The sequence below is a fragment of the Puntigrus tetrazona genome, chromosome 4 (assembly GCF_018831695.1).
Source record: "Puntigrus tetrazona isolate hp1 chromosome 4, ASM1883169v1, whole genome shotgun sequence".
Taxonomy (NCBI): Eukaryota; Metazoa; Chordata; class Actinopteri; order Cypriniformes; family Cyprinidae; genus Puntigrus; species Puntigrus tetrazona.
This window is the reverse complement of record NC_056702.1, coordinates 16,732,120-16,852,314: the sequence shown is the minus strand read 5'-3', so window position 1 is coordinate 16,852,314 and position 120,195 is coordinate 16,732,120. Positions and strand designations below refer to the sequence as shown.

Genomic DNA, 120,195 nt, shown 5'->3' with positions numbered 1-120,195 from the left:
CATTTAGGAATCTTCACTCAGTGGCAGGAATAAAGTTAAGGTGCTCTATTGCCATCCTGTGGTTGCACTTACAAAGTACATCGAGAAGAACAGTGGATTGAAAATAATTTAAGAATTGGTATTAATAGAGGATGGTCAACAAATGTCCTTGGTGATGGCAATTTTGATTCAGTGACTCTTAATCTTTTGAACCGGTTCTCCAAAACGATTCGTTCGTCTCGCTCGCTGGCATTTTCTTCGTCTTTACACCAGTAGGTGTCGACTATAGCATTTTTTTTTAGTTGTGATACTTTCCTTATTTTAATACAATGCCCCCCTGAAGGTCTAAGAAAGGAAACAGTGGAAAAAAGAATAAAGATTCGAGAGGGAAATGGGATCCTTCCTTTACTTAAAAGATTCATTCAAAACACTGCTAACAGCACTATCCCCAAGCACTGAGCAGTCAGCTGTATCCTTAAAACGGCCTCCCCAGGTCTAAACGTCTTTGCTGTGGTTTATTTATGCTCCAGTTACAGTTCAGAGGAAGTTCGAGGCTGAGATTCAACTCAAAATGTTCACGGGTCGAGAGGCTAACCGCTAATGTATATGACAATGTTAGTGAAACATGTAACTGCAACGGAAACATTCAACTGTCTCACATGAGAGAAACGAGAACGAGTAGATAGAAAGATGAATGAATGAATAAACTGAGGAGCAGACACATCATAACTGGTCAGTGTCATTTAAGTTATGTAACACCTTATTCCAAGTAAGGACTCATTAATTGAAGAGGGGAAAATTCCCCCAAATCCTTTTCTAAGAATAGAAAACGTTAGTGGAGCCGTTTCTTTAGTAGTCCACGACGTTATAATCGTAATTAGTGTGTTGTAATGCGACTCAATCGAGGTAAACAGAGCCGGTGGAGACCGAGCAGTTCACAGCTCGGGTGACATTTCTCGCCATACGGGCATTTCTGGTCCTTGTCTTCATCCAATCTCCATCTCAGACATTTACGCCGCAACCTACCCTCGTAGCTCCTCGACGTCAATGACGTTTGACTTTCGAGGCGTGCCTAAACAGTTTTTGATTGACTGTCCGCCGGCCAATCCGCGCGTCCGTTGTGCGGCGGGTAGCCAATCATTGGGCTTAACAGCGTAAACCAGCGTTTCAGCATGCTAGGTTTACCGGTCTGTTTTGAGCCAGGAAAAAATTGGCACAGAGCACTAGCACAGCCTGCTAACATATACTTGTGATAACAGGTTAGCAATTAGTCGCCGTTTGAGTGAGTTTAGCAGTAAGGAGAAGGCCGTTCTTACCTTAGTGACCAACACCTGGGTATGTAGTCGGTCAGTGTATGTGTATGAATGTGGCTTTTGGTGCAGGCTGGGACGGCAGCTACAGGGATTAGCTGTACGGGGAGCTCCTGCTAGCAGTGCAATGCTGACATACCTTCAGACGGCTTGCTAATTATCTCATAAACGGGGATTTTGCTGCGACTCTAGTCGGAAAATCGTCACCATTCATAAGCGGACTGTATTCTGAAGCCCGGACCGGTTTAAATAGTCCGACAGTGAAGCGTTCGAGTTAGCTGGCTAGCTGGGTCGCCTTCAAGTACAAGGTTAGCTGCTTAAAACGAGCCACCTGGACCCGAGAACCATCAAAAGAGGTAAGAAACACTATTAAACGCAGCATTGCTAAGTTAATTGAGTTTTTAGAGTGATATTTAGCAAGAGCCCGGCCATTTAAAGCAGACTGGCCATCCAAATATTTATAACGAGAGAACTATGCACTCTAAAAGATCAAAACCACTGAGGTCGATTCGTGTTTGTAGGCAGTTAAACACACGATCGTGCTTTGATTACAATCTTGTCATTCGATTTCTGACATATTCGCTCATTTGAGGTACTCAATAACGCTTTCTTCATGTCTGTATGGGATACTGCTGTGAAACGAACACCGGTTGTTCTCTGTGCAGTGATGATCACTATATTTGCTGTGTATTATATTCATATTTGCACCCGTGTAGGCAGTCTCTGATGGGATGAGAACAACGTCTCACTTTCCAAATCGGAGTAAATGTAATCAGTGTTGAGTTTGTCGCCTTCAGGTTTTCTTTGGCTTTTGCCGGCTTTACCAAGTCAACAGTCTTGTTTATTGGCCTCGTCTTTCAGGCTCTCGGGAATGCAATATACTCCACACCTGTTTTTGTTCCACAGCTGCAGTCATGCGTTTCACGGACTGACAATTGAGACTTTTCAGGCACACTGATTCGAGCTCTTCCGATCTCCGGGTTTTCTGTCTGGCAGTGTTTATATCGAGACAGGACACACTATTATCTGTCAAGGACACGCGTTTCATCAGAAAGCACAATGCAGGATCATACCAGTCGCTTTGTGTGTGGAAACTACATTTTTTTTTTAAACCTTGGGCAGCGTGAGTGACTTGCCAGAAGTGTCTTTAGTCTCTTATGTGCAAAAATGTTCAGTCACTGCATGTTGGAGTATGCCGAAGGAACGTTTGTTGTCTTTTATAAACTCAGATCCAGTGTGCATTTTGTTACAAACACTGTGTCAATGTAAAGGACAACCATCTGTATCATGGTTGTAATTTGAGTCAGGCGTTCTAATCAATGAGAGGACTCAATTGTATGTTACATGGCCCTTCCTTATAAAACAAACACAGACTCGGGCTGTTGTCTCGCAGTATGTTCTTTAAATTCAAAGCTTGTGAAGTTTGAGATGTATTATTAAAAGTGTTTTCATTGGGGTGAAACATTTTTGCAACTCCAAAAGTGTTGGAAAAGCGTTGCGATATAGTGAGGTGTGTCAAAGCAGATTTTTGAATAGTTTCGAATTGATTTTGAAGCAAAATTGTACCTTGGATGATGAAATTGCATTATCATTGTTTTACAAAATAGTTTTTAAAGCAGCTGTTGCGCTTTGCTTACGCACTGTTGTAAAAAGATGAAATGTATATCACATACATGCATATCCATAAAATTCCCAATACATTTGAAAGAGAACATTATATATTTTTGAGAATAATCATTGTATATAATTAATATAATCAACCGAATCAACCACCTAGAAAATGCTCTTTGCACTGCTATTGTCTGGCAAAAAAAAGAAAGAACAAAATCAGTGTCCACATCCTGTTCGTGATATAAGGGGGCGTAATGTTTTGGAGCTTCTTGGCCACCTCTAAGTCCTCTTAGGCACAACAAAGCAATTGTGTATTTTGCCAGGGTGTTTTGCTGTAGGTTGAGAGGACATCTAGGTGTCCGTTTGTGAGCCGAAGCTTAACTGAATGTGGGTCATGTTGTACAACAATGATCCTACACTCTTAAGTAAATGTATAACCAAACGGCTTCAGTAGATGACATTTCACGCTTTAGAACAGCCAAGTCCAAGTCTTGACCAAAGTTGCCATTTCCTCACTTGACATGGCGTGAGAAGTTTTATAGTTCAGTCTATGAAGAAGGTGAGCTTACATTTTTACGTTTCTCCTAATGGACTTTATAACATTATCGCAGTCCTTCTCGTCCTTATGTATGTGAAGGCCTTGTGTATGAAACATTGAACGTCCAATAAACAACTCGGTATCTTGAGCGTTGATTTATAACACTGTTAGATGAATGGGGAATAAATCCTGGGCCGTGGTTAAGTGTGCAGTGCTTTGTTTCTCAGCGCTTTAAATCCCAGGATCGCACTGGCAGGCCGTCTAAGGCCATATTAGAGCCACCATAATGTAAACACATCTGCAGAATGGAAAAGCAGTCGGCTGTTCTTCAAAGCTAACTTTTACGTAAGGGTCTCGTGGTCTTAAGTTCATCTCTGTTTTGGTAAGGCATCCATGTGGCTCGTCATATGAAAAACAGATCGCTGAGAACTTGTCAGTATCTAAAGTTGAGTTTGTGTTGAGAATAATTTCAGATTGATGACCTTTAGTATTACAGTTTGGGTTGACGTTAATGTTAAATGTAACTTTTATTAAACCACTTGTTCTTGTTTTTAAAACGGCAAGCTGCAGTAAGGGTGGCAGAAACACTTCCCTACATGGCGTGGCTTTGCCTCCAAAGTCCTTTTGGTTTATGACTGGTGTTATGACAGCCTCACATTTATCAGCCTGATAACTGACAGTTACACACTCAGTTGTGAAATTTATTAGCAAAGAGTGTTTACTAGGCATAAGATCCTGCCTGAATGTATGTCACAGCCTTTCTTTTTGTAGGCTGTTCCCTTTTGCTTTGTATGTTACACAGTTAGCCACACACATTTTTTTTTTATACATCAAGGGCATTTGTCTTATGTAAAATCACTTAAGTCTATATTGGGTTGCATGACTAGAGTTTGACTACATACAATTTAATGCATTTAATTAAGTTAAGCTTTGTCTAGTTCCCTACCAATTCTAGTAAACCCATGCTCTTGTATGCCCAGTGGAAATGGCCTATCATAGCCACATTTTTGCATTTTGTGCAAATTAGTTCTTTTATTTTGACAGCTTTAAAGAAGGCAAATCTGGAGACTGAACAGAGGTAGGAAAAGCTAGCAATTTCAGGCCAGGATAGAGCCGATGAACCGGCGAACTTTCAACCTACCAGATAAGTAGACTTGAGAGAATACTTTAACTTTCAGACGAGTCTTCTTCTTCCTTGTCAGCAGATAAGAGATTTTTAATTGGTAGATGGTTGCTTGTCATTGTTGGAGGACTCTGGTGATAATGATGCGAGTTGTCATAATGACAGCACTTGGATTTGCACAGTAACCATATCTGAGGTCTCTCTGTTAGCCAACACCCCTTGCAGGAATCCAGAAGAAAGCGAAAGGCCCTAGTTCATTAACTTTTGAGACAGGGTTCAGGTCAGTAATATGTAAGAAGTGTAAGCTTTTTCCTTGTAATGCATATGTTTGCATTTTAGTGTGGATAAAGTGTTATTCTGGTTGGAAATGTTAATCTTACAAGCTGATGATACATTTAATGGTCCTCCTTTTTCTGGTCTTCAGTTACTTTTCTTTTTGGTTAGCTGAATCTGCAATTGGTATGTGTCCAAATGTAAGACACAGGGCAGAACAGAAGGTCACATGCATAGACCCCCTGTAGATGCTCTCTGGAGAACAAAGTATCTGCGCACGCTGTGAAATTAATCAGCTGTCGGTTACTCTCATCCGGCTCCTGCCATAGCAAAGTGTCAGGATGTTAACATTTTAGCTGAAAAGACGGTGTGTTGGGAACCAAGAACTGTTTCTTATTCAGGATGAATGATTTTCATTATAATCTTCAGTGCAGTCCTTAAGTATTTATGTGGCATGGTAAAACTGGTGGGATTTCATATTCGTTTTGGTGGTGTTTTTTGTTTTGTCTTGTAAATTAGTTTTTTGTTTTTGTATTTTAATATTAGTGTGGTGTCTTTTGGTTTTGTTTTTAATTTTTTAATTTATTTATTTATTTTTAAGATTTTTGCTTGTTTTGTGATTTAGGTTTTATTTTGTTGTTTTAGATTGTGTTTGTTTTTTATTCTTTGCATGTGTGTTTTTTTTTTTTTTTTTTTTTTGGATTTGGCATTGTTTGAATTTATTTTTCCTATTTCTTTAACTTATTTTCTTTTTTTGATGTCTTTGTTTGGGGTTTGTCTTATTTTGTGTGACTCATTTTGTTCATCATTACACGCTACTCCTTCTCATTCTAGTGGGGAGATGGCCTTTCTAAACACGTGTACAATGTGAAGTCCCCACCTCTTCTGCCACTCCTCTCCACTTCCTGCTCGGCCTGGGAGGAGTACTAAAGCTTGATCACTTTCTGTCCCATCCGTCCCCTGGTAATCCCAGTGCATGGCATTCCTGTGGGTGTGTTTTGAGCCGTTACGTAAGGCTGAGAAGCCTCAGGGACACCAGCCTAAGTACAATTTAACCTGTAATGGCCCATCGTTGTTTACTAACATGGAATTTGAATGGCCAAAGCACAGAGTGCATGTCTGTCCAGATCGTGGCTAGATGAGGATTTTATTTCAAAACACTTTTTTTTTTTTTTTTTTTTTTTTTTTTTTTAAGATCATGTCTATGTTGTCTCTTCTGTATGAAGCTCATTTACATTTGTCATTTAGATTGAATATTCTACAGCTCAGTAAAGCCAAATATTTCAATATGTCTTCACTGCCATTCACAACTTCTCTTCTGTGGCTTCATGGAGTTGTAAAGTGTCCATCGGATGCATCAAAATCAAAATGGTTTTCTGCACAATATCTCTGACTGTTCTGCTTTCTTTTTTCTTTGCTGCCCATAAACTCTCTCGGGCGTAGGGCTATGTCTTCAGCAGCCACCACAGCCCCGTCGGTGGACAAGGTGGACGGCTTCTCCAGGAAGTCTGTCAGGAAAGCCAGGCAGAAGCGAGCGCAGAGCTCATCCCAGTTCAGATCTCAGGACAAGCCCATAGAGCTGGTGCAGCTGCCTCTGCTGAAAGGTAAGCCGTGTTTACATGGTCATATGAAGTTGGTCGTGGTAGTGTTTTGAGCTAGTTTTGTTGGTCTGATAGAGCTGAGAGTTATTTGTCTTTTAATAACAAAAAAGGAAAGTGACATACTGCAGACAGACTTGCTGTGTGATCAAATGAAAAAAATCTCAATTATTAAGATGGGGTTGTTCTTTCTGTGTCATTGTCCCATTTTATGTCTCTCATGCTTACCAAGGCTGTTGTTTAGTTGAAGAAGCTGCAGTAAGAACAGTAATATTGTGAAATGCTATAAAATAACGATTTTCTATGTATATATATAAAAGTAGCTTTTATTTTATTTTAAATATTTTTTTTAAACGGAATTGTTGTGTGACTTCAATCTTCATTATCATTTCTAATATGCTGATTTGGTGCTCAAGAAACATTTCATATTATTAGCAATGTTGAAAAGTTGTTTTTCTCCGCTTTTAATAATTTTGTGGAAAAGCATGATACATTTCATCAGGATTCTTTGAGTATAGAAAACATCATAATAGTCATTACTGTTGATTCTGGTCAAGTTAACGCATGTCAGTAAAGTCACATACTACATGAGCATCGTCACTGTAAGTGGTTGGTTGTGGGACATAGATAACGGTGTCTTGAATATGTTTTGAATATTTAGAGGTCAAATGCGAATGGACCAAGCTAATATGTAAAGTATTTTAGGCTTCCTAACAACAGTCCTAAAATGTGGCAAAGTATAGTAGGAAAGTCAAGCAGATTGATTTAAACCATTTGGTATGAAATCTTTCTTTCTTTCTAGATGTTTCTGCACAGGAGCAACCAGAGCTATTCCTCAAGAAACTGCAGCAGTGCTGTACTCTTTTTGACTTCATGGACACACTGTCTGACCTCAAGATGAAAGAGTATAAGCGGTCCACCCTCAATGAGCTGGTGGACTACGTCACCCTCAGCCGGGGCTACCTGACTGAGCAGACCTACCCGGAGGTGGTCAAAATGGTGAGATGACTGGAAAGTTTCTGTGGTTGTCTAATTTATGACTATATGGTACAAGGATGCTTTAACTGTTCTCTCTTTTCATTTGTTTCAGGTGTCCTGTAATATTTTTCGGACTCTTCCGCCTAGTGACAGTAATGAGTTTGACCCAGAAGAAGACGAGCCCACGCTGGAGGCCTCTTGGCCGCACTTACAGGTAGAGAGCCACGGCTAGCATCAAATAAATAGTAATTAATTTAAGGAGTCTTAAGGTTTTATTTCAAAGGGCAAGTTATCTGATCTCTCTATCTCTTTCTTTTCCGCTTAAGCTCGTTTATGAGTTCTTCATTCGCTTCTTGGAAAGTCAAGAATTTCAGCCCAGTGTTGCCAAAAAATACATCGACCAGAAATTTGTATTACAGGTGAGTGATTGTCTGTGAAATGTTCTTTGACTTCTCTTCCTGTTATGAATCAAATGAAGCCTGTATTGCCAGTTAAATAGCACAGATATAGCAGCCTGAATACTTAATTCTGATTGGTCAGTAATGGCATTTTTCTGTCAGATATTTTTTTTATTAGAATTACCAATAACCTGTACAGTTGACTTTTGTCAATTATAACCTGTTCTAAATAGTTTTTGGAGGATTTTTTTATTTTAGTAACCGTGTATTGGAAATACCTTTTTTTTTTGAGGAGTACACATTGGTTATATAGTTAATAAAACTGCTGTTGTGAATTTCTAGCTCTTGGAGCTGTTTGATAGCGAGGACCCACGAGAAAGGGACTGTCTGAAAACAGTTCTGCACAGAATCTACGGAAAGTTCCTCGGCCTCAGGGCTTTCATCCGCAAACAAATCAACAACATTTTTCTTTGGTAAGTAACTGTCAGTAAGTAATTTTGTTGAGGATATACTAGATGAACCTTATGCTGAGATATCTTCTCTCTCTCTGCTGACAGTTTTGTATATGAGACAGAGCGCTTCAATGGCGTAGCTGAACTGCTGGAGATTTTGGGAAGGTATGTCATATTTTAGGACCCATTCTTTGGTTGGCAGTGATGTGGAGAAACTTAAATCAGGAAATAAAGAGTTTGGAAAGACCCACAGAGGTCACATTCCTGTTTTATTTTACTCCACCCTGTCCTCAGTCCTGATGCATTTAGAAGTTTGTGTCTTCTGCATGTTATCAGTTTCTCCCTTGGTTATATTGGTCAGATCATAAGTTTCACACGTCTCTGGTTTTACAGCATCATCAATGGTTTTGCGCTTCCTCTCAAAGCTGAGCACAAACAGTTCCTGGTGAAAGTGCTGCTGCCTCTGCACACAGTGAGGAGCTTGTCTCTCTTCCATGCCCAGGTACAGACACTCAGCAGTTTGTTACTTTTACACATGTCTGTGCTTGCTCGCCTACATTTCAGGGGCTGAATAAACCAATTTGTTGTTTCCATGAATGTTTATGAATCTGAAGATTTGAAAAGCGCTTGTGTTAATCTGAAGTCGTCTCTTCTTCTAGCTGGCCTATTGTATTGTACAGTTCCTAGAGAAAGACCCCACGTTAACAGAACCTGTAAGTGTTCCTTGTCACCATTATCTTCCTCATTCTTAATCGAGTTCCATCTTGTTTCAGCTTGTTTATAAAGGAAATCCACTAGTTGGCTTCATTGTTTTTTTTTGTAGGTTATCAGAGGCTTGTTGAAATTTTGGCCGAAAACATGCAGTCAAAAAGAGGTAATGTCTTAATTTTATGCAACGTTAAGTTAATCCAAAGTCCTCCTCAGAATGTAATTATTGCAGCTTCTACCAAATTTATATTAGCAAGCTTGAAATTTTTTTTTATTCCAAGAGAAATGCTTTACATGTTTTTCCAAAATGTTTTTATACCCTTGACTGCATTGTTTTCTTTTGTAGGTTATGTTTCTTGGAGAGTTGGAGGAGATTCTAGATGTGATTGAGCCCACTCAGTTTGTTAAGATCCAAGAGCTGCTCTTCAAACAGATTGCTAGATGTGTGTCCAGCCCCCATTTTCAGGTGAATACACCTCACCCTTAATATCCCTCACCAGCCTTGCAATGTCTTGTAATAGCCAGAAACAAAGTTTTTCGAAAGCAAGTTCCCATCACTGCAGCCTACAGGTTCATGTTCTGTCTACTAGTGACAGGAACTAGCGCTTCATATTTACTCAATTTACCAGTCCATTGTACATATTAGTGAGCGTGTTTGATCATTAATATCAAAACATTTTGGGCGTAAGATCTATTAAATATACAAGACGTACTTTGCTCAGACTAAATGAACTCTGCTTTCGCTGTGTAGTGCAAAGGAAAGCTTCAGGTGCTGCAGCCTAAAATCCCCATGTAGAACACTGCTGATATTAAATGGTTTAAAATGGAGGTTGTGAATTGTTTCAGGTGGCAGAACGAGCCTTGTACTACTGGAACAATGAGTATATCATGAGTCTGATTGAGGAGAACTCTAGTGTCATCTTGCCTATCATGTTTGCCAGTCTCTACAGGATCTCCAAAGAGCACTGGAACCCGTGAGTTTTCTATTCAAATTGATGTGGTTTTTATTTAAAATTAAAACAATAAATATACACCATGTAAAATTTGGGGTCAATACAATTTTGTAATTCTCTTATGCTAACCAAGTCTGCATTTATTTGATGAAATACATGAAATGGTGCTATTTAAAACCGGTTTTAAATACACTTGGGGTTCGTACTACCTGGAAAAGTCATGGAATTTTAAAACGGTCATTTCCAGGCCTGGAAGTTAAAATTTTGGAAAAATAAAATAACTAATATAAAGTTACAGAAGTCTCTCTATAATATAATTACAATGTTTACTTATTTTAGTTAACACATGCTATGATAATTTAATAAGTTTTTTTTTTATTCTTATGTATTCACTGTAGTCATGGACATTTATATTTACTAATATGCTGATTTCGCCAACGTTTCTTCTTTAACTTTATTTACCCGAGAAAATCACTTTTTTTACAAAAATAGCCTTGCAAGAGGATATCATATCATATACATATTTTTATACAAATACATTTCACAAACAGAAGTTAACACATTATCCATGATGAAAACAGTTGTGGCGTTAGTTTAACCAATAGTAACTATAATAGGTTTTTTATACTTTGAATAGAAAGTTTAAAAGAACAGCAATTGTTTGAAATAGAAATCTTCTGTGACAATACAAATGTGTTTCCTGTCAGGTTTGCTCAGTTGTATATAAAATATAGCCCTACTGGGGGAAAAAAATTACTTAACGCATATATTATATACATTTTAATCAGAAGGTCTTATCCGTAATAAGCATAATTTTGTTATAAATGGTATTTTCTCTTTGCACTCATTCCTGCGCTTTTTGAGAAAGTGGTTTGATGTTCATCATGTCTGCTTTTCTTCCACCATCAGGGCAATATCAGCTTTGATCTACAATGTGCTCAAAGCATTCATGGAGATGAACAGCGCCTTGTTTGACGAACTCGCCGCCAATTACAAATCAGACAGGCAGAGGTATGAAACAATCTATCTGTTGTGGTAAACTCCTGCAGTTCAGCAGAGCGGCTCAGATAACCTCCACCACTCTTTCCTTCAGGGAAAGGAAGAAGGACAAAGAGCGAGAGGACCTATGGAGGAAGCTGGAGGAGCTGGAGCTCAGAAGGGGCATCCAGAACAGCGACGGAGTCATTCCCACCTAACACGGACCTCGTCTCCGCCCTTCTGTGTGGCCCCAACCAATCCCTTTTTACTCTGCCACAGGGACCCCGTCCCCCTATTTGCTTCTCATGCTGCGTACTTTACCGCACACTCCCTCGTTCATTTCCTCCCTTTCAACAGCACTGTAAATAATCCTCTCCCTCTTTCCTGTATCATACTACTACACTGAAAGGAAGAAGAAAAAAACAGAAAATCTGAAGAGAGACTTAATGTGCACTCCTTGTTGTAAAAAAAAAAAAAAAAAAAAAAAAAGAAAATGGTAAAATGATAATCAACTATGGTCAAAGGATATATTTTAAAAAATCTTTTCAGTTCAGAAATTGTTCAGCGTCTCCATGTCAGTATGTTGTTCTCAAGGAAGTGCCCCGGGACTTTGGGATCCGTGCTCACCCTGCGATTAAAGATGTCTTATGTGAGGATCCTGTCGCCACCACTTTTTTTTTTTTTTGTCCTTTTATGAAGAGAGACTTTCCATCTAGACATAGTTTGACTCCCCTGACTGAGGGGACACGAATCAGAAACCCATGACGTGAATATAAGGAAAACAGGAGGGGAGAGAAAAAAAACCCCAAAACAAACATTGAACCTCCTCTCTGTGGTGTGCTTTTTTTTTTTTTTTTTTTTTTTTTTTTTTTTTTTTTTACAGGATGACCGGTCCAGTCCTTTACTGTACAGTATGGACAGGTGTCCATAACTTAATGTGCGAGATGGGCCGCAGTCGGCTAAGGTGGTTACCTTTGCTCAATAAAGAGGACAGACCTCTCTGAGGACCTTTATTTTTTTAACTTGTGAACCAGGTAATGATCTGGTCATAGTTTCATGCTGTCTGCTGTGGAGACTCTTGGGAATTCCAATGTGGAAATTCAGTAGTTACCAAGAGTACGTCAAGCTCGGTTTCTCCGAGGAAACGAGGACTGGTGGAATTTCAGTGGCACACAGTGTTCAGAGCTCATCCAGTGTTTTTAAAACAGTTAAGTGACATATATTTTTCGTAAAGAATATTCTGGACTGCTTCTCATGGGTCACCCATGTTTCCACTGCTCAGCTCTGTTGGCTTTGATTTCACGGTGGTTGGATGTCGTCTACATGACCGAGCTGAGCGAGACTAGGATTTTCTTTTTTCATGGAGTGTTTGAAATGAAATCCTGCTTATGGTGGGGTTTTTAGGGCCTATGTAAGTAAACGCTGATCCGGTAGGTCATAATCTCTCTCCTGAAATACCAGCCGCCAGGGCAGGTTAGAACTAAAAAGCACTTCGAGTTATAGCTCATTAGTTGTTCTCGTGGGACTTCAGCCCCTTTTCTTCTCTTCTTTTATTTGGAGTCCCAACAATCGTGGTTGTGGATTTTACATGTGAGGAGGACGTGTTTTATTATATTTTATTTTTTTGGCTTAATCACGTGTCTCTCTTTCTCTCTTCCTTGTTTTAACTCTCCCAAGCTCATTGTGTGTTTTATGATGGCCCAAGTTTGATATGTAAAAAAAAAAAATCAAAAGAAAGGGTTTGATGAATAGAATAAATCTAATTATTTTAAAAAGAAAGAGATATTAAATAAACCTGTTTTTTTGTGATAAACTTGCTTTCCTGCTTTTTTTTTTTCTTAATTGCTTTTGTGAGTTTTATTGTAATACCTCCCCCCATAACTACACCTCATCATTTTGATCAGATTAACCCATAAAGCTTAGGGTCATCTTTGTCAATTATTAGCAGTATTAGAGGATACAAAGATAATTTTGATCAGAGAAAATAGGAAGGCTCCAGTTAAATTAATAAAAGCATTAATGTTTTAATCCAGTAGGTGGCAGAAGGCTCATTCAAACTGCTCAGATGAGTGGGATAAAGTGGAAGGGATTTATTAAAGCTATGACAGGGACAGCTTTTTTTTGGTTGTTTAAAAAAAAAATACCATCAGTGCTAAATGATAGCAAATTATGTTTTCCTCTGTTGCCAAAAATGTCTCTTAATATATATATATATGTAGGTGAATACATGCCTTTCGTAGTTGGTAGTCTTGCTTATAATTTGTCTGTTTTGATATTTTCTGTATTTTAAAGGCAAATTCAAGCCTGACTACAGAAACCGCACGCAATGCATACTTGAATCTTAGGGTTTACAGCAAGTTTAAAACGCCTTGAAGTACGCAAGTCTGTAAGAAGCAAATGTGTAGTGATTATTTTCACCGACAGGTGGCGCTGAAAGCTACGTGATGACAGCCGTTTGGTCTCGTCAGTTCTTCAGCCGAGGAGGAGAGGAGAGCGCTATTATCAGCAGTTATCAACACGACGGTTACTTTCAAAGCAGTCACACGATAACAGTCGCTAACTATATCGTTACTAACTCAATTACTGTTTGTAACGTATGTAACAGGGTCGTACATTTTAAGGTTACTCAAAGGTTCACAAACACACCCGTTAGATGGCCATAAACACCAAAAATGATCCGTTTGCAGCGTGGAAGTAAGCGGGTTTGTTTAAATGTGCAAGATTTCCGATTAGCGGCTAACTTTTAGTTAGAAGTGAAACGAGCGGTAAAACTGAGTTACCAAGCAGTGCGTTTATGATTACGATACTACATTAAAATAATATTATATTATAAACTATTGCACCGGAAGCATTTCACCTTTCGGTTACACACACGTATATAATACATAAAGTCAAGACGAATTTAACACTTGATAGGATGTTGCCTCAGAAAAGCGGTTTTTGGCATGACGGTGGACCTCAGGTATTGGAAAAACTTGTACTTTCACGAAATAATATTTCAAAGACAGTTCGTCACAAGCTTTATTCACTCTGTGTAACGTTTATTTACAACACGTTTTAGTTTTGGCAAAGAGAGCGGCCATGATTCTTAAGCATATAAATCATGACATTTAAAGGAAAAAAAAACATTAAATATAAGTTTACGGTTGAGTTCGAGACTGAGTTCAAGTTATAGCTCTTTCAGCCATCGACTGAAAACTGGTCTTCTCATTAACATTACAGTATATAAACTATTGCATAGTACAATGCAAGGCACAGTGTCGTAAGTGCACTTAAACTAGTGAAGAAACAAACTCTATGCTACATTAAAGGCAAGTGAATGTCGGCTCATTCTTTCTCTCTGTGGAGCAGGCTTGATTCCTCAGTCTGAATATGGTCTCTAGTGCCTTGCGGGCTCCGGAAAGAAGTCCCTGAGGTCAAGCTAAGGAAAGACTGAAGTGAAGAGCAATCAGAAGTAATCGCTACCAGTTCTGGTGTCCATAACATGGTGGTCTGACAACAACAAAAACTCACAGGACAGCTTCTGGTAAGCAAGTGTGGACGCATGAACTGTTGGTTAACCTATACGTTGTTCAACACATGTCCAAAACAAAAAGGTAAGGGCTAAACACAATGTTTTTATGTTTTCTATTTGTACCAAAACGCAGTAGGGATTTTGAGGATGCCGCATATTTAGGGTGGGACTGCTGAGAGTCCATTATCAGCTGTGCAGTTTACAGCATGACCACGCTACATGCCTGAGGAGAAAAAACAAGTCTGAAGAACAAAGCCATTTGTGTTTGAGCTGATCTTTAAAAGGGAAAATGAGGGGGTGGCTTCAGCCAGAGGCAAAACTGAGAAGTTAGACAATGTATAAGCCTGGTCCACTGTAAATACATGAGTACTTCTGCTGAAATAGAGATAGGGTGATTTTTTTTTTTTTTTACAGCGTCAGATCATGTGGAGGACTATGAGTGCCACTTAAAAATAAAATAAAAATGATAATAAAATATATCAGTTAAAATGACAAGATAAAGAAAAAATACCTTTCACTTTGAAAAAAGTAGACCCTTTACATTTAAACTGTGAAAGTAAACTAAAATGATCACACTAATGCAGTGCTGCGGGGATGTATTTCTGTAGCCAAATGTTTTTTGTTTAAATCACTCAAATAAGGTCTGCACGAGCTTGAAATATTTTCCTGTGTTACTATAAAACATAAAATACACCAATAATCCCTCCTTCGTGACATTTTTAAAGCTTTTACTTAGAATGGCGGTTGCTAACAAGTGGCTACAGAGGCTTTCAAGGACATTAGGCACCATCACACTAAACAGGAAAACATGTCACGCTACTCAATAGTTTGCTTTTACAGCCTTGATGTGTTTAAAATCACACCTTCGGAAACTGTTCCAACTCAAACTTTCAGGGAAAATGTCACAGTTGGCCACAATGGTTTTGTTTCCAGATGGACAAGTTAATGATGTGGAAATCCTGTAGAATTTAACTGCATGACAGCTACCAAGTATTTCCAATATTAACTTCTAGCTTAGATTGCGATTTATTAATATATTATTTTTTACATTTACGAAAACTTTTTAAAATATGTCATAACTTGAAACATGATTCATCTATGATTTATCTAGCCATTTAAATTTTTGAAATAATACATTAGTGATCGATTTCTTCCTTTTAATTTAAGCGGCACAAAGAGTCCTCCATACTTTTAGTCCTCCATTGGCTGGTTTTTAATAGAGGAAAATGAGAACATTTTTTAAAAAGTGTGTAGGCCGAGTCATTTGAGAATACAGACCCCTTCAAAAATCAGAATGTAAATGCGTATGAAAAATATAACAATTACAGCACCATTTTATGGCATCATTGTTCTACACCTACACTTTATAGAGATAAAGGTCTGAAGGCTCACAGAAACGTGACTAAGTACACTTCATGGTTTTAAAAACACAAGGAAATATAAATGATTCATGGGATAATGTTGTCACGAGATGCATTTCCCTTTATCCTGTCACTGACAGACTTCAGTCTCCACACAGTGCGCTTGATTGTCACTCTTTTTGATGGATACCATTATTTTAATGTACTGTAATTTAGCGGTTTATCAGTTTTGTAAATTTTGAATGACCCAAGGAAGATACATTCCTCCTTGTCTCTCTCTCTCTCTCTTTCCATCTGCTCTACCTCTATTGATGAGTTGGCCATCCTCCAGAGAATTTCCCTTATTAACTAGCTCGAACTGCTGAAGCATTGACTCCAGAAAGAGCGCAATATTGATTTGAGGTGACTGAGAGAAAACCAGCTTGTACGCAGGAATGGATTTTCATTTTTTTTCATAAGCCTCGAGAAACCATATAATATAGCCGGTTTAAAAAAAAAAAAAATCCAATGGCTCAGAGCTGAATCTGAAATTCGATTGGTGAATTGGCGACGCCACGCCACGTCGGTTCAAGAAACCGCAGTCCCGTCTGAGACTTCTTTGGCTTGAGAAGCGAATCCTGTAAGGCAACGTGGGGGGAAAATGAAGGCACTTTTTTGGACAGTGTAGCTCTCTACAAGACATACAAACCGAGGGCAAGACCGCTCATTGTCCTGCGGGACAACAGGCGGATGGAGAAAGGAAGGATGTACAGCAGACTGGAGGCGGGTTAGGGTTTGTTACTCTGCCCAAAGCTTTGGAGAAGAGTGGGTGTTCACAGTTGGAGATGTTTTATCCTCACACGATAGCACAACAGCTCCTGCAGGCCGCGCAGCCCCGTTTTTGTTTCTTTGGGCTGAAGATTGTCAGGATGGCCTCATCAAATACTGTCTTTAGTCCCTTCTGAGTCAGCGCCGAACACTCCAGATAGCACTGGGCTCCAATCTGTGGACGTCAATATACAAATTTGAAACAAATCGCTTAACATTACCGTCATTTTTGTTCCGTAACACAAAAGGAGAGGTTTAGCAGAGTGTCTGAGCTCCTAGTTTCCGTGAGAAAATAATAGTGACTGTAATTTGTCGAAGGAAATTGAAAACTCACTGAAACATATCCATGAAAATCATGCTTGACAGTTGTGGTCAGAATTCTTTTTCACTGAATGGAAAAGAGTAGTTCTAACACTCTGTTAACCTTTTTTTTTTTGTGTACCACAGAAGAAAAAAGTCATATGGGACAACATAGTTGGAACAGCATGAGGATGAGAGAGAATTTTTAGCGTTCCTTTCGGTGCTTTGCAACACAGTGGCGAAAGTTTATGAATCATGCTTTCTATTTTTTGAAACCGGGACAGGTCAAGAATAAAATACACAACAAACACATGAGCACCCCTCACCTCTCTGGCTAGTTTGAGGCCTTGCTCATAGGTGAGTGGCTTCTCCTTCATCTGAAGCAGACGTGCCAGTGTCTTTGGGTCATCTCGCAAGTCAATCTTAAGTAGAAATAGAAAAAAAATAGAAAAACAATCCAATAAATAAATAGTTTTTTGTTCACTTCATTTAATAAATATTCATATTTTGATGAATAAATGACCTGATCATAAACTAATATTAACCAAGTTCCTAGTTACTGTCTGAACTAGAAACTCCTGCACCTGTGTCCCGATGAGGATGTAGGGCACATGAGGCATGCAGGATTTGAGCTCAGGTACCCATTCCTCCTGCACATTGTGATAGGAAGCTGGATTCACGACAGAGAAGCAGATGAGAAAGACGTCTGTGTTGGGGTAGGAGAGGGGCCGCAGCTGGTTGTAGTCCTCCTACATGACGACAAGTAAAGTAAGGCCTGCTTTAGACTCAGTTCGTCTCTCTTACAACTGAAAAATGATGCAGAAGATCTTTTTTTGAGTGCAAAGATTAATTTAGGTTAAAGGTTAAAGATTCATTTAAAGCTTTTTAAGTTGCACTGCCTACAGCTGTGGGAAGAACAGGGTTGTTGATTGGAGTTATTTTCAAGTATTAAGATACTTCAACACCACACCGCACAGATGTGTTTCTTTTGACTTATTACGCTGAATACCATTCTGCAATTATCCTTGTTTTATTACAGTGCCTGGGTGAGAGAGGCCAATTTGATCGTTCCTTTAATGAGAAAGTGCTACTATACAAATAATTGGGGTCAGTTGTTTTTTTTTTTTTTTTTTAAGCATATATTACTTTTATTCAGCAAGGATGTCAAAATCCGTATTTACAGCATTGCAAAAGTTTTTTCTTCAAATTAAACGTTCTGTACATCAAAAACCTGATCCTGAAAAATATCACGATTTCCACAAAAATATGAGCCCCAGCTGCACGTGATGATAATAATAAAAGTTTTTTGAACGCAAAATCAGCATATTATGATTTCTGAAGGATTTTAAAGTACTGCATTATTTCTTAAATAAGTGCAGCCTTGGTGAGACATTTAAATATGTTGAACCGAATTTGAATTTGCAAGTATCGCTGGTGGATCACCGACTAAACTATATAGTGAAACAGTTAAAAATTAGTATTCTGAGTCAATAAATGTAATCCTTTTATAAAATATAACTCGTAGAGAATCATTATTATTCATGATTTTATTCTACCGCTTACTATGAAATGCAAATGAACATAAATAATTAACATCAGGCCTTTAAAATGTCAGTGCCGAATGACAGCTCCGTGCCAGCATCTCGTAAAAGTCAGTTCTTCTTGAGTGCCATTGATCTCATAGTGAGTGATCGATAGAAGAGAAGGGCCAGACATCACACAGATGCTCCTCTCTATCAGTGAACTGCTTATGGGAGCAGATGTACTGAATTATATAACTTTCATTTATACAGCAATGTGCGACTCACTACATTAGTCAGTCTTTTCAATTCTGAAACACAGCAAATATTCTTCATTACAGCTCGCACTGTGCTTGCTACAGTCAAACATTTACTTGTTATATCAAGCTGAAAAGCAATACCCACACTTTAGCTTTCTTTATTACTTAAAGCAAAAACGGTCCTTGAAACAAAGTTAGAAAAGTGACCCTGAGTGCATTGTTAGTAGAAGTTGGTAAATATTTATACTGTTATGCAAATCAGCACCCTATAGCACTTTTCACCAGTCTGCTACAGATTCTAAGATTGCAATGTAAAATATGCATGTAATGCTATTTTCCCTTGCATTGCATGTTTTTGCATATAAAAGAATGGTTTATTTCCTCATAATTTATTCAGATTTATGCACGTTGGAAACTACATTCTGTTTAATGAATGCCAATGTCAGCAACTGCCAAAGACCTTATAAGAGAATATTCCTCATGGGAATAAGAGAATTCCTTATAAAAATAAATAAAGCTGATGCTGAAATGTTAAACAGATGAGTGGAAGTGACAGTAATGATCAATGATAAAAAAAGAAAATAATTATGTGACTATTATGTTTTTTTCCAACTAATTTAAGTTACAGCGCTAATATGTTGTAATATATTTTAGGATAACAACTGGCGCCCGTAAGATGCGTATTACAGGGCCGGCTGATTGCGTGATGCCTTTAGACACGCAGGGAAAGTAAACAGCTGGGCTTTGGTTCAGATGCATCTATCTCTTCAGGCTGTGTATGAATAGCCATGTGAGTTTCCTTTTGAAGAATTACTGCAATAAGTCGAAATCAGAGTCATTATGGTGGGCTGACAGTGACAAAAACAACCCAGCCTGTGGTTTGTTGTAATTTCAAGTCAGTGCTTGCAGCTTTATCTACAACATTATTCAAAACAGGTTGTAAATTCTGCCATTAAACGTGACTGTGATGCAAAAGGAGTTTACATTCAGAGTGATCTGATGCATGGCCACAACGCATTTAGTAATGTTTTCAAGAGTTTGTGTTGATGAAATTAGACTACTTAGTAGGGAAAAGACATTAACCAAGTATAAAACTCGACTTTTGTGTCTAAATTCTCTGGTAATTGATAACAATAGTGAAGTTGTGACTAAGTTTTAAGACTTTTATTGTGTAGATAAGGCTTAAAGTTGGCATGAAATAAAAAAAAAATCTGAAATGCATGTTTTAGATCTTTTTGTGAATGATTCAGCTATACATGTTTAATTTCTCACATTTTTTGCCTTGTATTTATAATTCAAATGCTCGATCTTCCAGTGAAACGTCAAACTGCTATGATGTACATACATTCCAATCATTTTGTCTGCTTAAATCCTGCCCCTTTCTTACAATATACCGCATGCTCTCATGTAAATCTGTCCCCATCCAAATGACAACAAGTTTTCAACGATCCATTTAACTTGAATGTTCATCACAGTATAGAAGGAAAGATCTGCTTCTGTTATTGTGACTATATAGACTTCAGAATCATTAACTCACTTGTCCAGCAGTATCGTACAATCCCAGTAAGTGCTGCCTCCCAGATACCGTTACATTCACTGTAAAAAACAGAAAAAGTTTTGTTACATTCATTATGCATATCAAACAGAAAAATACTGTGCAGAATATGCCTGTAAAATGTGTGTTTGTCCAGCAGTGTTTCTGCTCCTGCTGTATCACATCTCTCTGATGTACTTCCAGAACTCTGGACCTGCTGTTTGGTTGTGGGTGGGAACGGAGGTTGATTTGGAACAGGACAGCTGTCAACAGCAAGGGGTGAGCGGTTTTGGAAAACAGGGAGGAAAGAGCGGTGTGCGTGCTCGCAGACATTTTTCATTCTGAGTTGCAGGTGATGAAGGGGAGAGAACGGCTGTGTTGACACAACTAAAAGGAAAAAAACCCAGACAAGTCGATCTTTTGTCATCAAACAACATGCAATAAAAGACCACTGCTGAGAAGAGGAGAACAGCTGGACTCAACAATTACAGATACTAGTCCGCTGTGTGTCTCTTCTCAAAGTGGTTTGATAAGACTGATTAAAGGAATGTGTGCGTGAAGAAGAAAGAGGCTGTGTCGTGAAAGGTGGCCCTCTACAAATTCTTCAGGTCTCAAGCACCTCCCTTTAAACTACATTACGCCTGGAATACTGATGACTGGGACCATGAAAAAAAAGATTATACCAAATTTTTCATAACTCATCAACTGTACTGAGCCAGATACCCATGGATGCTTCCAAAATTACCAATAACCTTCCTGTCAGAACCAAAGTACTTCCTGCAAACTATAGATATTGTGGCCTTAATCAGTTGAGAAGCTTCTTGAAAATTCTCCAATGTCCATTGAAAATAAGCCCAGCAGAATGTAAGAAATTCAGCACAGACAATTCAGGTTAAACCAATTATCTTTGAAATACTGTTCACATTTGATCATGTTGCTTTCAGGCTTTGCAAATAACCATAATAGAGCGCTAGCATCCATTCAACTTGTGTGCTAGATTCCCGGTCCAGCTTTGTGCAAATATCGATGTCTAATTCATGAACAAACTGTTAGAGTCTGATCTTTTCAATGAATCAGCTGATTCAGTTTATAAAACTGCTCCTATGTGCTTGAATGGAGAAATCTTTGCTTGCAAAACTCTAAAGCCCAGTTAAGGCTTGATTATAGGCCAATTTTGGCATGATCTGCTTTAGGCAGGGTGCTGTGGGGATTCGTAAACATCAATGGGCGTTGGGAGACGCAAGATTTATTTCTGTTATCTTGTGTAGTGTGTCACTGAGGATGACATCCGATGCTTCATCTGCGCTGCTTCATGCTTCCTCACAGAAAGATTAGCATGTTCAATTTGTTTTTCATCATCTATGATGAGTTCCATCACATTTGTGATACAGGCCCATAGGAGCGCAGAAGTGCCTTCATATGTGCTTTTAAACAAGCTGAAACAGAAGAGAGACCTTTTTGGTAGAATTTTACAATGCAGAAAAATTTTTGTTAAGCTATATCTGCTCCTGCATTTATGATGTTTTCTTGAGGGATTACTGCAAGTGAAAAAGGTCATGTCACCATCTAGTCCCGCACTACATCAAGCACATCGTTAAAGGAACACTCCATTTTTTTTTTGAAAATAGGCTTATTTTCCAACTCCCATTAAACAGTTTAGTTTTACCATTTTTGAAATCCATTCAGCCGATCTCTGGGTCTGACAATAGCTCTTTTAACTCCAGCTTAGCATAGATCATTAAATCTGATTAGACCATTAGCATCTCACTCATAAATGACCAGTTTTTATATTTTTCAGCAGGAGCAATGATAATGCTGGGGACTATTTTCGGGTGCCATGTAATATCATTGTGCCTGCTGAACCTATGTTATGGCAGCAAAGTTCCTTGATTATTACACCGAAATGAGAGTATATGAGAGCATGAGAGTTCCTAGCCATATCAGCCTAGAAAATAGTAACTTTTCCTTTCCTATTATACAATTTAGCTACAGGAGAGTCAAGTTTTAAATAGGAAAAGTATCAAATCTCTTTGGTCATTTTTGGGAGAGATGGTAACAGTCTAATCAGATTTAATGGTCTATGCTAAGCTGCAGCTAAAAGTGTTACCGCCAGACCCAGAGATCAACTGAATGAATTAAAAAACGGTAAAACTCAACTGTTTAACTCTAGGGGAGTTTTAACCTATTCTCAAAAAACGTGTCATGTTTCTTTAAAGACGGTAAGCGAAAAAAATTATCAAGTGGCAATGTATAGTCCAAATCATGAAACAGTGACTGTCGTAACTGACAAACAAAATCATATAGGCTTAAAATTGCGCTGTGGTTTTTGAATCAACTCACTGATTTGATAATCCAGTTCCAGCAATTAACAGATTAGCACCTGAGGGATAGATTTTCATGTAATATTAAATAAGAAATAATTTCAAATGTACCACAAGTCATATGGAACACTTTTATGACCATTTTATAGTGTTCTGTTGACTTTTAAATTATTTTCTAATATTACATTATGACAAAAATGTTTTTTTGGGTTTTTTTTATTGTTCCCCAAACAACAAACATATTTGAAACTATACCGAATGCACGATTTGAATAATTCTGGTTAGTCATGAATATAAAACCCTAAAAGACACTAAAAGGCCCTACAGCAGTTCTTACGCTAGCTTAACTGTTTCACTTGAAAAGGCATAATGTTTGTTTCATAAATTATGATTGCAAAAAATGTCTGTGCGGCCCTTTTAAAATTCAAATGAAATTTTCAGTCATATCTTGCACCGCTTTAAGCGATTGCTAATATCAATGCTAATTTTAACAATCATGTGCTCAACACTGGAGACAAAAGACAAATACAAAGTAGCACTAGCTCTAATGCCCCTAGTTTAGCCTCATGGAGGTACATGGGGTCACTGAGGAGTTGCGTGAGCTCCTTTAGGGCGGTCTTTTTCTTCTGAAAGGCATTGCAGCTGTAGGAAACCAGCCAAGCAGTGTTTTGATTAGATGTGCTTAGAAGTTCTTTCCCTGTGGACTGTGAAGATGGACCAGAAACACTGGCCTTGAGTCTGTTGCTGTGTATCAGCTGTTCCTGACAGGTCCTTTTACCAGCACAATTCTTTTCCCCTCTTGGGGCTGGGCTAAATAAGGAGTCTAATCTTTTCCTCACTTACTGATTCCCTGACTCTTTCTTTGCCTATAAATACAAAGCCACTAGTACAAAAACAAGGCTGGGGTGATGTGAGGTGAAAATTTGAGAGAAGTTATAAGTCTGTAGGGATGGAGAAGGCTTGGTGGCTGTGAATCAGGCTCTCAGCTGTTCTCTTCAGTCAGCTGCTTTTCCCCATGAGGCTTGAGCTTTCTGTAAACCCCAGCCCCCATTCTGTGGCTTGGAGAGAAATCAATGTTGTGTTATAGTCTCACTCAAGCAAGCCTGACCCACTGTTGTGAGACGTGTTTTGGGGCATCAGAAGCCCACATGGCCCTCCAGACCTCTCAGACCTTCTTCATTCCTCTTTTTTTCTGTCTTAAACTGGTCTGTGACATTGAGCCAGACAATATATCTGCATTCAGTGAGCTTAAGCCTATAAGAACAGTACAACGAATTGTGTATATACTCACATGGTAATAGCAAGAGACTGCAAATTTAATTTAGGCACTTTTCATTCCATCACCAGGGCATTAGGTCTCAAGTGATAACTATTTACTGTAGATGCGTTGACCTCTCACTCACAATTGACATCCATTTTTCAATTGTGGACTGTTTTCCACCATCCATTCTCGTAAAATTGTCTTTTAGCAATAAATATGTTGGTATCATGGATCTGCTATTGGAATATGGTAATCTGTGTATTGTGCACCATTCAGAGAGCAATTGTCACAACTGTTTTATGCCAGTAAATTAGCCAATACCGTCACTCAATTCAACCTTTAAATCAACATGCCAAATATATCCACTATGCTCGTGCAGCATTGTGATCCATTTATTGGTTTCCGTTTTCTGAGTTGTTGGCATTCCTGAAGTTGGATTTCATTTTTTTTTTAAGTTTGTACCATTAGTGTTTGTTTTGAAGGCATTGGTTGGTAAATCTGCAGAATAAGCCACTGGGTTTTATCGTCTTTTCAATTCCTGTTGCTGCAGCACTGTGCTTGCCAGAGGGAAGTGTACATAATCTACATACACATTTTGCATAGCATAACTAAAGAAGACATTAATGTGATTAATCTTGTATTCTGAAGCCAAAAGAATCTGTAATGCCCTTACACAGCATTTACTGTAAGATTGAGCTTTTGCTTGTCAGTGAACATTTTGTCACAGTACTTCCGTACTTAGCAAAACATGAAATGAGCTCAACCACTCCCTCCACTGATTATTATTTTTTAATTTAATTACTTATTAGGAACTCTTTCTAGGTTTCTATGAGGTTTCTATCTACAAAAAAAATACATTTATAATATTACTTGAAGGGACAGATGGAAATAAAATCATGTCACAAATTACACATCCTCATGTCATTACTAATATCTTTTGGACCTAAAACAAATTCAAGTGAGCTTTAGATTCATCCATGTAAATAGAGTACGGGAACTAAGCTGAAGAGCAATTTGCTAATTCCTTTGAGTTTCCTATGGGTTTTTCAATTTATGATTAAAATAAAGCCTGTGGTAAACATAACGTAACAACACTTTGACGTTTTATTCCTCAACCTAAACTGGACACACTCACCCCCAAACATTAATCTAGTTACTTAATAAAAACATGTTCTCAATACGTCAAAGTATCACACGTTTACCACATGCTTTATTTTATAGTTCAAAAGAAGATTTACTTGCTTCAACCACTCCATTAGACACAACTTTATTCTAATTTATTCTTTCCACCATCCAACCACTAACCAAATCTGGCGTGTTGATACTACTATGAATTATGGGATACCATAAGCAGCAAAGAATAAAATATCTTTAAAACCAGAACTTCTCTGGGTGTTTCTGGTCCTTTATTAGTAAATCATAAATTATTATCGATGTCAGTTTTAATAAAAACCTGTGCTCTCATCTGCCAGTTCAAGGAGAGATCAAATCAAATTGAAAATGTAGTGGAAAGATAATGAAAAACAATATGTATTAAATTGGTGATCTGTGCCGATACAACACCGGCTGTGGTGAATGGAGTGTTGCAGCACGATTTACGATTAGCTATGACACAGATGAGTGTTTAGCACTGAAAAGTGATATGAACAATAGCTTTCTGGCTGTAGGTATTTTAATACAGACCACGTGAGAAACTTTTTTCAAAAACATTAGCATTTGTTATTTTCGATACCACCCGTTGGCTGTAAATAAGTGTTCCAGAAACCTAAAAGATCTTCTAGTACAGGCTAGTTTTAAGAGTGCAGTCTCTCCTGCATCTTATATTTTACTTTACTCCTACTTTATTGAGGAAGCGAAGGAAATTATACACAGTATAACAATACATTTAAAACTTCAGTTTTCGGTCATCCAAGAACGGGCCGTAGATACTAAATCAACTCTGCTTCAACCCATGTTGTATATCTTATTCAATGTCCATGTGGTTTGTGTTATGTGGGAAAAACATCTCGACAACTGAAACAGAGGATCAGTGAACATAAGTGCTCCATTAGGAGAAAAGATACTGCTTATCCAGTTGCTGCACATTTTCTGTCGTTTAATTATGTTTAATCATTATGTCTTTGTGTTTCTTGGGGATTCAAAAGGTGTATGTTGTCGAGAATTGTTTTGGATTGTAACTTTGCAAATGTAACCCACAATAATATATAGTTTAAAATGAGTATAGCTGATTACATAACTACACTGATAAACATAATACACTATAGTTAATAAATAAATAGACTGGAATGTAAAATTCATAGTCTATAGGGAATTTGTTTCAAAAAAATGTCTGTTAGGAATATATTGACGCTTCACCTTTAAGAGAATCGCTTGCGCACATCAAACCAGAAAGCAATGGCAGAGAGAGAGAGAAAATGAAAATATTAAATATATTACTGAGTGAAATAATTAATCAAAAAATTGCTTTTAAGAAACCAAAAGAGTTGAAGGGTGTTCAAATGTAGCGTCGATCACATTCATTTGTGGGGACGTCTTTAAAAGTCTTGTCTGTAACAGTACACATATGCCTGATGAAGGTCAGTGGACCGAAACGTTGCTTATTCTACACATACATTTTTATATTTAGCATGGACTGATAGTGTGCTGGATTTTTATTTTTATTAATACTGGCCACATGGCGATATCCACAATTCGGCATCACTGGTGGATTAGTTGATTAGTTGTTAGGAGTGAAGCGGGAGCCATACTAGACGATGACTCATCTAAAACGCATTAACAGGCACTGTGTCATTGGCCGGGAATGTCATTGGTTTGTTTTGGACAAGAGAATTCAGATCCTGTGGGATTTATGAACGGAAACCATAGTCCCAAATACTGTTGGGTTGAGCTCTACCTCTCGTACACTGCAGTTAATGGTTCTGGTGAAAATAATATAGTTCTATTAATATATTTGCCCTTTTTACAAGAGTTATGGCTTGTAAAGTAGCCTGTATGTTAATGAATAAAATATAAAAAAATAATATTAATGTTAATATTAATAAAAATATGAGGTTGTTTAAAAGACACAATTGGAAAAGTTAAATTATACCATTTTACCTTTTCTAATGCTACCAAAGTTTTGGGTCAGTAGTTTTTTTAGTCAATATTAAAACAACAATATTAAAATATCTCCAAATAGCTGATGCTTGGATCACTAAGTTCACCATTTAACTATACATCTCAAAAAGGCTGCTTATTTATTAATTACATTTTCACTTACAGTGCAGTTAACATACTCCCAGTGCCAACTGTTGCATTACTGCTGAGGCATGAATGAATTTCATAGTTTTTTAATTTAAGACCAATTCTAGCATAGCAACACAGTAAAGCCTTCAGTGGCCTACAATGGGAGCTCTGTGCCCCTTATCCTGCACATTAAGCCACTATGTAACAATTCGCTACTTTATGATGATGCTTTGTCAAGGTCTCTCTCCAGGGGCCTAATATGAATGTAAGTGATTGATTGGCCCTGGAAGAACATTGTCTCTCTCAATTTTTCATTCTGCACTACTATACGTCTATATTACAGGACATGCACTGTAAATGACCGCAGTCCACCTCTAAACGGTGCTTAAACGTTTACATACCATGACTTAAATTTGAATTCACATCTGTTTGCCAGCACACTATAAAGGAACCATATAAAATGCCTTTATGTATCCGCTATTCTTAATGAGCACGGTTTCATTTCCTTAAAGGTGAAGTGTGTCTTTTTTGCACAGCTACTGTCACCGAAATCAATTGTAGAAAATGGTTTCCCGAACACTCTCAAATTCTTGTTTGGATTCTTAAACGTGTTGTGGCAAACCTAAAGTTGCCTTGGCAGGAGAAAATATTTAAACATTATATATATATAAAAAAAAACACAAGGTTAAAGTCTACTCAGTCATGCCTTTAATTCCATAATCTTTTATTAGCAAAAGTGCCTGCATTCAAACTTCTGTGACATCCACTCTGGATGACCTCACTCATCAGCTTAATTCATTGCAAGAGTGCACACTCCCTGAAGATCTTTCCATTTCATTCAACTCCCGAGAGTTTCAAAGTTTTGCTCACTCCTTGAATGAGTTCAGCCTGTGTGTTTGTCATGAGCCTGCGCTGGCCAGCTGGAGGAAATTGCAACACAGGATACTATTAAAATCTCATAAAAAGGAAAAGAGTTCTTCTTTTTGGCACAGCCCAGATAAACATGCCTTATTTGATCATACGGCGAAATGTGCAATAAAAAAACCCTTGGACAATACCTGCTTTTAGGTTAAGCTATAAAAACGCTCTCGCAAATGAAAGCCAAAAAGATTGGGGTTAAACTGAGTTTTTTTTCTCCCTCTTTCATAGTAATTCACAGGCTTTTTCTCTCCAGCCCTGAAAATGTGTGAATCACTCAGTCATTGTGCTATCATTAATCATCTAAAGACGCTGAAGAAGAGATCTTGCTTCAAAATGCAAACAGTTTAAATATGAATCTCACTCCACTGCTTTTCCAACTTTCCCCCTGCTAATAATGTCAGCAGGAAAGACCTGTACTGGAATTAGAAGATTGCACAAGATTAGATTTACTGAAAACATCTACTTTTGTAGAACTCCTTATATTAGTCATTTTGAATTTTTCATCTTAGAATTTATCACAGTTGGGAAAACTGATATTAAGAGATATTAGCTACATCTTAAATCTACATCGCATGTCTAGTAGGTGCTATATTTGGTTTGAAACATACTTTCTTAAATCTGAATAGCATATCTTTTTCAGACAGTGGTAGTATATCCGCTATGTTGTACCAGTCTCAGATGCATCCCTTCACTGCAAATCAAAAATCCTTTCCTTAACCTACCATCATGGTAGTAAAAACACTACTATTTCACGTACTGCCATTCACCTACTATATAAGCATATGGACACAGGGCCTGTTTGTCGATTTCCTTCCTACTTGTTCTTATAAGAAGGTTCTTTCTTGATATTTATGAGGGAAGTGTCCTGCTGTTTCCAGAGGATGTTGAAGCTGACCTGACCGCCACTGTGTAATTAGGACTTGACCCTCATAGGATTTCGGAGCGTGCATGTGTCATTGGGGGCTTTCCTGAGAACCCAAAACCTTTATGCATTCATGCGTTTGAGTCGAAGAGAACAAGAGGGGGAAATGAATGGATAACAACACATTTGTGACAAAGCTACAACGCCTACAGTACAGAAGGTCTACTGAGAAAGCGTTTAGACTGATCAACAGGTTGCAGCACTCTGACTCTCACTGATGCTATTTATTTGCATTATTTACCTCCCGCGCAACATAGCTAAATTGTCTTTTAACGTCCCTTGCACACTAAGGTAATCGACCCTAAAGAAGATTTAAACACTTGTTTTCGTATTTTGTTTAACTATTGTAGGACAGTGAAACTAATAAGCTACGTTTGGTGGAAAACACATTGATGAAATGTGCAGGCAATATATTTAAATGCAGGTAACAACAGCTACGCCCGTTTGAAAATCATTAAACACGACCCTCTAATTTTAACCTTAAATTAGAGGGCTCTGATCACAAACTATAATTCGTACCCCGTTTCTACTTTTTTAGTATGCCGGGCCTCAGTCCTCGCACTGGCAGTTGATATCTCCTCTTTCAGATGGCTATTCTTGGGACCGTCCCCTGCCCGACTGTAGTGGGGGGCGCTGGGCAAGGATTAGGTAGACATGCTGTAAACTGCACTTCATAAACAGGGATTTCGGGGGACCGCTTTGCGCTGGAGCGCATCTTACCTGCGTAGTGATCGAACACCGTCGGCACATATTCCTCGGGGAAAGCATCGTTTGCGTAACTCATGAGCAAACAGGTTTTGCCCACAGCTCCATCGCCGACCACAACACATTTCAACATCTTTTTGGCCGCGGTATCGAGAGGTTCGCCGTTACCGCCTCCATCCTCAGCCGCTTCCACTGCGTTCTGCCTACTTTTCGAGCCGAGGGCAGGCATGATAGTTGGGCAAGTCCAGAAACCGTATCCCTCCACAGGTGGTCAAGTCTTCTGTCGACCACAAATATCGCCCTTTAAGACGTTAGGCTTCGTGCGACCCGTTGAAACGCTCGAGTTGTAGTGTGGCACGGCGCGCGGGCAAATCCGTCAAGTAGGTGACCCACGCTTCAGCTCGCGCTTCCAAAACAATCCCTCGCCATCGACAGCAGTTTGACGAAAACTCACGATAACTCCTACAACTCGCATTCCGATGTTCTACATTTTCCTGATCCGACGACGAGACCGTTTGTAAAACAGTGGCCGCGGCTCCGGTTTAATTCCTTCATACTCCTAGCAGCTTTCCACATTCGCCCCTACGCGGCTACGCATCGTCAGTGTCAGGAAATCATTGGCTTCCCTGCGAATTCCATATTAGGCAGGAGTGGGCTGGGAACAATAGGGTCTCTGTCCGCAGCCTGCTCAGACAGGGGACTTCAGCGGCGCGAGAGGGGCGGGAGCACGTCCCAAGTCTTACTGCATTTCCTAAAATGCGGCGCCACGAGGAAGGATGGCAGGAGTTGGATTTTCATTCATTCGTTCACCCATCACTCACTTTATTTCCTTCTCTCTCTCTAACACTAGGCTCACACACAATCATTTTGAGGTTTAAATAATTGGTCTAGCCTAGTTTCTTTCATACTGATTAAGTGTTCGTTAATTCACATTTCTTCAAAGCCTTTATGGTGAAATAGACTCGTCTGAAAGGCGTTGAATGATCATAAAAAGTTTAATAAACTTCTGCCTTCGGTATCCCTGGGTAATCAGGATTGCGACTAAACCCTCATGGACTAGAACCTATCTAGGTAACTCACTTGAACTGTTACATTTGTTTGCTCACTTAAAACATTCCCAGCACCTACAGTAACTCTTGAGTGCCCATGTAACTAATCCGCGCGCAATAGGCTCCATCTGTTGCACGTGACTATCTCCATGGCACCGGGCATCGCTCTCGAGATTCCTGTGCCAGTCAATTTTTATGTTACAGTTCGCCAGTGCGCAGGCGCAAACCAGGGGAGCGCGGAGCCTGCAGAACTGCGAGCGCTCTGTGGTACAAAGGACCCATACCAGTCAGGCACGGCGCAGCGTTACCATGATCTTCTCCATCCCACCGATAGATTCCCATCCCGCCTGCATCACTTTAACGACCAGCTTCCAGCAAGTCCGCAAGCCTGACCGACGCTGCCCGGCCGCAGAATGCACGGGGGAAAAAGAGGACTGGTGGCACCACAGAACACTTTTTTGGAAAATATTGTTCGTCGCTCAAGTGGTAAGATGATCGCTTTCTTCAGATTGCAGTACCCGATAAAGCAAAGGGGAAAGTCTCGTGATGTCTTAAGATATGTTTGAATTCCGTCTCTTTTTCTTCTTCCTAACTTTAATAATGCGCAGAATTATGCGTAAAAGTCAAGCTCGCGAGTTTCATTCCATAAAGATGGAAGCCCGCATTTTTTCCTGATCAAAGTAAGATTAGACATTTAGATCTGATACCCCCGAACTCTTCTTTACCGAGTGCTTCATAAAACATATTAAAACTGAGAGAAAAAAACAGCCGTGAGCTAAACATGACCGCTCCATTACCATAATAATAGTCATTAAACACAGTTAACAACACGCCGCTCGATCGCTTCACAAAACATCACCTTTGCTCTTGCTATCCATCATAGCATTAATGTATTAATGCAACAGGAAGATTTGATTATTATATGCCATCAGCAGCCTACTCTGGGATGAAACTCACGCGGGGAAACATTTATTTGCGTCAATTGACGCTTGTAAAAATGTTTTTTTTTTTTTTTCACGAGTCACACACAAGCAACTATTTTGTCACACAACCCTCATTTCTTGCTTACTTGAGTTAAACTTAAACCAGACATTAAATGTGACACTTTAAGTTTATTGTGGTTAAAATGATGTGTGACAATAAAATAAATATATATATATATATATATATATATATATATATATATATATATATATATATATATATATATATATATATATAATTTATTTTATGTTATGTAATCATTTCTTCAGCGTTTTTTTTACCATTTATAATATTAATATTAGTAATAGTGTTAATATTATTGTTATTAATATTATTATTATTCTCCAAACAGTCAAAAAGCTCTAGAAGCATGTTCAGTCCTCAGCTGTTTGTATCATCACATTATGTTTGATCGTAGCAAAAGTTAATTGAAAGGTGATGCAGTTTCTCTTGGTGGTTTCTCGGTGGATCTTCTCGTGTGTGGAAGGCTTGTTGCCTGCGGCGTGAATTGCAGAGTCATTTCGTGTCACATACAGTTTCCGTGTGATTCTTCCACAGGTTTCGTATGAGTTTGTGTTAAAGGACCTCACCAGCAGAGGTCACACATGAATACTGCAACAAAAGCTGTTAATATGTCTTCACTCTTGTTTCGCGTAACGCAAACTTAAAAGTTGAAGACATAAATTTGGCTGTTTTTCTGTATACATTAAGGCCAGAGACCGGTTTCTAATGAACTACGTGTGTGTTTTGAGTGTTTTTTTTTTTTTTTTTGTGCGTTACCCTCAGCTCATAATACCATGCCCTGACATTTGCCGTGGGCAGCTCTCTGACCTCCCAGGGTCTCTGGATCTTCCACACACTCTGTACTTAATCTGACGCAAAGCTTGCATCTTTTGAGAAGAAGGCTCCACGTTGTTTTTAATGAATCCTAATCACAGTCATTGCAGTAACGTTATGCTGATATTTGTATTCTCCGAGCTCTTCTGTCAACGTGATCATCGTTTAATGTTTAAGCAATGCAGTGAGTGGAAGAATTTCAAATTCTAGCGCAGATGAAGTTGTTCAGCAGATCTCACATTGTTTCTGGACATCCTCCCCTCATCCCATTACTGATTCAAATATGCTGACTGAATCTGAATGGGCCGGATAATTGATTCCTGCATTTAAATTTACATTTATTTTCTTGTCATAGGCTTTTTAAATAACTAATTTACAAGGAAGTTCATGCATTCTGCATCTGGATGAATGAACACTTTTACAGCTGTCAGTACAAGTCAAAGACAAAGTCAGGAAGAGCCAGTATGTCAAGAATAAAAATGAGAGGTTGCATGCGATTAAAAACCAAGGATAGTGTCTTCTTCCTCACCACAGTTTCACCAAGGTGCATTTAAAAATGCATCTAAAGCCTATGCCGATATGCTGCCAATGAGCTGCCGGCTCCAACTGAGGCTGCATGCTGACGGTGAAACAAATTTAAATTTGGGAGTGAAGAAGAGAGAACGCATTGCTCACGAACATGCCAACATTCTCCTTGTGGAACATTTTAGAATTGTAGAGCTGATAATTATTTACAATCTGATTACGCAGCTATAATAAGCCAATAGTGTGCAGGTGGTAAATAAAGGATGTGAGCACTGCGTGATTTATGGGATAAATTGGAGAGAGTTTGGCAGGATCTCAGTTGGATTCTGGAAGGGTAGTTAAGGTCTTTTATGTTGTCTTTATGAAGATAGTGAGGTATCAAAAGAATATTTTCAGAACTGGTTTGCTTTGACTTCAAAAAAAGAACGAAAAGAAAAAACACCACCACCTTTGTCGTTTTAGTTGAAACCCCAAAACACCAGCATGCTTTAAATCGCGCTTGGCAGGAACGTTGAGTAGGGTGTAATAAGCCAAGCTATTAAAACTTTCAATTACTGTCAATTATGTAATGGCCAAAAATGATCCAGTCTTACAATACATGATTCTGGCAAGATTTGAAATTGTTCAAGCAATTTGTTTTTCGTATACCTCTTATATCGTCATACGCAGCATGTCCACCTCAAAATAATGAAGCCTTTCACGAGTGCAGCTGTCGAAATGATGTAGGTGTTTCTGAGGCTTTGTGTCTCAGTCCCTCATTTACAAACCAACACCTCCCTGTAGGTCTTCTCCTTTGTTTGCGGACAGCAGAGTTTGTTCGAGTTTTTCCAGCCCACTTAGGGGAATCGAGACACACAGCTGGGGGGTAAACAAAGTCAACTTTCATAAAGCTTTTTACCTTTACATATCATTGTTATAGCAGCAAAGGCAGTGCATATTTCCCTCCAATTTTCTTATGTAAGTAGATAAACAACTGTGCCGAGTTTTAACGTGCTGGAGAAGCTTTTTGTAGTCAGCTTGATGTTTGGCTAATCAATGACAGCAGGGTTCTCACTGACTGGGAAATTAAACGATTTCAAAAGCTCTTTTTGATGTCGAGGACAGCTATACTGTACCAGCATTTAAGGCTGACGGTTCTGATGATAAAATTGCATATGTAATTATTAGTTATTATGTTTTAACTTACTTTCATGTATTAGTTTATTTATTATGTGCTGTACGTTACGTTTTTCTCCCACTTTTGTGTTCATTTATTCTCTCTGTTCTCCTGCCTCTTTAGAACTGTTCATTTGCGTATGGGGCTTATGCAATGTACCATGGCTCGTTTGAGCATGGCTGCCCCCGGCCATCCTCAGCTTGCTCTTTTGTAACGCTTGTCACATTGTAAGGTGTACAGGCACACTACACATACTTTCAAAGAGAAAAAAAAGGCGCACACACAGCAAAGGGATGTTAAAGTACAGTTAAAAAGAATAAACAAGACAGAGGACAAACATATACTTAGCTAGAAGAAACGATAAAGTAGAATTCGCGTGGTAAAACGAAACTTTTGAGAGAACCGCATATCACAGTAGTACAAAAATACCATTAAGGAGATCATAAGACTAGTACCAGAGAGAAAAAAAATAACAGAAAAGCATGTGAGGGGATGCAAATTAGAAAGCTACAGATGTAATGAAAGTTCTATCTTATGTTAACCGCAGTCTACCAGAAAAGAGAGCCGGTTGTGCTTTGTGTTCGCTACCAAAGGGAGCAAGAATCTGATTTGCGTCCAAAATAAAAATAGTCTGTTTTTCTAACATGTTTAGGATCCATAATGGCCAACAGAAAATCGTTTTCACAAAGATCACAGGCACCAAGGATGGTGTACTCTGTGTAAATATAGGTTTATCTTAATAGGATCTGTTCTTCTAACACTTTCCCTGTAGTCACCCTTTCACCAGGAAGGAGGTGCACCGACATACTTCCACATAGACAAGAACACATACAATGCAATCGCATCACATAAACAGAAAGAATTGAGTGCATTATGTTAATGGTTCCAAAAATAGAACGTTTGTGCTTGTTCAATGTCGTTACTTCTCAGTGCAGTGACCGCCAGAAGTAACAGTGAGAGAAACGAGTGAGAGAAAAACACTTTGCATCTCCTAATAGCACTCGACCTATTGAAGGGAGCATTTACTTGGGGATTTGTTTGTTCTCTAGTTGCACCACCATCTTCTTTTCTAGCATAGGAGATTGGTAGAACGTCTCTGACAGCCTCCTCAGAAAGTTCTTGGTCTTTCTGCTACAGCGTTGCTAAATTGTCAGTCCACTCCAGTCTGCTGTTTGATGCATTTCCATGTATTTGTGGGTTTGTACTATCTCTCTGTTTCCATCCTGGATAGCTGTATGAAAATGTTTTGCTTTATTGCTGATAGAGATTATATTAAATTAGCATACAAGTAAAACTAAAGAAGGTTAAAGAAACAACATAACAACCAAACAAAATGTCATTCCAAACTTTCTTCTGGGGAACACAACGTGAGATTTGTAGAAATTATATGAGGGCTAGATCTACTGAGGTCCAAAAAGGCCAAAAAGCAACACGATCCTTTAGATATTATTCTAATATGCTCGTTTGCTGCTCGAGAAACATTTAATGTTATTATCTGTGTTGAAAACAATTGTGCTACTTGATAATTTTGTGAAAACTATATAAATATTTTTTCAGAAAATAGAAAGCTTTTGGACTATAAATGTCATTATACTGTCACTTTTGATACATTTTGCTGGATAAAATAAAAAAAGAAATTACAAAAAAAACCCAAACCCAATGATAGCACATGTTCTCAGTCTCAAAAACGGCCACATATTGGTAAAGCAGTGAATGATTCACGAGATTGGGGTTTCCCACCTGAATAGCCTTGGGCATGATCCTAAGTCAGCAAGGCAAGATATTTTTACAGTATTTAATCAAGAGCCATTTTGAATCTGAAGCAAACCTTTGGCAGTTTGAACAAATGTGTTTTATTAAAAGTGGCATATTAGCCATCAGGAAATGTCAAAGTTTGTCTAGCCCTGTCTGAACCTTCTCTATTGGAATTTCTAAAGTGTGTGCTTGAGATTGAATCGACAACTATCCTCAAAGCCGTTTGCTTAAGGCAGGACCTTCGGCTGGAGATTGGCAGTGGTTATTTCCTAATGCACACGCTGTGGACATCTCTCCTCTTGCTGGAAGTAATGGAGTCAAATGCTGACACACACAAAGTGTCATGCCGTAATTGAATAGAGAATTATAGAGAGATAAAGAAAGACAGCGAGAGGCGATGGAGCCAGAGAAAAGGTCACAAATTGTCTGACAGCAGAGACTCTTCCGCACAGGGTTTAATAATCAGAGCAATTTATAAATCTACTTCCCCCTTTTGTCAAACCTGAAAGTTCTGAATCTGAATCATGGCCTGTCTCACTGTGTTGTAAATGCCAAGGAGTACCATTTTTTCCCAGCCTTCTAAGAAATATGAATGATTTTAAATACATAAAAACACATGTGAGACCCCCTATATTTTGTCGCTGTGAGAGTCATCAGAACTAACAGATTTATATTGAACAATGTTGCTGACTCGCAAGCTCCCAGAATGCATTGCAGCACGAATAAATTTTGCGGATAGTGTATTGTTTTGGGTTTTGCTGACTTTATGCTATTGCTCTTTAGTCATTCATTGTGCAGTGATCATCATTTAACACATTGAGGTTTATTGATTGTCCACATAATTTTAGTCTTGCTTAGTCAGATGTTTGACGTGTGGCATAAGATCACAACTTAGTCTTAGTTGCAACATTTTATGGCCGAGAATTTAAAACTTAATCCGAATATCTTAATCAGAAGACCGCCTGACTGATGTTTAAAGCCACCACAGTGTGTTTTAATGTGGCATTTAAGAGCATGTGCAATGAAATATGTGACTTTGGGACACAAAATCTTAAATCTTAAATCCTATAGATTAATTTGCAATAGCAATAGCTACCAAAACACCGTGTGGGTCAAAATGCTAGATTTTTAATTTATGCCAAAAATCATTAGATAAGTAAAGATCATGTTCCAAGAAGATATTTGGTAAATTTCCTACCGTAAAAATCAAAATAATTAATTTTTGATTAGTAATATACATGGCTAAGAACGATTTTCTCAGTATTTCGATTTTTTGCAGCCTCTGATTTCAGATGTTAAAATAGTTGTATCTCTGCCAAATATTGTCATATTCTAACAAACATAACTCAACGGGAAGCTTATTCTTCAAAAAATGTACTCTTATGATTGGTATTGTGGTCCAGGGTCACATATATATCAGAAAACGAAGTTGTCAGCCAATCGGATTAGATCTCGCTACCATAAGTGACATTTGTGTTGAGTTTTTTTTATATTTCTAAATCAAACAATTTCATACAATATTAATCTTTGTCTTGCCAGATGTTCCTTTTCTCACAGCAATTTAAATCAATTATGTGTATTAATGAATCGTTAATAAAGAAGTCTGTAATTAATTTGACAAACTTTTTGGTAACACTTTGGTAATAAGGTTTCATTTGTTAACATTAGTTATACATTAAAACACTCTGGAAGCATTTATTAATCTATGTTTGTGAACGTAATTGTCAAAATCAATTTTTATGTGAATGTTTTTAATAGACCCGAGCTAACAAGAACTAACATTGCACAGTTTAATAAATACATATTGCTCTTTGTTACTTTCTGTTAGCTAATGCATTAACTAATGTTAAATAATGGGACCGTAAACATTTTTTATCGGCTCAACGTTTTGAGTTTAGTGAACAGTGCCTTGTTGTGCTGCATTGGCGTGTTTTATAACATTCCAAAGAAGACGCAGCTATTTCATGGGTTTGTGTGAGTGGGCATGCAAAGGGGAAAGAAAACAATGTGTATATATATGTAAAGGTGTCCATGTGAGATGTTTTTCCAGTAAACACGCCGCTGTGGAATTGAGGAGAGCAGCCTAGCAGCTGTCTGTGGGCCTCCCACGTGGGGCTGGCACGCACATCACTGTCTTTCATCGCTGTCAATATGCCTCTTATTCACCATTTACACGATAAGCTTTCGGCAGCATCCCATAACACACATAAAGTGCTGACGGACTGCCTTAGGCTTCACGTGGATCTGGAAGTGTGATCAATGTGTACGTTACAACCACTTGAGCTATTTAAAGTCGGCATCAGCTGACACGAGCTGCTCTTAAACAACAAGCGCAAGTCAAGAGAGACACAGGTAAGCCTGAGTGTTAATTTGCCTCAAGTGAAATTATAAAGATTAAAGTCTTTCTAGTCTCAATATTCCATTGATTTTACATGCCGCCAGACAAAACAGCTGTGTCCTCTTATGGCCTGCGAAATGGAGGCTCTTTTTGCCTTGAGGTGGATCTGTGTTCTCTGTGTATTGCTGTAATATATAAAGCAGCCTTTGGATTCTGCAAGTTTAGTTAGAAGAAGGTATTTTGAAGAATGTTTCAACAGTTTTTGTTTTTGTAAGTTTGGAAACAGCATTAAAAACAGCAATGCCATAAAAGTCCACAAATTGTTCCTTTGTTTTTGATATATGTATTATTAGTTATAACAGATTGAAGACTTGTACATGAGAGGACGTGATGATAGAAAAAAAGTGTAACTAGTAGCTTAACTAGCTGCTTATTACCATTTATATTACAAGAATATTAGTAGCAATTAAGCACATATTATGCCTTGTTCTATGTGACCTTATCCCTAATCCTGCCTAATACCTAAACTTAACAACCACCACACTAACTATTAATAAACAGCAAATTAGGAATTTATGGAGCGAAATTATTAATAGTAAGCATTCCAAATAATAATTTTTATGCTTTTGAGAACAAGCGTAATAGATGCTATTACAGATTTTGATTTTGAGTTTTTCTTTTTCAACTTAATTTGCTTAGTTTTATTAATACATTGTGTGTTTTTGATTATTAATGTCTTTATAATTTTCCACTTTTATTTCAGCTTAAGTGTTAGTTATTTCAGTGCATCAAATCTAACATGTGTATCAAGTAACAATTTTTTTTCTGTGGATTTTGTTTTATTTTTTTAACAATAATATCCCTATAACGAGCAAGAATGGTTTTGTTTGCACAAAATCGTAAGAATACTTTTTTTTGTAATAAAACAATTAGAAATAGAACAAAATTGTACAAATGACAAATTAAAAAAGTAATTAAAAACATCTTAAACATTAAAAAAAACCCACTGTTCATTCCTCACTTAGACTTTCCTGTATTGTGGTTATGCTGTGGATGTGACTGTACATGGCCCTGCTCCACTCGCCTGAACTCCTTTTCCATATTAGTTATTAATGCTTGACTTCTTAGCAGAGACTTTATTAGTCTGAACGTGCTGTCTTGGCTAAGAATGCGATATATCATCAGTGACAGAGCATTACATGATTATCATATCACAGAGGCCCGATCTGCAAACAGGATTTAGGTCCTTTGCATCCTCAGGGAGCACTTCCTCGCAATTGGCCCCTGATCCGAGGGCAGGGGCCATGGCATGGAGACCGCTGTAATGAGTCTCAACTCCCCTTCCTCAAGGGGACAGCACTTCACTTTATCCTTTCCACTTCTCCTTTCAACCGGTTCTGCGGAAGCAAACTGAAAGAGTAGGAGGAGGAGAGATAATGGAGACTATTCAATGAAGGAGAGAAGTGGCCACCTTTTTAATGGCTGTGTCAAATGCCACGTTCTCTCTCTCTTTCTCTTTTCCTCGGGGGAGACTGCGTGTGTCCAGAGAGAACCATAGCTCTGCTGCATTACAAAAGTCTTGTGTGTATGTGTGTGTGTAAGAGAGAGAGAGAGAGAGAGCAAAGATGATTCTGTTTGTGGGTGCTTAAGGATTTGTATTGTCACAGACATTTCGGTAACAATTTGTGCCTTGATTTGTTTCCGTTGCTATAATGTTCTCGTTGCCTTGCTATTTTTATACCTAAGAGGAGGCTGAAGTCAGCTGGCTTTAGCCTCACTAAAACGCTAATGAAGACTACAGAGGATGACTTAGTCTTTTTAATGGCAGGAAGAGTGTTCAGGTCTTTAACCCACCTTCTATGGCTAGACCACTGTGTATCAATTACATTGATGTCAAGACTGCATTGCAATTCAATTTGTCAAATGGAAGAATGAACTGATTAAGGCAGTTTCTACAAATGGAGTACAAATTAGGCCTTGAAACTCAAGTCTTTTTTCTTTTGAACAAATTGCCACTGAAAGGAAAGTGTTTAACCTTTTGTAAAAGAAAAAAAAAAGGTGTCTGGTCATTTAAAATGATTAGATTCAATCATATATGTGCTGTTTTATTTTAGATATTATAAAATATGATATTATTATTATTGATCTTTGTTTATTATTATTTTGAAGTTAGATAGTTAATTTGCATATTTAGCCACCACATGTTGTTTTGTAGTTAGTATAAATAAATAAACTAAGATGTATATATACACTGCTATTCAAAAGTTTGTGGCCAGTACTTTTATTCTGCAAAGATGCATTGAATTAAAGTTGGCAATTTCAGCAAAGATTTCAAATAAATGTTCTTTTGATCAGTTTATTCTTTAGAGAATACTGAAACAAAATACCTAACAAAAATATTAAACACCTCAAATTGTTTTAAACATTTATAATAAAAAATTGTTTCCAAATCATCATATTAGAATGATTTTTGAAGGTCACAGTGATATATTTCATTTGAAAATATGCTGAAATAGAAGGCTTTTTCTTTTAATTGCAATTAACTTTTGGATCAAATAAATGCAACCACAATGAGCAGAAACTTACCTCAGAACCTCTGTTTCCAGAGTGGAATGTCTTGACTTAGAAAGTGCTTTAAAGTTGCTTGCAAAAATGTTTAGTAGCATCAGTGGAGAAAATGCTCTACTGGGTCAAGCTACTAGCGTGTGAGTGCCTCTCTTCCTTCCCTTTAGCTCTTCGGTTTATTCTCATAAATTATGCTTCTGAGAGCTTAGGCTTTCGAGAAAACATCTACATATATGACCATTTTAAGATCTGGTAAACCAAAGAAAGTGTTTCTTCCATTCCATACTAGTTGGTTAAACTGATTGGCAGACAATAATTTAAACACTAAAGATACATCTACAAGTACTGTACCAGTTATTTATGTACATTTATAAATGTGTTCCCTTATTTTTCATTGTAGAGACAAGCTTCTTGTTGGGCAACGCTCAAATCGTGGAGTGGCCTATAGTTTACAGTAATGACGGATTCTGCAAGCTGTCTGGATACCACAGGGCAGAGGTCATGCAGAAGAGCAGCACCTGCAGGTGAGTGCTTCTCCACCTCTCTATTTTTACCCTGTCCTAATTCAGCAGTCAAGGACAGGCAGTGATGTGATTTCAATTTATATTCGCAACTTTTCTGGCTAAGGCATGCAGGATCCAAAAACGCATTAGTGTGCATCATAACTAAATTATGTGTTTTCATGGAATTGCATTATTTTGGATCCGAAAACGAAGCCTCACAAATATTTCCAGAGGGATTACGCTCAGATAGCAGAAGCTGAATCTATTAAACTGATGCAATGCAGAATATGAAGTAGACGAAAGGACAGAGTTTGATCATTTAGTATTGCGTTCTATCTTTCTCAAGCGAGAACTGACCGCTATTCCTGCCAGATTCCCTCATCAGACAAGCGAGGACGTTTCGCTAATGATTTGTTGAAGTGCTAGGGACAGAAGTGTCATTTTCTCACTCTGCTTGAGTTAGCAATGATGCTAAAGCACACTTCTCACATCAGTTCAGCCGTAGTAGAATCTGCATGTGCTATTTAGCCACTCAGAGAGCGCATTTCTCCTGAGCCATCACTGAACACCTTGTTAGCGCTAAATGCGCTCAGTAAGGTGCCAATCATCGGAGTAGAAATAGAAATACCAACTGCAGCGATTTGGCTCTACCTACATGCAGTGATATGGATCTGCCTACAGACTGTGATATGACTCCAGATTGACTCAGGATTCGAGGGAAATTTTAGAGTTAGAGTTGGCACTAGCCTTTGTCAGCTAAAGCAATAAGGGTGAGGATTTGATACTAAAAATCTCTGAGTAGCTTAGGGCCACAAAACTCAAATGCACCATAATTACCTCGGTATTTTTAGTTTTATGGAAGCTGAAATGATAATAAGATGCAAAACAAATAAAATCTTTAAAAGGAAACTTGCTAAAGAGGTTTCAAAGTCACCCAGTCCAGATTGTAGTAGTTTGCTAAAATCGATATATTACGAGACTCACGTGTCCTCCGGTGTACACTTAAGGAAGAAATGCACTGTAGATAAGAAAGATAGAGAAAGGAAAAAGTTTGAGGGCTCAGTAATGTGTAACGTTCTTTGACCAGTTCCTACACTAGTTGTTTATTAGCATGCATAATACTAGCATTTACTAATACTTATAAAGTACGTATTCTGCATGACCACATCTTTAATCCTACCCAATAAATAAACTTAACAACTACCTTACTAACTATTAATAATCAGCAAATTAGGAGTTAATCGAGGCAAAATTGTAATTAATAGTTTTTATTTAATTAATGGTAAATTGTGTCCAGGAAAAAAAATCCACATTTTAATGTTGTCATGAAATTGAAAAATGGTAAATATAAATATAGCTATTATATATGCGATATATTGATATCTAATGTATATAAAAAGTTACACCACACTCATTCTACGTCTTACCTTTTGCTTGTGTCAATTCTGAAATCTACAGCTTAGTCATTGTGCATCATGAATTTTACGAACGTCTTATTTGTAATCATTATTAGATTGTATTATTCACAAGTATGAAACCAATTTGGCATTTTTTGAATATGATGCACGTTTTTATTCCAGGTTGTATAATCACCGAAACAATTGAAATGAAACAATTAAAAAGCTTAATTATAAAATGAACGTGAATTATATATTTTTCCCCTCTCCCTTTAATGACATTCAAGCAGCGTGAGCAAAGGACTCTAGAAAGGTGTACGCATGGTCACAAATCTACTTAATGAGCGACTTAGAAATACAGCAGAATAATAAATGTTTTGCATGAACTCTTTTCTTGTAAGCTTCTTGTATTTTTCCAGGCTAGAATTATAATTTGAGTGTCTTTCCAATGTGTAACCTCAGTCACTAAAAACGCAAGAATATCTAGTCTTTCAAATTCAATGCTTCCTTCCTTTTACATAACCTTAAGGGCATGTCTGAACTGTGGTTCAGTGTCTACTGTTTGTCCAGCCTGCACATGTTAAATAGAACGGCTGCAGTAACTGACAGTGTGTGTCATCAGCCACTCCCCTTCTTGTGCACACTCTGTGAATTAACTGACATTGAAAGACAAGGCAGAGTTTGCTGGGCGGATGTGTGTGCCACACAGGTGTGCGCCCTCTCCTAACTCTCTTTTTCTGCTCTCTTTGTCTTGCTCATTTTCATCACCTGTTTCTCTCTTTCCCACCCACTTCTCTCACAACCTTTTTTTCGACTTTTCATCCTTTGTCTCCCTGCCCCATCCCCACCTCGGCAGTTTCATGTACGGCGAGCTGACAGACAAGAAGACAATAGACAAAGTCAGACAGACCTTTGATAACTATGAGTCCAATTGCTTTGAAGTGCTGCTCTATAAGAAGAACAGTGAGTATTTCCAGCAACGATTGTTCAGCTGTGCCTGCTGCATCTAGAAAAGTGAAAGTACAGAGATGCAATTGTGTCCTGAATCAGTGAAAAACGATTTAAGAAAATAATTTTCATTTGAAATACAGTGGAGGTCAAAAGTTTACACCACCCTTTCGGAATCTGCAAAATTTAAACTTTTTTTTTTACCAAAATAAGAAGGGTTCATAAAAAATGCATGTTATTGTTTATTTGGTTTATTTTGGTGAATAAGCAATTTCATAAAAAATATGTTTACATGTAGTCCACAAGAATTAAATTATTGTTTAATTTGTAAAAATCTTTAAAGTTTAAATCCCTTTTGACTCTTATTATTGCGTTGTTACCTGAGTTATCCTTGTTTATCCTGAACAATTAAACTAAAATACTTCAGGGATCACAAATTCTTTGATTTTCCAGCCTTAAAATAGAAATGGCGTTCTTCAATGTATTCGAATACTTCCTAACAATGTATGATTTTGAGATGCATCTCCTCACACATCAAGGATAACTGAGTGAGCCTATTCCAGAAGGAACTATTCAATAGGCTCACTGATGCTCTAGAAGGAAAAAAACATGCATTATGTGCCAGGGGGTGAAAACTTTCGAAAAGAATGGAGATGTGTACATTTTTCTTATTTTGCCTAAATATCTGAGCTCATCATCATCATCCAGTCTGCCTGGAGTGACATGAAGAAACAGAACAAACTGAGATAAACTAAAAACTGTGGCAACATCTCCGAGATGCTTTAAGAGACCTACCTGCAAAGCTGTAGTAGTGTTTTAGGCAATTGTGCAAAAATGCTTTAAAATAAGGATGCTGTCAAAATAATGCTGTCGTTAATAATAGATCAATTAACTCATATTACCTAAATTAAATCTACATTTGGTTTGACCATCCTTTGCGTTTAAAGCAACTTTTGCCCTAAGTGCACTTGCATAAAGTTATATTTTTTATTGTTAATTAATATGAAGGTTTTTAAAAGAAAAAAAATAGACCCCTTTTTATAATGCAATGTATCAAGCAGCACAAAACCTGCTCATTCAAAAGTGTGTAATCCACATCATTTGCAATCACAGCGGGAACGTCAATACAGCCAGCAGTTTTTATAGCTTAGTTTTCAGCTCAAATCACGAATGCAAAAAAAATCTCGCCACTGGCAAGGCCAGCCACATCCGAAGTCAATAAACCTAGCAAGCTAAAGGGAGGCAAAAGAGCCATTACATTTCCTCAAAATTGCACACACTGATCACTAATTTGACATGCTCAGTGACAACCGATTAATTACCAAATGCGATCAAATTGTAAGTACCAGTAGGAGCACAGAATCAGATGAGCGACAACTTAACCACCACCTGCTCCTCACATATCGTCTTCATTTATTACTGTTTTCTTAACACTGATTTCCTAAGACTGATTGTTTTTGTTTGCTAGTCACCATTTCAGTTCCGCATGTAAATGCAGCTCACCTTCACTGAAGACATCGCAGGAATATCCCAGACACGTCTTTTTATGTATGTCTTGTCTGTTTATACATTCTGACATTAATGACAACTAAGATCCTAAAGTGTGACAATATTCTATAACAAGTTAAAAGCAGATATTTAAGAGCGTCTGAAAAACCTGTGTTCTCTTCCATTCAGATGCACTCGTTTTAGCTGTCGAGTTGTGTGTGTGTGTGTGTGTGTGTGTGTGTGTGCTACCTCTCCTTATCCGGACAGTCACATAATTTATGATCATGACTGACTCATGCCCATCAATAAAATGTAGCATCTTTGCTGAGTTATTTGATCATTTACACCTCAAGGCATCTTGCATTTTGGACACAATTGCATCTTGTTGGCTCTTGAATTTTTCTAATGCAGCTACTATAAAGATAAATGTCCTCATATAGCCTCTATAAGATAAAGCTGTCCTGTTAAGCTCAGATGTAATGACCCATTAGGCACACGGGTTACACAGTATATTTCTCATACGGGTGAACCGAAAACCTTGGTCTCAATGATCTTCCCCGTCTCCCTCTTTTTTCTCCCGCAATCTATTTTTTTCCACCATAATCATTATCATTTATTCTGCTCCTTCCTTTCCTTTAACCTCTCTGTCACTTTTACTATCCCGCACCATTCTCATCATTTTTCCCCATGTCTTTTATCTTCCTGGTCATGACTTCTTTTAAACCCTCAATTGGCTTCTTTTCACGTACCACTTTTCATACTTTACTTTCCTTTCATCCCGCCCTCTCTCCTTTCTCGCTGCGTTCATCTGGTGCTGTCAGGAACCCCTGTGTGGCTCTACATGCAGGTGGCCCCCATCAGGAATGAGAACGATAAGGTGGTCCTGTTCCTCTGCACTTTCAAAGACATCACTGTCTTCAAGCAGCCTATTGAAGATGAGACCACCAGAGGTAAGAACTCTAAGTCTTATTTTGAGTGTTGCATTTGTCTTGTGGTTAAAATTGCATTAACACATAGACATACACACTTGCATTGACAATGCACGAATAAAAATGATGTAACACATTTGTCAAATGGTTGCATAGTAAATGCAATCTGGATGAACAGTGAGATTTTGCTATATTTTATTAGATTAATTTTTATGTCTACATAAATATTGTTTAATATTTTAAATATTGTTTATTCTATTTTTTTCTAATAAAATGTTCTTTACCTGAAAACTAAAAACATTTATAAGTGATTAACAACTTATTTAAAATAATATTTAAGTAAATATTTAAGATAAATTTGTCTATGCAGTAGTTTATTACTTTATTTACTTATTTTAAGGATATTTTGATATTTTTACTGGCAAAACAGGGGAAAAACTAAATTAGTGTACCTGAACCTATATTTCTGACATATTTGACATATTTTGACTTTTTGGTCTGGGAAGTAAAATTCTGTTATGCTTCCAGCCAGATTTATTCATTAACAGAATTACTTTATAACAACTTTTTTTGTTTTTAACAAGGTTTACATTTAAAAATATCTTATGAAATATAGCACGAAAACAGACCTTATTTTAAGGATGTTTAATTTTACGTATATGTACTGGAGAACTGCACAAAAATACCGAATTAAGGTCAGGAGGAAGTGTTTTAAGTGGGTATGTTTGTGTGTTGCAGCCTGCTTGGCACAATGAGAGTGACAAGCTGTCACTTTATGTTGGAGAGTGCTGCTTGTGGGCATCACTGCAGTCAGCCGTGGAGGCTACTTGTATTGGCTATATGTGTTTTTATGATTGATGGACATTGTCAGATCCTACCTTTCCCACAATTTACTCTTCCCTTTCTGCTTTTCTCTCTCGATCTCATATAAACCAGTGGCTATTTTCCTTGTCAGCTTTTGCCACTGCTAAACTGAAGCACTTGTCCTTTGACAATGATCCTAGCCCACACAGGAGCTCTTTAAAGACACACACACACACACACACACACACACACACACACAATATATATATATTTGGAATTTCCCCTCAGAGACTGGATGGCAGCTGCTGTCACTTTGTGGCAGGGCACCTGTGCCCAACTGAGACTCTTGTCAGTGGGTGTGTACAGAGCAGAGAGACAGGAAGTGAGTTCAGCAAGTATCTCTCTCTAGCAGATAAACAGCCTATCAGATGGAAACACCATCCAGTGAACAGACGGGTTTGAAATTAAATCATTCTGCATGTAGAGGCGGCTGTGGAATAAAATGTGGTTAAAATCAAAGGTTTCAAAAATAATAGGTTTCATAATAGTAACCCTAAGCCTTAAGTACATACAGTTAATTAATAGTACTTAAATGCATGGTTACAATGTTACCTTAAAATAAAGTGAAACCCATAGTTCTCAAAGGAGCTAAAGGAAAGTTTTGATAATCCTAAAGAATCTTTATCTGCAATATTTTCTCTAATAGGTTCCTTATTGAAATTAGTAGTTCCATGAAGAACCTTCAACATCCATGGAATCTTTTAAATTCAAAAAAGGTTCTTTTTTAGCGGAAAAAGCTTCTGTAGATTTTTTAAATGCTTTTAACACTGAGAAAAAATGTTCTTTTAAGAAATGTTAACGGAAAAGTTGTTTAGAGAAACAAAAAAAAAAAGCTTCTTCTCTGGTCTGACTGTGAAAATGTTTTTTCAAGGAATTGTTGATACCAATAAAGAACCTGAAGTCTAGCTTTAGTGCTTGAATAGTAATCTCCCTGCTTTGGCAGTTACAGTCACATGGTATTTGGTATGAAAATGTCAACGAAAACACCACCATTTCAGTAAGCAATTACTGCCTATCTTCTCCCTGTTGAATAACCAAAACTTATCCATACAGTTTTTATTAAATATTCATGAATATAGAAAATTATGCATCACAGGTTACTGGGCTCACATTCCTTTGACATAGATGAGCCTTAGTAATTCCCATGTTTAGAATAAAAGCTTCTCATCGCCGCACACTGAACCACAAACTTTATTAAGCAACTATCAGGCATTCAAATCACCTACAGTGATTACTTTGTAAATGAAGGACTATTTGCCCTTATCAAAATGTTAATCTATTCTGCTTCTGACCCTTGATGCACTAATAAATATTAACAGCACAATCAGATTATTCATAGCCTTGCACGCCGTTTGAGCTTGTTGTTAGGTAAATATGAGATCTGTTGTTCTAAAGGGGCATTTGTTAAACGTCACGCGCCAGGTGTGTATTCAGTATTGCTTCATGAATAGCTCATGCACACAATCAGGTATGGAAAGCCTTCATTGAGAGCTTTTGAAGTTCGACATAGCTGTATTGGCAATAAATTAGAAGATGTACTTTATAAAGTTCCTCCAGTAGTGGAAGTATGTATTTAAATCATGATATGATTGATGGATTGACTTACTGGAATGAGACTGATGGGCTATAAAGCATCTGCTGCTTGATTTAAGAGCTTGTAAGGGGGCTGTTTCCTTTAGGCTAGTCGGTATCATGTAGGCATATTAAAATTATTTCTGAAGGATCGCGTGAGACTGAAAACTGGAGTAATAGCTGCTGAAAACCTGTTTTTTTAAATTACATAAACAAATTGCAGTAACACTTTATTTTACGTTTACACCGATTAGTTGCTTCTTAGCATGCATGCTACTAGAATATTAGCCATTTATTAATACTAATTAAGCACATATTAATAACTTATTCTACATGACCTTATTCTAAATCCTTAATCCTACCCAATGCCTAAACTTAACAACTTCCTTACTAGCTATTAATAAGGAACGAATTGAGAATTTATTGAGGGAAACGTCGTGGTTAATAGTCAACAATAGCATTTTAAAATATATTAAAACTTACTGGTTTTGATTAAACTGTTCCTTTTGGCTTCTACTATTGTTTTTAAAGGTAAATAATTGCATGCATAGTGAGGAGCTAGTGAAGCTTTTAGTGTTATTTGCATCGCATGTATTTTGTAATTACTTGTATAATCGAGATCTTCCCCAGAGCTTCATTCCGTGTGACTGCTTCCCCCGAGGAGAGGATAGAGCTAAAAGCAAGAGTACAGTGTGTATCTGTGTGTGTGTGTCCATGTATGTTTCCACGTATGCTGTCTCAAAATCCCACTGGAATAGTGTTCCTGTCGGTAATGCCCTGCTCTGCGCTGGTGGTCCAATGAAATATGCAAAGCATCTGTGTAGAAATAATAAAGCGCCGTTGCTCCCAGTGCACACAGGGTTACTTTGTGTTGGCTGTGCATTTGTTCCCAGCATTTAAAGGATCTGTGCATACATTTAAACCACAGGTGAATTTGTGTTCTTTCTCTGAGGACCTCTGGCCTATCAGCATGATCTCATTGATGGTGGCTTACCCAGAGGGGCACAAACTTCGAATCATAGCAAATAGGGAAGAAAAACGAGGAATGAATATGGGCTCCATGGCAACAGTGAAACCCTTTGAGATCCTTCCAGATCTTTCTGTAAGCATCAGATAGTTACCTGGAGAGGATTTTCAGTTCATCAGGCATATACTTTAGGACCTTGGCATAGACACCAGCAAAAATAGACTAGCCAATAGATGTTCAAAGGAATGTAGCAGCCCTCATAAAAGAAGAATGTGTACAGTCATAGATTCAGAGCTGTAGTTAGAAAAAAATAACAATAATAATAATTTAATTTAGCTTTTTGGTCATGTAAATATCAGCACTTTGCGGATTTTTTAAAATATTTTGTTTAATGTTTCAGTAAGCTACTGTTGTACTAAGCTTTACAGGGTTAAAGAATCTGTCTGGAACACAGTTGTGGTGCAATACTGTACAATCCCAATAGAAAGTGTGCAATTTCACAGCAGTCTGCTGCATTCTCTACGGTCAGGCGCTCAGATCCAACCCCTGAAGAAATTTTCATTCAGAATTTGTTTGTTCATCTGTATCATTACCTGATTTGCTTAATTCCTTTTGTGCATTGGGCGGCAAAACAATGCGAATGGAGTGCGCAAATAAACACTTCTATCAGTGAGTGTGATTCTTAGTGAAATCTCCCCTTGGTCTTTTTCCTCCACTGCTGCAGTCTGTTGCAGTTTTGCAGACCTAGTTTGCCACTCTTCTGCCAGATGTGCTGCATTTGGGCAAACATATGCTCCATTGTAGCTGAGGTCTGATAGGGTTCTGTGAGGCTGCAATGGCCAAACCGAGATTCTCTAAGGCTTTGCCTTATGGCTGCTCGACACAGCTACCTAGCACGGGTTTGCCTCGTAGAAGGACTATATCTGGAAGATGCCTTAGGGGGCCAGTGCAGCGTTGTGACTCTTTGCCCTAAGACAGCCAGATGGCCTAAACCATCCATTGTTTTTCTCCTTTTCTGTCTGTGACATAGTTTTTTTTGCACTGTCATATTTCGTATATTTTTTTAATTGCAGATTAACAACAGTACCCGTATTATGTTAGCTAAAATATAGGAATACATTAGTTTATTTGACACTTCTGTCATAGATGTGTCTTTAAAAAGTAAGAAGAAATAGCTTACTAAACCTTTCGGTAACGCTTTAGATTAGGTAACACTTGTTAACTATTAACTACGACTTTTACCTCAATAAATTCTTAATTTGTTGCTTATTAATAGTTGTCAAAATGTTGTTATTTGGTAGGATTTGGGATGTAGAATATGCTCGTGTAGAATAAGGGGTTAATATGTGCTTAATTAGCACTAATAAATGGCTAATATTCTAGTAATATGCATGCTAATAGGCAAGTGTTACCAACCTTTCTAGTAAATTTTGTGACTTGGAACGTAACACTATAAACCAACATGATTTACAATGTTTATACATATAAATATGTACATTTACAGTATATTCCATTGTACAGCTTTTGTTACCATGACTTAATAATGCTATAACCAGCCTTAAATTGCATCTTAAAATGTTTACTTTCTGTGGTATTACGCCATACATGCTTTGGTTGAGTTTAACTTGTAATGTACCCGGAAAGTTCCTTTAACATAAATGAAGCCAGTTTCTGACATAAAGCTGTCCCCCGCCGAATGGGCTTGAACAGACCAGCGTGCTATTTTCATACATCCTACCAATAAGTGCACACGGCTGATTTCCCCTCCTTATCCCTTCACTGAGTACATTGTTCATGTGGCCGTGCAGAAAGACCTCCCCTCTATGTCCCTGTTGTAATGAGAGAGAGTGGATCCAAGAGTCCCAGTGTGCTCCAGTACTGTATTGTTGTGTTTGAACATTCATGAGATGTGACTTAAATGGAAAAGCCGCAATGTTATTAATGTTTTACTTCTTTTCCCACCCTGTAAGCTTTTAAAAACAGTCGTTCCTGAGGGCAAAAAGAGAATGGATGAGATTAACTGAAAAAAAAAAAACATCTCGCTGGCACGTGCACATTGGTGAAGATCTTACTTTGTAGGACTCAACTGACCCAACTGACTTTAGGGTTACTGAGATCAAAAGACAATCTTCCCATCAGTCTTTATTAATGAGAAAGCAATGACTTCAAACGGGGCTCCCCGTTGGACGCAACATCTTCCTTCATGTCTCCACCATCCCATAATGCTTTCATTTTAAAGTCATAAAGAAACATTATGCCTTTGTGAAGAGCCCCCAAGGGTTCATAACGGTTTCTGTTTTTACAAAGCAAGGAAAGAGTAGGCTGCGTCATGTTGATGGCACAGACTTTAGAAATGGGGCATCATGGGTACACAAAAATATGTGAGATTTTTTGGAAGGAAGGGATGAGGAAGAACAGTTTTCACTGGCGTCAGCATTTGCAGGAGCCTCGGTGGAAATCAGCGTGGGCCATTGCTTTTTGGCTGAGGAGCGTGATGCCAGCAGCAGTTGTGTGGAAAAGTGTGTTTGTGAGTAAAGTAAACAGGAAGAAAAGTAGAGAGGAGGCAAACAATTGTTTCCCGTCGCTTATACACCATTTTGTTTCTCTGTGTGGCAGGATGGACCAAGTTTGCCAGGCTGACCAGGGCTTTAACCAATAGCCGGAGCACACTTCAGCAGCTCACACCAATGAACAAGACTGAAGTCAGCCATAAGCATTCACGACTGGCAGAGGTGAGTGTCACACACGTGTGACCATAAAACCAGTCATAAGGGTCAGTTCTTCCAGTTGAGGTTTAAACATAATTTGACAGCTGAATAAATAATCTTTCCATTGATCTATTGTTTGTTAGGATAGGACAATATTTGAAAACCTTTATTTTGAAAGCCTTTAAAGTTGTCCAAATTAAGTTTTTAGTAATGTGTATAACTATTCAAAAATTAAGTTTTATTATTTACAGTAGGAAAATATATCGAATATCTTAAATATACTTGCTCCAAATATACCCCAGCAACTTAAAGCTGATTTTGTGGTCCTGGGTCACATATTTGTTTTTTCACGATCACAAATTTCCATTGGCTTCTATTGTTTTCATGCTAATGATGTTTTCTTTTTCTTTACCATACTCTTGACCTTCATATAAGCCTTTTTGCATTTTCACTAAAACTGTATTCAGCATTTTTTTTTCTCGCAAGGACCTTTGGCTAGTCAGGTTTTGCAGCTTTTTGGAGTCATTTGGACCTCACAGTGTAGGCAAAATCTGACCCACACACACATATATATGCACATGCAAAAAGGTCAACTGCCTTTGTCTTCAGTCCCACATGGCAGAAATAAAGTCTGACTTCATTTCAAGACAAATGACAGTTGACTCAGCTGTCCATTGACTGCTGACATAAGCTTTATGTCTCTAAAACTTTTCACTGTATTATATCTTATGGTGCCCTTTCATGAGGTATATATTCCTTACAGTGCATAATTTTGACAGGGGAAAAGACTAGCTTAGACCAGCATGATTTTTGATGGTGGTCTCGTTGCACTGCAAAAAAAAATTAAAAAATTCATAATCAGCATTGTGAAAACAGTTAAACGTTCTTAAAAGCTTACTGTGTTTTGTCAGATACAGTGTTTTTAGTGAATACAAAAAATGTATATGAATAGTTCTCATAAGTGGACAATAACATTCTGTATTTAAGCAAATGCTGTATTGTTGTCTACTGCTTTAGATGCTTGAGCTTTTTAAATCGAATGCTTTTATTACTCATTAGCTGAAAAAAATACTTCTGAAAGTGATTACAGCAATATAGTCATTATTGCTATTGTTGTGGTTCAGACGTCACTGCTCTCATAGAATCATTTAAACTTCATAGTTTATAGTATTATTATTGTCCTCGATAAGACTAGGCTTTTATGCTTAAATCAGCAACTTATTCAAATAAATGTAACTTGTTTGAAGGATCTTTGCATATATTTACTGAAAAATAAGAGATAAACATTGAGAAAAAAACATTGTTTTATTTACAGTTTGGTAGGCCATCATAGGTATCCATCAGCAAAACTGGTTGAGTATAGTAGCACTTTTGAAACCTTGTAGTAACATCCGAATACCAGATTTTTTTTTTTAATCTCTCTCAATCTTTTAATTAATTGTATTTTCTGTCTTTCCAAGGCTCTTCAGCTGGGCTCGGACATCCTCCCTCAATATAAGCAAGAGGCTCCTAAAACTCCACCTCACATTATATTGCACTACTGCACCTTTAAGACCACTTGGGACTGGGTCATCCTCATCCTCACCTTCTACACGGCCATCATGGTGCCCTACAATGTGTCTTTTAAGACCAAACAGAACAACCTGGTGTGGTTGGTACTGGACAGCGTGGTGGATGTCATCTTCCTTGTGGATATTGTGTTGAACTTTCATACAACTTTTGTGGGACCTGGAGGAGAGGTCATATCTGACCCAAAGCTCATACGCATGAACTACTTGAAGACCTGGTTTGTCATAGACCTGCTGTCTTGCCTGCCCTATGACATCATTAATGCCTTCGAAAATGTGGATGAGGTAAGCACAGCATTGAAGAGAGACATTTATTTATTTGAGCAATATTAAAGTAGTTACAGTTTGTTAGATAAAACAGCTCACCTGTTTTAAGCTGTGATAATAATAATAGTAACAACTGCTTGTGTATCCACAAATCAGCATATTAGAATGATTTCTGAAGGATTAGGTGCCACTGAAGCCAGGAAGAAATTGCATTTGAAAATATATTAAAAGATAATTTTTTTATTTAATTTTAATTATCATAATATTTCACAATACTACTCTACTGTATCTTTAATCAAATAAATGCAGCATAAGAGACATCTTGCAAAAAATTTCAAAACCTCTTACAGACCAAACTTTTAAATGGTTGATCAGCTCAACAAAACAATCAGCTCAAGCCTGATTCCTAAATAAATGACTCAATATGAACCAATACTTTTTAGTCAATCACAAATATTTGTGACTCAATTGGAACTGTTTTTTAATTAATCTGATTTATTTGATTCTCTCAGTGGCATTTTACGAACAAATTAAGGAATTAATGAAATGTCACCACATTTTTTATTTTTATTACTTTTATTTTATTTTATTTATTTATTGGTTTTGTTGTTCTACATTTATTTCTGAAACAATCCACATTTCGTCCTCGAAATCAAAATAACCATTAATGGAACACTTAAGGAAGCAGAAACTTTAAGAAGAACCTGAATAATTTAAATACTTAAGACATCCATCTCTAGCTATAGTTTCTATTCTCTGATTCTCACCCACTTGAAAGATGTTGAATGATCATCTTGGTTCATCAGCATAGATTAATTTTTTTGAAAATGTTTCTCTCTGCTTTCATAATGCTTTAATTAAATACTTTCATACCTTAAATGATGACTGAAATGGTGTACAATGTGCATTATGTCTTTCATCCAAAACACTGCCAAACAAAAATCTTTTTGTTTACAGTTTATTTGACCAGGTATAACATATCAGATTGTTCTCTGGTGACCAATTACAGGCAAAAGCTCAAATCAATAAACCTTCATCTTCTTAGATTTCATTACTTTTAGTGTTGTGTTCAGTGGAGTATTCAATCAAATTTTCTGTACTCAGCTCTTGCATTATAATTGATCCTCTTTCATGTTACTAAAGTTTGTGATTATTTATCTGTGCATCTTGTTTGTGGTAATTACTGTTTGCACAGGACTTCTCCAGCATACATTTCCATCTCTTATTGAGCAGAAACGAATGCATCTTGTGTTCCTCTCTTTGACTTGCATGAGTGGTGTTGCATGTGCATTTTTTTGTGCACGTCAGGAATGCTTTATTTTTCTTGCTAGAAAATTTTTTCTCGACCCCCTTCCCTCCAACATTTCTTGAGGCTGAATCTCTGACATAAAAACTATATCCATTACTGCCATCTCTTTCCATATCAGTGACTGCTCACAGTACTGGGCATTAGCCTAAATGGTCTCAGCCCAACCAGACAGTTCAATGATAAGTGGGCTGTGTGATTGTTGGAGTCTTTGTATATATGCGTTGAAGAAGAGGCTAGGATGGACAGAATTGTTTGTGTGATATCAGTCGTCTTTTTCCATGATTACAGCTGCTGTGTTGTATATTTGCCACAGGAGGCAGTATTTACAAATTAGAAGTTTTCAGAGAGCTCAGAGATTAATATAAAAATTTTAAAGACATATTAAGAAGTCAAAATGGTTTGGTTAGCAATATTTTTTAACTATCTTCTTTTGTGTTCCGCAGAATAAAGTCAGACTTAGATAGAGTGAACAATTAAATGATTTTTCATTTCATTTTAAATTCCATTTCGGTATTCTTGAATTAAGAAGAAAACCTCTCACACCTGTGTTTTGAATGTAAAGCACTTTTTGTACTTCCGTGTACTTTGAGTTCTTCTGGAGGATCAGTGGGAGATTTTACTTTTTTATCTGTCTGGAGGATCTAATATAGAGAGCTGAGATGGAAGTGATCATCCGAAAAAACTTTAAATGGGCTCAGGCGTCCTAATGGCTGTAGGTTAAATTGGGCGACTGTGGACATTCAGAATAAAATATGATTCTGCTTTAAGGTTCTTTACATTATTAATCTCCATATGCACGGTATGATATATTTATCCAATAAAATAACTCTTTGGATTCCTACTGGTGCTGTAAGTTCACGGTTGCCCAGGCAACAGGCATCCTTTTGTGGTGATGTTGTTGGAATGCATTAGTCTCTGCATCACTGGAACACAATGAAGTCCCAAATCTACAGTGTGCCTAGATCTCAATAAAGTCTTCCTGTGGCATGTGGGACCGTGTGGTATTGCTGTATCACTCCTGCATGAGTTCAGCTAAGGTAATGTCTCAGATAGTTGGTCTGTAGTTGATTGAATGTTTGTTTGCGCAGCTGTTTTATTTCTTCATGCTTAGTGATAATTCTGTGCTCAAACGGAACCTATGTTATATTTTTACTTGGCTGATAGATCAGTCGATAGATAGATAGCTACCGATAAAGCTACTAATAAGGACCGGCCTGCTACTAATGACACTAATAAAACATCTCCATTTTCCCATGCATTTACGCATGCGCTTTTCTGAATCTGTATACAACCCGATGTGCATGTTTATATTGTGCATGCTGTATATATTTTTAAAAAGCTGATGGCTTCTGACACAGCTGCTGTTGAAATGTCACCATCAGCTGGCCCCCAGTGAATTCTGTTTGTCTCCCAGACCTGACACAAACCACAACCTCAACAGGACACTTGTTGAGTTGGCAGGTGTTAATGCTAGTGTGCAATGTGTTAGACCCCCAATGAGCACTGGAAACCAATGGCATTTATCAAGATGATCAACACTAACAATATTAATAATCTTTATAAATAAGAATATATCATTTTTGAACGATCAGTAATTTTTTATTTTATTTTATTACTCAGTTATCAAATGTATTTTTTTTTGTTTTAAGCAACAATGCTGTTTGTTAGATTTGTCTAAAACTAGTAAAACAAATTATCAGTGGTAAATAAAAATACTTTTAAAAATATTTTTTAAAACAAACTGAACAAAGGAGGATATCACTAACTAAAAAAAAAGTTTGCTCATGATAAAATGTTACAAAGAGTATTATAAATATTTGAAGGCACAAGAAGTTGGCAAGACTGTGTCTCTCTGTCATGGGGATTGATGTGCAGCTGTCAGATGTTTTCCTATGAACTGGAGACTGTTCTGTCTTTGTGTCCCCCGTGGGCCACATGTCCAAGTTATTGGCTATTCTGGTCTCTTGACTTGTATTGTGTAATACCTGCTTTTTCTAGCGTGTATTAATGGGACATATACATGAAGGTTCTGTCTCCATTCACTCCCTTTCATATCGTTCCAAACCTGTATGCTTTTTTCTCCCAAAATGAAATGATTAAGAAGCTCTTTACCATGCAGTTTCCTTAAAATATAATAAATATAATATTTTAATATTTTATTATTTTAATATAAATAAATAAAATAAATAAATAAAATATAAAATGGAACAAAAAAACTTGCTAAAAGCTATTGTATATGGTTTTGTTTTTAAATTCTTTTTAGAAGCTTAGCAGCCACTTTATATTTGGTCACTGTATAGTTTTTATTATACAGTATATATGAATATACCGATATGCATAGCTTTTGTGTTTCACGGAATAAAGAAAGTCACATCAGTTTGAAACAGCACGAAGGTGAATGAGTGATGACAGAATTCCCAAGTAAACTCTTCCTTTAATCATTTCACACAAAGGTTTTTCTGGAAGTGCACATCAGGACATGTCAGTTGTTGTTATAGGACACTTGTTATATAACGCTTTTGTGTTTTTTTTAGCGTCTTGATATGACGTTCTTCCCGCATACATCTGCTGTTCGGTTCCTACTAATTACTCTGACGCGTTCAGTGTGCTGCTATTCAGTTCTAATATCTGTAAATGGGTCTCTTGAATGCTAAAGTCCATCTCTGTGTTTATTATATGCATGCGCGAGCGTAGTTTGGCGTGAAGTGAAACGTCTGCCTCTGTCTTTCTGACTTAGGATCCCATTGCAGACTCTTCTGCAGTGGGCCACTTGCCAGCTGCGGCCCACTCTCAACGCAACGGCACACGTGCGGAGGACTCAGTGTTGCCTGTAAGTTCGCTCTCCTTTCTTGGGTTGTTTATGGCTCTTCTGTCCCATTTTCTCATTTGTACGGCGGTTCAGTAACCTCTCTCCTATTCAATGTTGAGCAGAGATGCACTAATGGCTCTCTAATTTATGCTAATGTTACTCTGAATGCTGCACCCCTTAGTGTGTTTGTTTATCTAAAGTGATTTTAGATGCGAGTCAATTCAAATTAGACAGCACAAGCTTCATTCCCCATGCCCTGACACACACAACCACACGCGGCATGTTTCACCAATAGGCATTAATGTTTCTCTCTTCCATTATCCCAAGATACAACTGTGGGGTCGTCACATCTAACCGAACATTTATGAGCACTCATAACCTCTAATGTTCACACCCGATAGCTACTCATCTGTTTGGCCTCAAAGACAAAGACAAAAAACTTCATGGTTTACTAAATGCTACATAAGCACAGTTGCAAATTAGATATAGGCCCTCAAAATGATAAATTACTTGGAAAAGTATCCATTAAGGAGCTGCTCCGCCTGGGGAGTTGACTATGTTGGCAAAATTAGCATCGTTTTTTTTTTTTTTTTTTTCAAGCGTAATAAAAGCCTTAGGATTTCATGCAATATTGCAGAATGAACACATCTATTTTTACCTCCCTTCCTCCGTGTCAGTGTCTGGGGAAAATTGCTCCTTTCAGGAACATAAAGCATGTTTGAGAAATTAGCCTTTTGATTATGTGACGGCTGGAACAAAAAAGCAGAAATTTCTCGGTGGAGGAAATGCTAATTAAACCTGTGAGGTACACATCACGACCACTATTTATAAACAGTTCTGGGCTGACAGTCCAAAGCTGTTGAGGATGCAACAATTAGGTATTCTTACTTCTCACCCCCTCGTTTTCGCTCTGCCAGCTTAAAAAGTGAAATCCATCAAGTGTCTGCGCAGAACTCGTCGTTCCATTTTGTCCTCCAGATAACCTCGCAGCTGTCCTCTAAGATAAGAAACGTTCAGTTGTGGAATCACAGAAATTGCATTAAAGAGTTTTTTGTTTTAAATTCAATAAGAAATTGATGCTTTTTATGGGAAAAAAATAATATTATTCATTTACAAAGCTCTGTACATGCTCATGTCTTTTGTGTGTTTATATTTGTTAGTTTAGATATTTAATTAATATTTCCTGTATGATTGCAATATCAGCTGATATTAAAGATTTGTTGATTCATTTGTATCAATCGTTATACTCTATTTTGAATATTATGTTAGCTCTGTTATTATCTAATGCTCATTTAAAGTCAGTGTTAAAAACATGCATCCTTTCAATACGTTTTTTTTTTATTAACTTATGTTTTATTCTCTACGTTATAGTGTTTTATATCAGTTTATTTTAATTTAGACAATTTACGGAAATTTTATGTTAGTTATTTGGTATTAAACGTGTTTATGAAATTTTATACTTAATATATACTAATGTTTATTTAATATTTACTAATGTATATTAATATTTAATTGTTCCTACACTTTTACTCTATTTTTACAAGAGAAAAATCAGCCTTTATTGTATTGTTTGCAATTTTAATAATATAAAATAATTGCACGCGGTTCATGTCAGGTCATGTGACTTGATTTCTGATTCAGCTGGGTATTGCATTTGTGTAGAAGTGCCTTTTAGCAAACAAACTCCAGCAATTAAACCTCTTAGACTGTAGTATAACACCATATTAAGTCTACAGATCTTCCCCCACAATGCTTGCATAAAATGTCTGCATATTTTACAGTATGTAGGCTTACCAATGAGTTAATGCTGTATTTGTGTACGTTAAGAAAACTTACAAATATATGTTAATCAGAGTGGGCTTATTTCTTTAAAGACCTATAATCTGCATTGGCCCGAAGTTGACAAGCAATGTTTAAGCTTTTGTTCAAAGGGATAGAGTGCAAGCGTGGGCGTAGCTGAGTGAAAGCGTCCTCTTTATTTTGCTTTCAGAGCCAAAAAGACTATATTTATTCCACCCTTTAATGATACAGACTCCACAACATACATCCAAACTATTAGCTGTTATCTTTCATAAGCTCAAAAGAATTTGCCTGATCAATAAAACAACTTTGTCCGCCCATGAGATCTAAGATTCTCTTTGGGTATGGCGAATGGAGTTGTAGGATCAGTCAAAGAACCCCAACTATCCATCCTCTCTTCCTCCGCTGACATGAAAGTAGTCAGATCAAAGTGGCTATAGGCTGAAAGAGGAAGTCTCTGGAGCTATATGACACCCATCAACCTGGAATTATTCATGTTCAAGTGAACATGGAAGATCTCACCTTCAAATCCACACCTGGCTTTTTCTAAAGTCATGTTAACTAAAGTGCACCATATCAATATAAGACGATACATGCCAACATAAATATGTCTTAATAATTCTAAGCCTTTTCTTAACCAGTTGTTTTCTTTCCAGCTTGGTTTGTTTAATTTGCACGCAGAAAAGCATGTCACCAACCAACACTATAAAAAGTATTTTTTTTGTACAATTGAACATTGTTTCATAAATTAGATTGATAAATATTGTTCTACTTATTTTAGATCTGGGATGTTCACGCCATGAATATTATGATAATAACACAGAGTAACAATAGAGTTGCAGTCACTTGTTGGAAGGATTTTTTCACATCGTAGATCAATGCAGGTGGAGCTGGGGAAGGTGGAGGGTTTCTGTAGCGTGCTGCAACTGCTACAGCAAGCGCTAGCTGAGTATTTTAATGTTTTTCAATATCATCGAGCATTTGAATTGGCTGCTGATGAGAAAAGAAACAGTTGTGCCACGTGAATGATGTTATATGTCATATTTCATAACTCATAACTAGCTATAATGTAATGATTCTTGGCGGGAATTGATTTTTTTCCCCCTCAATATCTGTATCACTCGATTTGTAATTGAGGTCGACTAGTGTTAACATGCTGTTACCATCTCTTTCTCTTGGCCAGGGTCTCAGCAGCCTCTTCAGCTCATTGAAAGTGGTGCGTTTACTCCGTCTGGGTCGAGTGGCGCGCAAACTGGACCACTATCTGGAATACGGCGCTGCTGTGTTAGTTTTACTGGTGTGTGTCTTTGGCTTGGTGGCACATTGGCTGGCTTGCATCTGGTACAGCATTGGTGATTACGAGATCATCGATGAGGGCACCAACAACCTCAAGAGGGAGAGCTGGCTTTATCAGTTAGCTATCAGCATTGGGACACCATACCGCTACAACGCCAGTGGCTCTGGCCAGTGGGAAGGCGGTCCCAGTAAACACACACTCTACATTTCATCTCTCTATTTCACCATGACAAGCCTCACCACCATTGGCTTTGGGAACATTGCACCTACTACAGACGGGGAGAAGATCTTCTCCGTGGCCATGATGATGGTGGGCTGTAAGTACTAAATGGTTTCTTTGCTTTGTGGATGCTTTACTAGACAGATTGGGCTTCAGTTTTACATTTTTGGAGATTAGGGATGCACAATATATCAGCGCCATACCTGTTATTGACTGATATTACAGAGTTTATTAGAGGTATAGTTCATCCAAAATAGAAAATGTTAAAAATATAATCACACCACGGCCATTAAAGATGCAGATGAGCTTCTTCATCAGAACGGATTTGGAGAAATTTTGTTACATTACTTGACTTGCTCAGCAATGGGTGCCGTCAGAATGAGAGCTGGTAATAATCACAATAATTAATTAATAAATAAATAATTCACAATAATAAAGTAATATACAGGATTCCAGTCCATCAATTAATGTGTTGTGAAGTGGGAAGCTGTGGCTTTGTAAGAAACAAATCCATCAAGTCCAGAAATTTACGCTTCAAAAATATGAATCATATATCCACAATATTGCTTTTTGGTTGAGCTATTGCTTTAATTGTACATACAAATTTTATCCTTTTTTTGCATAATCATTTAAAACTTGTCCTTAAAAATAATTATCCATATTTCATATTGTACTTTATAAACAATGTAGTGATGCCAAAATTCACTTGTAACATTTAAAATAATTGATTTACGCTTCTATTTTTTTGTAATTTATAAAAAGTACTGTAGAATTTTGATAAATTATTATTAGGGCTGTTAAATGATTAATTGTGATTAATCACATTCAAAATAATGTTTTTTGTGTACATAATATATGTGTGTGTACAGTGTATATTTATTATTTATATATAAATACACACACATGCATGTATATATTTAAGAAAAATATGTTTGTTAAATATTAATATCAATTAATATAATATGTATGCACGGAATATTTTCCAAACATACTGTATGTGCATGTGTATTTATATATACATAATAAATATACACAGTACATTTATGTAAACAAAAACTTTTATTTTGGATGTGATAGTTTGACAGCGCTAATTATATAGTTATAATCCAAAACTATAAAATAATTATCAGCTTTTGCTATCAGCCAGAATTTTATATCAGTGCATCTTTTATGGTTATGCTGATCTTCTCAGTAGGGAATACACTTAAAATAGCATCAGTGTTTATTACATTTTCACCAACCAGGGTATGTCCACAAACTTTAAGTGCGATTTAAAAGCTTTGCAGACACAATAATAGTATCATATAACATCACATAATTCGATATAAAACTATTTTCTGCCTTGGCAAGATTACGGTTTAGAAAAGCATTTGCGTCATGTCCCTAATAAGACATGCAATGTGCCTTTGAAAACATTTCCTGAAACTTCTCTCTTCAAGCTGCTACATCCAATCATAAATTAATAAGCTTGTGCTTTAAACCTCCTCACTTGTTATTTTCAGAATACTTTCTCCAAAGTTCGTAAGTACTGTATTAGTTGTGTACTGTGCGGCTTTTACCGAACAGTTTCATCAGTAATCCTCTACAGATCCACAGGGCTAGTGGATAGAATGAGCTCCAGCTAACTGTAAGCTGCTGAAACGTAAAGTGAGCCACCCAGGAGGCCAAAAAACAGTGTCAGTGACTAAACAGGAAACAGTGGCACAGTTAAGGAAGAGACATACAGTGTAGGCCAATGCTTCTATAAAAATATGAAGCTAAAACACTGCTTTATATTCTAATTAAATATGCAGAGACAACTATGAGTCAGCCATTTGTAGGTCAACTTCGTGAGGAGTGTAAACTTTGCAAATTAATATTTTTTGTCTTGCTTTCCAGTAAAATATCTAAACATACATACGAGATGAGAAAAAGAAACCGACATAAAAATAAAAATATCTATCAAATGTACTAACGTTCTTTAGATTTATTTCTTTAAAAATACATATTTAGCTGTGATCTCTTTGTTTATTAAGGCAGCGTGACACTTCTGACTCAATCAGTGGTGTGATGTTTCATTTCTACACGTTCAATAAGTGCCAATAGTAGCACAGAAATTACACGCTTCAGCTTTAAAGTTTTAATTGGAAAGCTGACTGAAGGTAGTTTCATTTGGCAGACTCCAGCTTATAAAGCACCGCTGGCTTCAGATCAGTTTTAGTGGTAGTGAGCCGCGGTGCTGATGTGTATAGAGCGCAGTGTTTGCCGTCGGTTTATTGCTTGGTTGTTGTGCATCTTTTCTGTCGTACTTCTCTCTGCGCGCACAAACGGCAGCAGATGGAGAGAAAGTCTTGTGTTGCTTGTGGATTTATCTAACAGTGCTACAGTATGGTGCATTGTGTGGTATTCTGTTGTACTGCATTAGCCAAATCCAGCTAATACTAAATTATGATGAAGCAGACATTTAGCATTAATGAACCATACGGATTCATAAAGACTAGCGGATTTATAAAAACTGAGTTTAATTGCCTGTTCTTAGAGTCATATGTGTGCTAATCAGTGTTTAATGCATGTATGAATGGGACTGGATTTATATTAAATCTGTGGAATTAGCATTAGGTTAATCACCATGTTAAAGCCAGCTGTGCTGATCAGGGCCTTTTTGTTTTAGTAAAACAGAACTACAGACTCTTGTTCGTTTTGCTGGTGCATAAATTTGCTTTGTACTTCATTTTTTTTAAAAACATAAATCCTGGGCTTGTTAAGGTTCATTGTGGTGCTGAGAGAGGAGAGCGAGAACAACTGCTTCTAGGGCCCTTAAAGAGACAGTTGATCAAGAAATGAAAACTTGTTGCAAACTCATATGACTTCATTTTTTCTCCTTTCAACGTCATGAAATTAGATTGTATTTTCAAGGTGCTTCACATATTTATAAGTTCTTACAAAACATATGAAGATATATATATATATATATATATATATATATATATATATATATATATATATATATATAAAAACCAAGTGTTTCTACCATAGTTTCTCCCTTTAAACTATTTGTATAAAAAAATGCTTTGTATTTTTAACATTATCCTTCATGTTCCTAAGAAAAACATCAGATGGGTTTTGAACCACACGAGAATGAGAAAATGACAGTATTTTCATTCATGGGAGAACTATTCCTTTAAGAGCTGTCTGAAATGATTAATAAAACATACATAAGTTACATAACAAATTGCCCACATTGTCCACATCTCCCTCTCTGTTTCACCGATTCTCTTGCGTAGGGTGTAAGACAAATGTGAGGCTATAGTTCAGAAGACTCTGAAGAGCAGCATAACATTTTAATACTGTCTAGGTTAAGACTTACGGTGTGTGCTGATGCTCTGTTCATCAGGACTCCTCGGGGCCACGCTGTCATGTGACCACAGTCTCATAGGGCTTGAATCTACCGATAAACCTTGTCCATTCTTTGGCAGTGACCAGAGCGCTGCTGCAGTGCAGCTCAGTCAGCAGTAATGGTCTCACCCAAGGGTTTTCCAAAGGTTTATGCGTTCCTGGTACTCCGATATGATAGTTTCTCCAACTAAAAGAGCTCGGCAGTAGCCGTAATGACCCTCAGTGGCTCGTTTCAAGCTATCTTTAAGCATCAACTGTTGTAGAGGACTGTTATAGTCAGCACAGGGGAGACATTTGCCTTCAGCGAGGCAGACATTATCAGAAGAAACAGATCTATGTCTAATGGAATCACATCCCGTAAAGTGGCATTATAGTCAGCAAGTGTCTGTGCATTCTCAGCATGTCAACAAACAACAGGAGCATCTGTTAACAACCCCACAGCAAATATGAGCGTGCATATGGGAAAATGGTAAATGTTACATTGCTTGCTATCTGTCTTGTTCAGTTCACGCAAAGCCTTGAGTTTACGTAAAGATAATTAATCTCACAATGTAACAATATTGATGGTGATGAGAATCCTTGTGAAAAAAGTGCACTTAATTGTAACCTAATCTACATTGTCATTATGTTTTAATATTTGACATGCACATTTTTTACAGATATGATATATAGTTTAACATTATATGTTTATCAGTATTTGACAATACTCAGTTTCAAAGACAATATTTCAATAGACAATAGAGCTAATTATGAAATTGCACACAAAGATGAACTATTCTGAAATGTGTTAGAAAGCAAAGTTTAGCTAATTACATTTAATACATATTTAAAACTATAACACGTTTGTATAAAATTAATATTAAATGAAGTCTCTAAAAACATACATCAGTCTGCTCTTAAGTATATTATTTTAAAGTGTGTTATTTCCATAGAAAGTGCTCGTTTTAGTTCTTGAGGGCATTTATAAATAATAAAGACGGTACGATTTCAGTTAGATTCGTGGGACTGTTTTTACAGCTAATTTCAAGGAGACTTACATCAGTTTATAACAGCTACGTCGTTAAGACAGTTTGAATGTGCTGCGTATGACAAGATGTCTGAAACACCCCACTGGGAAAGTCATTTCCACTCACCAGTTGCACAATGTTGTTTTGGATGTCTTTTCTTCATGCTTCATATGTCAATAAGCAGCAGTATTCACAAAAAACAAAGTCGATGTGTTAACTTGTTCAGTCAGTGCAATACATTGATGCATTACTTCATTTGTAAAGTTATTGATCTGCCGTCTCTGACTAAATACTAACTGTGCCAGAGCTCATGGCTGTCCAGATGCTGTTTTTACTATCTCTCTTTTTTCACGTTCTTCTGATAATAGCGCTGCTGTCAAGTGATTAACATGATATACCAGATTTTAATGAGCTATTTTGGAATTTATTACAGGATACAAGGCACAATTACATTTTTAAAAATGCTTTATATAATTGTACAATAATAACAAGTTGTATTTATAGCTCTTCTCTCAGTGCACCTATAGCAAAAAGCTCATTCTTCTATTTGAACAGTCAAACCCAATGATTTTGTATCCTGGTGTATAATTATTCTAATGAGTCTTCTCTCTCATATGCACACTTCTGACAATCATCTGCCGTTTTCTCTGCCAAGACATTTTGGGTTTGCACCTATTCGAATGTAAATCAAATCTTTTTCCTCCTGCTGCATTCCTGGGAAAGAGAAACTAGATCGCCCTAATGTCTTACAGCAAACAGGGACAGTAGCTGACATGTATTATGCAATGCATCATTATGTGCAGCATTTTAAGTAGGAGGTAGAATGTGTCAGGAGTTTAAGGTCCAGGGGGTTTATTGATCTCCCGGTCCATTCAAATGACAGGTACATTGATCCCACAATCAATGCTGTACAGAAACAGTATAAATAGCTGAGTTTGTTGTCAAACCGTGTCTAATTTAAGAACAGCATAATGCATGTGTAATTTCATTAATTTGAGATAAATTTCCTGACACGCAATTTTTTGGTCTCTTGGTGGCTTGCCAGTCGCCTTTATTGGTCCAAAAGATACCAGCATATTATCAAGCCTGACTCACACTTGGCAGGAGACTCATAATTCCTTGGGTTAGGTCAGATAATATTGTGAACTGTTAAGGGTGTAGGTGTCAAGAGATTTTTTTTTGTGTTCACTGCCTAATGGAAAATGGAAAATGTTTGCACTTAAACTGAAAATGAGTACAAACCAGCGGACACTACTGGGAGAAGGATGTGGAAAATGTGAGTGATAGACACTGTTGTGGTGCATCTTCAGCTTTAGGGGACTGAGTGTCTCTCTGAGGTGCTGTATTGATTGTAGCGATGTTACTTAATGCAGTAGGAGAAAGAGGGTTAGTTTCGGGAAGATAGACAGCATGTTCTAAATCCCTCTGTTGTTGTAAGCTGAGAGAGATCGCAGATCTCACTATGGAGAGGGAGAGGGCGTTCTACTGTAAATGCATACTGTAAATGTCAAGTGACGCAAATTAACTTTAGAATTCTAAGTGGCATTTTTTCTGACTATAAACTATATGTTTTTGCACATTTTTTTCTTGTAAAAAATGTAAGGACTAGAATAAATATAGACCTAAATAGGGGTGTGCGTTAATGACAAAAAGTGTTTATTTTTTCTGGAACTTAGTTGATAACGATAATTAGACAGCGTTTTGCTGATCATGTTACTGCTCTTGTACTTTGGCAGGCTTAGGACTGGCATGAACAGCTGACTCCCAAAACTTTTTAAATATTGTCATATTCCGGGAGGTGGTCAGTTTGCAGGGGCAACAGAAATTAAGTTTTTCAGCTTAAATCGATTTTTATCTTTATAAGGCCATATTTTTTTTACCTAATTAAATGTATGCATCATCTTTTGTGTCAAATTCTTAAACTGAATCAATACATTTAATTAGTAAGACACTATAGGGCTGTTTTGTTGGCAGTAGAAATGTTTGAAATGATTTTAGGTAAAAATGGAAAAATATTAAGTAAATGGGTATGATATATGATAATGGTAAAAAAAACGAATTATTTGGTGTATTTGGTGTAATGCAATGTGGGTTTTTTGTTTAAGATTAAAAAGATACATTATTTTCAACATATTATAAATATATTGCTCCTCTCTGCCCTACCTTTTTGAAAAGCATTGATTTTTACAAAACGCATCTTTCTGAAAAGCATGGTGTGCTATGATTGGTCAGCTATATTGTGTGTTGTGATTTTTGTAAACATTCAGGTGGCGTTATGCAAATCATATGGTATCAGTATGTGGGGGTGTGTTTAAATAAGGTATTTAAAAAAGGCGTAGACGAGTCTTGACCTTTTTAAAAAATATCTCTTTAGGTTTGACACTTTAGTCTTTGCAATTTTACAGATTACAGTACTACTCCAAAGACTTTAAAACTTTAAATCACGACATATGACCCCTTTAAACATAAAGCTACAATTGTCAGTAGGTTGTGGCAAATCACTGCATTATTGAGTCATTGAGTCATTCGTTCAAATGATTTGTTCAAATGGCTAATTGATTTAGTAGCACACTGTTGTGTGTTCTCGAAAAACACACAAAAAAACTGTTTTGCTGTGGCTTTGTTTGCAACTATTTTTGTTGTCGAAATAAAGCAAAAACAAGAACCATCGGGGATGATTCCTCTAGAGAGGAAGGCCAGTGCCTTTAAAATTGAAATAAAGCAAAGCAAATATTGACATTAAATCACTAATTTTTCTAAAGAAAAAGCAGGTAACCATACACCAGCAAGTAAACTTACAGCTGAAATCTGGGCTCTTTATCCTCCCCTGAGCTCATTGAGTTTTATTAGAGCATGCTGTCTAGAGCATGCTGTTGGTTTGGAGGGGAAAAAAATAGAATGAATGTGGGAAAGTCATGTGAGAAGTGCCTCCATTGCAATAGTGATTGGCTGTGATTGGTTCAATCTCACGTCTTGTGTTCATGTGCATTCTGCCTTTGTGTATCAGGCTAAACTAACACCTCAAACTACTTTGTTACATTAAAATATGACTAAAACAGCCTGAAAATATATTGATATTTTAGGTAGTAATCAGCTTGGTAAAAAATGGAAAGTAAAATGTACTACTAAATTAATCTTAACTACTAAATAATATTAAACATATTTATATAGATTACTAGTCAACTCCACAGTTAATTTTTGACACTGGTATATACTGTGCATGAATGTTTGTTATTTATGTCACTCTGGAGTGTGACAGTTCTTTAGGAGTCCTAGTTAATTTTGAACCCTGTTGTGGACCTTATAAATCTTCAGCTTAAGTGACACCTTACAGATTGACTGTGAATGTGGCTCTCGCTCAAGAGCTAACCCCGGACATCTCCAGCAGGTTGACAGCGCACAGGAGTCACAGGCTGCAAGCTGTATGACAGCTGTGAAGAAATGTACTGTCAAACACACTCTGCTTTTTTGACTCTAATGTCATAGTCAGGTGCCAACAACTTGGTCTTGTGTAAATTCAAGGTAATGACCGTAGTATGACTTTATCGTAATGCAGTTGACGTTGTTTGTATTACTTATTACAATTTATTAATAATGCTATTTAAGAAAAAAAATGTCTTTGTCCTGCTCTATAGCAGTATTCAAAGAGCAGAGGGGAGATAAAAAATGATATGGGAGAGAAGTACAACACAGGGAGAGAGAAATAGAGTGATGGACAGAAATGGTGTTTGCCTTCAGGCTCAGTAGTAATTGCTGAACCTGACCGCGTGTGTTAAAGCATCTATCCCTGTTGGGCTGATGCTGGAACTGAGCCGATTTTATTCCTCCAAGCACAAGAGCATTACATTAACTTACAATTACTGACTCATCTGGGTCATCGCCTCATAAGAGCTGAAAAATGACTGAATCGTATCAGAAAGACTGTTGGGTTAATTCACTAAACACTTGCATCAATTTATTGCTGCATTTCAGCACAAAAACATGGATTTTATTCACTTACTACTCATATTCCAACTTAATTAGGCGGCAGTGTTACCCATGAGGGAATTTTTCATGCATGCAGATACATGCAGTAAATCAATATCAGTCAAACCAATGAAATATTACAGCGTGGTAGGTTTTATTATCATATTGTTTTTGCTGGTAATTATGCTAGCATAAACACATTTCCTTTCTCCAATATTCTGAAGTCATCTTGATAATTAACAGCTCATTATAATCTCTTGCCAACCCAACATTTGTTACTGTAGTAAACAAAAGAAACAATGTGTACGGTAATGGAGCGCTAACCTCCACTCCTTGATTATGGCAGATTTCTAAATGATCAGTCTTTCTCTTTTTGTTACGTGATTTGCATAATTCCTTTACTGAGCCAGTGCGTTCTTCACCTATGAAGTAAATAAAGCTTATGTGACTTTCATTTATTTACACGGAAATACGGAACTGAAAGTGACAAGCCTGTATGATGACCTGACCGTGACCGTGCACTAAACAAGCTTATTACGTTGCTTAACACTGTTATGTAAAACAACACAAGATATTGTGTGTTCTTGGTTTTCGTTGCGCTTTAGGGAAAATGTATTCTATAAATGTGATTCTAGCTATTTTTGTATATATATGTGCTCGATCAAATCTCCGTTAACCTCTGCCTTCCAGACGGACCTTCTGAGCATTACTTGCAGACGTGTGCGCAGCAACTCCTATCTCCTGTTGAATAAATCATGCTCAGGGAGATCTCTGGATGATGACTCATCAATCTAAAAGAATGCTAATATAATCCTCATTAATGAGTCACGTCATTCTGACAGTTTCACCCGTCTCTAGATCAGCAGTCTTACGTCTGTACATCTGGTGAGAGGAGTGCAGCATGTTTCAATCAGTCAGAGTTTTGCTTCCATGTTCACGTCAATGTTTAATGTCGAACAGTTTTCCAGTGATGATTTATAAACAGAAAAATATCTCTCATCACACACTTCTTTTCTTTAAAGAGAGCATGTTTTAATATAATTTTTGAAGATTTTTTTGAACATCTTCATTAAGTGGGAGAGTTTGATCTGAGAGTGGTCTTCTCGTTCTCCCCTTGGTATTTCATTTCCATCTATGCCTGGTGGGGTTTTATGGATGGTTTGATTGGTATGTATGGTGGTTATTACTCTCATTGAAGCAGTAACAACGGCTTGTATTTGTTTTTGCTGATGGCACAAATAGCGATCAAAGGAGCTCACTCAGCTGCATTGGTAGTGTCGGAATAGTTCTTCCTTTTATTTGACCTTTTGTGTCGTGTTAGGCGCAGCTATAAATAAATGTAATGCTTGACTTTCTGTGCTTTTAAGGCATTATTGAATAATATTCAATCAATCAAGTATTTTGCTTTTTTCTCTGAAATGTGTATGCATAGATTCATGGTGTTTCAGGGAGAGCAATTTTTGGCATGTTGGTAAGTAGGTTAGTAAATAGATATTGGAGATAGACACTTAGGTAGATAGTTAAATAGATGGATGGCAGGCAGTTAAAGAGATTAGGTCAAGAGTTTTAACTAGGTACATGCAATGCACGAGATTGTGCAATTTGATTTGATGGTTACTGGAACAAAATGTGGAATTAAATGTTAAGGATTACAAAGGGGGTTATATTTTAGTATTTTATGTTAAATGCAAGGATATGTTGAATAATATTAATGTGTTGCTTTGTCTGTTTTTGATGTACACATTGCCTCCTGCTTTTGATTAGTTAATTTGTTAGAATTTTAGAAAAGTAATCAAATGTAATGACTTATTTAGAAGTAATTAAAATAGTTAGTCTACTTAAAATTACATTTTGCTAACACTTTAGAATAGGTAATACTTGTTAACTATTAACTACGACTCTTCCCTTAATAAATTCATACTTCGCGGCTTATTATTAGTTAATAATGTAGTTGTTAAGTTTAAGTATTGAGTTTTAGGGATGTACAATAAAGTCATGTAGAGTAAGGCATTGATAAGCACTACTAAATGGTAATTGAATGTAATTTGATAATGGTAATATGCATGCTAATAAGCAACTAATAGGTGTAACCATAAAAAAAAAGTGTTACCTAAGTTTTAAATAGTAACTTGCAATCTGTAACATATTCAGTTTGCAAAGTAACCTTTTTAAAACTGTACATACCAGAGATAGACAGACAGACAGACACTAGATCAGAGATGTTCAGGTGAGTTTATTTTTTTTTAACAAGACTCATAGATCAACTATCCCCTGCAAACAATATGTGTTATTGTTTGTGTGGGCGAATTTAGCAGATGTGTGTTTGCTTTAGGGAGTGATGTGTCAGCAAACAGTGAAAACACATTCATTTGTTCTGAAAAAATATGGACAGCCTTATATAGCTCTATATATCAGAACATACATGTACACCACTATAGCTGTGTGAACGAATAGCACGTCAGCCATCATCTCTGCTCTATGATTCTGACAGATCCCCTCTCATAGGAAGCAGCACCAGGGTGGTGACGATTATATTATTCAACCGACCGGCCGAGGTCAGCCTAAAAAAGATTGGCAGACTCTGTGGTGTCACAAAAGCTTATCAATTGCATGTGTTATTAAGCCTTGCCAATTTAAACATTCAAAAGATTTTAAAGTATTCAAGCACAAGATGCGAAACAACTCAAGTGAGTACTCATGCAGAGAGCTGCCTCTCACAACAAATACAAATTGCCCGTTTAAACGTACAAACACACAGCCTTTGAACAACAAATTGAGTTTTGCCTCTTGTTGCGCTTGAACCAAAAAATACATACACAATTATGTCCAATTATGTGCCTTGGCAAGTATTCTTTAAAACAACTGATGGTTATGTAAACAGTTGAGAAATCAGATTTTTATCATTACATTTGATGTATTGTCTCTTAATGTGACCGCGCTTAACAGCTAGCTGCTGTTGGTGTCCTTAATGTTAATACGAGAAATCTGAATAGAAAGAAAATCACTCACTGATATTCATTAGTTTTGACAAGAATTGATCTAAATTTCATTTTGACTAATTTTGACAGTGAAGACTATGCATTGATCTCTGTACCTGGATACCTACAAAGTGGAAAAAATTATACTTTGTTTTATTTGTATCTCTGTTCTTTTTATTAATTGTGCTGATTACACAGTTTCATACGGGGGCCAGCAGGTGCTACGGCCCTGAGTAGCACTGAGGGATAAAACTCAGAGACACTGCATGAGGGTTTTCCTCAAATTGTGGATTTAATTGGTCTCCTTTGGTCAAAATTGCATGCTCATTACTGCCTAAAGTGCAGCACATGGCCCTATTAGCATTGTGCCCTTGAGCAAAGTATTTAACACTAGAGGGACTATCCCTGCTTTTGTTTTACTTTTGATCAATTGCTTCTGATCAATAAGGTTTTAACAGATGACATTTTAAATTTGACCTTTAATCAATACCCATTAAGGGTTAACTTAACATAATCAAATTAGTATTAGTCGTTTATAGAGAGTGAAAATGTTTTTTTTTAGCTTAGGTAAAAAAATCTAAATTTCAGCAAATTTTCATTTTTGGTCAAACAATTCCATTTAATACTCATAAGCTCTGCCAGGAGCACACTAAACATGCTCGTGATTTGCAAAAGTCAGGGGTGCTATGAATTCTTGGAAACTAGAACAGTTAAACCAGTTATTTTAATGATAATAAAATTTATTCTCCATAAAGTAGTTAATTCTTGAATTTGATGTCGGTATAGTGAATGTGCAAACTCCTGGCTTTCAGCATCTGTTTGCTTGGGTACAGTTTTACCTGATCAAGCTGTGATGAGGTGAGGTTCCCAAAGCCTTCATATACACTTCAAAGAAGCACAGACTCTGAGACAGACTATGCTGATGAAGGACATCACACCTTCTTTTTGTTCAGAACTTCAACGGAAAATAAGGCCTCAGAAGCACTAGATGCTACAATTGTGCTCTAAAAAATATACTGTATATAAGATGTTTACGTGGCATACATAATCCATAATATTTCCAACCTGGTCTCATGTGCCTCTGTGCACTTTTTGTGCAACACCAATTTTACATTTTATTATGTTGATATAGATATGTATTGCGGCGGTTCAAAGTTCAAATACAGTATCTGTGAAGTTAAAAGTTAATGCTCTAACATGTTGGAAATACGGCCCTACACCAAATCCGACCCTAAACCTATACCAGATAGTGTTAACAAATGCAAAACTGATATAGAAATGCATTTGTTGATACAACCGTGCCATTTCAGATTCCTTTTACACAGATTTGCTTTGCCGAACCGTAGTCACACGAGATTTAAACTGGAGCTCCTCGCCTCTCAAGTACATCTCTGTACTCTGTGAGCTACCGAACAAACCTATCGTCTATGAAAACCCATAGATATGAGGCTGGACACCATCAGTTTTCAAATATCCCAGCATATTAATATAGTTTGAAGTCATAACATGATATTCTTTAAGTAATTGTGTGAAAATGACTCTTTATTAATCGAAACTCTGTAAATTTGTGTGAAATGAAATGAAAGGTATTGGAGTTTTACTACCTCTAGTGTTCATTTCCTTTGAAAAATGCCGTAATTTAAACTTGTTGGTGCGTGTTTCGTGTCTAAAAAGTGCACCCAGGTACATTTATGCCATGAGACCAGGTAAAATTTTTCCACATACAAAACAGTCACATCATTGGTGCCATGGTAGATGCAGGTAAATAGAATTCACCATCCAGTGGAAAACAAAGCACTAGTGTTTATTTTTCCTAGTACTAAATAATACATCGTCTTACATATCCAAATAGGATGCCCTCATTACCAACAGTACACTACGGTCTCTCAATACATCACAAACATTGCGCAGACAATGTTTTCCTGTGCATGAAAGTTTTGGCCAGAGGAGGAATTGAATAGCAAGCTTGACTACACAGTACATTTGCGTTCCTCTGCATGCATCTCAGAGCTCACAGGCCCACTTCTCACGCGTAACAAAATCAAGCCGCTGTGGAGCTCTGGTACTCAGCCCTGCACAATCATCTGTACTTACATGTATTAAGTCATCGCCTCCTAATCTTGTTAATATTGTCCTACATTGCTGCGCTTATTATTTTGGGATGTGTTCAACACAATTACGCGTGCTGGGCTTGTGTGGACTCTGCGGGGTTGCATCTCACGACTTTGTGCCACCGGGCAGCACAGCTCACTGGAGCAGCGCATGAGTCAGCCCTGTAAATATTTAATAAGAGCTTGGATATTGAGCAGTGGAGCTATTACAAGGGATTCGCTTTGTAGTGCTGTCATCGCTCTTAATATCACTGTCACATCCTAGAGATTGTCACCTCTTCAATGCGGCGATGAATCATTCATTTGATGCTCGGAGTAAAGGCGCTCTAAGGGATCGTTCTGAGTCTTTTTGCAAAGATGACTGTATGAAAGATACGGATTTGAATGAATCAAAAGCGTTGCTATTAACACCTGCCGGAACAGTCTGTTACTCTGACCCAGATGCCTTTGGGAATCGCTGTGCCGAGTGTAGATCCTTTACTGTGCTTGTTATTCAAAAGGACAGTAATTGTGATTCAGCACTGAAAAAAAAACATGTTCTGCTGCCCATTGAAATATCCTTAAAGGAAAATAAAACATTTGCTGAAAATGTACTCACCCTCATGCCATTCAAGATGTAGATTTTGGATCAATTTTGCATGCAGCGAATGAGTGCCAGTCCAAATAGCAGATAAAAACATTACTGCAATTCACTAGTAATCCACATGACTCTATCATTTAACGTCTTGTGAAGCGAAAAACCTTCATGTTTGAAATAGACAAATGAGCAGAGGCTGAGATCTTAGATGACTTGAGGGTGAGCAAACTTTCAGCAAACTTTAGGTGCACTATTCCAAAAGATATTTGGACTTGAGCAAGAAATACAATATGAGGTCTAGTTTTCATAAAAAAACTAAAAATACCAAATGTAAGTACCAAAAATAAAAAAGCTGTCATTAATATTTTATTGTCATATGCTATAATGTTGATGGAGCTTTTGTATAATTTGTTCTTGCTTTTGGTGCAGAGAATTAATTAGCAAAAGATACCTTTATGTTGTTTAATTAAACATGACCCCTATCATCCCATAGATCTGAGATATGTTTAAATACAATATTTCTTGTTGATCATTAGTGGCACTAAAAATACATGTCTATATAAATGTTTATTTTATTTTTAGGTACTTTATTTAACAGTTTTCATTTTTTTATAAATATAAAATTGTCAGTTATTTTAAAATCTTACAAAACCCTGCAGTTCCATCATCAACGTCGAGGGTGAGTCTTTAATAAACTTTATTGTCTTATCTGAGCTGCTCCAGGCCTGGGACGACATTTTTATAAGCGGACCTTCTACATGCAGTATCTTTCTGAATACAGTAAAATGGCACAATCCAAGCTTCTTCCACTGTGCATGAATCATTTTACTGTAATTGCAAAGGGCAAGGTTGACTATTTCCTCCTCCTGTATGCAGCGGATGAGAGATCCAGTCCAATCGAAAATCCTCTCCAGTCCGGTACCACTCTTTCTTATTTCATTAGCCGTCATCAAAAGTGCATCTGCAAGGCCTTTGTTATTCCCATTACCTCCCCATAAAAAGGCATCAAATTGGCTATTACCCTGACCTAATGAGAAAATGTCTGCTTCAGTGGAGGAGAGAAGACATTTATGAAAACGATGGTGCCAGAAATGACGATGAGCAATGATGTCTGGCCATTCTTTGCCTCCATCAATCAACATTTATTCAACACCCATAGGGATATAATATTCCCCTCTCATGAGAGGACCACCCACTATCATGTCTCCAGTAGATTTGATTAGGCCATGAATGTGAAGTAATGCAGAACTGATGGAGCATGATGCTCCTGAGGATCAAGTAAGACTACAGAGGCAGTGCTAGAAGCTAAAGAGATCATTTCATAATTTCACATGCATCCTCTCCACTCCAAATCATATCATATTTGCTTATGGACACTTTTCCACATCCATGGTCCCCATCCGCTTTTGCTGTGGGGGAAAAAGGTTGAATATTCTGCTAATTTCAACAAATGCATTATTTTTATTTAGTTTTTATTTCCATTTATTTTCGATTTGTTTATTTATTTGTCTAGTATTTTTAGTTTTTATATTTTGGGCCTGCAAAACTTGCTTCCAGTGTCAAGGATGTTTAACAGGATTAGATAAGATTAGAATTACTTTCTACAATGAAAAAAGTAGTATTTTAATGCTGCTTTTTTTGGCATTTTCACGTTTTTGAAACATATATTCTACATTAAAACATGGGGTCAATTGATTTTTTTCCCCTTGTTTTTAAAAGTCACTTATGCTCACCAAGGCTGGAAGTAATCAAAAATCCACATATATATAACAATCAAACAAACGCTAATATTGTGAAATATTTGTGCAATTTATAATAGGTTTTGTTTTATTGTAATATATTTTATGGGAGTAATATATGTTTATTTGCACGCTCATGAATGTATTTTTTTAGTTGGTACCAATTGAATGCATTTTTCAAGTTTGAGTAAAAAAGACTTGCCGATGCCAAACTTTTGAATGGTATAATATCAAATAAGAATAAAAATATTCCCAATTATGCTTACATGTCTTTAGTTCATCTTTTTCCAAAATGTTCGGTTTTTACTCGTATAGTCTAACACAGTAAAATTCTCTGTTTTGTTAGCTCAGCTTCTTCTACCTTATCGTGTGCTTGCATGACCTTTATACTAACGGTGAACTCAGTCGTTGAAAAACTAACCTCATCAATTACCTGTAAACTCTGACTAATCCTTTGATTACTCACTAAACGCATGTCTCACGTACGTTGTCGACTGTATCGTATTTGTAATTGTTTTGCAATTACCTCTATGAAACTGCTTTGTTTGCCTGTTGGTTTTCATTCAGATGGTGTGGGTTGGCTCGTAATCATCTTATGCGCATACATTTCTAGACTACCAGACAAGTTTAAAATATGTCTCAGTTGATGACTTTTTATTGGGCTCGTACATATTGATTACACTAGTAAAAACAGGCAGACGACTGACACACGAATGAATCATTGGCCCAAAATTGATCTGCGTCACTGGTATCTCGGCTAGAAATGAATTGCTGCATCAGAGTGCAGACGCTATTATCATCACTCAGCCTGCGTTCACTCGCATGGGCAGTTAATTAATGCTTTGGTTTGCATAGACCGTTAATGTTGATGAAGCTCCCGCTGGTCTTTGGCGTGCGTGTCAAAAGAGGGTGAATGCGAGGATGATTGGTGCACAGACCCCGGCTCTGTTCTCTGAATGACTGGGCTCTTGTCAATCACTGATGTGATTTGAAGTGCATTACCCCTCACCTCTCGCTTTCCACTGGAATCTCACCTCTCCGCTGATGCTGTTCATCCTTTTCCGTCTGAGCCTTTTTCCTGTCCGCCCTCTCAGAACATACTGGTAACAAAATAACAATAGATTTCAGAAACTATTTTGGTCTGCGTTTCCATGGAAACGCTCGGGTGTAAGTTGGGATAGGATTAGGGGGATATTGCCAATGTTTGCTGGCAAATATATATTATCAGACTAAAAAGCTACATAGCTGGCTGTTGCTTGGAATGGAATTTATGTGAATACTTGAAACGCTGTATGATGTTTGGGAGATTTCATTCATTTGATTAAATCAGGTTTCTATATTAGAATAGACTTCTTTGTATTTTTCTTACTTTATCATTTTCATGAAATATTACATCTCGCATCAGCTTAAAAATATATATGTACATAGAAAAGGATCTCACAAAAAATGTTCAGCTATCACAGTTTAAGCTATAAATATTGTTCAAATTTACTACATTGCCTTGCGTTTCAATATGTTTTAAAATTTTAGCTTAAATTTAGAAAAGTGAAGAATTATTGATAATGCATTATTTGTGTAAAACATTCACATAGGTTTTATCTAAAAACATTTAATGAAAAACAGTTGATGAGAGTTTTCATGCAGAATCTTGTTTCTAACAGATTTTACTCTGCTTATAGAAGATGCGATAAAAGCTATATTAGTGGGATTTAATGCATGAGAAAGTTTAAATAGCTGATTTCAGTTTCAGAAGACACTAGCACCAAAGCCCATATGAAGCTCTCCTCAGTGAATATCAACCCCTATTTCTCTTCAGATATTTCTATACACTCTCACTTCAGTCTAGGCTTTGATTTTTATATATATATATATATATATATATATATATATATATATATATATATATATATATATATATATATATATATATATATATATATATATACAGTATATAGCAGCTTTCTAAAGTGACCCTCTCTGATTTGCAGCTCTTCTGTACGCCACCATCTTTGGAAACGTGACCACCATCTTTCAGCAGATGTATACGAACACCAATCGCTACCATGAGATGTTGAACAATGTGAGAGACTTCCTGAAGCTCTATCAGGTGCCTAAAGGACTGAGCGAGAGAGTGATGGACTACATTGTGTCCACATGGGCCATGACCAAAGGCATAGACACAGAGAAGGTGGGTAAACCTGCAGCACATTCGTGGAAAGCCCCAATAAGGGAAATGTATTGGATAATTGGGATATTTTATTTTGGATCTAATATCATGTAACTATAAGAACTGGGGGGACATTTTAACTCTTTTTATACAATAGTGACATTATTTATGAAGATTTGTTTCTGCAAACATGAGCATCATGGCTGCTTTCATCAGTATTTGTTGTTTTGCAAAAGACACATTTTGAAAATACAAGCACTTAATATTTTTTATTTAGCTACGCGAGGCTTAGGTTGTGCTTTTGATTTCGGAAGGCTTTGTTTAATCACTTTTCTTTAATCATTTTAGTTTTCTCATCTGTCTTTCTGATCAAGACATTTGGATGTAAGTAGTGAAATCCCAAATGCTGAACTAAAGAGAATTTTTTTTCTGATGGATGCTATCCTTCTGTGAGAAATGTCAAACTTAAAATAAGAGAAAAGCAGGCCATCTTTTTTGTATAAGTGCCTCTCCATCAAGACCTTTTGTATTTCATTCTAAAAGAGGAATGGGAAATTGCATAATATCCCAGGAGACATCAACCCTCAGGGAATGTAGTAGATCTATTCAACCTCAAATTTAGACTTCTCATAACAGTGTGGGGTGAGAAATCCTCTCCATTTATTGATGTATGGCACTGGACATAATAGGCAAATTTAAACATTCTTATAAAGACAGCAGAGATGGACAAAAATCTGTACCTGTCATGACTTTTCATTTATAAATTGAGCAGAGCATGATCCAAAAGTCTATATATTTGTTATACACGCATATAACATTGTTCATTTGCATTATTTATTATCAAGACATGAGCAGCAGATCAGAATTGGAATATGGCCTTGTACAGGTAATGAAGGCACAAAGTGTAATTGGTTTTTGCGGTTGTAATTGCATTCTGGTGAAGTGAAGTTGAGTGCATTAGATCTTTTCCATGCACAGAACGGCCTACATGCTTGTGCTTCTGTGTAAAATGGAAACATTAGCTTGTGAAAGCACCCAGCACATGTCAAACTTTTTATGGGCACTTAATGATGTAATATTAATGCCATAACCCCATATGCACTGACACACAAGTACTATGCATATTTAAATCTACACACATAGTTTTTTGGCCAGCTCTACATTGAAATAATATTAGTATACATATTTTTTATTATATGACTTAGTTGCAGCATTCTTCAAAGAAAATACAGATATGGGGCCAGTTTTACTAAACAGGGCAAATTAACGCAATTCCAAAACAGAGCCAGGGGGTGTGAAAATTTCTGTAGGTGATTTACTAACAATGTACAATTACATGACTTTTAGTTGAGGGTTCTAAGTCGTCTATAATTTCCTGAAGTAAATTAAAATATAGCATGGCTTGGCAACGATATGTTTGGATAATGTGTTTTTTCTGGCATTTTAAATTAATGAATATGCATGGAAACCACATGCCCTCAGTTCTCTGCAGTGTCTCATCCTAGCAACAATTACTGCAGCCATTTCAAGCGAAAAATTGTTTAAGACATGCTTCTTTTAGCTGTTAATTAATGCTACAAATACCAGTAATTTGACAAACGCATATGTTAGTAAATCTCGTTGTGGGATAAATTTGAATTTCCCATAAATTTTGTGTCTGAAAGGGAAACTCCTACAAGTGAGAATAAGACTTCTTGAGATATTCAATAAGGTCAGGTGCAAAAATAACTGTGTCCATGCCTTTTCAGCGCAATTTTTTCTCTGTGCCTTTAGTAAATCCTGATTAACGGCAAAAGATGGTTATTAATTGATGGATTCAATGGCAAAAAAAGAAAAACATTTTAAGAGAGAGCCTATATGTGTCATCTGAAATTTGGGTCATTTTTTTAATATACAGTATTAATATATGACTATATAAATATGACTTAATACATTACATAAACCACTATTTGATATAATTGGACTTTATTATTGCTAAAATCTAATTTATTTAGCATGATGCAAAGACTTGATTCCCTGTTATTTAATCAATACTGAGGCCCTCAGCTAATGAGACACTTAATAAGCGGCTATATTTGGTTCCTTATTGGAATCAATAAACAGTAAAAAAAACTATGATTAACAGACATAATCAGTTCTAATCATCTTTGGTTATTAAAGATAACATTTAATTGTAAATCACTAGTGTCAAAGGCAGCTAATCATAGTATGCTAATACCTTTACAGTATGAACATTATTGAATATTTTTTGTAATAACCTCAGGATCTTCGCCTCAGTTTTAACTCTCACTGTAGACTGCACACAAATAAAATATTTCGAAATTTATTTTTCCAAATATGACCAGCAACTAAACATGTTTCAGTTTGACTTCTTTTTTCTATCTAGCCTAAGTAATGAAGCACAGCAAGGCTAAATAAACCCATTTCTTACTAATGCAATTCTGTGCTCTAGCCTATCATTTTAATAAAATGATGTACTCCACGTTATTGCATTGCTTTCTGTAATATTTGATTCTGATTGGTTTATCGAGATCACAAACCACTCATTGCTCCATTGTCTTTTTCTCACAAATGTAAAACATTTTATTACATTAATATTCAGTGTCTGTCTGTCTGTTTGTTTGTTTGTTTATTTATTTATTCACTGTATGATTTTACAAATATTTTCTACAGATTATTTGACCTCACATGCATATACTTAGAAGCTGTGTAATTTTAGTCTATAATATTTAACTGCAGGTACTAAATAGAACAAATGAATTCAGGTTTTATGACAAGAAGAGTTTCATTAAACTATGTACATACTGCTAGGAGAATGTGTCATTAAGACATGACTTTCCTTGCTGTGCTCGCTAGGTTCTGTCCATCTGTCCTAAGGACATGCGTGCAGACATCTGTGTGCACCTCAACCGCCAGGTGTTCAACGAGCACCCTGCCTTCCGGCTGGCCAGTGACGGCTGTCTGCGCTCTTTGGCGGTGGAGTTCCAAACCACACACTGCGCTCCGGGAGATCTCATCTTCCACGCAGGGGAGAGCGTGGACACTCTTTGCTTTGTGGTTTCTGGATCGCTGGAGGTCATTCAGGATGATGAGGTTATTGCCATTTTAGGTGAGTTAAATCATTCTTACCACACAAAAAAAATGTCAAGCAAGACCTCAGGGGTTAGTTGTCACATAGGGAAGTCATCACAAGGGCTATATCTCAAGTTACTATACGATTTGGTACTGAAAATCCAAATACACAAATGTATGTTGATTTGAAACACCTAGTTTAAACAGCAAATTCGGTTTACTATTATTTTTTCTTTTTGTTAATCTTTCATTTTTATCAGTTTTAGTCATTTCAGTATATTTTAAATTTAATTTACATTTTTAAGTATATAAGCTTTTAGATATTATTTTTATTTGAACTTTGTCAGTCAATAAAAATAATTTCTACTAGTCTTCATTTTGTTAATAGTTTATCATTATGACAACTTACCCCATATATTGTGACACCATACCCCATTGAAGTTACAAGAAATCAGCTGTATGTTCAATAAACTGTATCTTTCTTCTTAGCCAATAATGTTGAAAATGTTCAATAGCTTTTAACAGGTTTTGAACATTTAGTCTTTAAGACCTCCATATATGTGCCTGTGCAAAAAGTAACCTTTAAAAATAAACTATTCACTGAATAAAATATTCACTGGCATGAAACATGCGACAGTATCCAAAATATTCAGTTTTTAAGCAGCCTGAATATACAGAGCCCTGCTTTATTTCAATATATACTTAGCTTCCGCTTTTAATATTTTCTGCACAACATCCCTCATTCTCATTAAAATCAAGAAAGCCCAATGCTGCACAATTAGCCAGTTTGTACTACAGTAATACTTAAGAGCTCTGCAGGTTTTTCCTGAGGGCACACCGCAGCTCCAAAACATTTTAAGCTTCGGATAAGCGCAGAAAAATAACAAACTTATAAAGGGGCGCAATACTAATGCAGTGGATCCTAAAAGCTGGATTTCTCACAGGATCTTGCACAGTGAACTCGCTACCGTCCATTCTCCAAAGTAACATAAAAACCCACAGTCTGCTCCTTGTGTTATAGGTAGCATTTGTTACTCTGTCCACGCCGTCTCCTTATCCTCCAGTAATGGAACTGTGGGGACCCATTTTCTGTCCATTGATTGTTGAGTCTTTTGTTTCAAAGGGATGTTCACTGATAGTTCACACACTCTCCAGTGCAGCCAGTGCTCTAACAATGACCAGATTTGTTGTCAAGAGAAAAAGGGATATTTTTAAGCACAAATGCAAACTGCTCTTGTGAAAGATGAGTAAGTCTTGGCTCGTAAAGCTCTTGTTAAAAATGGACAAAACAATAACTATCCTGACATTGTTGATCTGTCCAATTGTGTACAGCTTTATTTTTTCATTCGTCTCTGCAAAAAAAAGGACAGTTGCTACCTCCTTATTTAACTCTGAGCCTGGAACCAATTCCACAATGAACAATAAAAACAAGAGAACAATTTTTGTTTTGATGAACACGTGCACATTCAGGCCTGCTTTGAGATTATTTCTTGATCTCTTCATCTCTCGAGTCTTGCTGATGTACCACTGCCACAAGAATGTGACGTGCCCTTCAGTGACTCGTGTGTAACTGCAAACGACATGACATTAGACCTTATGAGGCACTGAAGAGAGGAAGTTAACGTCTCTTCTCTCTAATGGGGATTTGGATCAGATGCTCTTTTGCTTTAATGATTATGAAATGAAATAAGATGCGAACGCTGTGAGTTAATTAGCCCCAAGGCGTTTACTTGAACCCACCAGACTAAACCTGCTGGGCTCCTAATGATGCCCCTCATCAAAAGCACTGAACACTGGGTACTTTGTACAGATCCTCTCCTGAGTGTGGTGTGTGAACTTAGAAGATACTGTACCTATGTCATACTGTAGTAAGATGCATGGCAGCTTGTTTCTGCCATGGGATAAGAAACAAATACAAAAGATAATTGGGCCTTTTTATCCCACAAGTCTGAACTGTGGGATATACAGTTTTGATATACAAACTCAAAATTCTGATTTAGTTTTATTCAGAATTCTGACTCTTCTTTTCTTCAGAATTTTACTCTTTTAACTGTGAATGTCTTCAAGCCACAACACAAGACAAACAGGCTGCTTAAATTATTAAAATTGAAGTATTAAAATGTTACTGAGTGTCCTAAAGACAAATACAGTCACCTTAAATAATACTAAAGAATTATACTAAAAAATACAAAAAAAATAATATTTCCATGTTCTTACTGATGGACACTTCTATTACCAGCAGCAACCTCCACCAAACATTTCCAATAATTGCAGAGCAGACCTGCACAAAGGTCTGATGCAAACTCAGAATGTATGACACTTTCATTATATGACAAGGTAGCTCTGACAGCTCCTTCAATCTTGGGTATTGGCAGACTGTTTCAGCATTAATAATAATAATAATAGTTGCTTCTTGAGTAGCAAATCAGCACATTAGAATGACTTCTGAAGGATCATGTGACACTGAAATAATGACTCAAGTATGATTAATTGCAGAAATCCAGGCAAATCCAAAGGGTGTTTCTCCTGCAACTTTATTTCTGATATTGTTTCAAACTACACCCTGTCTCCTGTCGCAGGTAAGGGTGACGTGTTTGGTGATGTGTTCTGGAAGGAATCAACACTGGCTCATGCCTGTGCTAACGTGAGGGCTTTGACATACTGCGACCTGCATGTCATCCGGAGGGATGCGTTACTCAAAGTGCTGGAGTTCTACACGGCCTTTGCCAACTCCTTCTCCCGAAACCTCATCCTCACCTGCAACCTCCGCAAGCGGGTAAGCGCTACTTACTTGTTATCACCAAAAATCACATTCTAATGGCTACAGACTTTTGCTGAATCCCTTCTAAAATGCCTTGGAGAATAGAACTCAAACACAATCGCCCACTTTTTCTCAAATCTTGGTCCAAGAAGGCTTTTTTTTCCCAAATCCTGACATTTAAAAAGCCTGAATAAAACCAACCAGCTTTAAGACGAATTACATGATGATAAACTTCTATTTGAAGAAAAATGGACAGTATATAAAAACTAGATACAAAATAAATGCTTTATGAGTGAAATAAACAACAATTTTGCTTTTTTTTTTTTCTTTTTCTTTTTTCTTTTTTTTTTCCTCTTATATATATATATATATATATATATATATATATATATATATATATATATATATATATATATATATTTTTTTTTTTTTTTTTGTTTAAGAGATTCTAGCACATCCTGGTGCACTTTGACCTGAATGTGTGTTGTGAAGTCCTGCTGTGTGCTGTGTTGGCATGAGTTCAGAGCTCTGTTGTGGCTTTCAGACATGACCTCACATTCCTTAAATACATAAATGATTCATTCTGACAGACCGCCCATGGAGAACTTTGGGTCTCTTGACAAAAGAAAGACCCTGTGCACTCACAACACAATTAGAAGACCTCAGCTGTGCACTTTACTGCCATTGCGTTACATAATTAGTGAGCATTGTGTAAAACTATATTTAGATGCAAAGATTTCCTCTCTTGCTCTAATCTATATTATTGAGGATAAGAAGCACTGAAATTAGGTATGCTAATGTAATTTATAAATAATGAGGGAAGGGAGATCCTTCTTATATGCCTTCAAGTAAACAAAATAAATGACTAAATTCTTTCATAGAGCTGCTGGACTTCTTGGACACAGACAGGAATCAGTGAGCCGTGATATTAATTTATTTCCTCTGGCCACAGCAAAAAAGGACCTGTCTAATGAGAGGATACTTTGCTGAGGGCACAAATTAATTGATTTAAAGGTTTATGGTTCTTCATGGTCTCTGAGTAACTTTGAGTTCTTGAATTTTGCATGCAGTTGATTCGTATAGCTCGGGATATGTCTTTCATTAGCAGACTACATGCTTTCACTCCTAATGAAAATTATTTTTGCGTTATTACTTTTGGTTTTCAATGCACATACTGCGATTTTACTTTTGATTATTATTTGAATATGCTATCTTAGACTTTAGACCCATCATTTATATTAGACTTGAGAAGCATCGTTTATAGCGACCAGGCTGAGGTGAAAATAGTGTGAAGTGTTTTAAGGGCATTGGTGGTTTCTTTGTCGGTGGAGTGACAGAGGCCGCCCCATCACCCCGCTGTGCTCAGTCAACTGGGTAACGCTACTGATGGGCCGGCTTTACTGAGGAGAAACGGCCCCCCGCAGCGCACACTCTGAATAAAGCATGAGTCAAATCAGCAGGAATACACGCACACGCACACACACCGACCAACTAACACACACCACACACATTTATGATGCATGATAATAAGAAGTGCAGCCTCCTACTAATATCATTACGTTATTGTCATCTCATCTTCACCCTACACACAACATGACAAATGTTGATCAGAAATTTCAATTTGCACTTATGCCATATAAAATATATAATATAAAATCCATATACAATTGCATTGAACTATTTAATGATATCTGAATAATATTAATATTTTCATATTAATTAATCAGAAGTCTCTTATGCTATAAAGCTACACTTATATAATCAAAAACAGTACAAATGAATGTGAAATATTAGAATATTAGCAGTGTAAATAAATTTTTTATTGTAATTTTTATTTTAAAATGTCATTTAATACTGCGATGACAAAACTGAATTTTCATCAGCCATTGCGTCAGATGATAATATTAGTCACTCTAAACTAGTGACTTTATTTTTTTTCACTGAGCTCATCACAATGCATTCTGGGAATGGGAGAAGGATATTTGTGATGGCTAAAAAGAGGTGTTTTAGGAGGTGGCGTTATTATAAAAATAAAAGATTCACAGCCCAAGTTCTCACACTTTCTTTAAAGGCTTCTTCAGCTGTCCTTCAGACTCCCTCATTATGGCTTATCTCTGCTGGTCAATGTCTGAACGTCTCACTGAGGTCCTGATTGTAAGGGAAAAAGCTCAGTGAAAGCCCTGTAAATATCTCTGAGGCAAAGGTCACTCTAAAAGAGCCGTAGAGCCTCAGGCCTTTGGCCACTAGTGTGTTAGTGAGTGATTTTTTTCCACGGCTTTACATTGAGTCATGGATTAGCTTTACGGTGTGCTTTGTAAAGAACTGTTCCTGTGAACTTTCTCTTTTTTCAGAGTAGATCACATTAAGCTCTGTGGAACTGACGAGCTTTGATGGTTTGATATTGACAGACATTGTTTGGCAGTGTTAAAGGAAAGGTCTGACTTTTATCTATCCAGTTTCGAGGCCACGTGTTCAGTAGACGATCCCTTTGCTAGATCAGCAGACAGTGCAAGCCGATCTCAAACAAATACTCCAGCATTACCCACTGGGCTCACAACTGTTTGTCTTTGGCTGCTGATTAGTGTCAGATCTGAGTCTTTTTTTTGCCTGAGCTGATTCATCTAGGCAGCAAACGCAAAGAGGAAGCAGAATCCTCCATACCTGCCACGCTTTCCTCATAACAAGATTTGCAAGGCCTTTGGAAGGCTGCAAACCCCTGCCAATAAGGTGGGCGAAGCAACTTTATCATCCCCTCCGTTGCCAACAGGACAGGCAGAGAGATGCTCTCTCAGCAACAAGAGTAAGATTCATACAGAAATCATCAGAACACAGTGTGTCCTCACAGAAAATAAGCCGTGCTTAATAGAACAGCTCAGTTGTGTCCCACAGTGAATCCTTTCAAGAATTTGCGGTGTTTGAATTTTTCATTTGTGGATCTTTGACATCCTTGAACGTTTGGTTTTCTGTGATACAGTTTATACTGTTGTTGCAAATTCTGACAATTTGTCCTGTTGGATGACATCGATAGGGTTTTGTCAAATTTGAAAAGAATTTGGTGCTAGTATTGGAAGCGTGTCAGTATGAATGTGTATGTACTGTACTGTTTAAAGGTTTGGGATTAGTAAAATTGACAGTGAAGACTTTTAAATTGTTAGGAAAGATTTGATCTTTTGAATTTTCTGTTCAATTTTCAGAATCAACATATAAAAAATTGTTTGTTGAGCAGAAAATAAATATGAAAATGATTTTTGAAGGATCGTGTGACACTGAAGACTAGAATAATGATGTTGAAAATCACAGAAATAATGAATGAAGATAAAACTTGTGCCCCTTTTTTTGGATTTTTGAAAAGTATTTTTTATGCGGTGTTGTTATAGTTTCTCAAAAGAAAGAGCTGTCTCTGAATCATTGAAACCAGTCATTTTGCATTTTGAGGTCAATATGAAAAATTCGCATTTTGCCCACCTACTTCTTGGTCTTTTGGCGTTGATCTAAATGAAAATGCAAATTCATTCTTTGCCACTAGGTGCTGCTTTTGGAGCGTTAAAAGCTCACAAACACTGCTTTAAATGAAATTGACCAATCACTGAAGGGGTTTGGAAAACATTATTGCCGAATGAATTGTTTGGGAGTTGTTGAGCAAATAAGTTAAAAATAAATGCATATTATAAGAAACTTTTAATGTTTTCTGAAAGTAAGTTACAGTAAGTGCATATATGGCCTTTTCAAAGACAAGCAGTATAGTAAGTGCACAGGAAAAAAACTGATGTTAGGGTGTGTGCATGTCTGACTGTGTGCATACAGTACATGGGTATCTAAAAACATGACAATATTCAAGTATTAGTTCATTTTGAGAGATTGTGTGGAAGAGAAGTGGACAACTGTATCCCAAAGGAGGCAAGACACATTTTTTCCATTTGTCTTTGGTAAATAATGAATAGAAACAATTACAGCTGCTCCGTCTCATTGCCAGAAGGCAATATTGAGGTACTGCATTTGTACAAATTCTTCCTGGAATCTGGGGAGGACACGTTCAGAAATTTTATGTAAACAATGAGACTGGTTAATCTTATGCTGCAGGCTGTTTCAGTTCTTAAAGCTCTGTTGATACGTTTGAAAAGCAGATAAGTAGATCACTATAATATTTTCTATGGCCACTGTGGACATTATCGATAAAAATAGTAACTCTAATGGGCCATATGCCTTCTCTTACAGAATTACTTCAGGGATACATCTAAACTTCAAAGGCAATATCTCGGTGTACCGGAATTACTTTGAAAGTTACTTCAGATTATGGTCTGTGAAGTTTGTGAAGACATTAAATAAATTCAGTAATCCTGAACATTAAGGTACATATAGTAGATGATATCTGAAACTTGGTATAGTGAACATGAAAAGCAGTGCAAAAGTTATTTTTACTTGGACTTTTCACCTAAATTTTCTTAATCAAACTTGCACTTGAAATGTGTAAAATACCTTTTTAGACAACGTTTTAGACAACTCCTGGCTGATTTTCTTCTTTGAAATTTATTTCACCTGATTGTTATTAAACCTGTGCTGATCTGGAAATTTTCCTTTTAGACTAGTTGAGGTTGGCTGGCAAGTCTGTGGGCAGAGGAAGTCAGGTGCTTTAATCATGAATTGATTAAATGCAGCTTTTTGGCTCCAAGAGCAAAGGCCAAGATAGCTATTGATCCCCGAACAGAGCCTCTAATTTTATGGCTTGCAAAATGGCCTCGGCTCCCTGTATCCTGTAGATGTACTTTGACAGGAAGCATTATAGGTGAGTGAAAAGAGGCACTCGAATGTCTGAATGCCAAAAAATGGGTGTGATCGTCTGAAAGGGACTATCATAGTCCTGACTTTGAAGTAGTGGGCAATAATCTGCTGATTGGCCGTCCGTGATTGGAAAGTGCTGAGCGGGGCGTTCCCGAGCTGCCTCAGCATTGGGATGGAAGGGGGGGAGTGGACCCTGTCTCTGGCAGATCTTCAGCATCTCGCTATACTTAAAGTAGCAAAGCGGAGGAGTGTTGAATGGGAGGGGGGCTGCGAAGGAAGGATAAATGCTTGCCAGATCCCATTAATCTACACTGTTGGATTTTGCTGTGTTTGGAAGACTCAGTGCACTTTTGTTTCAATTCCCTGTGCTACACCCATTTGCTCTGCAGAAAATCATCTGAATTTTTCAAAACTCAGGGACACATTTCAGATCTCCTACACTGATTATGGTAGTTGTTTTACACCCAAACACAACTAATAGAGCAATACCAACAATAAAAACCACTTCCCTTGTAGGTAGTTTATTTTATTTCCATGCAGTGTATGGTTTATTTTCAACCCTTACAGAATAATAGACTTTTTGTGTGTGTTGTGCTTAAAGCAGAAGTGTTCAGTCCAAAATGTATTTCCATTCCTGCTTTAACACCAACCCAAGCTTGTTAGAAAAGCTTTACTCCCTACATTTCAGAAAAAACAAAAAAAACATACATATACACACCCACCATTTTTGCTCCTTTTTATACAAATTATGATATCGATATTTGATACAAGTGTCAAGAGAGCTCAAAGCCTTAAGGAAGCTAAAACGGCATGGCTGCTTCAGCAAATAAGTTTTCATCTCACGTCTGCTTTTGTTAACATTATCCGTTAGGTTTAGGTTTCAGTGTGGGTGGTATGTTAATTTTAAATGCAATAGAGGACATTTCATTTCTGAACTGCCATAATATGTGCAAGATAAAACACTGCCACAGTCACATTTGGGAGAATATTAAACATGCTATTTAGTTCCACACACTGGATAGTTCACTTTTAAACTACTGTAAAACATGTTACAAGCAATGCAACATAAGGGTTTTAATTCAGCCCACATCTGCAATGGAGAAAAACAATAGCGCCTTTTGAGGATTTGTCATCAGCAAACTGTACCAAAATGCTCTGTACCTTAAGCAAGAAATTTCAGGTTTTGCCAAAATCCTGGCAAAATCACACATGTCCAATCAGTCTGGGTTGTCTAACACAGATTCCTGTAATTTTCGACTGAGCCTGAATACATTCTTTGTGTTTGATTGAGCTGGAGGGAAACCTCTGTATGAGTAATAATAAATAATAAATAAGCTTAAGGCCCAATTGCATCTCTCGGTTATTAGACGTTTCTATAATTTTCAAGACCACTGGAGTATTCTTCTTGTTTATTTGTTTTTATATAGACATTTTAGTGGGACTGTTCAGTAAATCTAGTATCTAAATGAGAACCAGAATCAAAATTAGGGCTTTACACCACTTATCTAGACTTGCATCCCCAGTCCACAGATACCTAATTTATATTCAGCTGCAAATGGATGTAGTTTCAACAGTTTTTAACAAAACTAAAGCTTCAACAGCTGTATAAAAGACCGCAGAGACTGGAAGTCTTTTAACAGCTGCTGTTACTACACCTCAGCGGGGCTAATGTGAGTCATTTGAATAATTTCAAACCAAGCACAGAAATAAACCTTGTGAGTTGATTATCATATAATATACAAAAAATAATCTCTGCACCTGGGTATAATATGATTCCTAACCTTTCCGAACCATGTCACAATGCAAACCAGAACAAAGGCAAATGCTTCTCAAAAAGTGTCAACAGTCATGCTGTACATTTTACTTTGATTCATTTTCCAATGCTGGTTGTGCTTATTGCTTAATATAGAATGATAAACACTCGACACATTTATGGTAATTACTTTTGCTGGGGCTTTGCGGCAAGACTACTACATGAGTCTGAAAGCAGAACTCTTCAGCTGCTGATGGCAGCTGTCTTCTGCGGGACACTGAACTCCATCAAGACGCTCTCAGTCGCATAGCACGGTCTTGTGTTGTTTCCAACAGTGCCGCGCAGCATTTTTCATCACTACTTGATGGATGTCTAAAATATAAAAACAAAGAGAAGCCTAAAACAGGCCTGTAGCTGACCTAAGACGTGAAACCTGGCCCAAGAATACATGTGTCACGAGAGAACACATGTTTTATGAGAGAACACAAATATCTTTGCGAGAGAATGCAAAAAGTTTGCGAGAGAATGCAGGGGAACACATTTTTCCCACTCAACCAAATTTTTTTCCTTCACCATGTCCCTTAAAGGGCTCCGTAATAACTGTGCCTGGCTTTTAATGTGGGTTTATGAATTTATATTTTTAATCAAGAACAACCTTACTTCTATTTATTTATTTATTTATTTATTTTGTAGCTTAATCTTCAATAACCAATTTGAATAAAAGTAAATATGTAAATCTAATCAGTAGACAAAACGAGGATTTATTTGTTTTGTTTATCTCAATGAATTCCAGTACTGTATTTTTTTTTTTTTTTGAAAAGGAAGAGGCATTCATAAAACCTGAATGAGAAGAAATGGATTTTTGTATGGTAAAGTATTTTTCTCATGATCCACCTCATCCCCGGGGATGTAACTGTTACCGTTGCCACTGTCTGTCACTCAGTCCCTGTCAGAGCATGTTACGCTCCATGCGGCTCTTGTCACGAGTGATGAAAGTGTCGTCTCATTCCTTTCATGTATTTATCAAAGTCAGGCAATGTCCAATGGGAATAAACAAGACTGTGAGAACGTTTCTTTAGAAAGTAGGCCTCTTTTCTTGTTTAGCTAAATGTATATATTAAAGAAACAGGTGTTTAAGAGTTTAACTTAACAGACAGCTTAATGCATGTCGCATTAGAACCAATTGGTAATTTGACTAATAAGAGAGAGCATCTTTAACTGTCTAGACAAATGAATCACGTGAATAATGTCTCAAATTTACATCGAAAGGAAAACCTCAACAAAATTCAAAACCCAAATACTCACTTGATTTTATAAGTTTACGTACATATCCTTTTTACTTAAATTATAATGAAAAAATGCCATCCTACTATGTATAAGTAGGCAAATATATTTAGCATACTTGAAGGGACTTTAAAGAGGAAAAATGATAAAGAAAAAACACACTTAGTCTCAGAGCTGAACAGTAGTGTGTTTGATTGAATGCCGTTATGAGTTTTTACAGTATTTCCCAGTGCACACATTTTAGGCATGTACTGTAAATGAGTAATTGTACCATTTAAGTTGGACATCGCTTGAGAGCATTTCCTAAAAGTTCAGCTAAATAATTGCTTTGTTCAAAAGTATTGCACATCGAGTTAACCAAACATTGTTTAATAGTACTCTAGCAACCCTTTATTTATGTCACAATGCTTCTGAAGCAAAGCAACCAGAACTAATACACTTGTAAAAAGTCTCTGTTTCTCGCTACAGAGAAGCTCATTAATATGCACACTTTGTTGTTTAATCGTATTATTTAATTTTATTTTGGTAATCATGGGCTAAACAGCTTAGTCAGGTGCTTTAATTCGAAATCGGAGGAAGTGAGATAAAGCACATTTTCCAGGTCTAATAAATCATTCATGTTGTCTTTTTTCCTTCATAACCACGTGGCCTGGCCTCTGAGCTCATGCATCTGCTTTACTTCTGCCTCAATCAACCACACGTGGTGTTAAATGTTGGTGTTTATGTGTTAGCACTGACAATTTCTTCTGCTAAACTTAACCTCACTGACACGTCTTGGGATAATGTTGTTAAAAGTCCACAAAAAAATGTAAGTAGGGTGAATATAGTTTCACTCTGTTATTCCAAACCCAAATGACTTCCTTTCATCTGTAAAACAAGAATATCTTTTAGTAGTTTTTTTGTCCATGATATGGGCTATCAATAGAGTCTGAATGGAATCATTAGGAGCCCTTAAAGTTTAATTGTATTGACTAATAATGACTGTTTTCAAACAGGTTTCTGAAACACCATTGGCTGAGGTGCTGTTGCTGTGTTGGGCTGATGTTATCTCCTGAAATGTAGAATAAATGCTGCGTAGATTTGTCCCTAATACTCCTACTGCGACAGTTCTGTTAAATTGCAGGCTGGACAGTTTTTGGTGTTCAGACATGCAGCAATACTAGTCTAATACTACAGCTCATTAGTTTGAGTTTCTGTCCAGGAGTGAACTCACGGCTGTGTTAAATAAAACAAGACTGACCCGGCATGCCTGTGCAATTATTCCAATTATACAATCCATCTTTGTTGGAAGAGGAACAAAGTCTTTTCACACAGGTGAAGAATGTTAGAATAATAACGCTTGCTCCAGAGAGTGTAAATGAAATATTGGATTCTTCATTAAAATTCCCCATGGATGCTAACAGATCATTATAAATCCCTAATCAGTTTTCCTCCGCAGCAGAGATGCAGGCTGTTGACACATGTTTTTTTCATTCTGTCTCTGCTTTTATTCAGCAGATAGCTTGAGCGTTGTGATAATTGTCATTATCCAATAAGAGGCTGCACAAAGGGAATAATTAAACAGCGTGCATAGCTGAGGCCAAAGAGTAAATTCTTTATATTCTGGCATAATGGCACTTCACTTAATTCACAGCTCTTTTTTTTATTCCAAGGGCACATAACATTGCATCCATATATTATACCCATCACTTACATTGCATTTTAACATTCATATACAGTCTGTAATGGTGTTTAATGGTAGACAGATATTATTGTACTATATTTAGCTACAGTAAGCCAAGGATGAAAGATGTGGGTTGTTGCATCTGTTTAAATTAGGGATGCATTATATATTGGTTAATGACAATATTCTGTATAATTATTATTATTTTAATTTACAGGAACTCAGCTGATATTAAATATATAACAGTTTATTATATTAACATATTATATTTAGATTGCCTCCATTGTCGTTTATCGCTTATTTATTTAAAGATGGTCTTTAAAAACTCTAATAATTGAATAACATTGTTAAATGTGATCTTTAAAATAATTATTTTTCATAATGTGTATTATAATTTTTTTGTTAGATTTAAAATCTGATATTTTGATAGTATTTTTATTAAAAACAATATTTATAGCTTATCAGTATTGGCCAGCATTTAAATACTGTAGCAGTTAAACCTTTATTTGAATTGCTCTAAAAAGTGACAAAATGCAAATTAAATGCCACAACTGTTAATAGCATTATATGATGACTATTATTTCTAAGAAGTATTTTTTAGAACCATTTCCTGTCACTTCCCAAACACAATTAGCGTCCATCACTGAACACACCTTTGTTTCTTTTGTTGCATCCTCACTCTGCACCCTAGTGCTTACTTTGTATTTGGCTACATATTGTTCCTAGCCCACTCTCTCTTTTTCTTTCTAGTTGACTCCGTCACTCCCATCTCATTCTACTCGTATTAAGCGACATTTAAATAATACGAAGAGGCAGAAGGGGGCTGGATTCATTATTTACCAGAGTCCTCCTGGGAGATGAGAAGTGACATGCGACGCAGCACTTCAGGGTGCCGAAAGACTGCACAGGGATAACTAAAGGGCACGTGACACGCTCTGTTCTATTTTTAACACTACAGACCAATGTTTGCCTGGAGGAATTTTTTTAAGTCAGCACGGCCTCTGTTACATTATCTCACACGACACTGATAGCGATGAAAAAGAATGCAGTAATTTTCATGAAGCGCATGTTTTTTTCTACTGTAATTTGTAAGTGATACGGAGATTAGACAATCATTACAAGCGAGAGTTTTACACAAAACAAAATGCTATTTCAGGCTGGTCTTTGAACGTGTGATTCCATTAAAATAACAAGCTGTGTGGCCGCATGTCCTGCTCTGTATGTCAGGTGGGGCCGTGCAGAACTCTCTAGGGTGCTCAGCTAGGGGACTTGGGTGGCTAATTAACACTCTAATTAAAACGTATGCGATCAAAGCTACTGCCATGCTTATCCTCACAGCCGAAAGAGATCGGGGGGAGGAGGGGGAGGGGGGATGTCTGCAAGGTGCTGTGAATCACTGTACAGGTCTCTGTTAACCTTGAAGTAATGGTAGTTTAAATGATATAAGTTCCTTAACCTAAATGTTGACCCACTTGGCACAGCTCCAGTGTTGTTCGTTTGTGTATTCTACTGTCCTGCTTAATACTGTCACGCTCCTGGAACAATGCCAGTGGCACTTGACTGGATAGCTGGCCGCAAGCATGAGAGCAAATATTTCATCTTTTACAGTGATATATATATAAACCAGTAAGGGCTCTTGCTGAAGCGGAAATAGATACTGTGGTTTCAGTTACAGCATTCAGCTTGTGAATGGTTAATTCAATAAAAAAGTAATTTTGCTTTAAATAGTTATATATAACAGTGTAACAGTATGTCTCAGTGTGATTATTATATCACAGCAAATCTCTGGATGGTTTGTTGCTAATGAAAATGGCAAAGTTAGTGTATTCGATCTGCTGCACACGCTGCTGCTGCAGAGCAGGTTTGGACACTTGAAGAGATCATTTGCAAAACCGATAAACCGATAAACACCACCTACAAAAAAAAAAAGCTGATTGCTATGCATTATTCTCTACATAAAGCGTGATCACATCCAATAGTCTACAAGCAGAACAACAACCTATGTCAGGAATCTACATTATCATCTGAGGAGATACGATTAAACAAGTGAGGGTTTTTAACTCTAAAACATGAAATGTGTTAAATGACTCCATAGAACAATTAAAACACATAAAAACAAAGGTTCTGTTATCTTGTTATTCACAGTTATGACTTTATATCACACAGTGTGACTTTACATCTCACAAATACACTGACAAAAATAAAATGTGCAAAGTAGTACTTTTTTCTTTACCTTATTTACCTTTAAAACCTCTATTACATATCATAAGCTAATAACAATATTATGGACCCTTAAGATACTACTTTGGACCTTTTAGCGGGAATCAAGTTACAAAGATGCATTGATGTTAATGTCCCAGTAACAAGCTGTTGTAAACCTAAAGGTATAATTCTTGCACATTTCAAAAAATTTTTTTTAACTTAATTACACTTTCACACTTAACATTTTAATTCTTTTACTTTGAGGTGGAAACTGGCTTCCATAGCTATGTGATTTGAATTATTATCAGTTGTTATATATGGTGACCTATTCCCCTCTGCTTTGGAGGTAAAGGTCAGGAGTGAAAAATAGGAACCGTAAATCTATGCAACCCTAATCATGACAAATATGTTCTTGCTTCGATGTAATTAGCCAGTGGATGATATAACCAGCATAAAAGTTCTTCAAGCCTTCTTAGTGCCTCTTTATAACTTCAATCGAATCTTTATTGCCTTTAATGCAGAAATGGATTTCAAGCATACATATTGTTATGTCTCCACAGATTGTTTTCCGTAAGATTGTTGATGTCAAGAAGGAGGAAGAGGAGAGGAGGCACCAGAAAAATGAGGTGACGTTGTCAATCCCTGTAGACCATCCCGTCCGAAAGCTCTTCCAAAAGTTCAAGCAACAGAAAGAGATGCGCACACAAGGTTCATCCCAGCATGACTTGGAGAGGAACCAGTTTCAGGTGGAACACCACCTTCATCCACTCTCCCACCAGATTCATCAGCAGCAATATCAGCCCCAGTACCAGGGCCACCACCCTCTTCAACATCAACACGTGGCTCCCATGCAAAACGGGGCCCCTGGATCAGGAAATGGGAACAGTGGTTCTAGTGTTGTCACCGTTTCACAGATAACCCCAATTCAGAGCGCCCTAGCCTATGTTCAGACTGAGGAATCGAACAGAAGTGAAGGCCATGAGGCTATGGAGCTCAAACCCAGCTTTGGTGTAGAGGACTCACATTGTCTGAAGGTAACAAGTCCAGTGAGACCAAGAGGAGGAAGAGGACGTGGCTGGATGCGTTTTCATAACATTGCATCAGGATCATCTCCTATGCTTCCGCTGGAACTAGAGAAGCAGCCGCAGCAGAAGGAAGAGGAATGGGGGGATGTAGCCCAGCCGCTAAATGTGATATCCGAAGATCGAAAAAGCCAGGAAGCAGAGGGTGGGCGGTCTAGCGAAAGGGGTCCCGGTGGAAACAGTAACAGTAGTGATGAGACTGATGAGAATAGTGCTCTACACAAGACTGATTCTTGCGACAGCGGAATCACAAAAAGTGACTTGCGTATAGACCGGGTAGGTGATTCACGGAGCCCATACGAGAGATGCTCAATGGAAAGGAGCCCATACGAACAGCCCAGTCCTGGAGTGGGCGACATGACCCTTCAGGGTATTCACTTTCCACCTGTCCCTGAACAGACTGTGCTTCAAAACACTCTGTACGAGGCAAAGCTGGAGCTAAAAGGTGACATCCAGACATTAAATAGCCGGCTAGCAGCTCTGGAGGACCAGGTGGGGGAGATTCTGAGACTTCTTTCTGAGAAGAGGAAACCTTCCCCACCTCCTCAGACCTCCTCGCCAAAAACCCCACTTCAGTGCCAGGACATCTTTGCCGTTTCTCAGCCTGTCACTCCAGAAACGGAGGGGGACAATGGACCTCTTTGAATTAGGATAAATATATTTAGATATTGATATGCTGTTTTTATCACTTCCCTTCCTCACACTCAGGAAGGAAAGGTGAATATTGATGATTAGAGGAAGGATCCTTGCTGTTGTAAATATATGCTTGCATGTCCAGCTGGATTCTGGCCTGCCAATGAAATCTTCTCTACAGATAGTAGTTGCTTGTACACGTACAGAGTCGGCTGCATGCGGAGATGATTTTATTCTGACCTTGCACATGGGATCTTCTAACCAGGTGATATTTCAGGGCATTTTCTCTTTGAATGACAGCTTGATGCCCTAGACGTGGAATCTTGGGTTGCTGGAAGACAAAATCAGGCTTGGTTTAATGCCGCTATTGGTCATTCTTCATAGTGGAATGGCTATTAATAGCTATAGTCATTTAAATTAGACAGTTAGTCAAAAATTGACTGATGTCGTTCCAAATATGTATGACTTGCTTTCTTCTGTAGAGCCTAAAAGAAGATATTTTGAAGAATGAGTTACCTGTTTTTGTTGGTAATACAGTGAGATCCAACATACCGTTAGACCCTATAAAATTTCATTGTATGGACTAAAAACAGACATTTTTCAAGATTTTGTGTTTGACTCAAAGAAAAGTCATACAGGTTTGAAACAACATGCGGCTGAGTTATTGATGACAGGTCTTTGATTTTTAGGTGAACAATCCCTTTAGCACAGTTTTCTCAAATACTATTTCCCCCAGTATGCAGTTCTCCTTTATAAGCATAATGATTGGAAGTTTGCAGGATTGTTTGCCTAGGTGATTTCTTGGATGTGTTTAAGGCGATAATCCAAAAAACTAAACTCATTTTTGATATTCAAAACACATTTCATTACCAACACTGTTCAAATTCCATTATCATTATCGCCTTTTCTGTATTTATTTTGTGGAAAGTTATGATAGATAAGAGAGGAATGAGTTAGCCCAATTTTTGAGGGGCTGTTTTACATGTTTTAGAGAGATATATCTGCATGCTGGATGGATTTAGCTCTGGCATGGTAGGACTAGGGACTAATTGTTTTTCCCTTATCAATTATGCAAACATACAAAGTGCAAGTCTCAAAGGGGGTTGGGGGGTGGGGGGCTGCATTTTGGGAAAGCATGAACACATTCAGGTCATTTGGAAATTATACAAGCATGCATTGAATTCTTTGCATGGCATCAACATTGTGTGTTACATATGAAAGGTCATGGATTTCTAGTTATGTTTCCCAAGAGATATCAATGTATGCTACCCACATACAATTTCATTCCAGATGCATATTTCAGAACCTTTAGATTTTAATCCAGTACCCACTGGATTACAGCCACACTAAACTGCTTACTAAGGCAGTGATATTGAATGAACCTTTCAGTTGGTCATTTGAAAGTGCTGTGGGGAACTAAATATTGCATTATTATAGCCACAGGCAGTGACTCACTAGGTATCAGCATACTCATGGGTGCTTTAGACGGTTTATAGTGTAATGACTAATGCCCCTTCACCTCTTATTTCCCATCAGTTCTATTGTATGTTATTAGTCCATTCTGGTGATGTTCATACCAAACACAAGGGATGTTGAATTGTGAATAGGGTTCGGGTGAGAGACTATTAAGATTAATATAAGAACAACAGGAGTGTTGGCTGTTACTGCATACAGATCCTTTTACATAAAAATGTTCTATCATGAAGCAATCCACAAATAAGCAACAGTACATAAAAGCAATAGCTTTTAACATATCCCTTCCATTATTCTCCAGTTTGGTTTCCTCTTTGATGAACACATGCTCATAACTGTAAGTGCTCAGATAATAATATTAGTTCACTACTAATCGTTTGTTTTAATCATTATTGCAGATATTATGTTGTTAATTGGGACCAAAGACTAATCGCATTAAATCAGTGTCCTTCTCAAATTCCCAGCCCCATTGTTACCTGTCACCAGTGGATGGTGACAAAACCTTATTGGGTTTTCTGTTTTGCTACTTGAGCAAAATAAACATAAGATAGATGAGAGTTTCACTAAATAAATTGTTTAAATGAAATGAGAACAAATACATTTGAAAGAATTGTCTTTGGCTAAACTATCCCTTTAAAGTGGACTTCAACTTTTTTTAAATTTAAAAATATATATAATAAATAGCAGTAATAATTTTTATTCTTTTTCGTTCACTGGTGTCATGCCTTGAGATTTCAGTGTCCTGTGCTCCTTCATTGTGTTTGAGTTATTTTTTCCTGTCATTCAGCCCAGCGGAGAGGAGCACAGACAGTGAAAGGGATTATTCTTTGAGTCTCCCATGAAATTGAAGAGATGGATATAATAGATGCTAAAAGCTGTAATAGTGTGGCAGACGACGTGTGTCCCTGTAATGGAATGGAGCTGACTCGCTGCGTGGACCCCAGGGTGCCTGTTTTGAGGATTACACACAGATTTGGGAAAGCTATGAGGGTATTGGGCTCCACTGGGTATTGAAACTTTTCGGAGTGGGAAGGGTTTGAGATGACGTGCCCGATCCTGAGCACCACAAGCCCAGTGAGGCGTTGGGAGTCTGGCATCTGACTGCATGCTGCATTTTTGAACTGTATAAAACTTAATGCCAATGAGAATGATATTTGCCTGCCAAAGCAGTGTTTAGCTGCGACTTTTCGTGCACACACACAAAACGGGCAGAGGCCTGGGCACTAAATCACTAAAAACTCATCACAAAACACAGTGTTGAAGACATTACATGTGTATACAGCAAATGCCTATTAGCATATGCTGGTCATTGCACCACAGTCAGCAAACATAGCAACTGACATTAAATTGACATTTATTATTTCTTCAGTTTTTATACCGTAGACAAGTAGTTTATTTAATAACACATAAGAATAGTTTTTCTCATAGAAAATATTAGCTGTTGTGCCTTTTCAAAGGATTCATACTGTTTAAAATTTTCTTCACAAAGGAAATATTTTGGCTTTTTTGACACTAACCATTTTAAGTAAGTATATTAAGAAGTATATTAATTTTGCCCTAGTATGTATTCCTACTCAAGCTCTGTCAGGTTGCATAAGTGTCTTGAGAAAAAGGACCTTTATAAAGTGCACCCATAAATTCTGAGTTGGACAAAAAAATCTGGATTTGTTAAAGGGATAGTTCACCCAAAACTTCTTGTTTCGGTCAGTTCTGTCAGAATGTTGGTAACCAACTGTGTCAGATATGTTTCTTTGTATTTTGGTTCTTTCTTTCTCATTGATTTAGTTTCTCAGTCAGTTTGATTCATTCATTCTGTATACATTACTGTATTAATTAGCTCATTAGTTTCTTAATTTTTATTATTATTTATTTATTTATTTTCTCTTTTTTTTGGTCAGTTTCCTTTTTCTGGTGTAGTCCATGTTACGGCCTATTTTGGAACATTATCTTCGGTCACACTTTATTTTAAGGTTCAGTTCTCACCATTAGCAAACTTTTGCTATACTACACTTCTATTTTGCTGCTTGTTTAGGTATTAGGTAGGATATTAAATATGTTCATTCAGAATGTGTGCTTTAAAAGTACTAATAAACAGCCAATATATTGACAGTACTGTAACAATGCTAATAACATCTAGTTAATAGTGAGAATTGGTTCTTATACTAAAGTGTTACCTTATTTTCTTCGCCAATCTTGTCTCTGTGTGACACCGGTCAACTATTTGGTTACTACCATTTTTTTTAAATATCTGCTTTTGTGTTCATCAGCAGAAAGAAACTCAGGCATGTTTGAAACAAGTATAAATGACAGAATGTTCATTTTTGGGAACTATCCCTGTAATAAGCGTTGTCTTTTTGCTTAACATTGTCATCTTGCTTGAAAACAGATTCTTCGGGGCTTCTATGTTTTCCTGCATTTATTTTTACGCTTTGCCCTGCTAGGGAAAGAAGCATCCCCACAACAAGATAGTGTGTTTCAGATCATGTGACATTGGCTTACAACAAGCATGGCGTTTAATCTACTGTCCAAGCTCAATTTTCATCTCATCAGACAAACAAATCTTCTCCCAGCTGGCTTTAATGTTTCCCACATGTCTTCTAGTAAAGTGCCGACGAGATGTCATATGCCATTTTCTAACAGAGGCTTCTCTCTGTCACTCTCCCATAAAGCTGTGTCTGCAAAGCATTTCCATTTCTTAATTACTGGTTTAACTCCAAGAGATATTCAGTGGCGCATCCATCTCCTGGCTTGTGCTTTTCTATTACTCTTTTCAGAGTTGCTTGGAGTGTTAGTTTTTCCTCATGGTTTATGTTCTGCCGCAGTTCTGACTCACCAAAACTTGGACCTCGCAGATAGAAGTATTTATAGTCATCGAAGTATGCTCACAAGTCCATTTAACTATTCATTTAACGTTAAGTATTTATGACTACAAACCATTTGGCTGCACCAATAGTGGTATTGGTGAGTCACATGCAAGGATGAAAACTGATTATATTCATAATCACTTCTTAGAGTGTTTTCTCTTTTGAAATTAAAGTCTCTTTAATGATCAGTGTCAAAAAGCCAAGTAAAGTCCTATGTGATTCAGTGCTGTTCAACAATGGAACATGAAAAAAGATAGTATATAGGAACTGTAAAGGTGAAGATTAGGCATTCACCTCAAAATTGTCACAAGAACCTTGTTTATGAATGAAAAGGTGGTTGAGGTTTAAATTCATTTTTAACTGGACAGATATTGGTGTCAGATAAGCCGTCAATTCAAGCTGATCTGCGGTTCATTCTTTCTTTCAGACCTGCATGTTTCAGACGTCAGCAGAATTTCATTGCTCTCATCTGCTCTCATAGCTAAAGTGCTGCCCAGGCTCCTCTTAACCCTTTTGGAAGCAGTGACCACTGAGTTTATTAAGCTCCTTTTCCACTGTAAATGAGACTGCCTTTTTATCAGTGTAAAAAATATTATAATATTTCTGAGGGAGGTGCGGGGAAAAGTGTTTATTTTTACCACACTGGCATGAATATTAAGAATTTGTTATATACAGTGTAATACACTGATGTTATAAAATAAAAATTTAATTGTGCTAATTTACTGATCTTGTCATTCTTCTAATTTCACATTGTTTTTTATGTCATGTTATCACAGTACATATTAATTTACCATAAAAAATATTGGATCAACTGTTTTAACTATACTGCTCTCTGATAATCTATAGAGTATCATAAAGATATAATTAACTATACCTGAATGATTTGACACGCTGACCCAACTCCAGCAGAACCTGCAGTATTTGTCTTTATGTTGTGATACAGTCTGTAAACTCTGTTTCCTTGACAACTTAGACACTGATCTCCACTGAAATGTCTTGCCTTGCCAACATCGTTGACCTGAGGACTTTTGAATCTATTCCCTATAATCAGATCCCTGAAGATGGACTGCAGAGTTACTCTGTAAGATCATCCGCTGAACACATCCTGGCAAATTCCACCCCTCCAAACCCGTCTTATGTCAAATGTTGAGTGCCTATGGTTAAATAATACAAAGCCATCCTGACACTACATAGAGATGGTTCTTGAAGTGTAAGGAGAGCCCAAAAGACTTCATTCCTGTCTCAGAAGCCAAGTACATATCTCTTATGTTCACTTCCACACATTCATATCTGCTGCATTAATGATACACACGAATCAAAGAGGTTTATAATTAGTTTTTCATTTTAATCTTTATTTGGTTTTAAGCGTTACAGGCTACACAAATTAGTGAAATAATTTCCTTTTCAATTTTGATACCAAGTACTTTAGTGAGTTCTATACTAAGACCAATGTCAGTTTTATTTTAGCGCTGTTTATATTTTAGGGCTGTTTATATTAAAATATTTATTGATATAGAATTTATTTTTATATTATCACCTTTCATGTTATTTTAAGTTTTGTGTCCTTATGTCATGGCGAACACACAAATCCACTATAATTAACAAAATGGTTTTTGTGTCGCAGGACGTAGTTTGAAGACTTTTTAGGTGTGAATGTAGTTCTTCCTTTTCTTTTTTTTATGAAGGTAAAGTCTATTTAAAAATTTGCCTCAGTGTTGTCAGAGCTCAGTCGCTGTTCAGAGCTCACGAGTCTGCCAATAGCAGCCTTACTTCGACTAGATCTTCTGGAATTTGCTGCTGTCTTTGATGTCTCTATAGTTAAACATGGTCTATTAACGTTAATCTATTTTTTTGTTCCAGAGCAAATAGTTTCGACTTAGGGCAAAATCTCATCACAATAAATTTTATTTAACAGTAATGCTATATACAGTATAAGGGTGCGGCACTTTCGAGTTTTGAGTGAATTTCATAACCACTTTTATAATGGCTGCTATTGTTGTTTATTAAATATTGTTCAACAATAAAATCACCCTTACCAGATGAAAGGATTGTACGACAAAGATATCGATTTCCTCAGCAGACTTTCAAATCGATGTTTTATTGTGAATATGAGATTCTCATAATACTCTACGCCTGGAGTGGAGAGCGTTGATCCTAGAGGGCTGGTGTCCATGCAGAGTTTATCTCCAACCCTTAAGTCCAGCTAATCAAGGTCCTCAGGATGTAGTTAGGTTTTATTTTTCTTTTCAGGGTTGGGGCTAAACTCTGCTCTCCAGGATCGACATTCCCCACCTCTGTTCTACACGGTACAGTGAGCTTTTAATAGCAGTAAAATAAGTGAAGCAAATCAGCATTTCTTTGTTACTAATCTGAAGTGATGTTTTTGATTCAGAAACAGAGCCTTCACTAAACTGCTAAGCTGTCAGCTTGAGATTTGCATGCATGGCTGAAGGACGTATAAACAAAAGTAGGTTTTTAAAGACACTCCTTTTTACACACTTGTGCCATCAATCTGTTGTATAAATGCGATATGGTTTCATATCAGCACACTGTTTTTAGACCTGCCGTGTCGATATACAGCGGTATTACACTGCTACTCATCTCATCTATGCATTCGCATAATATTAAATGGTTTGTTTTTTAAGGCTGAAAAGTGAAAAAAGCAGTTGGACACTAGGTTGTATTTTTCTGTGCCCCAACTGTCTAGGTGACGCTGCTACTTGCATATCAAGAAAAACAGTTAAGAAGTGAACAGTTAGTGAAGCTGTTGTCAAAATAATTTGACAGTACTCAGTTTACATGATGTGTGTACTTGTTGTGGAAGGGAAGAAGTGTGATCAAGGCTTTGCATGTTACAATTATGTTGCATCATGATATCAGCATTGTTAAAGGGCATTCTGAATGCTCCAGCAGTGCTGTGAAAACAGGCTTTAACCTAGAGATGCGCAGTTTCAGCCCAGTCTCATGACAAACTTAACTATTTATGAATTTGTACAATTTATCCAACCACCGCTTATACACTGTGGTCACTTATATGGTCACTTATACTGTATGCTCAGTTTATTCGATATCATAAATTATCTCCAAACACCACACAGCGCAAGAGAACTCGGATATAAATGCCAAAATAAAACATGTACTATTTGTGCAACACAGCTATACTTAGCACACAGCCTTCCTGAAGAGCTGAGGCTGCCACCCACACAATTCTCTTCGCTTCATATAATAGTGTGAAAATAATATCAGGATGAGATGTGTTTTTGATATTTAATTATATTTTTATTCTTTCTGGGGGAAAGCTATTTCTCAGAATACCATCATCTGTCAGTGTGTTTCAACACTGTGTGATATCTTGCCAAAAAACACCATCTTCGCAAGAAGACGAAAGGCTTCTCTAAATACTGACTGGACAGAAATCAAAGTCTGCCTGCCAGCTTTTCAAAGGCAGGCGGCCAATGTTGTATTTTAATCTAATTAGTGCATCAAACATTCAATGCATTTTTACAACATTTGGTAATGTTTCTCAAGTCAACATATTGCTGTTGATATTGGTGACTATGCCAAGAAAATGTTAACATTAGTGTATGTTTGCCTGATCCTTCATTGCCTGGTTGCATTGTCTTCTTTCAGTTAAAGGTGACGTGTTTCATTTCTGCAAAACTATAGTGTCACCACACGGTATTGCAAAAATCGTAACAGGAAAATTTCAAACAGGATTCCTAGACACACGGTTTCCCTGTTTGCCATTGGTCGGTCAATTAAATAGTTCTGCCCCCAAATTTATCCCATTAGTTGAGCTAGTGTTGCTATATTGGGATCCCATACATACATTTTACTATACATCTAATGAAAGATCTAGATTGTAATGTATGTAAGCTAACACGAGACTATAACTAGATTGAATGCTGTAGTTCCAAGCACACAACATTTGATGTTGCTTGCAAATGTTTGCTGGTTTTGGAAAACACAGAAATGCTGAACTACGAGCAACAGATTCTAATTGGTTAACGGTGTTTTTGGGAATGCTTAAAAGGATACTCATCTCCAAAATGGAAAATTTTATTCAGTAATACTTTTTGTAGGGTAAGAAATCCAAAATAATGTAATAATTAATATTATTAAATTAATAAAGAAAAAAACCCAAAACAAAACAACTAGTGCCATTTTGGAGAGCATCCACTGGACGCACATAGCCGCTGCTGAATAAAGTTCTTTTTTGTGGTCTTTCCATATAAAAAGTATTCTCACTCCTGCATAACATTATCGTTGAACCACTGATGGCAGATGGAGTATTCAGGTGATGGCTTTTTATACTTTTGTAGCCCTTGACAGTGTCATTTATTTTGAAGTCATTGGGACAGACAAAAGCATCCAGGTTTTCATCCAGAATATCTTAAATTCTGTTGCGAAGATCAATTAAGTTTTTTTCCGTTTGGAATGACATGGGTAAGTGGTTAATAACACAATTTTAATTTTGGGATGGAGTAAACCCTTTAAACAAACATTAACTAGCTAGTTGCAATTGCTTTCTGAAATCGTTATATGGTTAGACCCCTGTCATATTTGTTTAACACTACAGGAAACCCTAAAATATTGATTAAAATGTATATTAAATGATGCACATATTAAATATACATATATTACATAAGCACAAACATGATAGTAGTATGTAGCTTATATACCATAGTAGGTGAATTGGATTGCAGCATATGTTACAGTTAAAGAGTTGTAGCTTCAACTGGTTTCTGCAAACGTTTGCTAAAATACAACTATGTTGTTACTAAGGTACCTATGACCATAGTTGGCGAACAATGCTTTTGTGAGCATCAGTGTATGCTAATGGCTTACTTTAAATACTGTTCCTGCGGGTGCCCCAGTGATGCCACATCAGACTCTTTTATAATAGCCAGAAATAATGAGCACAACATGCATATATGTGGACGCCTGTACACTCTTTATGTATATGCTAAAGCCACCGCGTTTCCTTTCCAGTGCCTCAGCAGAGAAAAGCTACAGCAGAATAGCTGTTCCCTTGGGTCGCTCTTAATGATGACAGTCTACTCGCGTTTACTGACAGACAGCTCCTCATCGGTGCTGTGCGAGAGGAGATATGCGGGATTACATTCGTCCCAGCACTGCAGATCCATGCCAATCACGTGTGTGTGTGAACCCTGATGTGACGTGTGCTTGTGTAGTTATATTTACTTAAATACAGTCAAGTAAATACAGTACATACAGTCGTTTACAGTCAAGTCGCATACAGTATATTATGTACTGCTGTTTAAAAATACTAATTTTAATAGCATTTTGCTATAAGTTAGCATGTTAGCATCTTTGTTGATTGGCAAAACTTGTACAGCAATGTCACAAAACTAGCTTTTCTTAATGTGAAACTTTCAAAAACAACACCACCACTGTGTTTTACCATTAGGGTGAATATGGCACAGGTTTTAGTTATGAAGTGAAGACTTATTCCTTCATCTGAGATACGTGGAAGTCTAAAGCCGGTGATTAAGTGTTCATACTCAGAAGTATATCCCCTGGTATTACCACAGACCTGAACCACAGCAATCATTCTTGATAGGGCCACTGCATCTCCATGGCAACGTAGCCAAGTCACCAGCATTCAACCTTATGAGACCAGAAATTTGATTGAGTTTACAGAGTGTGTTACTGTAAACAGGATCTGAACTACTTAGACTAAACCTGAAAACAGGGAAGATACTTTACTCTTTATGCCTTTATCCCTAATATATGTATTTATTTGTTTATTTATGTACCATGTAAAAGTTTGGCTTAAGTAAGATTTTTTTGTAAAGAATTCTTAAAAAAAAAAATACACTAATAATGCTAAATTGTTATTGCAACTTAAAGTAAATATTATATCAATTTCCACACCATTGCTCTTGTCTTCAGTGTCACGCGATCCTTCATAAATCATATTAATATGCAGATTTGCTGCTTAATAATATATCTTCTTATTAGTGTTGAAAACAGTTGCTGCTTAATATTTTTTGCCAAAACTGTGATACATGTCTACAGGATGAACAGCCCTAAGAACAGCATTTATTTAAGAAAAAAAACCCTTTTGTTATATGCCACTGTCACAATTTATCTAATTTTATCAAGTATTAATTTTAAAGTACATTTTCTGTTGCCTATAATAAGTGGACATATTTTAAGAACAAACTTATTATTTTTTTAATAGGTCACTTATATAAAAATAGATGACAACTGGCAAAATGGCAGCATGTCATAACACAACAAAGCACAGAGCTTCATAATTATCAGCATATGGTTGGTGTCACTCGGAGAACCATTAATGGTTGAAGATTTTTGTTTTGCTAAACAAGCCACTGCAAGACATGTTCTGTTAATTTTCAGAGGATGCATTTGAGGATTAATTTAAAGCCCTATATTTAGCACCAGCCTGTGTTAGCATTTTTTGAGGATAGAGGGCGCCTAACATTTGAAACCGATTTTAACCAGCACACATGATTGTTTATGAGAATCAGCCTTGGTTCTAGTCAGTTTGTAAAACCAATGAGCGTGGTGCTGCTGGTGTTCTTCAGTTGTATAACACAGTGTCATACTGTTAAGGCCTGTCGTGGCTTGGCACTGTACCGTCTTATGTAAGGAAAATGACATCTGAAGAGTACAGCACCATCCATTTATATACCAGCACAAAGAACAGATTACCTCCAGTATTAAAGAACCTGCCGTGTCATTTCCATTTACAAGCATGCAAATGCAGGTGAAAATTATTATTTTTATGTTGCATGATGATATATTTAACATATCGCGAAAGACCCTGTATCATTTACAAGTTGTAAACTTCATGCGTTTTGACATTTCAAAACAGGTAAGGTTCATATGGTTTTAAATATTGCTTTCACCGTTGAACCTCACCTAAAATCATCTTGATTCTTGGCTAACTGCATTATAAAATCTTGTTTGCCTTCTTTTTTCTGTGTAACTTATTCTTTGGAAAAAACACAGGAAGACATGAATTAAGCATGTGAGCATCTCGGTATCCCTGTAGTGCTCTTTTTTTTACCCTCTATAGTGCCCTATAGTGGGTCTTTTTTACTTTTAAAGCAATGCTTCCCTTTGTCAGCAAAGCTATAAAACATGCATTAAGTCACAGTTTCCATGTAAAATTATGCCCTGACCATGTTCAGGTTGAATATCAAAGGAGTTTTCCTTCTTTTTTTTTTTTTTTTCTTCCATACAACTAGGTGCTAGTATTAAAAGCAATGGCTGCCAATCTAATAAAATAATCAATCAGTTAATCTCATGTGTAAAATTATGAATCAAATATTTGGTATAGTGTTTATTTAAGTGAATGTGATTTAATAATTGCTTAAACTCCTAAGCACCCCCTAGACTCAGTTTGAAGCCAAATATTATTGAACCGAATATTACACATTTTTCCAAGCACAGTTACTGTTCACTATCCATAACAAGATGATTAATTTACTTCAAGTCAAGTTAGACTTTTAGGTAAGTGGGTGCTATAATGGATATTTAGTACAGTTAAAACTTTTTATAGTCTGACTGGCTAAAAAAAAATATCTTTCCTCATATAGTACAGGCCACTTGAATGCCTTTACCTGCAAGACTGACTTAATTATGCCCCGAGGGAAATGTGGCAGCTCTTGAGGACGGCCTTCGCAGCTTGACTTCTGACAAGCTAGAGAAAGAATTCATCCCTTCACTTCTAAAGCCGCTCGAGCATGTCTTGTCTTTTTTCGGTGTGTTGAGATACGTAGGAAATCTGGAGGTGATCTGGAGGGGAATATGAAATTGTGGGATACAGATAAGTATACATCGACAGATGAGGCATTGTGGGTCTGTTGGTTTCATTTTCATTCCTGTGGGCTGTTACCTTCTCTGTCTTATTACCCTCTGGGCAAAAAAATCCAATAATAAGCCCTCCGTCAGCGCACAAAGCAGCTCCTTTACTCTAGCAGAAGGGCTGAATTCATCCATGCAGGTATTCATTTTTTTATACAGTACGATTGTGGATGTATCACTGTTCTGCTCTTGTTATATTCAAGAACAACAATTCTACATGCTTTTCTGGGTCTTAAAGGCAGAATTGACTGAATCTGAAGGAACACAGGCAGAATACATTTTCTAACTCCTGTAAAGGAAAAGAATAAAACATTTAAGCAATATCATATAGGATACTGCTGTTCGAGGGCCAGATGTACTAAACAAAGCAAATTAGTGTGTAGCAAATTAGAGTGCGATTCCAAAAAAATGCATGCTCTGTGATTAATTTAAGTACTCCTCCCAAAAAAATAATGCATCTGAAAGGGAAATTCATCCGCAATAAAGTCAAGACCAGTTCAAAGAAGGTGTTGTGACGGTGGTGTTTGGTTTCCTGAATGAATCTTGTTAAGCAAATCAATTAATTGAATTATTCAGTTACTCAAGGAGTCAGCATTTGTGGGTTTACTTATTGATTCAATGACTTGCTCATGAAAATGAACTTGTTGCCACCTACTGGTACTATCTAACCTGAGGAGACCCAGACAAGTGAAATAGTAAAAGGGAAAAAAAGCCCAAACTGACCAAACTGACTATTTGCTTTATAAGTTCTTATTTACCTCAGTGGTTCATAGAATGGTTGAGTCCAAGTCCCTCGTAATATTAAAAGGGCTCATGACTACTCCAGGTATTTACTGGAAAAGGTTTAAGGGCAAAGATTTAGTCCAGCGTACATCAGTTCTGGATGTCTGTTAAGGCTGTGCCTGTATCCTTATGTCTTTGGTTCCTTTTCGGGAACTTGAACTGTGTCCAAGAACGCTATGGGAACGCCCCCTGCGTGACCACTCTCTGAACCTGTCCAAAGGAAGGGCGTGACTTCCTGGGCGGCTGACGTCAGGGATCAGGAAAGCATAAAGGCACGAGCGGCAAAGCCGGCATCAGCTTTCTGCCGTTCAGATCGCGCTCTCTGTGTGTTTGTCTAAATTCATGTGATGTGAGTCTTATTTATTGTCTGTCCCACACAATTAAAGTTTGATATGATAAGCGAAAGACTAGGACAAAAGGGCGAGGGCAAGTTACTTTGCAAGCGTCGTGCGATCTCTGTGCAAACGTTAATCATCACTGCCAAAGACACACGCGTGGCTTGCCGCAGAGCAGAGCACGCGGCGGCTCTTCTCGAGGGAAGGAGACTTCACCGGCGTTCCCCGTGTTGCAAGTCTTGCTGCCGCCGATGCGGAGCGGTCGCTGCATTCGCGGGGATCCCAGAGGGATCTAAAAGATGACATTAAAATGGCTGATAATCCCTATCTCTTTCTTTTCTGTCAAGAGCCCTCTAGCGCCCCGTATGAGTAAGGCAATGCCACGTGTTGAACAGACACTTGCTAACTCTGTCAACCAGCGTGGCTCCGCCTTTGCACCCCAAGACGTTATGTGATATACTGACAGTTTGGGGCATGAGTACTCGGTTTTGGGTCATGCTAGTATGTGTCTGCACACTGCAAGATGTGTCACAGGCGTGCTAGACAGACCTGCCACCACCGAGGGGGTCTCATCAGCAGTCAACTCAGGCTCTTTCTGGTGGCAAGCTATCACAGGGCAAAAAGTTATCACCTCGAATATCACCAGAGGCCAGCCTCAAGAGGCTGGTTCCCTTAGTAAAATAATTGGCAGCGTGGAAGCTACTGCCAAATGTGTCTTAATGGGTCCTGCGGACTGTAGAAAAAGGTTATGGAATCCAGTTTGAGTTTCCTCCACTGCGTTTCAGCGGCATTGCACCCTCTCTGGTGGGCCCAAGCAGGCTCTGGTGATGGAACGGGAAGTAGTAAATCTCTTAGGGAGGCCACCGAGGTGGTTCCTCCTCACGAAAGGGAACCCCTCACACAGCTGAAGTTCAGGATTCTCACACTGAAACAAGTCTTTTCACAAATCGGGTCAGAGGACTGGTTTGTCACCCTAGATCTAAAAGATGTGTATTTCCACGTATCCATCCATCCTTCTCACAGGAGGTTCCAAAGTGTACCAATATCGGTTTCTTCTCTTCGGCCTAGCACTTTCGCCCTGAACGTTCACAAAAGTAATAGATGCAGTACTAGCTCCGCTGCGGCTTAAGGTTGTTTGTGTCCTAAACTGCATCGTCCACTGGCTAATATTATTTATGCGTGGTGTGGGATTCGACCACGATGCAGTTTCATATATCAACCAGGGGGGTCTGCGTTCATGGCCACTGTTCAAACTGGCATGTCATATCCTCCTGTGGAGTCAGGACAAATTCCTCTCGCTGAGAGCAATTCATATTCCTCGCCACCTGAATGTGTAAGCAGACTCCCTGTCGAGACGGGCCAAGAACAGGGGAATGGATGCTTCACCCTGAGGTTGTGAATCAGATATGGAGAACTTCTTATCTGACATAGGTGGACCTCTTCGCGAGTCATTTGAATGCTGAATGTCCCCTCTGGTTCTCTCTAGCTCCTCTAGCTCTCCTGGCACAATCTTTCACCCCCGCCCAGAGTTGTGGAAACTTAGGGGCCACAACTCGTAGCTTCTGGTCTCCCACTGATGTGGTAGAGACCTTGCTCTAACCCAGAACTCCCTTAACGAGGAAAGTGTATGCCCTGAAGTGCAGGGCTCTCTGCAGGGTTATCCCACTCCACATTGAAGGTGCATGTGATGACATTATCGGCATACCACTCACCATTCGATGGCAGGACTGTGGGTAGACACAACCCTTGTAATATGTTTCCTCTGCGGTACGCGTCTCTGTGTGGGACTTGACTGTGGTGCTTATCCTGAAGACTGTATCTCTTCTGTTAATATCTGGGAATATGTAGGCCCTTTCAGTGGCCCAAGCGTTTTTGTACCCTTGTGTTGGGTATGTTCCTAGGTTCCCTCCTCTAATACCACAGCCCATCATACTGTTTCTAGGAGTTCCGATGAGAGTGTGTCAATACGGTGTTTGCCTACTTTTAGTAGCCCTGTTCTGGCCGGGTCAAGTATGGTTCTTGGACCTGATTTCCCTTCTGGACTGCTCAGTCAGGAGGGATCTCCTCTCACAAGTAGGGGGAGCCATTCTGCACCCCTACCTGGAGTTATAGAAACTCTGGGTGTGGCCCCTGAGGGGACATAGCTCATTGCTTTTGGTCTCCCAGCTGAGGTGGTAGAGACCTTGCTCCAACCCTGAACTCCCTCAATGAGGAAAGTGTATTACCCTGAAGTGTAAGTTCTTCACTTCATGGTGCAGAGTTTGCCAGCAAGACCCAGTTAAACTGCCTGGCTTGTACAGTTCTGGAGTATCTGCAGGCTAGATTCTCTGCACTGAAGGTGTATATGGCATGCATTATCAGCTTACCACTCACCGTTCAATGGCAGGTCTATGGGTAAACACCCCCTAGTAATACACTGAGGTTGAGAACACCAGTACAATCTTGTGTCCCCATGTGGGACCTGGCAGTGGTGCTAGAGGCTCTGGGCAGACTCCCTTTCGACCCCATAGAAGAGATTTCTGATCGCCATCTCACTATTAGGACTGTGTTCTTACTTGCAATCACTTCTCTAGGAGACCTTCAGGCCCTTTAAGTGGCCCATCCTATCTAGACTTTGCGCCCGGTCTGGCGAAAGCTTTCTTTTACCCTCGAGCAGGTTGTTGAGATAATCTCGACTTTTATGAATCCTCTTGTCTCCTCTCGTCGATGGGAGTTAAAGCGCACTCCACAACGTTTAGGTTTGGTGTGTTGAATGACAAGCATGAATGTGAACCAGAATTCAATGTATCATTTACTTTTTTGTTCTGGGCAAGAACCAAGAGAACAAATCCCTAGGTTTCCTCACCTATATCCAGGTTTTAAAAGTGGGAACCCTGGTTCTTTAAAGAAGAAAAAATGTTGTGGGGGTGAATAAAAAAAAAAGAAGTGTGTTTTCGTTGTTTTAGTTTATTTAAATTATTGTTTTGTATGATTCATTTTCCCCAAGTATTTCTAATACACATACACTCTCTTACTCCAATTAAACAAATTTAAAAACTTAGTAATTAGATGCCTTTGGACCTCGAACAGGAAACGCTTGGTTGGTTTTAAAAGCCATTACATTGTTCATAGACAGCTGAGAAGCCAGCTCTTTGAGAGTATACCATCTGCTCATGTGAATCAAAATAACCTTCTCTGTACTTCTGAGCAGTTAATGGCTTTTATGTACTGTGTTGTGTAATTGTTCACAATGTGGAACTTCTAATTTAAATATATTTTTCTGAGCTCTTTAGTGCTATTATACCCATATTCAGTTGACTGACAGTTCTAAAAATGCCTGGGGCTCTAGGACAAGAAATTTAGCTAAATGTTTAAAATTTCATGGCAGTTGTATTGGTGTGTGGCACTTTTTGTTTCTGCTGAAATGGCCACTTGGTGAGGAGGATTGGGAAAAAGATTTAGATGTGAATACCCCAGATTCCCCATCACAGAAAGTGGAGCTGTCAGGAGTCATCACTTTATGAGACTCTGTGTGTGTGTACGTAAATGTGAGTGTGTGTGTGCATGGATGCATGTATATCAGTGTGTGTAGGAATGTGCCTGCAATATTGGAAGAGGGCTGTTTTTTGTGCAAGGGTTTTTAAATGTTACAGACTTGTCACCCAGAGGATTTCCGTGATGCCCCCAGTATCGCTGATGTTTTAATACTTGGAAAACAGTTTTTCTTTCAAATCCATACAGATAAATTAACAGACTTGTTGTATTTATTCTGTTTTCTTTTTTTTTTGCAGGTTTATGACTAACTTTCAGAAACCCTGCAACCCTTGTCACTCTTGTTACAATACTAGACCTGAATTTACATAACTGTTGGGAACTTTGTTTTAAATATGAGCCAATATTTTATCAAGAGAACATTAGAGAACGTAACACATGTTTAAACTGAGAAAATGTACACTTATCCAGTAACTAAGCTAATTTCAAATTTGATTCCTGGTACAGGTCTCAAAAAAAGTTAGCACCTGGACAAGAAAGGGCTGAAAAAGCTGGGAGAACATCTAGCAACTTAAGTTAACTGACATCAGGTCTGTAACATTATCATTATTATGAAATGTCTTAGAGAGGCAGAGTCTCCCAGAAATTAAGATGGGAAGAAACTTTCCAATCTGGGAAATTTGTGGAATACTTTAAAAACAATGTTCCTCAACATCACAACTGACCAAATCTCATCATCTACAGAGCATAACTTGAGCAAATGATTCATAGAAACTGGAGAAATTTGTGCATTTAAATTAAAACATTTTTTATGTTCTATTGTGAATAAAATATTGACTTGATTTGGGTAGTAGTAAGCTTGACCCTGTTGTAGATGTTGTAACTACAGCATTTCTCCACTGGCATTCAAATAATTTAATCAAATAAATAAAATGCTCTCCAAATATTTCCTAAAAGAATGGATGAGTATCTGGCTGGACTGGTATGTGCATGTGTGTGCTGAGATGCTCCTGGTATTATGTGTGGTCTGATTGATGAGCCTTGACTATGTGGCTCCTCTCTATTTACCTGCTTCAGTAAACAGAGTTCCATCTTTATGGAGCCACTCACCCAAATACAGAAGGGGCTTACGTGTTCAGCTCCATTAAACAGACTTATCCCTTGAGTCAAGTTTATCTGGCCCAGCACAGGCATGGCACGGGAGTAAACCTTAGTTGGAATGAATGTGCTTGACTTGGAACATATCTGACACCCTCTGGATAAGTCAGCAACTACTCTATATCATATCATGTTGCTTCAGTTATAAGATTCCATTTGAATTTCTTTCTCATGTAGTTTTGTTTTTGATTTATTTGTATATATTTAGCCATAAGGTCTCTTTGCTTCAATGCTACAGGATATATAGTGTATAGGCTGCAATGTAACTGAAACATTGCCTTATCTGAAGTAAAATATGATTGTTACTGGATTATCTGGTTTCCATCATCTGCCTTGTAGGGCACAGTGACAGTAATGTTATAAACCTGCAAGAATACTTTTAATGCAGAAACAACTTCATTCAAAGATTTCTTCTCTTCCAGCTGGGTCTCCGCTGCCATTCACGTGCCATGATGCATGTTTCTTTTTTAACAATTGAATATTCTAATTAAATATAAAACAGTCAGTTGCTTTGCTGTGTATATGCAGAGTCAGAAAGCTTGTGAATTACATTGATATTTTTAATTTACGTTTTGAAAATAAAAGATGGTCTTACAGATTTAGAACCACCCGAGGGTGAATAATTAATCATAGTATTTTCATTATTAATGGAATTATCCCTTCAAACCTAATGCTACCACCTGCTTTGTGAGTAAGGTGTTTTAAAACCAGCCAAAATTGTATTTTTACACATTTGTATGACTGTGTAGAGATATTGAGGCAATGGTACAAGATTACTACAACATGTATTTGTTTTCTTGAATTAACTTGTATGCAAATATATTTACAGGAATGGTTTTGATTCATTGAAAATATGTGCCATTTCATTCATAAATCTGAATATTGCATTGCGAGCCTTGTAGGGGGCAACATCAAGCTCCTTAAAGTAATGCAAAATTAATGCTGCATTCATGCTATATTGTACTTACTGTAATTTTGTTAACATATGATATTCTATTAGGAGCTATTCACACCCTTGGACTCAGGCCATCAGAACTATCGCACTGAATCTGAGGTGGTCAGTTATTACAATTCGTGGCTCTCAGAAAGCTCACAGTTCACAAGTTGTAATTTTAGTTTTTAGTTCATATCTCATAATCACAATATGGCGTGAATGCACCTTAAGGTTAGATTATTTAAATCTGATAAATCTGAAATGACCTGTCAAATGTGCTTTGTGAGAAAGGAGTTTTAAAATCTGTCAAACTATGGGCAATGAGGGAGCTCCATGCTTAATGCAGATTTAATGCCACTGAACAATTAACTCCACCAACCTGATGAAAGTTTGATATGCCCAGCTAGCATTATTGAGGAACCACAATCCACTGTAACTCATTTTATAGATCAACACATTTACACGCAACACATTTTCTGATGACACCGTGTGAGTCACTTAGAGGCATTTGATGAATTATGAACATCAGCCAGGCACAATATGTTTCTGGGATAGTGCTGAATTGCATGATGAATCCTCTAGAAACAATGGTGACATCTTGAAGGTAAACAGAATGAAGACGGATGGCTCATTACCTTCTGTTCCTTCAGATTTTCATTCATCTCCAGTCATTATTTTGTTTGAAGTTGCTTACTAAGTTGCTAAGTTTTGAGTTGGCGGATATTTGTTCATTTTTTTGGTTGCGCTCAATTCAGCTTCTCAAATTAAATGAACTCTCTGCATTTGCAAAAAAAAATTTCATTCATTTGTATGGCTCTGCAAGAGATATTCAAGCAATGAAACAATACCTCACAAGATGTTTTAAGACATTTATTGTTATTTACAATAATACTATTTTCTGATGCCATTTCAGAAATAAAAAGACAACTTTCCAATACTACATTAACAATCTTTACATTTGCCTTCAGTTTTGAATGTGTCTGTATACAAACCATGTTTACTCACAACGTATGACAGACTAACCTGTGGATCCAGAGGTTGCGTGGGTGTGAAAGCAAAATAAGGATAGAGCTTCTAACCTCTGATTATAGTTATTGTATCCCATAGATTTACTGTACTTTAACAGTTTATTGGAATCAACTTTACTGGAGTTGTTGCAGCAAACAGACTGCTATAACATATTAAAAGGTCTCAATCTTTCAGTAACTTTATTATTTTTCACTTTATGAAATCACGCACGCTGACTGGTTGCCCTGGCAACAGGGCACCTGGTGTCAACCAATAGTGCTGCATTTCTATAACTAACTTCTATAACCTCAGTTTCCCGAGGGAATAAGCAAAGGACCTCGGGCTCAAAACATTTGTTGCAGCTATTTTAAGACTATTTGTGCAAAAAAACTTCATCAATTGGGAAAAAAAGCAAAAAGGCAGTAATCTGTTGTGGCTGTTATCGCTTTTAAATCAAGAAAATGCATCAGTAAGCCTTTTCCAATTTCCTTATGTGTCAAGAACATGCAAAGACAGCATGAAAAAGTGGGTAAATTCGCATTAACACACAAGCTGACAGTATTGCGTGAGTAAGTGCTGAGAAAAGTACATTAAGAATGAAATATTGAATGGCCTTTGCCAATGTTTGTGGAGGGAGAAATGTTTGTGTGGTCATAATGTTGATTTACATGACAACTTGTGAAATCTTGCAAAGCTTGCAGTCAAAAGCGTGAGACCCGGGGAAAATGTAGGTGCGTGTTTGCATATGTGTGCCGGACCAAGAATAATCTGAGGTGTTGCAAATAAACAATATTCACTGACACATTGGAAGGAGAATAATTTTAGTGTCTTGTCTGTCATATAAACTAACTAATTGCCCGGTTATGCCTAGACAACATGCAGTAACATTCTTCCCTTAATGAAAAACAAATTAACTGTGTGAGCAGTCTCCAGTTTTACAAAACAACCTAACCAGTGGAACTGGACATTGTTTTTGTTCTCAGAATAACTTGGCCAGGTTTATGCTTTTTAGCCAGTTGATATTTTTCCTTTCAGTGAATAATAAAGCTGGATTCTTATTGTTTCCAAAAAAAAGAAGCTCAACCATTTTCAGCTCCATTGTAATAACATTTGCTCATTACTCACTAAAGTCCACAATGAATGCTTTTTTTTTTTTCTCTCCTAGATACAGTGATACTAGACAGTAGCAGATCAATATTGTTTTCTCCTTAATTTTTAAAGCTGTCAATTCACCTTAAATTTTAATGTTGTTTAATTGCAATGGGGTAGTCTGGAAACAGTCGTCTGTGAAAGTAATCATTCTGTTTTAAGTGCTTTCCATTCGTTTACCCCTGAGAGTGCACACAGAAGGCTGGGAAAGGTCAGGGACCATCGCTGAGTTCTCCACTAGACCCCGACCGTGTTTTGAATGAATGGAACAATGGATAAAAGAAGGGTAGAGAAAGCAGTATGACAGAAAATACTGTAAGTTTTACTGACTTGAGAGAATGAGCAGGGCTCAGTTTGGCTTAGCTTTTGGTTTTAATCCAAATACCGCCTGCTGACTTAAGGGCTCCCCTCTGCTCTTGTATCTGCAGTGAAAGAAGAGCTGAAGAAGAAAAAACAAGGACAATGTTAAAAGAGGCTCCAGAGAGATAAATAACAGACAGAACAGAAGACCAGAGGTGAATCAGCTTTCTTAGCATATATTATACAATAATTTAAAGTTTGAAGCTTTGAGGGGCTTAACATTTTGAAGACAATTTGGAAGAAAAACACC

General features: G+C 37.3%; 3 protein-coding genes across 3 annotated transcripts; 2 read left to right on the top strand and 1 right to left on the bottom strand.

Moving 5' to 3' along the window:
- Positions 1–1,158: 1,158 nt before the first annotated feature.
- Positions 1,159–11,610, top strand: ppp2r5ea (protein phosphatase 2, regulatory subunit B', epsilon). Its single transcript, XM_043237664.1, has 14 exons — positions 1,159–1,645; positions 6,278–6,438; positions 7,235–7,431; positions 7,523–7,624; positions 7,737–7,829; positions 8,151–8,281; positions 8,366–8,425; positions 8,654–8,762; positions 8,920–8,973; positions 9,084–9,134; positions 9,315–9,434; positions 9,815–9,942; positions 10,831–10,932; positions 11,015–11,610. Exons 2-14 carry the CDS (start codon positions 6,282–6,284, stop codon positions 11,115–11,117), a joined length of 1,407 nt encoding a protein of 468 aa, XP_043093599.1. The 5' UTR covers positions 1,159–1,645; positions 6,278–6,281; the 3' UTR covers positions 11,118–11,610.
- A 2,280-nt stretch (positions 11,611–13,890) lies between these two features.
- On the bottom strand, positions 13,891–30,202 carry rhoj (ras homolog family member J). Its single transcript, XM_043237784.1, has 5 exons — positions 29,566–30,202; positions 20,199–20,257; positions 17,466–17,630; positions 17,208–17,303; positions 13,891–16,756 (listed from the first exon to the last, which is right to left on the bottom strand). Exons 1-5 carry the CDS (start codon positions 29,777–29,779, stop codon positions 16,610–16,612), a joined length of 681 nt encoding a protein of 226 aa, XP_043093719.1. The 5' UTR covers positions 29,780–30,202; the 3' UTR covers positions 13,891–16,609.
- Positions 30,203–30,844: 642 nt separating this feature from the next.
- Positions 30,845–103,599, top strand: kcnh5a (potassium voltage-gated channel, subfamily H (eag-related), member 5a). Its single transcript, XM_043236194.1, has 12 exons — positions 30,845–31,085; positions 41,160–41,283; positions 43,516–43,622; positions 45,917–46,045; positions 52,044–52,159; positions 53,596–53,988; positions 58,017–58,109; positions 61,072–61,501; positions 79,146–79,345; positions 82,181–82,433; positions 84,976–85,172; positions 97,399–103,599. The coding sequence occupies exons 1-12, from the start codon at positions 31,013–31,015 to the stop codon at positions 98,563–98,565; spliced, it is 3,282 nt and encodes a 1,093-aa protein (XP_043092129.1). The 5' UTR covers positions 30,845–31,012; the 3' UTR covers positions 98,566–103,599.
- Positions 103,600–120,195: the final 16,596 nt, after the last annotated feature.

Bases quoted from the DNA above. Each gene is read 5' to 3' on its own strand.
- ppp2r5ea (XM_043237664.1), top strand. From the start codon at position 6,282: ATGTCTTCAGCAGCCACCACAGCCCCGTCGGTGGACAAGGTGGACGGC. The intron at 8,282-8,365 runs GTAAGTAACTGT...CTCTGCTGACAG, and splicing joins ATCAACAACATTTTTCTTTG to TTTTGTATATGAGACAGAGC. The intron at 9,435-9,814 runs GTGAATACACCT...GAATTGTTTCAG, and splicing joins TGTCCAGCCCCCATTTTCAG to GTGGCAGAACGAGCCTTGTA.
- rhoj (XM_043237784.1), bottom strand. From the start codon at position 29,779: ATGCCTGCCCTCGGCTCGAAAAGTAGGCAGAACGCAGTGGAAGCGGCT. The intron at 20,258-29,565 runs GTAAGATGCGCT...TGTTTTTTACAG, and splicing joins GGTGTTCGATCACTACGCAG to TGAATGTAACGGTATCTGGG. The intron at 17,304-17,465 runs GTGCAGGAGTTT...TTTCTACTTAAG, and splicing joins ACATCCTCATCGGGACACAG to ATTGACTTGCGAGATGACCC.
- kcnh5a (XM_043236194.1), top strand. From the start codon at position 31,013: ATGCACGGGGGAAAAAGAGGACTGGTGGCACCACAGAACACTTTTTTG. The intron at 31,086-41,159 runs GTAAGATGATCG...TTTTCATTGTAG, and splicing joins TATTGTTCGTCGCTCAAGTG to AGACAAGCTTCTTGTTGGGC. The intron at 85,173-97,398 runs GTAAGCGCTACT...ATGTCTCCACAG, and splicing joins CCTGCAACCTCCGCAAGCGG to ATTGTTTTCCGTAAGATTGT.